This window comes from Onychostruthus taczanowskii, unplaced genomic scaffold (genome assembly GCF_017590055.1).
Source record: "Onychostruthus taczanowskii isolate IOZ18803 unplaced genomic scaffold, ASM1759005v1 scaffold60, whole genome shotgun sequence".
Taxonomy (NCBI): Eukaryota; Metazoa; Chordata; class Aves; order Passeriformes; family Passeridae; genus Onychostruthus; species Onychostruthus taczanowskii.
This window is the reverse complement of record NW_024503680.1, coordinates 1,191,482-1,329,588: the sequence shown is the minus strand read 5'-3', so window position 1 is coordinate 1,329,588 and position 138,107 is coordinate 1,191,482. Positions and strand designations below refer to the sequence as shown.

General features: G+C 50.9%; 5 protein-coding genes across 8 annotated transcripts; 2 read left to right on the top strand and 3 right to left on the bottom strand.

Annotated features, from left to right (window-relative positions):
- Positions 1 to 1,453: 1,453 nt before the first annotated feature.
- On the top strand, positions 1,454 to 32,587 carry ACSS2 (acyl-CoA synthetase short chain family member 2). 2 transcript variants are annotated; one of them, XM_041419260.1, is made up of 19 exons: positions 1,454 to 1,628; positions 1,837 to 2,032; positions 18,573 to 18,664; positions 19,150 to 19,253; positions 19,537 to 19,609; positions 20,383 to 20,458; positions 21,338 to 21,452; positions 22,973 to 23,011; positions 24,736 to 24,873; positions 25,109 to 25,279; positions 26,082 to 26,215; positions 26,451 to 26,583; positions 27,013 to 27,069; positions 27,323 to 27,403; positions 27,917 to 28,025; positions 28,166 to 28,234; positions 29,343 to 29,519; positions 30,237 to 30,311; positions 30,826 to 32,587. In XM_041419260.1, exons 1-19 carry the CDS (start codon positions 1,505 to 1,507, stop codon positions 30,951 to 30,953), a joined length of 2,091 nt encoding a protein of 696 aa, XP_041275194.1. In that variant the 5' UTR covers positions 1,454 to 1,504; the 3' UTR covers positions 30,954 to 32,587. The 2 variants fall into 2 exon arrangements, with proteins under 2 accessions (XP_041275194.1, XP_041275195.1); XM_041419261.1 differs by lacking the exon at positions 22,973 to 23,011.
- Positions 32,588 to 33,045: 458 nt separating this feature from the next.
- On the bottom strand, positions 33,046 to 43,725 carry GSS (glutathione synthetase). Of its 2 annotated transcripts, XM_041419288.1 has the most exons (13): positions 43,638 to 43,725; positions 43,051 to 43,186; positions 41,817 to 41,962; positions 40,515 to 40,590; positions 39,558 to 39,697; positions 39,327 to 39,443; positions 39,026 to 39,106; positions 38,675 to 38,752; positions 37,028 to 37,094; positions 36,242 to 36,436; positions 35,794 to 35,875; positions 35,290 to 35,479; positions 33,046 to 34,663 (listed from the first exon to the last, which is right to left on the bottom strand). In XM_041419288.1, the coding sequence occupies exons 2-13, from the start codon at positions 43,177 to 43,179 to the stop codon at positions 34,540 to 34,542; spliced, it is 1,425 nt and encodes a 474-aa protein (XP_041275222.1). In that variant the 5' UTR covers positions 43,180 to 43,186; positions 43,638 to 43,725; the 3' UTR covers positions 33,046 to 34,539. The 2 variants fall into 2 exon arrangements, with proteins under 2 accessions (XP_041275222.1, XP_041275223.1); XM_041419289.1 differs by lacking the exons at positions 39,558 to 39,697; positions 40,515 to 40,590.
- Positions 43,726 to 57,862: 14,137 nt separating this feature from the next.
- Positions 57,863 to 85,227, top strand: MYH7B (myosin heavy chain 7B). 2 transcript variants are annotated; one of them, XM_041419349.1, is made up of 42 exons: positions 57,863 to 58,034; positions 58,868 to 58,971; positions 60,659 to 60,802; positions 60,892 to 61,048; positions 61,132 to 61,159; positions 62,097 to 62,193; positions 63,078 to 63,101; positions 64,784 to 64,876; positions 66,082 to 66,145; positions 66,245 to 66,343; positions 67,271 to 67,374; positions 68,217 to 68,355; positions 69,405 to 69,523; positions 70,272 to 70,421; positions 70,753 to 70,923; positions 71,520 to 71,699; positions 71,783 to 71,915; positions 72,360 to 72,436; positions 74,021 to 74,108; positions 74,529 to 74,646; positions 75,183 to 75,306; positions 75,671 to 75,807; positions 76,197 to 76,452; positions 76,961 to 77,203; positions 77,580 to 77,756; positions 78,104 to 78,249; positions 78,786 to 78,876; positions 79,440 to 79,829; positions 80,214 to 80,340; positions 80,640 to 80,758; positions 80,960 to 81,156; positions 81,320 to 81,669; positions 82,157 to 82,281; positions 82,539 to 82,654; positions 82,780 to 82,972; positions 83,050 to 83,253; positions 83,359 to 83,484; positions 83,592 to 83,762; positions 84,026 to 84,130; positions 84,522 to 84,617; positions 84,769 to 84,906; positions 85,109 to 85,227. In XM_041419349.1, exons 1-42 carry the CDS (start codon positions 57,938 to 57,940, stop codon positions 85,112 to 85,114), a joined length of 5,823 nt encoding a protein of 1,940 aa, XP_041275283.1. In that variant the 5' UTR covers positions 57,863 to 57,937; the 3' UTR covers positions 85,115 to 85,227. The 2 variants fall into 2 exon arrangements, with proteins under 2 accessions (XP_041275283.1, XP_041275282.1); XM_041419348.1 differs by lacking the exons at positions 57,863 to 58,034; positions 58,868 to 58,971; positions 60,659 to 60,802; ... (1 more) ...; positions 62,097 to 62,193; positions 63,078 to 63,101 and having other exon boundaries at positions 61,142 to 61,159.
- Positions 85,228 to 85,543: 316 nt separating this feature from the next.
- Positions 85,544 to 121,702, bottom strand: LOC121343844 (transient receptor potential cation channel subfamily C member 4 associated protein). Its single transcript, XM_041419350.1, has 19 exons — positions 121,491 to 121,702; positions 110,720 to 110,848; positions 110,347 to 110,463; positions 107,632 to 107,689; positions 106,610 to 106,665; positions 104,958 to 105,086; positions 103,595 to 103,796; positions 101,906 to 102,094; positions 100,705 to 100,847; positions 96,214 to 96,345; positions 95,477 to 95,535; positions 93,399 to 93,500; positions 91,978 to 92,061; positions 91,590 to 91,680; positions 90,928 to 91,068; positions 89,670 to 89,778; positions 89,359 to 89,471; positions 88,923 to 89,129; positions 85,544 to 88,059 (listed from the first exon to the last, which is right to left on the bottom strand). The coding sequence occupies exons 1-19, from the start codon at positions 121,626 to 121,628 to the stop codon at positions 87,922 to 87,924; spliced, it is 2,337 nt and encodes a 778-aa protein (XP_041275284.1). The 5' UTR covers positions 121,629 to 121,702; the 3' UTR covers positions 85,544 to 87,921.
- Positions 121,703 to 122,704: 1,002 nt separating this feature from the next.
- On the bottom strand, positions 122,705 to 132,171 carry LOC121343819 (ER degradation-enhancing alpha-mannosidase-like protein 2). The gene is made up of 11 exons (XM_041419307.1): positions 131,963 to 132,171; positions 131,785 to 131,895; positions 131,667 to 131,706; positions 131,202 to 131,307; positions 130,035 to 130,160; positions 129,175 to 129,386; positions 127,873 to 128,014; positions 127,474 to 127,598; positions 126,567 to 126,711; positions 125,409 to 125,530; positions 122,705 to 124,498 (listed from the first exon to the last, which is right to left on the bottom strand). Exons 1-11 carry the CDS (start codon positions 132,058 to 132,060, stop codon positions 124,007 to 124,009), a joined length of 1,719 nt encoding a protein of 572 aa, XP_041275241.1. The 5' UTR covers positions 132,061 to 132,171; the 3' UTR covers positions 122,705 to 124,006.
- Between the last annotated feature and the right edge of the window lie 5,936 nt (positions 132,172 to 138,107).

The window sequence follows — 138,107 nt, the reverse complement described above, 5'->3', positions numbered from 1 at the left end:
TTTGAGTGCTCCTTGGCCCTGGCCCAAACCAGCACAAAATTCCCAGGGCAGGTGGCTGCCTAGGCACAGCAATGCTTTGCTCCAAGGGGTGAGTTCCCCAGTGGAGAAAAGGAATTTGAGGTTTTGGCAGCCTTCCTAAGAAATATCATCTTGGCAGGCAACGTCATAGGGGCAGGCAATGCTGTTTGGGCAGCTGGGCTCAGTGCAGGGAATGTTAAGGATTGGGATGACAAGGGGTCTTCTGCAGGAGGTACAACCACAGGCAACTCCTGCTCTGAGACCAGACTCTTGGAATCACATTGGTCCTGGGAGACCCCAGCTCCATCCTCCTGCTCCAATGGGCATGGCTACGCAGGGGCTTATCTTGTTGAATTTTATCTGTGTCTAAGGACTGTGATGCTGCTCCTACTTTGGGCTCCTGTTCCAGCATTTGACTGCCTTCTTAGTGAAAAACAGTGAAAAAAAAAGCTCAATTTCTCACTACCTCAGGAGATTGGTACAAAGTTATTGCAGGAGGAAGGTGCTCAGCGAACTGCCACAGCTCGCTGTGCAGACACAGCTCGGTGGAGGGGAAGTGGAGGGTCATGGAACCACACAAAAGTTGTTTTCTGCAGGGGGACAAGGCACAGAGTGTGGCCGTACCCGCTGGCCTGCGTTGGGACTGGTGAGAGAGGAGCTCACAGACAGTGCCCTGGGCTGCTCCCTGTGCCTGGCAAAGTGGCAGGGACTGGCACAGAGGGGACACAACTCCTGCTGGTGAGGGAGAGGGCAGGGCTGTTAAATGGTGACACTGCTGGCATGGGGGGACAGGGCTGATGGTGTGGGACAGGGGCCCGTGGGCTGACAGGGGACACCACTGACAGCGGGACATGGCTATCAGGAGGACAGCACTGACAGTGGGACATGGCTGTCAGGGGGACACCACTGACAGTGGGACATGGCTGTCAGAGGGACACCACTGACAAGGGACACCACTGACCGGGGACACTGCTGACAGGGGTCACCGCTGGTCCTGGGGACATGGCCGGCAGGGGGACACCAGTGACAGAAAGGCCATGACTGACAGTGGAACACCACTGGAGAGGGACACACTGGTGACAGGGGGGACACGGTGGGTAGGGTACATAGCTGCAGGGTGACTTGTCGGATAGGGGGTCACCACTGACACAGGGGACACCACAAACACAGGGGACACGGCTGACAGGGAGTCATCACTGACACGGGACAGCACTGAAACGAGAACACGGCTGACAGGGGGACACCGATGACAGAAAGGACAAGGCAAACAAGGGGACACCACCGACACAGGACGCTGCTGGGAAGGTGACACCACTGACAGCGGCACACCAGAGCCGCGGTGACAGCAGGAACAGGCTCTGGAACATGGCCGCCGCCCCGCTCCGCCGTGAGGGCGGGCCGTGCCCGCCGTGCCCGCCCCCGGCTCGGCGCGGCGGCGGAGCGGGGCTGGGCGGCCCCCGCCCGCGCAGAGCCCCGGTGCCTCGCCATGGTGCTGCCGGGGGAGCAGGCCCGGCTCTACCGGCCGCGGCCCGAGCTGCTGCCCGCGGCCCACGTCCCGTCGCTGTCCCACTACCAGCGCCTGTACCAGCGCTCCGTGGAGGAGCCGCACGGTGAGCGGGGCCGGCGCGGCGGGGCGGCGGCTCCCCGGGCCCTCGGGGGCTGCCGCGGGGCTGTGGGGAGCGCGGGGAGCCCTCCGCGGACCCCCGCGTGTGGGGTGCTCGGGGTGCCCCTCGTGTTCCCACAGATGTTACCTGCCTCATCCCCGTTCCCTCATCCCTGTTTCCCGCTCACGGGCTCCGGTGCCCGTTGCCTTTCCAGAATTTTGGGGAGACATCGCTAAAGAGTTCTACTGGAAGCGTCAGCTCACGGGACCTTTCCTGAAGTACAACTTCGATGTGACCAAGGGGAAGATCTTCATCGAGTGGATGAAAGGAGCGACCACCAACATCTGCTACAACCTCCTGGACAGAAATGTCAATGAGAAGAAGCTTGGGGACAAAGTTGCTTTTTACTGGTAAGTTTCTGTTTTTATTGTGGTGGAGAGGATGTGTAAATAGCACCTAAAGTGTACAAACAGTGTCAGTTTCTACTGAGGTGAATGAAAACATAAAACCTGAGAGGGGCTAATCCTTAGATGGGTTTAGCACGTGTTTGCTTGCAGTGTCCTTGGGAAGAGCTGTGCCGGGAAGCTTCTCTGCCCTTCCCGGGAAGCTTCTCTGCCCTTCCATGCACTGAAGTGCCCGGCATGGCAGTGGGGAGCGCCTGGCTGCCAGCTCTGCCTCTGCAGCTGCACCTGCTGAGAGCTCCGAGCGGTCAGACTGGAGCGAGGCAGGTGCCACGACTGCCTGGTGAAGGAGGTAGATGTGGCTAGAGGCACGGGATGAGAACAGCCAACACCCGACAGCTAAAGGCTAATAAACTCCATTATCTCCCGTGTTTGTATTTTGTGGGCTGGCGAGTTTCCACTCCTGTGGCAGAAAGGTTCTCCTAATACCTGAGTTTATATGTGGATTCCTTGCACTAGAATGTGAGGTGCTTTCAGACAGACTGGCTTCTCTGCCTTTGGGAAGAAAAGTTACTTTCAACCCTATCTGAAGTATGTTTGTGTTTTTTTACCAGAGTAGTTACTAGTGTTAAAATCCATGTACAATTTACTTTTCATATTGATGCAAAGGTTTCACTTGTGATGTCCAGGCTCCAGAAGTAATGTGCTCCTGCTGAACTAGCTCAGCTGGCAGCACAGCTGTGTCCTCAGACAGAGCTGTGCCTGGCTCTCCTGTGCGTTTGGCTGTTTCCCTTGAGCTTGTGTTCATGTAATCTGGCTGTGACTGTATGTGACAGAGCAGAGGCACAATTAGATGTACCCCATGGTAGGCATGCAGAAACTTGTTGGGATATGGTGAGTCCCTTGAGCAGAGCAGATGGAGAAATCTTACTGTCATTGCAATAAAAATATCAGATACTCTAGGTGATTTATTGTGCAGCTGAAGGTCTCCCTGAGTCACCTGGTGTAAAGTTGATTGGGGAGCCACCCCGCTGCTGAAAGGAACATGGTTATAGCAGTGTGGCTCTGGCTGTGGCTGTAAAATTGGCTTCATAGAGTTTCTGCAGTTTCTATCCATAGCCCTTTTGCTTCAGTGAAAGAATTGCACACGCTGTCTAGTAGATAGTCATATTGATAAGGCACAGGTGAAATGCTGGAAAGTGTTTACTTCCCTGCTAGTTAAATAGATTCTGTAGCTGACTCTGATATAAAATGACTGCAGCTTTTGAATGAAAACTCCTTTGTAAACTCCTGCAGGTAAAGGTGTAAAGCAAACAAAGCTATTTGGCAGCCAGTGCTGGCCCTGTGCTGGGGCTTGTTGAGGGACTGGGTTCTTTGTACACATAAATCCTTGTGTGACAGTGAGGCAGCTGCTCTCAGTTTTAATTCGGGCTTGGTGAACATTTTTCTTTTTGGTTATTCTGGCAGCATTTTTGGGGGTATTTGTGATGCTGAGAAAGCTTGGGGTGGATATGAAAATGGTGGGTGGCTGTCAGTTGTGGTTTTCACAGTGCTGAAAAATAACGTCTCTCTTCCTCCTAAGGAGAGAGTTTCCCCTGGCTGTTTTGGGACAAGCTCTCCTAGCATGGTTCTGTCACAGGTGACCAGGCAGTGTAGTGTGGAGCTGTCAGCTAGGAATGCTGGTTGGAGCAATGGAAGAGGCACACTGTGGCACTGAGGACTTGTGAAAGTGGGGCTGAGGTTTACAGCTCATAAAATTACTCCTCTCTGGGCATGTGGTTTTCTTGAAAACTAAGCAATAATTAATTTCTCTCATCTTGTCCTCTCACATTTTGTGTTGTAACACTCTGGAATGAGCTTGGCTCCCTAAAACACTTGAGACTTACACTGTATGAAAGGTCAGAAAAATATTAAAGCACCTGAGCCACTAGATTGCATCTGAGAAAGTCTGTAGCCTGCTAGATGGGAAAGGTGCTGAACTTACACCAAGGTCTGATTGACTGCCCAGCCCTGAGAGCTCTGAAAAGCTACAGAACCATGGTTTTTGCTTTCAGAGAGGAGGAGATTAGGGAAAAGTTGAACAGTGTTTGGAGGCATTGCTAAGTGTCTCTGAGAAGCAACGTGTCCTTACAAAACTCAGAACTGCTGGCTATGGCTGTCTCCAGTCCTGCTTGGATGGGAAGGAGTGAGCAGCTCATCTGGGTTTGTTAGGGCCAAGCTGCACTAAAGGTTCCTGCACCACCAGCAGTCCAGGACTGCCCAAATTGGCTCCACTCAGAGGGTCTAATCCCAAGCCACATGGAATTGCGTTTTCAGCACAAAGAGCAGAACATGGGATTGCCTAATGCTGCAGAACTTGTACATAGGTGGTGTTTGCTGTGGTGGTGTCGTCCTCACAGTGCTGTTAGGACTGTGTAGTTCCAAATGGCCATCCTCAGTTGGTAGGAAACAAGGATTTTTCCCTATGGCCTGCTTCACTAGGATATCTTGGGCTGCTTGTGAACATCACAAATATTTCTGATTTCCCTGCTTCTCATTCCTCTTTCTCTGCTTGGTGCTGATGTGGCCTAAAAAAAGGAATAGAAGTTCCAGGAAATGCTTCTGATAAAGTGCTGCTCTCAAAAGTGAAATCTCTTTCATAATGGTGTGTAAAGGCTGCGGCCAGGAACAGTGGTTGCTGTTGGTACCTGTGGTGACTCTCGGGGACCTTGTAGGGGAAATGGGCTGGACCATCTACTGGGACATTAAGAGGACTTGCAGCAGTGCTGAGGACTTTTTGAGGGATGGTTGATTAGGGCAGGAGCACAGTATTCCTTCACCCTGCTGTAGACATGCCAAAGTCACTTGGACAGTCCTTAGTTCTGTGCTGAAGTGTCTGTTAATAATCTCATATAAACTTCAGCCTGGGCAGCCTGCAGAGGTAAAAATACAACCATGAGGGAGTTAAAAAAAACCACCACCTATTGCAAAACTCTCTAATTAGACCCTGGGGTGTGAAGGTATTTGGATGAGGCCTGTTTTATGTGTAACTTGTGCCTGTGTTTCTCAAACCAGTTACCCCAGCTGCAGTGCTGGTAGGGACAGGGGCAGGAGGTAGAGCTGTGTTTTTAGAGTCCCTCTAGCCAAGGAGATGGAGCTTGGCCAGTGCTCCTGGCTTCTGCCATCTCTGAGAGAGTGTATTGATCTTCTGCTTTTTTATATTGGCATATGACATTACGCATCTAGAAAGGAGCAATAAAGATAGTAAAGGCTGCCAGAGATAATTGTAACTTTGTTTAACAAATAATAAGTGCCCATGGTTCCTCCTTTGGGCCTAGAACAAACAGGACATGCAAATAGAAAATTAGGAGGTGTGCCTTGTTTGGTTTGGGTTTCTTTATATGATTTGACTTTAAAATGTAATCATGCATTTAGGGCCTTGTAGCCTTGAGGTTTCTTCCAATAAAACTTTCTATAAGAAAAAAACAAACAACTATGAGAGCATGTTTAAATATATATATATAAAAGATGCAAACCAGCCTCACAAATGCTGTGGCAGAGGATGCTGGCTGTTAACATCCAGCCTTTCCAAGGGCTTCTACATGATGCAGTTGACTCTGCTGCTCCCACTGGCTTCAGGATTTTGGGTCATCCTGTGTCAAACTGACCATTCAATTGTTTGGTAAATTCCTGGGTGACTTGTTACCCTTCTAGTGATGCAGCCTCTTTCCATGTCACAGTTTGTTTAAAGAACAAAATTCACCCCTGGGAAGGTTCCTTTTACTGATCCACGTTTGCAGGTGTGTGCATGGTTTGGTTCATGTCCACAGCACTACCCATGCTCAGCACAGCTCCTTTCCTGAAGGGGATTCTCCATGGGAAAAGGGGTGGCCCCCCTCGATCCTTTCTGAGGTGCCTCCCCAGCAATCTGTCATCTCCCTGTTGTGTATGGAGAGGGATAGATTGTTGGTTTTGGCAGATATTAATTATTTTGAAAGCACTGCTGAACAGTACGATGCCCTGCTTCTGGAAATCAGGCACATTATGTGCACCTAAAATAGGTAATAAATTACATTGAATGTACTAGTATTTTATGCAGCTATAAATCTTGTACATTCTTCAAGGGCAATGATAGTTGTAGATTCCATCGCAGAAAGTGTAGCTTTTTTCTGGTGGGCTTTGAAATCTGCCAGTGTGGGAGAGGGTGACAAAACTGGGAGTTTCAGACAGCATTTCTCATCCCTCCAAAAGGGAATATTCCTGCATCATGGGGATGACTGAGCTGTGTGGGTAGTGCAGGAGTGGGGGTGGGGGGGAGCATCAATAGAAACATGGGATATTAAAATAGGGAGTACAGGGAGTAGTGTAGTAGCTCAGGCATGTCCAAGTCATGTGCTTTCCTGGCTTCTTTGAAATTTTTCCTCTCAGTTCTGGGCAGACACTGTATATATATGAAGTACAAGCTGGGACAGGAGGGACTCCAGCTTCTCCCCAGGTGTAGCTCCCTGACCTTTCTCCATAGGTGGATGGAGTCTCTAACTTTGGCTGTGGGCTGTTTGGAGCAAGGTCATGATGGGTTTAAAATTAACTGATTTCGTGTAACTGCTCCGAATTCCCTGCTGTAGGGTGCAGATGAGATACAAAGATGATGCTGCTCCAGGGCAGCATGGTGGTGCCTGCTTAAGGGTTTGAGGTTGTCAGTTTGGCCTGAGGGGCAGGAAAACACAGAGATCATGGTCTAAAACTTGTTACCAAGGGCTCTGTGTGTGTGTGTGTGTGCTGAGACCCATTTTTCCCCTGTCATATCTTGAGGTTCTTCTGTCCTGAGTGTTTCTGTTGTACTCATGTGCTTCATCCTTCATCCTCTTCATTACTAGTGAAATCTTCAAGGTAGTTCCCAGGTGAGTGGTTGTGCCAAAGGGATGAAATAAATATCTGAGAACAACAAACTACCTCCTTCAGGCATGTGTGGGGTGTGCTTTCCTGGATGCTGTGAGTCAGCAGGTTGAGCACTGTGGTGCTCAGGCACTTGACATGCTCAGAGTCAATGGAAGTTGTTTTTCCATTGCAAAGACTGACTTGAAAGCAGAACTTGACTCATCCCTGTCAGGTACACTTGCTGGTGTGCAGGGAAATGCAGGGAAGGGTGATTAGTTTGATGTTTTGGAGAACTCAAGCCCCATTCCTGCTTTGCAGAGCTTCTTCCATCCCAGGATGCCAGGCAGGGCAGGAGCAGGGAGCTGGCAAGTGCTCTCAGCCTCATGCTGTTCTGCAGTGTAAGGAAGGAAAGGGACAGATATTAAAGGTTGGTGACCACTTGTGATTGCCCAGTGCCTGTGGTCTCCTGTGGTTTTGCCCATTCAGAAGCACCCCTGGATGTGTGCCTCCATGGGAGGGCATTCCACATTATTGAAGATTTTCTCTGGAAATAGTTTTTACTGAGCTCAAATAACACATAATCCTGCTTCTGGAGACAGAGTGGGATTTTGCTTCTGTGTTAACTCAAATCTGTTAAGAGAAAAGGCACTCAGGTAGCACTTGGGTGGTTGCTCCATGGCAAAGCAGTGAGGACAGGGGTTGTTTAATCTCTCCTGCCTGGGGGAGCAGCTCAGCTGCCTTGAATCAGGGGAACAGCTTTCATTTGCATTTTGTTGGATCTGTTCGTTTCCAGCCTTTTTGCTCAGAAACCTTTGGTAGCTGCTTCTGGCAGGATACAGCATCCATCCATATAAATACAAGGGATTATCCAGGAAGTATTGGACCAGATAAACAAGTGGGATGTCCGTAAGTGCCCAGGATTAGATGGCATGTGCCCCAGATAGGGGCAGGAACTTGAATGTGGAATTGCAGAGCTGCTGGCCAGGGTATACTGGTGGTATTTACAAAAGGCTGCAGTGCCAAGGGCTGGGAGGTTGCCAGTCCCTCTTTGCCCAGAGAGGGCAATGGAGAGGGTCCTGGGAACCAGTAAATGTGACTTGCATCCCTAGGGGTGCAGTGGAACAGGGTCACTGGGAGAGGTGGTGGAGCTGCTGGCAGACTGCTGGAGCATGAGGCCGGTGGCACTGAGCGCCAGAGATGGCTCTTTTCAGACCACCTTCGGGAGGTTTCCCACAAAATGTTGTTCAAGAAAAGAATTCAAGTGTGCCTGGAAGAAGGGTGTTTTTGTGGAGCTGCTTTAGCCTTGCTTCCTCACTTTCAGTGGACACTCTTCAGTATCAGCGGCAGGACTGCCAAGGGCAGTGTTGAAACAGAATTGCTGGTGGTGGCCAGGCTGACGTGCTCCAGAAACAGCATCTCCTGCTGCTGTTGCACCTGGAGGCCGAACATCAGCCATGGTTCTGACCCAGCATGGTACTTTAAGTTTAGTCTGAGAGGCTCTTGGCTGAGCTGCTGACAGCACAAGTGCAATACTGCTGTGTAAATTACACCAGTGGCAGTTTTTATGTTCTTATTTAGTACTTTTTCCTCATCCTTCTCATTGCTTTGACAGCTCTCAAGACTCAGCATGAAGGATTTAATAACTCACGCTGAATCTAGAGCCCTACCTGAAAATGTTGGTGTATACCCTGTGCAATGCTGCCTTTCTGCGTGGTTCTGGTTGTTACAATAACTACCTGAGGCAGTATGAGGGGTGGGTGTGCGCAGACAATGGTGCCTGGATTTTCTCATGCCTGTGAAACTTTTGTTCTCCTGGCAGGTATTACAGACAGCTGGATATCTTTTGAGAATGCTTGGTTGTTTTAGGGAGGGGCACTGTGGTTGTGCAGTGATGGCACATTGCAAATATTGGCTGGAGATTTGAAACTTGCAGTGGATAAATGGAGTTCATGGACAGAGAGGATGGTGAACTTCTGTATGGATTCAGGACACGGAAGATCAGAGCCTTCAGTTTGCTCATTGGACTAGAAAACCTGATTATTTTAGCTGTGTGAATGGCTTGTGTGTTCTCCCTTGGCACCCTGGTGTGGATGGAGCAGCAGTGGACAAGGACTCCAGCTACACGTGGGTGAGACTTACTCCAAGTAGGGGACAAAAATGCTCAGACTTTGCCAAAAGAGGTGTGAGTGGGTGCTCGTTCAAAGCATGGCATTTTCTGGTGGGTTGCTGCACTTGCTGTGCCTGGGGGACTCTGTGCCCGGAGCTCCTGGGCTGAAGTGTCAATGGGCAGTGGTTTCACAAGAGCTCTCACCTCCCCCCTTTTGGAGCAGGGTTTCAGTTCTCTGTTTGCATTTCTGCACATCACTTGGAAATGTCGAAATGAGGTGCAGTAGGAAATTGTGAGCCCTGGCAATTTGCCATTAATACATTTTCATAGATGTCACCTCCCTTCTTCAGGGGAATCCCTCAAGGAAGTTGAGGGCCTTCCTGTTTGCTTTGTCACACCTGGCTGCCTGATAGTGCCCAGAAAAACTGTGGCAGTCCCATTCCTGGAACTGGTCAAGACCAGGTTGGACAGAGTTTGTATCAGCCTGGTCTAGTGGAAGGTGTCCATGCCCATGGAACCAGATTGTCGTTAAGGCTTCTTCCAACCCAGACCATTCATTTTATGATTCATTCAGTGATAGTGAAGCATGTTTTCCACTCCTGTTGCCACTGGCCATTTTCTAAGGAATGTTCACTAAACAACATTCCAGCAGGTGACACCTGGCTTCCACCTCTGGAGGTTTATGATGCATAAAATTGACATGTCCACCAAAAATTGGATTAAAAGCTTAATTTCATACCATCCCCTTCATGAATATGTTTGAACCTCCATTGAAATTGTCTTGCCTGGCTTTCTGTGTTTTTAGAAGCTCTTCAAAATCTGGCAGAATGTTCCCACCAGGGATGCCTCTATTTCTCAAAATGGGACATTTCCCAGTGGCAGGCAGCTTGTTGATTATTTTACTTACAGAAGCTTCATCCAGGGTCTGTTCAACAGCCCAACTGTAAATTGTTTAAACAAGCAATCAGCTGTTTTGTACTGAATACAAGCCCTACTCCCACTGGACTGGTAAAAATAGTCCATGCTCCTTTGAAAACCCAACTGATGGTAAACATCTAAAATGTTTCCTCTCATGTCAAACTCGCACATTCTTCTACAGCATTCATTGGTTTTGGCTGGTAGGGTTACAAGTGCTGGCTGAGGGCAGCCAAACTCTGGGATGTGCTGGGTGAGTCTTGCACATGACCTCTGTTGCAACGCTATATGCTTATTTTGTTTTTTAAAAAGTAATTAAAATTTGCTTGAAAAAACCTCTCCCCTAAATAAAATAGGCAAAAAAGCTGTTGCTTTTCTCCACTGGTTGTTCTCTCGTGTTTTAAAGTACTTCAAAAAGTAAGAGTTAAGAGTTAGTGCTTTTCCTCCTGACTTGGTGGTTACTCAGTATCAAGGGAGTGTGAAAATCATGAAGCCACAAAGAGCAAATTCTCCTTGCTGAGCCCATCAGCACAGAGTGGCTGCTGACACTGTCACCAGGGTATTTACATGTGGTCTGAATTACTTGTAAAATGACTTATCTTGTCAAATGAGTCAGGGTGAGAGTACATTTCCCTTGCAGAGGGATTTCCTGGCTGCTGTTGATCCTGTCTTCCCCAAAACTGTTCCCCTGGGGTGTTCTGGCTCTCAGCTGTGAGCGCAGAGTGTACAAATCCCATGGCACTGAGTTCACTTTCCCATGTTGGCTGATGAACCAGCAGCACTGGGAGGTGTTGATTCCTTTAGAGATGTCTGAGCATCCCACTGCCTAAAGAAAGGGGCTTGAAGTAGATTTTAGGGCATAGCCTGGTGTGAATGGGATAACTGGAGGGAATTTTGGCAGGTTGATAAAGAAAGAGTGGTTTTGGAGCAGTGTCCACCTCCAGCTGGGCTCTGTGGTGTAGGATCACTCAGGGTATGGCAGAGTGAACAGTGGTTGGGCTGCACAAGATAAATATTATTTCTTTAGATGCATCTGGTATTTGTTCAGCTTCTGAAAGGCTGCATATTCAAAGAGCAGCTGGGAATGTATTTAATGAGAAGGAGGGACAGAAAGATGGATGTGGTTTTCCTATGAGGCAGTAAAAACTATGCAGGGTGTTGGATGTTTGCTTTGTAGGCTGTGTGTCCATATAGCTGTTTTTAAAAGTGAGTAGAGGATTGATTCCTTGATCAAAGAGCAAATGGTGACCCAGTATCCCTGTAGAAATAAGGTCCATTTTGGCTGTTCTGTGAAATACATAGTGCCTGTTTTGGAGTCAGTTGGGCTGGAGGGGATGGGCCTGGGGCTGAACACAGAACATTGTTCCCTGCAGAGCACAGGGCTCCTGCTTTGACACAGGTGGTTTGGGTTCCCTAACAGCAATAGGAGCCCATTCATGCTAGATGCATGATCAACTTTAAGTTGGGATGGTTTGGCTCAGAGATGGATTTGAGAGCAGAGCTTTCTTAGGCCCTACCTAAGTGTATGGAGGACACTGGAGGGGAAAACTGATGGATTGTTCTAATGCAGTTGTCAGAGTCAACTGTATGGATTTAGGAAGTGATAGTATTGAACTGGTAAGGTTCTTCTTTTCCCTGGGCTTTCTGTTCCCAGGTTTTCTCAACGATGTTCTCTCAGTGCTGCCAAATATTTCTGAACACACTGGGAAAACCTTTTCACCAGCCCCTCCCAAGCTGAGCTCTGTCATTACGCAACTTCTTCTTTCTTGATCTGTGCTGTGATGCAAGAGGATTTAAGCGTGGTGATGGTAGGGTTGAGCTTTCTGGTAAACCTGCTGCTCAAGAAACCTCAGGCTTCCCAGAACTCCTTTGGGAATTCTGCATTACTGCAATGGGAGATGGTGACGTTAAGCATGGGCAGGGCTGGGCAGTCTGCCCCGTTATTATGAAATGTTCTCATGGAGGTTTTTTGCAGACCTGCTGCAGACCCATCTGTTTGTGCAGTTAAGAGCATTTCCATATTGAACAATCCATGCAAATACCAGAATTCTTTTCTGATGAAAGGGTATATTTTTCTGATTGTCTTGCACAGCTGCTCTCCCCAAACTTCATGTTTCAATGTAATTTATTTTCTCAAAAACAGCTGTCTTTACTTGAGTACCATTCCTCTCTCAAATGGCATAAGCAAAGCTGCGGCATAGGGAGGAATCCTATTTATTTTCAGTTTTGGCTGCTGTTGTTCCTGAGAAACCAAGATATGTCGAGGCAGACCCTTTTCAGGCAGCAGTTTTTGGGGCTGTCCTAAGAACAGCCGAGGCTAGGTCGTGGCAGGAGGTCTGTGAGCAGCTGACACCACGGTGGCCGAGCACGCCGGAGGCTCTGGCTGCCCATGCGGCTCACACGTGAGCACATTCCCCACATGGCAGGGGCCTGGCTGGCCCAGCTCTGCCTGGCATTTTGGCTGCTCTAATTCTGGATGTGGAACGGATCAGGGAGCCCAAGAGCCCTCCTGGCCGCCCCTGGTGACCTTGCACGTGAAGGGCTGTCACCACAGCAGGAAAATTCCTTCCTGTACCCTGCTCTGGGGACAGGCTGCTGGTGAAGCAGGAGCTGGAGATGTCTCATGCTGCATTGGTTCCGTGTTTAGAAGGGATTTTGGGCTCTGAGCATGTTTTAGTTTAGATGGCAACAGAGATGTTCTGAGGCGGACATTCCCACAGTCCCCATCTCTGCTCTGCTGGAGTCACAGAATCACGCAATTGGAAAAGACCTTTGAGATCATTGAGTCTCTCTGTGGTTCCCCACTGTGGAAATTGCTCCTGTGACATGGCATCATCTGATAAAGGCTTCTTTCCCTCTTATAACACCTTTTCCAAACTGGGAATCAATGTTTTCTTAAGGGTGCTTTCCAGTTGGTAAAATGCACAACTTTTTTTTTGTCCTGCATTAAGAAAAATTGCTCTGTGGGCTGCCATCACATCTCTGCCAGTCAGAAAATGAGACCTGGTAGCTTTGAGATGGTTTGCTGTGCTCTGAAAAGTCACCTTTCAGGTGCCCCCCACCTGTGCTTGGTAACTTTGCGTTACTGCTTTTAGTCAGTCACAGAATGGTTTGGGTTGAAAGGGACTTTAAAGCTCATCTTGTTCCACCCCTGCCATGGGCAGGGACACCTTCCACTGTCCCAAGGTGCTCCAAGCCCCACCCAGCCTGGCCTTGGACACTTTCAGGGATCCAGGGGCAGCCCCAGCTTCTCTGGGCACCCTGTGCCAGGGCCTCAGCACTCTCACACGGAAGAATTTCTTCCTGATATCCAATATAAACCTATTCTCTTTCAGTTTAAAGCCGTTGCTGTTTGCAAAAAGGGAGTGAGTGATGTGTTCATGGGAGCTTAGAGGAGAAACTTAAATGATCTGCAGACCCTTTGGTCCTCACTGGGAGCATTTCCGGGGTGAGGAAGGCTTTGACTTTGTCCTTAGGTTGGTTTGGTTGGTGGTCTTCTGTTTCTGACTGTGTGGATCTGCAGATGGTCTGGCAGATCTTGAACACTTCTAACATTTCACTTGCTTGGCTTCATTTCCTCCTTTTCTCCTGTACCTCACCTTCTCTGTGGTGTTGTAGCCCTTGTAAACTACAATTATCATCCTCAGTTCCTTTGAAAACTGTAATTGCCACTGATGCAGCCTGTGCTTCCTGCTGCTCTATGCCAATGCCAGGGCAGCTTTGCCTAGGGAGTCGTAGTCATCTGTTACTCAAACAAGTGATGCAAATAACTTTTCTTTAGAAATGTGGTGAAAGAGAAGAACCAAAGTGTTGGTGATTCATTTCCAGGTCATCTTTGCTTGGTCTGTTTGCTCTGGTAAGTGTGTGTTCTCATGGCCATTGAATTCCTGTGCCTCCCTTGTGTTTGTCACCCTACAGCTGAGATGGGCTCAGCTCACTTGGTTAGGTGATGGGTGGTGGGTGAAGCAGACTGTGCTTTGGAAAGTCCTGTAGTCAGCCTTGGTGCTTGGTAGAGCACAGTAACTTCTTAACTTACTTTGGTGCAAATATCCAGGAGAGCATCTGGGCACGCCGTCCCTCTCCCACGCTGCTGCTCTGCATCCCTGACTGCTGCACAGGGTCAGTGCTTGAGCTAATGGGGCTCTGCAGAAATGCTTGCCTGCTCCTACAAACCACCTTGCTTGCTCCTACAAACCACCTTCCCTACTACACTGTGTGTGTGCAGCAGTAAATCACTTGCTCACCTGCATGGTGGTTCTAACAGGGAAGCTTAACCTTGATTTACTACCTGGGCATCAGGTGAAACAGCTCTGGCTCTGCACCTCCAAGGTCGAACTCCCAGCTGAGCAGGCAGTCTGTGAGCCCCCTGTAAGTGTGGCAGTGCCACAGAGGTGACAAGTGTTCAGCTTTCCCACCTGGTGTTTTCTTCCTGCCCTGTCCCTGTGACTTCTCCATGCAGTCGTTCCTTGCTGGGATGCTGGCAGAGTCTGTGCCATGGGACTTTGTGTGTGTCACAGCATCTGCTCTGAAGTGGGGAGCTCCTTGTTTGACCTGCTGGCAGAAGGGAGCAGGAGGGTAAGAGCTCTGCAGAGCCTGGGCTGCCTTTCATATGTTGACAGGGATCTGTTTTGAGCAGGGTTGGGCGCTGCCATCCTGCACACTGCAGTGGTGGTGGTCCCCGATGCCCTTAGGATGTTTGGCAAGGATTGGCTGCAGGCAGATACAAAACTCTCCTTTTTGCAGGAAACCTGACTTCTTTAACAAATCACACTTTCTAAGAGAAGACCTGCCTCAGAGGGCCTCCAGTTGTGCATCTCTGTGTTTAGTTGAAGAACTTGCATTTACTGAATCAGAGGGTGGTTCAGTGGAGATCTTAGAATCAGAATGGGTTGGGCTGGAAGGGACCTTAGAGGTCATCTAGTTCTACTCCCTGCCATGGGCAGGAACACCTTCCACTATCCCAGGTTGCCTCCAAGCTGTGTCCATCCTGGCCTGGGACACTTCCAGGGATCCAGGGACAGCCACAGCTGCTCTGGACACCCTGTGCCAGGGCCTCAGCACCCTCACAGGGAAGAATTTCTTCCTTATGTATTCCATATGGCCAAACTTGCCTTTCTCCAGCTGAGCATTCACACAACATGCAATATGTAAAACACAAGCTTCTTGAGTGCTAAAAATCTCAAATGCATTCCTGCCATGAGCCAGATGATACTGTAAAATTTTGGATTACAGTTGCTAAATGTAGGACTTGGTTTGAAGATGAAAAAAATGTCAGACTCACTATGCTTCACCATGTATTTCATCTAATGATGTATCTGGGATGTTTGGGGAGCTTTGGATTGGATTTTCCTTTCAGAAGAAGCCTTGCTGTTAGAGCACAGATTGCACATGAACAACCACAGCAGCGCTGCTGCCACCTATTTTCACCAGTAGATCTTAAAAATATATGTATTTGAGGAGTGTTGGGTTTGGTGGGGTTAGAACTGCGGAGGTGAGTTCTGTGGCGCTGTTTTCAGAAGAGTGAGGTTTATTTTTGCAGTTCTATTTCTTTTTCAGTTGAATTTGGACAGGGGAGCCCATGTGAGACACTCGGGGCTGACAGCCCTTGCTTATGTCAGAAGGGCATTGTTGGGGAGCTGCTGCTGGCAGAAGTTGGATGCCGTGAGTTTACAGGCTCGGTTTTGACGCAGAGTCCTCAATAGAATGCAAGTGGACATTCCTTTAAATGCCCTGTCTAAAACCCATCATTCACTGGGCTTTTGTGCCAGAGTAGAGGCCCGAGCAGCCTGAGTGCTGCTGTAGCCCTCTGAGTACAGCTGTGGGCACTCCAGACTATTTTCAGAGGCATGGATATGTAGAGCAATTGCGTGCTCTTGGGAGACTGCTCGAGGCCTTGGCTGGAGATGCATTGAAAGGAGGCATCTTGTCCTGTAGAAACAAGGACATGATTTGTTTCCCGTTGAACAAAAGGTCTTCTTAAAATCTGAAGCCTGAGGTTTACCCTGCTGGTGGTAGGAGAGCTGTTTTGCAGTCATGCAAATGGATGGAAAGGACTTTGAAAAACCCCTGAAAATCCTTGTAAAAGTTTTAACTTCTCTTTGACTCTGCTCCATGCTTTTTCTGCCGTGCCTTATGCAAGAAGCCTTAGTTCCAGCCTTCAGGACGAGCCTGGGTACATTCCTTGGCCTGAATGTCCCTCCAAAGTCCTGCCAAGGAGGAGGGCCTGGTGTGTTTGAGATGTGCCTCTCTTGTGCAGGAGAACAGGAATGTCGAGCGGTGCCTCGTGCCAGGTGGCTCGGGGCAGCCCTGTGTCCCTCATGGGCACCGTGTGCAGGGCTGCTCTCCTGAGAACCCACAGCTTGACCTGGCTGCCTCTCCCCTTGGCTGCTCAGTCCCCAAATAGCACACAGGGCCCTGGGCAGCCTTTGATAGTCTTTCCTCCTAATGTGTTCCTCTCTTAGTAAAGGCTGTAGTTAGATCCTTTGCTGGGCCAGAGCAGGGACAAAGGGACATCCTTCCTCCCTGGCCTGTTTGTTGAGCTGGGGGCTGGCTTGCATAGGGCTGCCTGTGGTGCCCAGCAGACCCCAATGACCTTCAGGTGAGGGATTAGTGGGCTGGGATGCTCCAGCTTGCATTTGGAAGCATTATAATTGCCTTTTAAGAGCTATTCCGTAGCAAGGTTCATGGCTGAGGGGAGAGCTGCATGCGCAATGATCCTGTACATCTGGACACAAGCAGGTTTGCACAGCACCAGCCTTGATGTAGGTGCACAAAGGAAAACCTGGATGGTGAGGGAAGGCACTCAGTGTTCAGCCAGACACAGCAGAGGCAGATGCTGTTCCTGTGAGCCAAATCAGTTACAGCTTTCAGCCCAGCACTGGAATCAGCTCTTGCATCTTTGACCTCAAGTAACAGAATGAAAAAGGAAACTGATTTCCTGGTTTCCCTTTTCTAGCTGAGAGTCCTGCTGTAAGGGACCTTGACTAATAGTTTCACATGTCATTCAGCTCAAAGTGGTGCTCTGGCTGTGATGGGAAAAGGAGAGGAAAATGCTGGGATGTCAAGGCTGAGCCACCTGCCTTGGACCCTGGTTCACATTCCCATGCTTTGCTTTAGCTTTGTATTCTTGTGTCTCTCCCCTGTGCTCTTAGAAGGGGCCAAACCTGCATAAAATATCAAGCAGGGAATCACCCTTCCAGCAAGCCAGTGGTGGGAAGATTCCCTGTGGTGTGTCAATGCAGGTATCCATGGTCCCAATTGCTGCAGAGCACCGTGGAAGCCAGGAGTGTAACTGGGTATCAAGAGGGATAAGGCAGCTGTGTAAGCAGCAGATCCACAAATGACAATCCAGGTGTAGCCACCAATTTTGGAACCCCTGTTCTACATGGGGCAGGAGCAGAGCTTGTATCAGTGAGGCTCTCCCAGCTCTTGTGGTTTCTCCACCAGGGCCATGTCTGCTATTGGAGCATGTGGTCACTGTTGTGCTGGCACTGAATGGCATGATTTACAGCATTACTTGGGAAATTAGGGTGTTGCTTTATGCATTTCTGCATCCCAGAAGCCTTCCTGCTGTTTGTGTTGCTGGGAGAAGTGGTTGGTTTTTGCTGGAATTCCATACTTAGTTTTGGAGTGCTCTGTTTGATGTGTTGAAGAGGTGAAGTTTCCGTTTCAGAGCTAAGCAGAGCCTGGCTGCAATCCTGAGGGAGCACGTGGCATGGAGGTGCTTCCTGGCCTCTCCCCAGCACCAGTGATGCTCTTCATTTGGCTGCACACACTAAGGGGACACTTTTCCAGAAGCACTGGCAGCTGAGAGTGATGTGATCCCCCATTCATTTATGGATCACTGAAGTTTCTGTGCTGGCTGCCTTGGAGAGACCTGGAAAAGTGTCTGTGTCCTTCCAGAGTGTAGGAGACTGCTGTTTCTCCTCTGTGAAGGCACGTCAAATTCTTTATTAATCTCCTGATACTTTGGGAGTGCCACCTGATTTGCATGGCTGAAGTGCTGAGTCACATTAAAATTAGCTGGTTTTTACTTCAGTAGCAAGTCATTTCCCTGGGGATGTGACATTCCTGTCCCTTGGCTCTTCTTCCCATCTGAGTCTGGGCTGCAGGAGCTTGGAGTTGGTTCACAGAGGAGCACAGGGAGAATAAGGAAGAGCAGGCATGACACTGGACAAACATACATGGGTGTATTTATATATGACCTTGGAAAACAAGACAGGCCTTGGCATCCCATCAGAGCCCATCAGATGTCAGGTATTTGGGGGCTGGCTGTTGCTGCACGCTGGGCCATTTTTCATGCTGAGCTATCTGCAGGCATGAGCACCCAGGAGAGAGGGAGCCATGCCATAAATCCCAGAGTGCTCCTCAGCCTGTGCACTCTTAGCTTTGGTTCGTTGTTGAGCTTTGGACTCTTCTTGCCTCTCTGAAAGTACCAGTATTTCTATTTCACACATTCGGTTGCTTTCAGCAGTGATCTACACAGGGCTGGCCACTTTGGACTTAATTTTCCTACTAATAGAGAACTTTAGTCCAGAATTGGATTTCTGGAGTTTGGTTACTCTGTGCTTGGAAGGGCAGGTGAGGACATGTTTGTTGGCCAGAGCAGTTTTCAGTGTCACTCTTACCTTGTACTGCTGCACAGTAACAAAGATTATCTTGCTTTTCCAGGGAAGGGAATGAACCTGGGGATTCCACGAAGATCACCTACCGTGAGCTGCTGCACAAAGTTTGCCAGTTTGCCAATGTCCTCCACAGCCAAGGTACACAGCTGGGGCAGCAGGAGCACTGGATGCTGGGGAGGCATTTGGCCAAGGGTTTGGAGATTGGGGTCACTGCTTGTGTGGTTGCCAGTCTGTTGAGTAATTCTCACCAATTTGTTCTGCAATGTACAGGTTCATTCCTGGCTCTGTCTGTGAAAACTGATCAGTGCTGGTCATATCAGCTGTACAAGGAAGAAACCAGTGCTTAATGATGCTCTGGGGTTTTCCAACAAGCAGTGGGCTCTGGCTACTTTCCTGCTTCCTTCAGGGAGGCAGATGAGAACATGGATTGTTAGTCATCATCTCTCAAGAGCCATAGTGCTTGAAAGGCAAAACCCATGGCTGCTTCGGCCCTAGTTGCAGCTGAACCTTTATTGTGTGCATATAAATGTGGAACTAAAAGAATTGATTTATTTCTATATCCTGTTCTTTTGGCATGTAACCTGTTCATTTTGATAAATGCTATGTTCACTTTCCCTCCACAGGGGTGAAGAAAGGAGACCGGGTTTCCATCTACCTGCCAATGATCCTGGAGCTGGTCGTAGCCATGCTTGCCTGTGCCAGGATTGGAGCTCTGCACTCTGTTGTGGTAGGAACAAGCTCTTTATGCTGCTCTTGGTGCTGAGCTCTGAGGGGAGCAGCTCTTGGTTTTGGGAGAGGAGCTGGAAAGCTGAGTGCTGGCCATGAGATGGATGGAAGCTCAATTAAGATGCTGCTGTTTGCCTGCATTAACTGTGCGATGAGCTCCTGTAGCTCTCTCCATCAGTGCCTGGTGATGAATCATTTGCCTTGGGTGAACAGCACAGCAGCTGGGGGGTGTGGGGCTGGGTTTCTGTGTGTCCTTGCTGACTCTGCTGTGTGCTCTCTGGCAGTTCGCAGGCTTCTCTGCAGACTCCCTGTGCGAGCGGATCCTTGACTGCGGTTGCTCTCTCCTCATCACGGCAGGTAAGACACACATCTGAGCAACTCTCTTCCTGTTGTCTGGCTGAAAGGTCTTTATTTTAAAAGCCTGGAAGTGGAAGAGAGAGGGTCAGTGCCTCAGCCGAGCCTCCCAAAGTGGGTGCAGTGCTGTAGCTGTGCCCAAATGCTGCTTCCCACTCCATACATGTGGTGAAGCCTCTGAGCAGCCCCTCAGTTTGTTCTGTAAAGCTGCTAATAGAATGTTTCCAAACACTTCTCATCCATGTTTCTCCTGAAAATCAGCCAGATGTTTGCAAGATGTGTCATGAAGGAGGCCTAATGTAAGAATTCCCACCCTTCCCAGTTTTAAGGACATTTCTGCTGCAGCTCCTGGCCTTGTAAAGCAAAGGATCAAGAGTGTGGCAGTAGTTGCATGTAAGCCCACTGCATCTCCCCAGCCGTTTTTTCCAGAAGTGCAAGAAATAATGTTTTTATTAATTCCCATGGCATGAAAAGGACACACTAAACTGCAGTCTGTGTTCTGGATGCATTGGATTATTTTCCACAGAGTATTCCCAAGAGATTTGCCAGGTCAAACTGGGACCTCTCCCAGAGAAGGAATTTCACCGTGTCTTTTGGCATCTGTTTCTCTGGGCTAAAAGGGTGCATTAGGAGAGCTTTCCCATCAGCTGTTTGTCTGCTTCCCCTCACTCCAGTGCATGAGTCTGTTCTGCCCTCCTGAAACTGCGTGTTGCTCCAGCTGTCCCAGGCTGCCTTGGCTGGGAAGCTCCTCTGATGTTTCCCTCACTGTTTTGCAGATGGCTTTTATCGAGGGGACAAACTGGTCAACTTGAAGCAGATTGCAGATGAAGCCACCCGGAAATGTATAGAGAAGTAAGTTTGGATTCCCTTCTAGAAAAGGGCATTGCTGCCAGAATCTGCTCCTGCACAAGTGGGAGTTGTCATAGGTGGGCAGACTCTGCAGCAGGTCTGACACAAACAGCCATCAGATGTTACAGAAAGGGAAATAATCCTGCTGAAATGGCTTTGCCAAGCTTACAGACACAGCATCTGTGTAGCTTGTGTGAGACTGAACGTGGGTTTGTGTGTTAGATCAAACATGGAAATTCAGGGCAGATAGTCTGCACATTAGAAATTCAAACTCTTTAAGAAAACATAAGTCTTTATGTCTGTAAAAATAGGTACCTGGGAGGACAGAAGTGATCCTGAAGCTGGGAATTAACTGGTGGAGACTGTGTTGATACTCTGAAGGGAAATAAGATAATTCTGTCAGTGTTCTGTAGGCTGTCTTTTCCCTCATAAGGGGGCAAACACCTACACCTTTCCTTGATGTGTAATCAGGCTTTGGAAGCTTTTCCTCCCTCTGAGACAGTCAGTCCTGCCTAGGGGCTGGAGCAGCCACTAACATCTCCTGGTAGGAGGGCTTGTTCCTGGTCATAGGCAGGCAAATTTGGGATTTGTAAGGAATCTCCACAGCAGTGTCCTGGGAGAGAGACTTGTGGAACCCCCAGTTTGTCCCAGAAATCACACCTGGTAAATCCCCAGTAAGCTGTGCACAGACTGTTCCTGCTCTCTGAGCTGCTCCTGTGGCTGGTGTCCTTGGAAGTACCTGGAGTTTGCATGGCAGCAAATGCTCCAGCTCAACAAAAGGAGCTCCAGGCCCCTTCCCTGCCTCCAGTGCTGCCTGTGAATCCCAGGAAGGGCTGGCTCAGCCCCTGAGCAGCCCAGTGTGACAGCTCCTGCCTTTTACAGGGGATCCTCTTTGAAAAAGTGCATCGTGGTGAAGCACCTGGGCAGGGAAGAGATGGCAGTGGATGGGACCTGCAGCAAGTCTCCTCCTCTGAAAAGGCTGTGCCAGGAAGTGCAGGTGTGTTCCTGGTGGGATGAGAAGGGGGTTTTATTACCACAGGCCAGAGACCAGCAAATTGATCAGTGCAACACCACTGCAGTGATTCCTGAACACTCCTGTTGCTGTTTTCACCCCTCCTTGCTGACGTTGCCGTGTGAGTGTCTGACAAATGGTTCCTTTTCCTTACCAAGATCCTCTCCCTGCTGCTTCCTTTAACACCCTCACAAGCTGACAGCCCACAGGACCCCTGCGTACATCTTCCAAAGCCACTGGGGACAAGATGGCCATTTTCCTCTGCTTAGTACAAGGTTTTTCCTTCCTAACCCTTTGTCTCTCTCCCTTGTGTACAGAGACTGATGCTGTGCTCCACTGTAGCTGTGACAGTGGCAGCAGGAGAGGACACCCAGGAGATTTGTGCTCATGGTGTGAGCTCAGGGCAGCAATCCTCTGCTGAGAGCAGTGCAGGGTCTGGCAGCTGCCACAGGGACTCTGTCAGCTCTCAGGCTGGGGTTTTCCTTTGCAACTAGAGATCAAAGGATGTGGGCCAGAGGCATGTGGTGAGACAGGGGTGGAAGGAGGAGAGGGTGTCATTGAGATGTGGCTTCCTGCTGAGGCTGCTGAGCAGCCCTGCTGTGCCCAGCCCTTACCTGCTCTAGAGGTTACTTTCAGCTACCCCACAGCTCCAAGTCTTGCCACGTTGTCTTCTGTCCCTCTGTGTTGGGTGGTAATTTGCCCTGAGTTGTCCCCAGTCTGCTGCTGGCTCAGAAATGGGTTGTGTTTGGGGAGTATGTGAGCTTTAGACTCTGCTTTCAGGAGGAGTGGTCTGTGCACATCCCTGGAACAAGAAGTCCAGCAGATTCTCTACCTTTGAGTTATTTTCCCTCTTTCAGCCGTGTTAGTTTTATTGGGGTGTTGCTCTTTGTTTGACAGCCTGGCCATGTTCCTTGGCCTGCTCTGCCCTTTCTCTTGTGAGGGCAGGGTAGATGCAATGAATGGGAAAACTGGAGCAGACCAGCCTTTCTGTGTGAGGTTTCCCTGGCAGGGTGATTGCAGGGTAGCCTGTCCCTGTGCTGGTTGCAGTAGGTGAGGTGAAATTTTTGTGCAGAATGTCCTGGTGGGAGGCTGGAGGGTGTCTCTTAGCCTTTGGCTCTCTTTACTCTACTTGTTTCCATACTTTATTAAGGATTCTTTCCCTTGTGGATGCATTTTTACTGTGCCATTGGCTTGTGTGAGGTTATTGGATGGTCTGTGGGCTGTGTGCTGGCTCTGTGTCTCTGTTCCCAGCCAGCCATGTGCAGGGGGTGGCCTTGGGGACCTACCCTGGGGGCAGCTGGTACCCTGGGAAGGTGATGGAAATGGGCAGGCTTCTGCTCAGGGGTCATTGCCTGGCCTGGCCTGGCCCTGGATCTGAGCATTTTCCAGCCTGCCAGGGTGATGTCCAGCATCCAGGCCTGTGGGCTTCCAGCTCCCTGCCTGCAAAGCCCAGTGTGGGTACTCCCCTTCCCAGATTTCACACCCTCTTTGTGGATTTTTAACAGGAAAAAAAGACTGAAAGCTCACAGAGACTCCATCCCAAGGTATTTACACACAGCACTGCTGCCTTCTTTTTGGCACCTCCCTTCTGCTTCCCGTGCAGCTCTCCACCTCCCTTAACTGCTCTGGCTGCCCAGCCACACGTGCCCTCCTAACCGTGGTGCCAGCAGCTGCATGTCAGTGACAGACCCCACCCAGCTTGGCAGAGCTGCCCACGGCCTGGGGGTGAATGCAGTGCCACCAGTGCTTCCAGAAACAGGCCCACATGGGTGAGCCCTGGGCACAGGGAGCTGCCCGGGGACTGCAGAGCCACTGGGATGCAGTGTCAGCATCCAGGCCAGGGTTTGGCTCTCTGCCTGTCAGAAGCAGCTCTCACAATGCATTTCCCTTTGTGGGGAGGCTGGCAGGGGGCTCCTGCAGCTTCCTGGCCACAGGCAGCAAACCTGGATCTCCAGACCCAGCATGTGGACTCTGCCTCATCCCAGGAGCTGTGGCCTCTAGACCCCCAGAGCAGGCAGGCAGAGACACACAGTGCCATGGGTCTGACCTCCTCCCTGGGGCACTGGAGGCTGGGTGCTAAATCAGGGATCCTTCAAGGAGGGATGCCAGAGAAAACTTCTGGATAGCCTTGGGCTTGTTTACCTGGTGCCTTGCTGGGAGCTTGCTGGTAGAACAGAATTGTGGAAACTGCTTTGCCAGGTAAAACCAGGAGCCTGAGGGTCCATGAAAGCTTTCCAGGTGGGCTGAGTTGTGCCAAGCTGTCAAGCAGCTGGTGTCCCCTGCACCACATGTGCAGGAGCTGTGTGCTGGGCTGTGGGGTCCCAGTGCCTCCAGATGTTTCATGAACATCTTTAGGGCTGCAGAGAGTCATGGGGCTTCTTTCTGTGCACCCCAGCTGAGTGAGCTGTGGTGAGCTTGGCTTTGTGAGGAGGAAACGTGCAGGTCTCTGGGTTGGGTCCTGCACTCACAGAGATGTGAGAAGTGGAGGTCTGAGCTGAGGCTGGGCATGTTCCCTGCCCAGCTTCCTCCAGGCTTCTCTGAGGAAAGGTGAAAAGGTCAGGGGAAGTTGTCTTGTCCTGACCTGTGCCACCACCCTGGAGAGGTGGGCAGGCAGAACAACCCTCAGGGTGACCTCTGCCCATCAGCCACAGGCTTGGTAGCTCTGTCACAGTTCTGGCATCTTCAGTCAGCCAGTGCTGGAGGGCTCTGCATTGGTGCAGTCACTTCTTACCTGGGTAGTTATTACCTAAAAACCCAGAGAACAGATATTTTTGAGGGCCGGCAGGGCCAAGCAGTGTGAGCCCACAGTGCTGCTGTTCAACTTGGGTCGTGCTGCCATCAGGGTCCCCACAAGTTCTGTGGGACAGGTGGCTGTGGGACAGGTGGCTGTGCTTGCTGCTTGGCTGTGGGACTGCAGCTCGGGAGGGCAGGAGGAGCCTGGCTGTGGGAACAGCCCAGAGCAGCTGCTGCCAGCCTCTCCTGGCTGCTGCTGCCACCCACGGGGACTCATCACCATCACCTGTGGTCTGGACACTGCTTTAGACACAGTCTTGCAGCCAGACCATGTTTGAAGGTTTTCCTTGTGGCTGTGGGCTGTGAAAAGGAGCTTTGGGAGTGGGAGCTGCAGCTCTGGTGCATGGTTTGCAGCAGGCTGTGCTGTGAACATCCCCCTCAATGGCCCATGAGGGGGGCAAGGTTTGGGCTGTGCTCCTCATCCCCCCTCTCTTGTTTTTGGGCAAGCCTGTTCCCAATCTTGTGCTTTCCTCAGACCCCCTGGAACCCAGCCATGGACACGTGGTGGCATGAGCTGATGCGTGGTGCCAGCACAGAGTGTGAGCCCGAGTGGTGCGACGCCGAGGACGAGCTCTTCATCCTCTACACGAGCGGCTCCACTGGAAAACCCAAGGTGTGCTCCCAGCTCCCTGCACGGCACAGGCTGAGCCCTGGGGACCCCTCAGCTGGGGGAACTGGTGAGGGGAGAGTTGAGAGGCCCCAGCAGGAAGAGGAGCCACAGAGGTCTTAGAAAGGGGCTGTGCTTTCAGCTCAGCTGCTGTTGGAGCTCAGCAATGCTCAGCTGGGCCTGGCAGGGTGAGGCTGATGGTGGGAGCTCACCCTGACATTCCTGTGCCTTCTCCTGGCAGGGTGTGCTGCACACCGTGGGTGGGTACATGATTTTTGCTGCCACCTCCTTTAAATACGTGTTTGATTACCAAGCTGAGGATGTGTACTGGTGCACGGCCGACATCGGATGGATCACGGGCCATTCCTACCTGACCTACGGCCCCCTGGCCAACGGGGCCACCAGTGTGTTGGTGAGTGCTCTGTGCCAGGGGGTGCTTGCACTCCAGGAAAGGGGAGATGGTGGTGCTGAGCTGCATCCCTGCATTGCTCTGTGATGGTGTGCAGGGCTCTGTGAGGAAGGGTGGTGCTCTCCAGGGAGGGTACAGTGACTTCTTGGGGGAGTAGTTTGTGTGTGGCTTTTTCAAACTCCAAAAATTTTTGTAGTTTTTCAAACTACAATTTTTTTTCAAATGCTCCCCTGTTTGTTTCCAATAAAAGTACAAGCCTTGTGTACCAGTGGAGCCAGGGCTGCTCTGACTTAATGCGAAAACTCAGTCAGGGAGTGATGCTTTCCCTGCTGATGCTGATTTGACAACTTGATGTTTAACTCCTGTGCCTGTATCTCTCTTGGCAGTGTAACAGATCAGGGAGACAGAGACCTGTGCCCAGGAATCCCCAGGGAAATGCAAGCAGGAAAATCACTGTTATGTTGTGGGAGGCCTTTTGGGAGTTGGTTGGTTGTGATTCTGTCACAGTGTTTGGACCTCTTGTCTTTTGCCATGTGGGCAGGGTCAGTTGGGCTGGTGGGACTGTGTCACTGTGGTGGCCACCCAAGTGCCTGTGCTGCAAGGGAGTGTCAGGGGACATCTGCTAGGATGAGGGGGGATGACATCTGCCCAGTGAGGGGGTCCTTGACCCGGGCTGGTTTCACTGTGTGGTACCCCTATAAGGATGTGCTGGGGTCTAGCTGCTGTTTGCTCCTCCTGCTTGGGCAGGTGCTGCAGGTGGGGAGCAGTGAGGAGCAGCTGTGTCACTGCTCTGTCTCCTGCTCAGTTTGAAGGCGTCCCCACCTACCCAGATGTTGGCAGAATGTGGAGCCTCATTGACAAGTACAAGGTGACCAAGTTCTACACAGCACCCACGGCCATCCGGCTGCTGATGAAGTACGGCGAGGAGCCTGTCAAAAAGTGAGTGCCAGTCCCAGTGGAAGGAGGACGTTGGCTTTGCACAGCAGGGTTGAGTGGAAGATGCCAAAATAACCCAGGTCTCCTCTCTTCCCCTGTGGAAGACTGCTGAGAAAGCTCTGACCTGTACCTGGAAGGTCCATTTTGGGTAGTCCAGGGGTTCCTACCGGCTCTGCTGTGCAGCAGGCTCACAATTCCATAGCCTGCTGAGCTCCTGCCAGCCCTGTCCTCTCTGCAGGCACAGCAGGAAGTCCCTGAAGGTGCTGGGGACTGTGGGTGAGCCCATCAACCCCGAGGCCTGGCTGTGGTACTACCGTGTAGTGGGAGAGGAGAGGTGTCCCATTGTGGACACCTTCTGGCAGACAGAGACGGTGAGTCCTTGCTGGGTGTCCCTGGCACCTCTCTGTCCCTTGTGCTCCCTGCAGGGCCTCTTTGCAGATTTCCCATAGTGGGGTTTGGGGTCTGGGGGGGTCTTCTTGTTTGGCCTGCCCAGGAAACTCTGGTGTGCTCCTTCTCTTCCTATCCTGGAACTCAGACTCCAAAAGAAGAAACCTTCCTCTCCAAAGGGTCTCTTCCTAACTCTGCTCTGGACAATGAGCAGAGTGTCTCCTTCCTCTCTTCCTCTCCCCCAGCTCCAAATCTGTGCCCAGATTCCCCATCCACTGCCATATCCTTCCCAGGGCCCATCTCCACACCTGCCCTGAGTAGCCCTGACTGGGATGTGCTGTTCCCAGAGCTGATGGCACAGCTGTGGGATGGGCTGGCACGGCCCAAACTCACTGGTTTTTGCCTCTCTGCAGGGAGGCCACATGCTGACACCCCTTCCTGCTGCCACCCCCATGAAGCCAGGCTCTGCTGTGAGTACTTGTGTTCTCCTCCCCAGGAGCCTCAGTAGGGCCCTGTCTGTGCCATGGCTGGGTGGTTGCAACCTGCCAGGAGGTGGGGGGACAGTGGTGCACATGGGGAGGTGACCACCACCCAAAATCCCAGGCCCCATGTACAACAGCTCTCCAAAGCTGCCCTTGCCCTGCCTCCCACTCCCTCTGGTTAATGGGGGTCTAATGCAGGGATTCACCTCCATCTCTCCTTTCTTCCTGGTTCTCATGGCAGACATTCCCCTTTTTTGGTGTGGTCCCTGCCATCCTGAGCGAGTCGGGGGAAGAGCTGGAAGGAGAAGCAGAAGGTTACCTGGTAAGGAAGGGCTGATCTTCCCCACCCTCCCTTTGTCCATGCCCTGTGAGCACTGGGACATTCCTGGTAGAATACCCACATCTTTTGGCCCAGGGAAAGGGTAGAGTCACTATCCCTGGAAGTGTTCAAAAATGTGTGGAGGTGGCACTTGAGGACATGGTTTAATGGTGAAAGTGGGTGATGGTTGGACATTTCCAACCTTAAAAAATTTGTGATTCTACCTCCACTAAGTCCACACCCTTGGGTGGTGGGAACTCCCTCCAAGGCCATAACTTTATGGGAGCTTTTACAGCTGATCACTAAATGCACTTGCACAGGTGGGCAAGGCAGGAGGATGGGAACAACTGCTCAGCCAAGCTCCTTCCCCCTGGCCAAAGCTGGTGGGACTTCCCAGTGGATCAGCGCTGGCAGCAGGTGTCTGAGTGCTGCTCATGGCTGTCTCTGACATCTCTGTCCCTGTGGTGCAGACCTGGGTTGTTGCTTTGGCTCTCACTGGGTGTGTCTCACCCGCAGGTGTTTAAGCAGCCCTGGCCAGGGATCATGCGCACGCTCTACGGAAAGCACCAGCAGTTCGAAACCATTTACTTCAAGAAGTTCCCTGGGTACTACGTGACAGGCGATGGTAAGGGGGTCCAGGCTGCTGTGGTCACAGGGGCCTGGGGACAGCAGTGGAAATCTTGCCCTGTCCTGCCCTCAGGATCCCTTATCAGTTGCTCCGAGGGCTGGCACTGCTGCCTCACACTCATTTCTGGCTATTTTTAGGTTGCAGAAGAGATAAAGATGGTTATTACTGGATCACAGGGAGAATTGATGACATGTTGAATGTTTCTGGTAAGAAGTTTTGTCTTCTGTGGGGACCAATGTGCTTTGTGACACCTTGCTTTTTGACATTTCTACATCCATTTCAAAAGCCACCTGCTTTATGGGGATGGTTTTACACTTGTGATTCTGCTCAGCAACTTGTCCTCAAGGTGGATCCTGTTTCTGGGTCAGGGTTATTTCAGGGACACACAAGCCCATGACTTGGTGACTTCCTGCACCATTTTCCTTGGAGACAAAACCTTGGAGGCAGGGAACTTTCTGTAACTAGCCAGGGCATCTCTGGGCCACAGGGAATCACAGAGTTTGGGCAGGACCATGGGGTTGCTAATCCAACCTGCTGCTCCATGGAGGGCTCACCTCAAAGCTGGATCAGGCTGCTCAGAGCTCTGAAGATTCTTTCACCTCTCTCGACCAAGTATTTGAGATTCAGCTGCTTCTCAGCCCATCATTTTCCATGTACTCTATTTAATAGTTCCCTCCCTCCTTTCCTGGAGCCTGTATCCTCCAAGTGTGTCCTGCTGGTTCTGAGGTGCTGCTTTACTTGTCCCTGGGTCAGATTAGATCCTTTCACCTGACCAGCAGTGCCTGGTTCTCCACCAACTGATCATTCTGGGAGTTGACCACTTTCCTGTGGCTTTCTGTGACAGTGCTGGAGTGGAATGTCAGAGCACAGGTACAGGAGCAGAGGTGTGCAGGACTGAGTTGTGCCCCTGCCCCAAGACATGGAGTGCCACTGCCCCTGCCCTCAGCACTGGGCTGGAGCCTGGACTCTGCAGATCCAGCCTCTTCCTCTGCACCTTCTGGCTGACCATGTGGGCAGGTCTCCTCTTGCCAAATCCAGCTCCTCCTCAGCCTGTGCCTTGGAAAGGCATCACTGTGAACTGTTCATGATCTGTTCCTGAAAGGAGGGAGAGGGAACAGCCAAGGGAGGTGGCTTCTGCAGGTGAGTGACACCTGGCAGCTTCCAAGAGCACTGCGGAAATGAGTTTCACTCTCCAGCTGTTGTCCTTTCCTAAGCACATCAAACTGATGCTCTCAAATCTGTATTTTAGGGCCTTTTACAGCCTGAGGCCTCTTCCTGCAAGTCTGTAATGCTTTGTCTCCCCCTTGTTTGCAGGCCACTTGCTGAGCACGGCGGAGGTGGAGTCAGCCCTGGTGGAGCACCCGGCGGTGGCCGAGGCTGCCGTGGTCAGCCACCCCCACTCCCTGAAGGGCGAGTGCCTCTACTGCTTTGTGACCCTGAGAGAGGGCCACGAGTTCACCAAGAACCTCACAGATGAGCTCAAAAAACAAGGTAGCAACAGCCAAATATTGGGGAGCAGGCAGGGGGAGGACAGGTGCTGGAGGGGTTAAAGGCTTGGGTGCTTGCCTGGTCTGGGGAATGCAGCGTGGACAACTGCCACAAGGTGCCTCTTGATTACAGAGCACGGCTAACAAAGACTAAAATTAGTTCTCCCAGCCTTTGGCTGCTCATGTGATGCCATCTCTGCCTCTGGGAGCTGGCAGCCCTGTGAGGGACTGGGGTGCTCAGCAGGCTTTTGTTTGCAGCAGGGCTCTCCCTGGCAGACTGGGACATCCTGAGAGGATCATGGGGTTCCTTTAGGGTGCTCTGCTCTCAAGGAGTTTTGTTTCACTGCAAACTGCAGTATTGAATACATGAAACAAACCTGTGGCAGCTTCTTCTCTGGAGGAACCCAAGAGTGAATTTGAATCAATCCTTGCTCTGTCAAAATGGTCATGGTGCTGGTTGTAGCTGTTAGGGAGGTGTCTGGAAGATGGAGGGAGTGAAAAAACGAGTACTCTCACTGTTGGGGAGCTGTGCTTCTGGCCCTGCTGGCATTGCAGGTCTTGCTGTCCCCTTCCACCGTGTGGAGGCTCAGGTGTAGCAGCCCCAGGCACTGCCCTGCCAGGTGTCCCAGGAGCTGGGCTGTGTCTTAACCTTCTGTTCTTCTGTCATGGAAAGGATGTGTGGCTTCTCCTCATCCCTGCAATGAAAATCTCTTTTTTGCAGTCAGAGAAAAAATTGGGCCCATAGCAACACCTGATTACATCCAGTACGCCCCCAGCCTGCCCAAAACCCGCTCAGGTGAGTTCCAGGGGTGGTGCTGGGGAGGACTGGATGGTTCCTGCCAGTGGAAGTCGATCAGCCCTGCTCTGCTTGTCCAGGGCTGCTCAGATTAGGGGAGGTACAAGCTCAGGGCGAGCAGGATGTGCAGGTCTGGTACTTCCCACTTCTGCTAAGGATGCTGAAGAGATCCTGACTCCTGTGGAGAGGGACTTTTTATATGGACAGATAATGAAGGACAAGGGATGATGGTTTTAAACTGGTGGAAGGCAGGTGTAGATTAAATAGACTTAAGGAAGGAATTGTACCCTGTGAGGGTGGGAGGCCCTGGCACAGGGTGCCCAGAGAAGCTGGGGCTGCCCCTGAAGTGTCCAAGGCCAGGTTGGATGGGGCTTGTGGAGATTGGAACCTGGGATAGTGGAAGCTGTTCTTGCCCATAGCAGGGGGTTGGAAGGAGATGATCTTTAAGGTCCCTTCCAACCCAGACCATTCTGGCATTCTGACTCCTGCTTCCCTTTCTTGGCTGTCACTACAGGAAAGATCACCAGACGGATTTTGAGGAAGATTGCCAAAAATGACCACGATCTGGGGGACATCTCCACCTTGGCAGACCCGGGCATCATCACACACCTTTTCAACAGCAGATGTGACACTAAGCAGTAGCAGCAGGACCTGTCCCTGCTGAGCAGAACAGTGGCAGTGGCACCTGATGAGCAGGTCCCTCCAACAGCTGCTGCCTGCCCTGAAGGAAACCTTCACCTGTTGAATTGAATGTACCAATCGTAGGAACGAGGAGAGTCTGGCTCTGGAGAGGCCGTGCCCGTGCCCTGGATGAGGTGTCTGTCGTGTTCCAGATGGATGTCACACATCTGAGGGTCAGCCTGGTGCACAGAGGGACTTGTCCTCCTCCCTTTTCAGCACCTCGTTCTTGATTTTAATTTAATTGGGGGGGTGGGGGAGAGGGTGTTAATTTACTTTATGTCTGGAGGGGCCCTGGCACCTTGTGCACAGTGGGAAGGAGCTTTGGGGGCTGGAGGGGAAGTGATGCTGGAGTTACTCAATGCAGGCAGGCCTGGGAGGGGCATCACCACTGCCCACGGAGCAGCTGAGCTTCCTTTTGTGCTTGGAGTGCTGCAAGCTGCAGGAGCACTGCAGCAGCCACATCATCACTGCACAGCTGTGCTCACCCTGCATCCACTGGCCTGCTGCTAGCACAGCTTCCTGGAGCCTCTAGGGGAGTGGGGCAGGGCTGCCGGGAGCTCTGGGCTTTAAACAGGTTTTTTGGGGCAATCTGATACCAAGATCTGCTGCTTCCTCACTGTGTTGTGCCAGCTGGTGCATTGTCCCCAGTCCAGGGTCCTTCACTGGCCATGGACACCACAGGGAGCCAGGAAGGGAGAAGCCTTGGTGTGACATGTTCCATGGAGCCCTGGTTCCTCCAGCCCTGCTGCACCAGCCCACAGCTGGAGCAGCTGGATGCTCCTTCTGTGTCCTGGGGGAGGACTGGGAGTTGTTACAACGGATGGAGAGGAAATGGAGCCAGGCAGAGGCACCTTTCTCATGGCACCATGAGCACTGCTACAGCAGAGAAACCAAGGCAGGCAGGGCTGGGAGAGTCCTACTCAATTCCTCATTAGGAAAAACTGGTGGGAGATATTTAAAGTCAGTGTTTGCTTAAATCTGACATGGCTTAAGGATGATGAGAGCTAAAGGCCCACAAACCTTTTCCCCAAGAGCCTTGACCACCACCAGGGTCCTGCCAAAGCCATCCTTCCTCCAGTGAAGGACCTTTAGCTCCAGCCAGGGCTGAGCTGGGGCTCATACCTCCTTTGCAATGTCTCTATGAAACCTGCATGTGAACTGTTTGATTTTGCACTTAAACCAAAGGAGAACTGGGCTTTAAAACTTGCCGCGACAGCTGTTTTGGGGAGTGCCAGTGGCCAGGGATTACCTGCAACCTGAGCTGACTTGGGGCTGGAAAGAAGGGGCAGCTGCCTCTGGGTCAGCGTGCTCAGGGCAGGGGTTGGGGTGCTCCGCTGGGCTGTTGGCCAAGTCCCAAATCTCACTTGTTACCTGCTGCTCTCACTGGCACAGCACCTGTGTCACCTGTAACCTTGGTGCCTGCCTGTGTCCCATGTGCCCCCACAGCTCTGTACCACTGGATTGTGCCACCTTGGTGACAAGGATTCCTACATCATCGTTCCTCCTGTTACTCTTTGTCAGCTATGTAATTTTGGCTGGAAAACAGCGAGAATTTAATGCAAAATGGAATAAAATTCAAGAAAACAAAATGGAAACAGGCTTGGAGTGTGTGGGGGTCATGGGTGTTTGTGTGCTGTTGAGTCCAGGGTGCTCAGTGCAGTTGGAGTGGCCTTGCCAGAAACCAGGACTGGCTTTTGGGATGAAGAGGGGCAGGTTCCTGCCAGCATGATGTTTTTCCATGGACTGGGATTTACTGTGGCTGGCTGTGCTGGCTCCAGGGCTGCAGCCCGTGCCTCAGTTTCTCCCTGGTCTCCAGCCAGTGCTGCTCCAAGGCTCATGGAAAGCACAAGGCAGTGTGACACCCCCGTGTCACCAACCCCGTCATGCAGCACTGGTTCCAGGGAGCTGGGTGAGGAGGCTCAGGGCTGCCAGCACAGCTCAGGGCTGCCTCACCTCCACCCCAGGCCCAGTCCCCCTCCAGGCACAGCCATGGATCTTTGCACAGCTGGCCAGCTGTACCCCTGGGCTCGGACAAACCTGGCACAAACAGCAGTCAGATTGCACATTCCTTTTAATCTCTGGCTTGGGGTAATCAATCCCCCAACAAAACACCCAGGAAGCCCAGTTTCAGTCACACTTGGAGAAAGGAGCAGTTTCCCAGGTGACCGATTGGTGATTGATGCCACAGCAGCAAAGAGCCAGCAGGGCTGTCAGCACACCCAGTCTGCAGGAATTCTGCCTTTGTGCTGCTTCTGTCACTCAGCACATCCGCTCTGCAGGAATTCTGCCTTTGTGCTGGTTCTGCCACTCAGCACATCCATTCTGCAGGAATTCTGCCTCTGTGCTGGTTCTGTGTAACTGACAGGGCTGGGCTGAGGCTGCCCGGGCTCTTCGCTGCCAGAAAGGTGCAGCTTTCAGGGCTGAGGAGGGAAGGGGCTGGAGGAAGAGGCAGAAGACCTTGAGCAGGAGAGCCCACACCCCTCCACTGCTGCGCTGTTCCCACTGATCCATAAAACCTGGAGGGAGTCTCCCCCTCTGCTGGTGCTGGTCCCAGAGTAAGGTGCTGGGAGCTGGGGCTGCGCTGCCCAGCCTCCCCTGCAATTCCTTCACTTCCTCACCACAGAGCTCTCAGTCTCAGCAGGAGCATTCCCAAGGCTGGGGCTCCCTGGCAGGAAGATGCTCAGTATTTGATTTGCAGTGGGATGCACTGGCACAAATCCAGAGTGCTTTGGGATTTATCAACACACACAAAGCTCCAATTCACTGCTGTCTTGAGAGCTGCCTCCATCTCTGAGGGATTCTTACACCAGCCTGTGGAGATCTGTTGGACAGGGCTGCAGGAGGCAGCAGGAGCCTGCCCTGGTCCCTGCATTGCTGCCTGCCCTGTGTGGCACAGAGACACCCAGTAAAATAAAACAGGAGTTGGGCAAAGCAAAAGCAAGAGGCCCTTGGGCAAATTACCCAGGGCAGCTGTGCCTGGTGCGGGAACCCTGAGGATCCTCAGGCACAGGGGAAAACAGAAGTCAGGATAGCAGCAGCATGGGAAGGAGGGGCCATGGTGCGTGGAGCTGGGCTCTCCTCTTTAAGCTGGAGAGCACTGAGGCACTGGATGAAGATAAAGGCTGATACTTGCCCATCCACCTTTCTCCTCTCATTCCTTAGGCTGTGTATGTCTCCAGAAACCATGCAGCATAAGGAGCTCAGAGGTGGGAGCAGCACAAAGGCTTCTAGTGGCACCTTTGCTCCATATCCCCCTGCCCCCAGGCCAGGCCCCAAGGGAACATCCAGAACCCTGCAGTCCTGGGAGTCACAGCTAGGCTGTGCCCAGGGCAGGGCCCCCTGAGCAGGCAGAGCAAGGGAATCCTTCTTCCTGGAGGGGGAATCACCAGAAGAAGCTGGGGCTGGCACCCAGGACCTCTGAGCAGCTGCATCACACAGTCCCTCCTCACAGCCTCCAGCGGCCGGACCTCAGCAAGCACCCTAAGGAGAAATCCCTGGGGCAGATCAGCTCTTGAGGCAGCAGAGAGGAGGGTGGGGCTGTGGCTCCTCACACCAGGAACGGCGTGTCCAGCACGGCCACCCCGGCTGCCACGCCGCCGTCCGCGTGCTCCGTGGCCTTGGTGCGCAGCAGGTGCCCGGCGGCCTGGTTCAGCACCAGCTCCCTGCCCTGCCTGCAAAGGAGAGGGACACTGAGCCCCTGCAGAGCACAGAGCTCCTGCCAGCTCTCTGGGGCAGCAGGATGCACCTTCCCTGTCAGCACACAGGGATAACGTGGCAGTTAAATGGGCAGTGCCAGGAGCTGAATGCTGCCAGAGCACCTTTGTTCCCAAAACTGTGTGAAAAGGACTTTAATTTATACCCTATGGAAACGTGGCCTATGAGGGTTTTCAACAAAAGCAGATCCTCTTAGGGTTGGACAGGCATTAGGCCTTTCAGAGATCACCAGGGCTTCAGAAAAACCACACATGGGGCTGCACCCAGAACCCCAGAAGTGCTCCCCGAAATCAGGGATGAGACACATCGAGCCCAAGATCCCATTACACCAGTAACTGCCAGCACCAGCCCTGTGGTTTTCCAACAGCTCGTGTGGCAGCAGGTTCAGAGCTGCAGATCAGCACGTGCACATGTGCTCAGAGCTGCTCCCAGGGGCACAGACTGAATGGCCACATCTGTCCCCTGCACCTGCACATCCCCAGACATCTGTCCTATGGCTGTGCTTGGGCTGCACAGAGGGCAAAATGCTCCTGCTCCACGTCAGGAGCAGGGAACTGCCCTGGAACACAAGCACACTCCTCACCTGACATAGACACCAAAGATGCCGAGCTCGGAGATGCACTCGGACACTCGGAGGGGACTGTGAGCCCTCAGCAGGTAATTCAGTGCTGGCTGGGGTTTGATCTTATCCATCAAGATGTAGGAGGTTCTCTCAGGGCTGTCTTTGATCTTCTGCAGAACCTCCCTGAGCTCTTCACCATAGAGGTTGTTCCCTGGCAAACAAAACCAGCACATCAAGCCCTTCCAGGCCAGCAGAAGCCCCTGGCCCCAGCCCTGTGGCCCTGGCAGCCCAAATAACCCAGCCTTTGTCTCCCCAGGTGCTGCCTGGGCTCTCCACACCCAGCACCAGGGACTTGGGAGCTCCTCCAGGAGCAGGACTAGTCTCCATGGCTATGAGTAGCCACAAGCCACCCTTTATCCCTCAGCACAAGACCAGGAGCTGGCACAGAGCTCGTGCCTGTCCCAAATACAGCACAAACCACAATGGAAGCCCCCAGGGCTCACACCTCCACAGCCCAGCTCATACCTCCACCTTCACGCTGAGGCTTCAGCACGAAGCGGTCGGGGTGAGCGATGGCTGTGGCAGCCATTCTGTCACCCTCTTCACCCTGGTAGGAAAGGATGGAAACAGGGAATAATTTCCTCATGGACAGGGTGGTTTCACATGGGAATGAGCTGGATGGAGTCACCACCCCTGGAGGTGTTCAAGGAATGATGGAATGTGGCACTCAGTGCCATGGTCTAGTTGATAATGTGGTGTTTGGTCAAAGGCTGGACTCTGATCTTGGAGGGCTTTTCCAACCTAAATGATTTTGTGAACAAAACACCAAGGAGCAGCAGGTGCTCCTCAGCAGATCCCTCTGAGCAGAGGCACCAACAAATTCCCCAAGGACCACTGCTTGAGAAGAAGAGAGGGCTTTGCTAAGAGCACAGGTGTGCATGTCCCTTCCTGCTCCAGCCCCGCTCCCACTCACCTCATCCAGGGAGTAGAGTCCTGCAAAGGTGGCTCTGATCCGAGCGACGGCCTCGGGGTGGCCGGGCAGCAGCTTCTCCAGCGTCCCTGGCCTGCTGAGCTCCTGCTGCACCTTCTTGGTGCCCGCCAGCTGCGTGGCAATGTCAGGGCACTTCACTGCCCGGGACCTCTCCAGCAGCAGCCGCGCCTCCCAGTTCTGAGGCAGCGAAGGAGCAACCACGCCGTGAGGGAGAACAACACACAAAAGGTTTGCTTTGCTCTTTTCTGTGCAGTTAGCGACATATGGTTTGTCTCCTCCCTGCCTGCTGGCAGGGACAGGGGGTGGGAGTAGCATTCCAGAGAAAAGCAGACATGAATTTCCCGCCACCTCTGGGTGGCACAGTCAAATCTGTGTGCACCTTCCCCAGCTTGCCCAGTACTGCCACCTCGAGACACCAGCAAGATCTGCTCTGTGCTATTACCTGCAGCCTGATCGTGCTAGGAGAGCACAGAGTGAGCTGTACACTAAGTCTGAAACCTTTAAGCAGGTGCTCATACCTATGTTAACCCCTATTTGTACAGAAACAATTCAGTGCTGCACTAAGGGATGACCCCCTGGAGAAAAGCCACCCATTTTTCTTACTGCAGGGTCACCCACCTGCTCCCTGGAACCACAGCCTCCCCATGCTCTCAGCCATACCAGGCAGAACTGACCCCATCCCAGACAGGACAGCTGCCCCTGGGATTACTTGGAGCTCCCTGGGCAGTGCCCAGCTGGTGGTTTCTGGGGCAGGAGGTGGGTACTGACCTGCTCGTTGTAGACCTGGGGCACGTAGCCCTCTCTGTAATACACCACTGCGACCTCCTGGCCGTCCCTGGAATGGAAACCAGAAGTGCTCACAGAGCCAGGCCAGGCCCTGCCCCATCCCAGCACCAGGGGATCACAGCCCCCTGCCCCTTCTCCTTGGCCTCTGGCCTCTCTGCTCCTGCCTGGCTGTGCCAGAGCAAGCTGAACACTGCAAGCTCCCCTCCACTGAAGCACAGCTCAGCCTGTCCCAAGACACAGGGAGCTGACACCCGACCTCTGCTCTAACCAAAGGCTCAATAATTCTGACACCCAGCTCTGCAGAGAGGTAAGCACCTCATTTTTAACAGCTTTTAATCCCATGCTGGCCTGGGGGACTCAGCCTGGAGAAAAGGAGGCTCAGGGGGGACCTTGTGGCTCTGCACAGCTCCTGACAGGAGGGGACAGCCGGGGGGTGTCGAGCTCTGCTCCCAGGGAACAGGGACAGGAGGAGAGGAAATGCCCTCAAGTTGCACCATGGAAGGTTTAGACTGTAGAAAATCTCTTCACTGAAAAGGTGGTCAAGCAATAAGACATGTGGCTCAGGGCAGTGGAGGGACCAGAAGATGTGAGGCTGTGGCACTTGGGGACATGTTCAGTGGTGCTGGGTTACAGGTTGGACTCTTTCTCAGAGGTCTTTTCCAACCTGAACAGCTCTGTGATTCTCTGATTCTTGAAGCTGGAGGGAACAAGGTCCTGTGGCAATTCAAGGCAAGACATCAGCTCAACAAGCTGAGAGGCACCAAACCAGCCTGCCAGGGCTGAGCTGGCAGCACAGCTGCAGCACCACACACCCAAGCTTTGGCCTCAAAACTGTGCACTTGGTCTGGGAGCTGCTGGCAGGCAGACAGGAGGTATCCAGCAGGGACAGGGGAGGATGCTCAGGAGGAAGAACAAGGGATACACTTTCCCCTCAACTATCCAGCCATGACAATATATTCATTAATTAAACACAGCACAGACCCCAAAGGTCAAAAATCAGCCTCACTACAGAAAAAACACTGTCATGAAACCACATCTTTTCTTAGGTTCATACTCCACCTCACAGGAATCCCTCCCCTTAGATTCTTACAGCTACCAGCATATTACCTGGAAATAGGACAAACGTCACACTTGGGACCAGCTGGGAGCCTGTGATTCTCCCGTCCTGGTCTCCACAGGGAGTGGGCAAGACACAGAGAGTTCAAACCCAAGAGATCCCCAAAGGACATGGAATGCTTCCTCCTCCTGCACTAACAACCCAGCCCAGCTCCCACTGGCAGAGCAGCACATGAACAGTAAACAGGAAATGGCTCTGTGGAAACCTCTCAAACAGCCAGGGCTGCTCAGAGCAGACCTTCATGGAGGAGGTAAAGATCCCCCAGAGCAATGAAGGCTGAAGGCTGAAGGAGGGAGATTATGACTGCAGCTGTAAGGCACTGATGTGTGTCTGCAAAATCTCACCACCATGAACACAAAGCCATCTCAGCTCCAAGAGGAAGCAGCAGCCCGGAGCATGGAAGAGAACTGCTTCCTCAGTCACTTCTTGCAGGCAGCCTTGGCTGCGGGCTCCCGCTGCCAGCCCCGTGTGGCCGAGAGGCGGCAGGAGCGCGCACCTTGGCTCATACTCACATATACAGCCTCCTGCTGGCATCCAGGGAGCCCTGCTCAAACACATCCCGGAACCGCTTCCTCACCACACGGATGTTCCTGCCAAGAGGAGCCAAGAGTCACCAGGCTGGGCACAGGGCTGCAGATCATGGGTGGAATTCTGGCTGCAGCAAGGAGGATTTGTAGGTTCCTTCACATACAGCCTCAGGCTTTGTGCTATGGAGGCAGAGAAATCCCGCAGCCCAAAGAGCTCCCTGTTTAGGAACCCATCCTATGTTTCCTATGATCTGCCAGCTGTTTGCTCAGCTTTCCATATCAGAAACTGAACCATAACCTTCTTTCTTTCCCATCTCAGGAAAATTCAAACTTTACCTGTTCCAAAGCTCATTTTCTACACAACGCTGATCAAAAATATTCCTCTGGACTTCCTCCACCAGAAACATCACCACAGCTCTGGAAGAGATACCAAGGACATCATTAAACCCATAAACACTCCACATGCTCCTAGCTGGATCATCAGCTTTCCTGGATTTTTACATGAAACAAGGGACACTGGCAGTGTGTTTAGCATCTCGTCCCAGGCTCCCTCTTCCTCACAACTCTTTGAGATCACTCCACCTGAACTGGACAGCTCTCCATCTCTGTGATTCAGGCTCCCTGCACTGCTCCTTACCTTTGGGACCCATAGAGCTCCCAGGCTTTGGCAATTCCCAAGGCCAGCCCCTTCGCTGGGTTGTTGGCCAGCAGCTGTGATGCCTCCTCACTCTTCCCCAGCACTTTCAACACCAACCTGTGGAAGAAAAATGCTGTAAATGCCATGTCCATGCCCAGCTGGATCAAGGGAGCAGCCTGGAGAGCACAGGGGCCACGCAGTGCAGCTGCTGCAGTGGGAGGTGCTCCTTACCTGTGGACGTCGGCGGTGCGGGAGGTGAGCCCCCCGAAGCTGGCAGCAATGGTGTTTATTTCTATCTGCCTCAGAGCTGCTGTGCCATCCAGCCCACAGTCAAACATGTAATCCGAGCGGTTGATGCCCAAAACTACAGTCTGGAACACAGGGAGGGGAGCTGGGGTCTCCTGCTGCCTTTAACTGCAAATCCTCTGCTGACCTTGCTTCAAAATACTCCCAGGGCAGATCCGGTCAGAGAATCCCAGAGTGGTTTGGGTTGGAAGGGATTTTAAAGACCACCTCATCCCAGCCCCTGCCGTGGGCAGGGACCCTTCCACTAGACCAAGTTGTTACAAGCCCTGTCCAACCAGGGCTTGAATATTTTCAGGGATGGGACAGCCACAGCTTCTCTGGGCAACCTGTGCCATCACCTTACCACCTGCACAGTAAATTTCCTAATATTTCACCTAAACCTATTCAGTGTCAGTTTGAAGCCATTCCCTCTTGTCCTGTCACCCTCAGTTTAATACAAACCACTGCAGGTCACACATCTGGGTGATCTGCCCCCTGCCCAGGGCCCACAGCCCTCTCAGAGCTCCAGAGGAGTTCCCAACACTTCTGAGAGTAAAGGACCTTCTGCAGGTCCCAACAGGGATCTGCAGGGATGGCCTGGCCAGTGCAGGTCCCAACAAGACACACGTTCCTGCACACTCGGAGGCTCCCAGAGGACAAAGACAAAGCACACAAAACCCTCCCTCTCCAGGCCAGGCTGTTTCCAGCAGCACCAACCAAAGAGCTCAGCTGTTCTACAGGGCAAGGTCCTGAGCTCACCAGCTGCAACAAGACATTGCAGGGCAGGGCGTGACCAGCCTGGCACAGCTCAGAGTCCACAGTGCCAAAGCTTGCAGCCAGAGCCCAGGCACACCCACCACAATGCCAAGGGGCACAGACCACTGGGATCCCCTGCCCAGGTACCTGAGCCAAGCCTTCCTCCAAAACCTGCATGTAGATTCTGAAGAGTTGAGCTGTGAAGTCATCTACCTTGATGGTGCTAGAGAGAAACACAGACCACGTCAGCCCCCTGCTGCTGTCACAGACAAACAAGAAAACTATTCTGCAGAAAAAGCCCTTAGTAGGGGCATTCTCCAGCAAAGAGCAGGGCTGGGGCTCAACCAAGTGCTGTAGCACTGTGAAACATCTCCCCATGAATGCTCAGTCCAAAACCACAACACAAACCCAGCTTGCCAAGCACAGCCTCTCCACAAAAAGGCCCTCCTGAGCAGAGGTGACTCACTGGCAGGGTAGAGATGGACAAGTAAAGGCAAAGAAATGCAGCAGAATTCTGCAGGTTCAGGCAAGAAACCACAGGTCTCTCTGGGCCTGCACACACAGCTCAGAGAAGCTTCACAAGCTTAATCTAATCCCCCTGTCCTGTCAGGCTTCACATCCAACACACTGTGGCCCTACTAGAGCAGATCTGGCTTTTCCTCAGGGCCCCAAATCCTGAACAGCACCTCCAGTGAGCTGCCCTGGCACAGGGCAGGCACCTGAGCACACACAAGCCCCAGGTGCTGCATTCTTTAACCACAGGTACAAACATGTCCCCACAAGCTCTGGCTGCAGCCAGCTCTGGAACAGCTCCAAAGGGTGAGGATTTAACAGAACAAAAGGATGCTGGAAAACAGCCTCCTCTGTTCTGTCCCAGTGCCAGAGGCAGCAGCACGAGCACAGGCAGCACAGAAGAGGCAGTGGGAAGGGAAGAGGGATTTGTGGAAGCATCAGCCCCGCAATCACGAGCAACAAATGATCACTCCAGCCCAGGCAATAGCCACAGATAAACTCAGCAGAACCCAGGAGCCAGAGCTGGACAGTCCTCCTGCAGCCAGAGCTCGTGGCTGGGAAAGAGGGCATGGAGGTAACTGATGGAGGGTGTGGAAACAGAACAGACACCTCCTTTTCATCACTGCTGCAGCAGAGCTGGTGGTTACTGGACAGACACCGGCAGATGCAGAATAAGACAAAAAGAGACTCCTAAATCCAGGACTCAAAGACTCCAGTGGTTTGCATTTAAGGCTCAGGGGCTAAAAAGCTCACAAGTATGAATTCACAAGCCTGAAAAAGTGACAAAGTTGAAGATGATAGCAGGGAATCAGGTCTTTGCCAGATGCCCTGTTTTCTGGGGCCCAACTAGGCCTCAGAAAGGCAGGGATGTCACAAGGGTGATAAAGGCTTTACATTTGAAAAATTTCATTAAAATGCAATATGCAAAAACATTACCTGGCCAGAGTTTGCTCCAGGAATTCTTTGTTTTGACTGACAGCATCCACCAGCAGGTTAAAATCCTGCTGGACAGCGTAGGCTTGCTCAAACAAGGCCCGTGGCACTGCGGACGGGAGCAGCGTGAAGGGGGCATAATTCACCTCCTGCAGGCAGGGATGCAGCAGAGCAGTCAGGGCTGGGCAGCTCAAGAGGGGCCAAGGAGGTGCTTCCTCTGCCTGGCTGAAGGCTGAAGGCACCCCCAGCCCTGCAGGGCAGACACATGGCCTCAACCCTGCTGACTCCTCACTCCTGAGGTTCTGCTTTATGAACCACCAGCAGGGCACTGCTGCTCCAGCGCCTGGGCTGGGCTGACTGCCTCCCCCTGAACTGCACAGCACTGTCTCCAGAACTTCTCAGGGGCAGAGAAAAAGTCAATTTGCCAGACCTGGCTTCTGGCTGTCTGGTTCTTACTTTGATCCCTGTCTCTGCTCCAGAGCCCTGGCCCATCCCACATCTCAGGCACGGGGTCACACCCAAAGTCCACAGAGAAGTTTCCAATTCTCCTGGATTTTTACATGAAACAAGGGACACTGGCAGTGTGTTTTGCCTCTCCTCCCTCTTCCTCTCACCCCTTGGAGACCACTCAGAGCCCTGACCTGACATCAGGGAGCAGTGCTGTGGTGACACCTCCTTCCTTGCACCCCTGCCAGCTGCCTGCTTGCGCCCAGGCCCCTCAGGGACCCTTCCCCAATGGCGTCCCACCCCTCCCGCACAGGGGCACTTCTTGCTCTGAGACCCCTCATGGCATTCTGCTCCAACAGGCTGAGCCCTCCCACCCCAGCCATCCACCAGGGATTGCTCAGAGGCAAATCCCACACATCAGTCACCTCCACCCCTGTCACCTCACCCTAGTTATGGGACAAAGGCTGACTGTAGCTGGGAACATGCCAAAAGCAGAGGCCCCTCCATGACACTCTCCTCTGGTTCAAAGGTTCATATGGGTGGTGAGAGGCTGGGAAAAGGATTAACTCCCAGCACTACAACAGGCAGCTTCCTAAACCTTCCCAGATCTATCCCTCTCCTTGGAAAGGAAATCTGTATGGCAGAGCTGTCCCTTGGGGAGCTGTGCTCATCATCGGGATGTGCTGTGAGCTGTACCCCAGTGAAGGCTGTCCCTTGGGGGGCCGCTCCTTGCCAAGGGCTCAGGGACCGCGGGCACGGGCGGCGGCTGCTCCCCGCGCTGCGCACTCACATCCGAGGCGTTGGGCTGCTCGCCGGTCCGCATCAGCACCCCCGCCAGCAGCGCCGCGTCCACCGCCACCGCCGCCGCGTCCCGCACGGCCGCCGCGTCCCGCACCACGTCCTGCCAGGCCGCGGCCATGGCAGCGCTGCGGGCACGGCACGGCACGGCGTCAGCGCCCGGCCCGCAGCCCGAGCCCGGCCCCGGCTGTCCCCGGCCCCTGTGCCCTGAGCCCCGGCCCCTGTGCCCGGCCCCCGGCTGTCCCCGGCCCCTGTGCCCTGAGCCCCGGCTGTCCCTAGCCCCTGTGCCCTGAGCCCCGGCCCCTGTGCCCTGAGCCCCGGCTGTCCCCAGCCCCTGTGCCCTGAGCCCCGGCTGTCCCCAGCCCCTGTGCCCTGAGCCCCGGCTGTCCCCAGCCCCTGTGCTCTCACCCTCGCTCCCTGTCCCCTCGCCCGGTCCCCAGACCGTCAGTGCGCCCTGACCCCGGACCCTGGCCCACGACCCCCGGTCCCTTCCTGGTTCCCGTTCCCTGAGCCCCAGCCCTCGGCACACCGCTGTCCCCTGTCCCCCGAGCCCTCTGTCCCTCCCAGCCCCTCACTGACCCCCGGGCCGTCCCGACGCCCCCGGTTCCGCTGCCCGGACCCGCTCCGGCCGCTCGGTGCGGGCGCTGCGGACCGCCCCGTGATTGGACGGGCCGCGCCCCTCGCTCCGCCCCTCACGCAGATTGGTAGCTCAATGAACCAATCAGCGTGGGGAAAGCGCCCCTCGTGTGCGATGCCGCGCAGCGGGGGCGGGAGGAGGAGGAGCCGCGTCGGGAGCGCGTAGCGCGCACGCGCCGGGTTGTGTCACGGCGGCGTGACGTCATGTCGCGACATCATGAGGGCGACAAGGGCGGTGGGGCTGCAGCTCGTGAAATCCGACTGCTGCGTGCGGGGGCTGCTCGGGGCCAGAGCTGCTGGGGGCCCAGGGCCGTGGAATGGTTGGTGCAGTGTTCGTAGAGGCCCTTTCCAACGTCAGCGACCCTGTAATTCCGAGCGAACACCTTCACCGCCATTGCTGCCCTGCGGACAGGAACTGCAGAGCTGCCTGAGGAAGTGAAAGGAATTTGGGATATCGCTGTTTTCCGTTCCTTGCCCTGTTCCTGCCCCACGTGCCTCTGCTGCGCTGCCTGCAGGGCCTGGCGAGGGCTGCCCGGGGTTCGCGGTGCGGCCCCACGGCTGATGGCCCCGGAGTTCCCGCGGCGCTGTCCCGTGCTCCCGGTGTCCCCAGGGGATGTCCCGGCCACGTGCCGGGCAGGGAGGTGCTCCCAGGTTCGCAGCAGTGTTCTGGGTGCCCTCGGGGCAAGCTGAGGTTTTTCTGGCCCTGTGACTGCGGGTTTGTGCTCCCTCTGCCGTGGTTCCTCAGCGGACAGCGTTGCTCTCTGGCCTCGTGGCACACAGAGCCGAGGCCGGGGATCTTCTGGGCCTCTTTGCCTGGGAAAGAGCAGGTCTCAGAATCCTTTCATGTACTTACAGGACACTCATTTCCCAGCAACAGGGCTTGAAATGACAGTGTGGGAAATGGAGAGGGTTAATTTTCTATTAGGAACAAGCAAAAGTTAGGTGTAAATAAGTCAAACCCAAGCAGGTCCTTTTGAATTCTTTATTTCAATGTGCAGAGGAACTGTCAGTCCTGACTTTGCCCTCTGAGTAAGTGTAATGAAATGGAACAACCCTATGTTGGTACCTTCAACACAACAGTGTAAAAAGAAACACAATTTGTTGTCATCACAAGGAAAAAAATTGTGTATCCACTGAAATAACAGAATGACTTGAGCATTTCCACAGCTCATTTAGGACAGAACTGTGGGGCTCCAACCAAAGCAGCAGGGCTGGAGTTGGTTGTGACCTGTGCTGGGAACATGTGAAGCCATGGATGGCTGGATGGGGTGTGATGCTCATGTGCAGCCAAGAGAGCAAGAGCTGGACACCAGTCTCACATCTGCACCCCAACAGGAGCCAGTCCTGTGCCCTGGCAGCCAGAGCCCCCGGTGCCAGGCTCACCCGCACGTAACCAAAGCAGCAGGGCTGGAGTTGGTTGTGACCTGTGCTGGGAACATGTGAAGCCATGGATGGCTGGATGGGGTGTGATGCTCATGTGCAGCCAAGAGAGCAAGAGCTGGACACCAGTCTCACATCTGCACCCCAACAGGAGCCAGTCCTGTGCCCTGGCAGCCAGAGCCCCCGTGTGCCAGGCTCACCCACACGTGGGCAGCGAGGGGACCCTGGCCCTCTGCTCCCCTCAGCACAGCCCACCTGTGGGGCTGCCTGCAGCTCTGGGGGCTCCCACGGGAGAAGGACATGGAACTGCTGGAGCTCCAGGAGGCCACAGAGTTTGAGGGGAACTTCCCTATGGGAAAAGGCTGAGAGGCTGGGGCTGTTGAGGCTGGAGAAGAGAAGGTTGTGAGGAGACCTCCCAGCACCTTCCCCGAGTGTGAAGGGGCTACAGGGAAATGGGAGAGGACTCTTCCTCAGCAACTGTGGTGACAGGACAAGGGGAATGGGATCAAACTGAAAGAGAGTAGGTTTAGATTTGATGATGGGAGGAAATTGTTTACTGTGAGGGTGTTGGGCCCTGGCACAGGCTGTGCAGAGAGGCTGCGACTGTCCCATCCCTGGGAACATTCAAGGCCAGGTTCAATGGGCCCTGAGCAACTTGGTCTGGTGGGAGGTTGCTCAGGTTGGAATTAAATGATTTTTTTAGGGTTCCAATTCAAGGGTTTGATTATTCTATGATCCCTATCCAACAGTGTGGAGCAGCCCTGGAATTCTGTTGATATCACAGTTCCCAGAGTGTTCCAGATGGCACTGCCAGCCAGGAGCTGGAAACGAGCACAGCACAGCCTTCACCTGCTACCAGAGGTCACTTGTCACCTTGTCACCTGCCCATCAGTATGTCCATCAGTTCTGAGCTGTTCCTGCTGTCTGGATTTTCCCTGCTGTCTGGACTGAAGCACCAGTCCCAGCAGGATGTGCACTCCTGTCCCAGTGGGGATCCAGTGCCATTTCAGGGAGGGGGCACCCCCTGACTGCCCGGGCAGGCTGGAGCAAAGTGGTGATGGTGTGGAACAGAGACCCCACTGTGAGGTTTGGCTTCCTGCTGCAGCCTGACAGATGAAGGAGATGGAAGTAGATAAGGTGACGGATAATGAAGAAATTATGGAGGTGGATGTTGAAGAGTTTGTTGACGAGCTGGAGGCTGATATGGAGGAAGAAATGGAGGACATGGAGGTCGATGAGGAAGATGAGGAGGAGCCCATGATCCTGGGATGAAGATGGAGCCCCAGCAGCAGCACAGGCAGGTGCTGGCCGTGCCCTGCCCACAGGCAGGCTGGGTCCCCTGCTGCCAGGCTGGGGCTGGGCTGGGTGGCCCCGCTCAGGGACACGGTGCCCAGGGGGCTCTGGGCTGTGGTGCCACAAACACCACCCTGGCCCTGGGCTTGCTCTGGGCCACGCCAGCCCCGTCCCAGTGCCTGGGGCCCAGCTCCCAGCCCAGCTGGGCTCAGGGCTGGTGGCAGAGCCCCACTGTGCCAGCGTGTGCCAGCCTGGGGGCACAGGGAACAGCCCCCAGGGCTGGGCTGGAATGGCCTCGAGCTGCTTCCCTCTCTTCCAGGACTGACAGAGATGCTGGCTGTGAAAATCTTCATTTTGTACATATGTTTTATAGGCTGTTTGATAATTTCCTGTAAATATGTTATGCATATTATTATTTCATAGAGCCTCCTGCAAATATGTTTCGAAGGTTGTTATTTCATTGGGCCTTATGTAAATACATTTTGAAGATTGTTATTTCTTAGACCCTTCTGTAAATATGTTCTATAGATTGTTGTTATAATGATTCTTATCATATAAATAAGTTTATTGTTTTTACTGCTCTTCTGTAAATACATTGTCCTTGTTTGTCACAGCCAATTCTCTTTGCATTTGCTTTGGACATAAGCAGCATTTGCAGAGTTGTGGTTTCCACTTTCTCTGGATTTCTGGGGCTGGAGGTCGTCCCTGGGGGTGCTGGTGCAGGCACCCTGGGGCTGGGGGTCCCTGTCCACAGGGGTTCCCACTGATGCTGTTCCCGGAACTGGGCACTGCTCGTGTTCCTGGGCTGCTGTAGAGAGGTGTCCCCAAGAGCAAAGCTGTCACCAGCAGAGAGGGGGCTCTGACAGCAGCGACCCCTGGAGCGATGCCACCAAAGCAGGCAGGAAACCTTCGGCCACCCTTCCTGCTGGAGCCACAGGGACTCCTGGGCCGAGCCGGTGTCAGGCCACAGGGATACGAAATCCACATTCATGCTCTGAAGGTCATGACAGCCTCGAGAGTTGCTGGAGCCAGGATCTGGGGGGCAGCTTTTGCAGCTGCAGGGGCCTGTTAAAGGCTTGGAGCCCTCAAAGGCTCTGGCCTTTGCTTCTCCCCCCTGCTTTGCACTGCCCCCGGATTGTTCAAGAGAAAAAAGCCAAGCGAGGGGATCCTTGCCCTGCCCGCAGTGGTCACTGGGCCCTGTGCCCCACTCGGGTGAGGCCTGGAGGGCTCAGCGCTGACAGCGCTGGGCCGGGGCCGGGGGCTTTGGGCCCCGCGGGTGCCGGTGCCCGCAGTGGCTGCAGGGTCGCTGTGGGAGCGCTGGGTGCTGGCACCGAGCCCCGGCGGGGTGCGATGTGGCAGGCCAGGGCTGCGGGCTCCCACGGCAGCCGAGGCCGCTCCGCAGCGAGCCCGTGGCCCAGCAGGTGCCCGAACTCGGCCCCTTCCCAGGCAGCTTCCCCCGGGCCCCGCGCTCCCCCCGGGGCAGGCAGGAGCTCCGCGGCAGCCCCTGCCCGGAGCAGCGGGGCCGGCAGCAGCGGGGCAGCCCCGGGGGCTCGGCCCGGCAGCGCTGGAGGCTCCGGGGGCAGCACCGGGGCCTCGGCCCGGCCGCTCTGGAGGCTCCGGGGGCTCGGCCCGGCCGGCGCTGGACGCTCCGGGGGCTCGGCCCGGCCGGCGATGGAGGCTCCGGGCTGCCCTGGCTACGCTGCCGCTGCCCTCCCCGCAGCCCCGCTCGGCCTTCGCTGCTGGGAGCAGAGCCCGGGCCGCGCACCCGGCGCCCTCCTGCCTTGGCTGCTCCGCTCCACGGCCCCTGCCCGGCCCGTCCTGCCCGCTCCGCTGCGCACCCACAGCCGGGCCAGCCCCGCACCTCCGGCTGCTGCAGCACCAAAACCCCGCTGCTGCCGCTGCTCCGCTCCCACCTCGCCGGGGCACTCGGCCCGCAGCTTCCACAGGGTTTGCAGTTTCCTTAGTAAGACTTTACAAACACCCTGTGCCCCACCGTGAGAGAGACAGGTAAAGAGACAGTAAAGCAGGACCCTCATTGACTCTGCTCAGCCCGTGACAGCCTTTGGAATTGTGTTACAAAAGTTTGAAATCATTGATGGCTGGAGAGGAGATGTGTGTGTGATGTTTTGAGTGTCGCCAACAGACCCAGCCTGGCATGTGCATCTTTGGACTTCAGTTTTTACCAGTGCAGCTTTGGGAGTGGGATGAGTAAATTCATGTATGATGCTCAGATCCTGCAGTGACAAAACTGAGAGATTTTAGATTATTTAAATGCTGCCATTGGATACTTTTTTTTTTTCCTTCTGTCTGCTCTACCAGCAGGGATTAGTTCAGACATTTCCTGCTGTCAGGGAGGTGTCTGGTCTCTAATCCAACTTCCTGCTCCAGTGGGAGCATCCCTAGAACAAGAATTGAGCAGCCATGGCTTTATTTAGCCACACCTTGAGAATCTCCCAGGATCGAGACCTCCTCATCCCCTGGGTGACCCTGTCCCAGAGCTATAGAATGTGTCACTTGCCTGCCTATGAGTCCTTTCCTCACTTGACCACTGGCTTTCTGGTGACCTTGGGCCAGTGGCTTTAACCTTTGCATCAGCTGTCCTAAGAGTTGCTGTTAGGCAGCTGGAAAAGCAGCACCAAGCCTGTCACTGCACTAGTGCTAAACCCCACCAAAAGCCCTTTGCCCCAAACCTGTCTGTACAGGAGGGTTCCTGACCCACCTAACCTGCAGAGAGGCTGTGGTGGATTAAGGACAACACCCTGGGGCAGGAAGGGAAAATCCCAGGAGGGCACTTTGAAGTGGGATGCACTAACAGGAGGATGAGAAGGCAGCCCTGAGCCTGGGATGTGCCTCCAGCAAGTTGGACAGTGCCTGTTGTTCCATTTGCCTTTGGTCACCCTCCATGGAGAGTTCATCACTGTTGGACAGGCTGGGACATGAGTGGCTCTTTATCCTGTTACCTGGGCCAGGAGTTGTCCAGGTCATTTTGAGCATTTTAGCTCTGTTCTTTGGGATCTGTCACCAAAATGAAGCTCTGTAGTTACAGCTCTCTTGGGAGGTTGGAGCAGAGCCATGAAGATGCTCCAGGGGCTGGAGCCCCTTTGCTCTGGAGTCAGGCTGGGAGAGCTGGGGGTGTTCAGACTGGAGAGGAGAAGGCTCTGGAGAGACCTCAGCGCCCCTTCCAGTGCCTAAAGGGGCTCCAAGAGCACTGGAGAGGGACTTTGGACAAGGGATGGAGTGACAAAACCAGAGGAATGGGCTTCCCACTGCCAGGGAGCAGGGTTAGATGGGAAATTGGGAAGAAATTCTACTCTGTGAGGGTGGTGAGGCCCTGGCACATGGTGCCCCATCCCTGGAAGTGTTCCAGGCCAGATTAGACAGGGCTTGGAGCAACCTGGTCTAGTGGAAGGGACATGGACATGGATATGGTAGTGACAGGGACATGGAATGAGGTGAACTTTAAGGTCCCTCCCAATCCAAACTGTTCTGTGATTCTACAAACACCCACCCTGTTTGTTTTCTGGGCACAGAATCCTATTCTTTCTTTTTCCTCTCTGCTGCCCCATCCATCAGTAACTGTGGATTCACACATTAATTAATACAGATCCAGGCTGTGAATTTGGCAGCTGGAAATAGTCTTATCTCACTGGAAAACAATCCTGGGCCAGGATCCAGCTCAGACCCCACCAGAAGTGAGGAACAAATTTTAGTAAGGGTGCAGAAGGACAAAGTTTTCTCAAACAGAAGCATTTCCTTTCTCAATCCTCAGTTCAGGGTCCTGTGTCTCCTCTACCTGATGTTTGCTCTGAGAAAGGGCATAAAAAGCTTCAGTTTCGAAGCAAAACATTGCAAAAATAGTCCCAAGTTCATTGCAAAAAACTGGGGGAAAAAGCTCTGCCCTTTCCTTGGGAGTTCCTGGAATGAATGTACCCTACTCAGGAAAGAAGTATTTTACAGAGAGCTGTGACTTGCCTTTTCTGTCTGTTTTCCCAATTGATTCTGGAGAATGAGATTTTTTTTCAGAGTAATCCAGTAGCCCGGGGAGGATTTGTAAATGCAGATTGCTCATAATCTCTGCTACAGGGTCAGAGAGCTGCAATGCAGCTCAGAGGAGGTTGAATCATTAAAAAATATGGCAGACACGGTAAGTATTTGGCATGTTCCATGCAACAAAAGATGAACAACAGCAACTGGGCCATTATCTTTATTTGCTAAAAATAGAGTCCCGCAAAGTTTAAAGAAAAGAATTTTATATTTGTAAACCTCTCCTCTCCCTGTTAAAGAGCCTTCAAAGATGGGCTTTGTGGCTTTGGGCTGTCGCATCCCCTTTCAAAGGCCGCCCTGCGCTCAGACAATTGAAACTCGAGACAGCCTCAGCCACAGCGGGGTGGGGGGAATGAATAGCTGTGCCTTGACCCCGCTGTCCTCCCTGAGCCCAGCCTGACACGAGAACGGCAGCTCTGCAGCAGGTACATGCCCCGGGCAGCCGCATCCCGCCCCGCGATGCCCCGGCACATCGCAGCTCCCCCGGCCGTGCCCGAGGGCACCGCCAGAGCCACCAGAGAGGCAGCAGCTCGCTTGCCCACTGCAGTGCCGAGCTCTGCACGGCATTTGATACCCTGCAGCTGCCGGTGGGTGCAGAGCTGGGCGCTGGTTGCCCCTCCACGCCTCCAAGGAGCTGCTCATCCCTCGCACACCCGCTTCCCTGGTACCCTGTAATGAGGAAAAATAACCAAAGCCCCTTTGGGCTCTCCTTTGCATTTCCAGCTGCAGGGAAACCAATTTAGCCCAGTCTGAGGTTTTGGGCAGCTCTGTTTTACCTGAGGATATTTGGGCATCAATTCAGAAACCACTGCTTGCAATAGAGCAGCCCCGAAGGCACGGCAGGAGGAGATGATGTGATGCCCAGCACCAGACCCTAAAGACAGAACAACAGGGCTCTTTTCACGCAAGACAGTTCAAAGATCTCCTCGGGGAGCCAAACCTCTTGCTGGCCCATCATCTACAAGGAAAACAAGACACTCTGGAACCCTGGCTTCCCTGCGGTATAAGCACCAGCTTCAGCCAGGGTGTGACAGCAATCTGGTGTCTCTGAGGCTGTATTTCGATGCAAAACGCTGTGGTAAAGCCAGCAATCCTCCTCTCCCCCACGTGGGACTATTGTTTGAAGTGCAGAACAATTGAAGGGTGCTCTCATGGGCTAAAGATAGAACGGCAGCTGGTGCTGTCCCTTTCCCTGTAACTGAGAATAAAACAATGCCCGAGTATTGTCTGCATTGCTGGAGCGGTGACATTGGACTCTCTGCCAAGGGAGCATCTAAAAGATCAATGAAACCCGCGTTTATTTATAAGTGGCTAGTGTCATTTCTTCCCCAAAGTAATTTCACTTCCTTGGCTTTTCCACCAGACCCTTCTGTGCCATGAAGTGGCCGTGGGGTGAGGTATAAATAGGCTGAGCCTGGCTGCCAGAGGGGCAGCAGGACCAGGGGCTGCAAACAGACCTGCCGTGCCAGGCTGCACCTTTGCTCCCCTGAGCTGTGCCCAAGCCTCCACAGCACCAGGGGGGGACCAGCCACGGGTGAGGAGCCCCTTCTGCCGGCAGGGAGCAGGGCCCTGCAGGGACAGCCCAGTGCAGGGACCCAGCAGCTGGTGCTGGGCTCAGATCCCCACCAACACCAACCCTTACTGCCTCGGGGAGCTTTTGGAATATCCCGAGCTGGAAGGGACACACTCGGTTCATCAAAGCCCAGCCCCAGCCCTGCCCAGACCCCCCAACAAGCCCACCCTGGGCACCCCTGGCAGCGCTGTCCCAGCGCTCCTGGAGCTCTGGCAGCCTCGGGGCCGTGCCCATTCCCTGGGGAGCCTGGGCAGTGCCAGCACCTCTGGGGAAGAACCTTTCCCTGATCTCCAGCCTGACCCTCGCCTGACACAGCTCCAGCCATTCCCTGGGTCCTGTCACTGTCTCAGAGAGCAGAGATCAGAGCCTGTACCTCCACTGTCCCTCAGGAGGGACTTACAGACTTCTAGGGGGGGTTATTTCACTTACCAGCTGCTGGATTATGATTCTTTCTGATTATGTTTTTTTTTTTTTTTTTTTTTCCTGGATGTTGGATTATGGGTTTTCTTTCCCATAATCCAACAACCAGCCACCAAGTGTGTGGGAGCACGGACTCTGTGTGTGTGTGTGTGCGCGCTCAGCTGCTGTGCTGGGGTGCTCAGGAAAACGCTGAGCCTAAAAGCCATGGGACAGAGCCTTGTTTAGGGGCAGGGGATGGTTTATAGGGGAAAGCTGCTGTCTGCAGTCCAGACTAGAGACTGGATAGCTGGAACCAGAAATTCACTGCAGTTTTGACACAGAAAAGCCCGTCTTGGCTGATGTGCGACAGTGAGGTGAGAAGTTCTCCTGTCATGATGTGAGGACATGCAGGAATATTCCTTCCTCCTGGGTCTTGAGAAAGGTCCAAGCTGACCAGATCCCATAAAGAGCTCCCATGCCTGTTGCCACTCCATTTTGAACAGTTGTCCCCTGTCATGGGATGGACTGAGCTCAATCTTGTGTGAGGGTTGATGACCCAGAGCAGTGGGGAGGCCTCCCATGAGAGAGGGAGAAGGTGCAAGAGATAGCAGGGGGCTGGGATGGGATCATCACAGGAACTGGTTGTGTGGGTTTGGTGTGTATGTGCAGGACAACACCCACCAACCTCCAAAAATCTTCCAAATCTGCTCCAGATCTCACAGCAGGTGAAAACTGGTGCAAAGCAGAGCAGCTGGGGCACTGCAGAGCCAGACCGTGCCCAGAGAGTGTCAGAACTGCAGCCCAGCTCTGGTTCTGATCAGCCTCTGCCCCTCCCCTGCAGCCTCCAAGGCAGCTGCTGGTCATGATTTCCAAAGGCTGCCGTGTTCCAGGGTCTGTCCTGGCAGGCCAGCTGCAATTGAGGTGCAATTAAGATGAACAGGGCAAGATTCTCTTTTACTCTCATTGTTTTGAAGTGCATTGCCAAAACCTCACCAATGGCTCACACATTCCTGTAATTTTGCAGTGTTCAGTACAACCTTCATTCCAACACAGATGCTTTATCGTGGCAATCCCCAAACGAAAACCCTCAGAACCTCAAAGCTGGAAAATTCAAGGCCAACAAACAAAACCTCTCCAAATTTCCCAGTCTCCAGTGACCTCACTCTCTCCATGCCTGGGTGTGACCTTGCTTGCTAACTCTATACAATAATTCCTCATGCCATGTCTCTTCCAGGTACTTTCTCATTCCTGATACTCATTTTGAAGGCTCCCCATGTGGAGGGTCGGCCACCAACCTGCCTGTGCTGCCCAGGGCAAGGTGGGAACCACTGCGGGAGGGTGCTCATGGCAGCAGCAGCTTTGTGTGTGTGTTCATGGAGGGCTAAAAAGGCAGCTCTGCCAGCCAAGGGACAGCCGGCTCAGGATGGGTCCAGCAGTGTCCCCAGGGAGGGACATCCAGGCAATACCATGGTGGGAAGAGCTGTGAGATGGGGGGATCCAGTGCTAACCCATCCTAAACCCCACAGGAGCACCTTACCTTTGGGATGCCAGCAGCAGCTTTGCTGCTGCCCCATCTCCTGCTCACTTCGAGGGGGCTGTGCTGGGCTGGTGGCTGCTGTCTCTGTCACCCTGGGGACAGGGCTGGGGGGCTCAGGGATTTGCTTTGGAGGGGGCCTTGCACGGGCAGGCTGAGCTGGAGGGATGTGACTGCTCTGGCAGCACTGGCCTGTCACCTCCTGCAAGCAGACATTCCCACTCCATGGAAATATGCCTGAAATAGCCCCTCTGCAGATTGTCTTTATCTAATCAGCTGCCTTTGCACCCCCCTCCAGTGCATTTCAGGGAGCTGATAGTGGGGATATGTTAAGTGTGGAAACCTCTAGCGAGCTGCCCGACACAGAGAGTAATTCTCCTTCCTGCCACTTATCAGAGCCTGCTAATGGGAAACATTCCTCCTGGGGGTCAGGGAGCAGCCAGGGGATTTCTCTGGAGAGGGTGGCTGAGCCCCTGGCACCCTCCTGGCTCTCCAGGGCTGGGTAGGAGCTGGTCTGACCACAAAACATTCACTGGAGGGGCAGCTTGCTGTCTGGTGCTGGTGGTGTCCTGTCCCATGGGAGAGGCTTGTCCAGCCCTTGGGGGCTTGGCTGAGGAGCCCCCTCCTTTTCCATCATATCATGGGGCACCAACACCAAGCACAGAGCCCAGGGGAAGAGCAGAGGTGTCTCAGTGGTCAGGGAAGAAGATCTCACTGCTGAGGGTGGGCGAGCATGGCTGAGGAATCATTTGGGCACACTGTTCACTCTGGGCAAGAGCCACCTAGAGAAAACTCCCCTCTGCTCAGGCTGAAGCCATGAGCTCCTCGGTGTGCCCATGGGATTTTCTGGGAGCTCCATAGGATCCTACTGCCCTGTCCAACCTGCCTGAGCATGGCACAGCTCAGGCCTTGCCAGCCATGCAAGGATGAGCTTCCCACCATTCCAGAAAACCACATCACAAACACCAGTGCCAAAACCACCCAAACCTGGTGGAAGAACCCTTTTCAGCAGCTGCTGGAGTGACCAATTCACATTTCCCCTTCTGCAGATCTGCTTGGCCTTTGATGGACCCTGCTGGAACCTCTTCAAAGAGGGAGAGGAACCAGGGCGAACAGAAGGAACTGCAGGAGGAATCTCCGAAAATAAAATCGCTTTAAAGATAAGGCAGGGGAGGGGGTGAGCAGAGTGTGGGGCGAGTACATGCCCTGAGAAGAATGTGTGAGGCTGGGCCAGCTGGTGGGTCTGGGCCAAGGGCTCATCCCACTGCCGGGGCGCTTGTGGCAAAGGTACTTGGCACAGGACCCACCGAAGCCTCGGGTCCCTCCAGGGCGTGGGTGGAAACCTGACTCTGAGCCCAGGACAGAGGCAGAAGACCACCAGGGTAACCTCAGAGGGCTCTGTGGTCCCCCAGAGCCCGTGGCTCTTCAGGACACTGGAACTCTGCCATCTTGGTAAGACTGAGCATGCCATGGTCAAGAGGGACCTCAGGACTGGTGTCCCCATGGTCTCCCCTGGGGGGCTGCAGCAGATGCGTTGGTGGAGTCCACCCTGCACCAGCTGCCCACAAATCCAGATGAGGACCTGCACTCCTGACCATTAAGCTGCTGAGGAGTGCCCACATGGGACATGGGGATGGGGCCCTGCACCCTTTTATGCTGCTGTACCCAAAGTCCTTGTTTGTGCTACAGATTCCCCTCCATGGGAGCATTTCAGTTCTTGGGGCAGTCTGGCACCCTGCAAAGCACTGACATTGCTGCCAGCGAAGGCAACATCAACCATCCCTGAGCCCTGGGGCTCAGCCCACGGGGGATGCCTCTGCAGTCCTCCTCTGTGTTTGGAGGTTTCCTCAAACTGTTGTTTCATGTCCTTACTTGCTACACTATTGTAACTTTTTCTACCCTCAGACTTTACAGGTGTAGCTGATTCTCTGTTCTTTCTGTTTCTAAAGTCTGCTTTTCCAGCTTTCTGAAAATCTTACCTTTACTATTTCCCACACTCCTCTACCCCATGAATCTCCCAGACTTCTCTCCAAAGCAGGGTGGGAGGGCAGGGACATTCCTGTTGGGAGTGCAGAGAGGATGGCACTGGGAACCCAGACTGGGGGGTGTAGCAGCAAACTTTTGTGCTGGATGGAAAGACTGACTATGGCTGGGGCTCGGATTCAGGGCACGTGCCGGGGCTGCAAAAATCTCTCTGCAGCCTCGGCTCTGTGCCCAGGCTGAAGCCACACACCCAAAGCAGCCTCTGGTGCTGCTATTCTGGCTGTGACAGAGCCTGTGCCACATCCAGCCTGGGCACAGCACTGCACAGCTGATCCTTAACCACTCCCTGCCTCAGTTTCCCCCACTGTCAGAGGCTACAGCAGCCCTAAGTTACTCTGGGGTGTGAGAGGTGCTGAATGGGGAATATCAAAGCCTGCAGCCACAGGCCCTGGTTCCCCAGGGTAGAAACCTCATTGCACTTTCTGGATGCCAGCAGCTAAGTGGCTTTTCCTTGAGCTGGCATGGTCTCAGGGTGTCCTGTTCCCATCTTGAGCAGCCCATGGTGGTGCTGCCAGGATGGAGCTGTGCTCACCGTGTTGTATGCAGCACCTTTGGGTGCTGTCTGGGTAAAATGGTGTGCAGGAAACCCAGCAACCTCTCTGTTGAGAGATTATGAACTTGGCCTAGCCACAAAACAAGCTCCCATGCCAAGGTGAGGAGTTCAGGGAGCAGAACCTGGAGGATCAAGCCCCAGGGTCCTTCCCCTTCCAGACAGTCTGTCTGGGAGAAGCTAAACCAGAGCTGAGTAAGAAGTTGGGATGTTCCAGCTGGAAGATCCAGCGGCCACACACATCCCACCAAGCAGCAGCTCTCCTGGCATGGTGGAGGCAGGAGCAACGGGCTCGAGTGCTCAGGTGCAGGAGGAAGTGGCAGAGCTCTCATTGCTCAGCTCTCCACTGGAGCAGGCAGAGCAGGCTGGGAGAGCTGTGCTGCCTGCCCAAGCTGCAGTCTCTCACTCTGCCTTTGTACTCGCCTGACAATACAGGAATAAAAATAACCAGGCTGCATTTGCAGAGAGATAAAAGTGAAGTTTGCCTTTTGTGTCTGTCCGGGCAGTGGGACAGCAGCACCAATGGAGCTGTGTGGACATGACACATGGGAATTTCTGACATATCTTTTCCCACTCTGACCTTGACAGACACAATAAAAAGGGGCTTTGCAGCATGCACAGAGCCACTCAGTCCTAGCACCAAGGTCAGTAATACAGAGCATGTCTGTGTGCACGCGTGTCCCCTGTACTAACCCGCTTCCCCCCTGCAGGGTGGCTGATCCCAGAGGACAGGGGCTGGCTCTGGTGGCACAGGGGAGGGTGGGACAGACCTGGATCATGAGCATTTTTGCTGAGGACTGTGTGTTTTGCCAAGTTGTAGCTCCATCCGTGATGGCTGCGGCGTTCCGGAGCTCTGCAGGGTGGCACTGCATTAGATGGATATTAAGAAGCTCAGTCATAAAAGTGCTTTTCCAAGCAGCTGCCACACCAGCCTTCTAGAAGGGTCTTCCCAGGGATAACACATCCAGCCTTGCTTTTATCTTGCTGCAGTATGGCTCAGCAGGGCAGCCCTGGATCGTTGTGCAGGGCACCAGGGCTCCAGCGGGTCTGTAGAGCTGGGATGAGTTTTAGCTGAGCTTATCAAGGAAAGGGGTGTTATTGACAATCTCACCTAAAGTGGGAATGTGGATTTTGACACCAAAGTGATTCTGGCTCACCCAGCTGGGACTTACAGTGGGGGGATGACAGCATCAGAAGGGAAAGTATCAGTAATTGTCTCATTAATATAATTTTTATCAGCTAGCATTGTCGCTGTCTTCTCTCACTCCCTAAAATCAAAACGTGTTTGGTGACCGTGTCACTCATGGTTCTCAATCCAGTGGCAGGCGCTTTCCCCATGCACTGACCCCTTGTCCTTCCCTCCTTTCAGCACTCAGGTGTCTTCCACTCTTCCTTTGCTGCTGCCAAGTCTCTCTCAGATAGACGAGATGTCTCTGCTGGACATGAGCGAGTTTGGGGAGGCTGCCCCGTACCTGCGGAAAAGCTACACGGAGCAGCTGAAGCTTCAGACCATCCCTTTCGATGGTAAGAGCCCCGGGCTGCCGGGCACACCCGGGTGTGTCCCCGAGCCCAGCACAGCCCGAGTGTGTCCCCCAGCCCAGCACAGCCCGGGTGTGTCCCCCAGCCTGCCCCTCTGGACCTCTCAGGACTCCTCCCTGCTCCTCTCCCTGTTCATCCTCAGGGCATCATCCCCTCTGCCCTTCTGGATCTCCCAGGACTCCTCCCTGCTCCTCTCCCTGTGCCTCTCCCTGTACATCCTCAAGGCATCACAGGCACTGCAGAACTCCCCCAGCACCCTGGAGGGCAGGAAGATCTCACAAGTGAGAAAAGCAGGTTTTTGACTTTCCGTGGAGGTGATCCTTCATCTCCCCTGACCGTGAGGGACAGGAGGGCTGGGGGACTGGTGTAAAAGCCTTCTGCAACTCTTTCATTTTGGAGGTGTCCCCTCTGTCCCAGCCACCCTGCTCTTCCATGGCTTGCCACGCTCAGGATGCAGGGCCCAACTTGCTCCTTGCAGTTTGGCAGAAGAGTTTTGCTTCCTCACACTGTCCTCCTCTCATGATGTTCTGAGTGCAGGCACACATGAAGCAGCAGATTTCTGTCAGCCTAGAAGCTGACCCCACCAAAGTAAAAGGCTGCCAAACATGAAGAAGGCAAAGAAATCCCAGCTGCTGTGACCAAGAACATGGGAAGGAATAATCACTGTCCTTCCACATAATCAAACTGCATTTATATGGCTTTCAATTGACAATTTCACGTGGTCTCCTACATTACAACCTGCATTATGTTTCCTTTCCTTTCCTTTCCTTTCCTTTCCTTTCCTTTCCTTTCCTTTCCTTTCCTCATGTCTCCTGCAGGAAAGAAGCGAGCTTGGATCCCTGATGAGAAAGAAGCCTATATTGAAGTGGAAATAAAAGAAAGCTCTGGTGGCAAAGTCACTGTGGAAACCAAAGATAAGGAAGTAAGCAAATACCTTTCCTTTTCCAAGGGAGAGCAAGTGTGTGTGGAGGGGGGATCCGTGTGACAGGATCACGTCCGAAGCCGTGAGCTCTTGCTGATAACCCTGTCCCGCTGATCAGTCGTGCCCCGGGGGGACACACGCGGCAGTGTCAGCACACGTAGGCCAGTTCCTTGCCAAGAGTGGCACCAGTTCAGCATCTCCCACCGAGGGGCTGCTGTCACAGCCCTGTGGGTGTCCTGCGGGACACACCGAGGGCACGGTGCGGCTGGCCCAGCACAGCTCCTGGGTGGGGGAGCACCCCCAGCACAGCCCTTTGTGATGCTGAACCAGTGGCCGGCTCATCCCGGAGCCTGAAACAACAGGTAAGGGGCCAGTTGGCCAATTCCTGCTCCTTTTAGCCCAGATTTGCAGTGGGGTGAGCTCTTGGGAGAACAGGCTATGCCGGGCGGAGAGGCGCCAGCTTTCCGCGGCAAAGCAAGCAAGGACCAGCTGGTATTTGTCAAGATAATATCCAGTGCAATTAGCTGCAAATGAGCTTAATTAATATTCCTTTCTTCACTATGGAAGTTTCATGACCCTGCAACTTCTCTGCAGAGCACACTGGTATGAAACCGGGGAAAAGAACAAGGACCTCACCCAGCAGTAGATTACAGACTTTTTTATTTCTATTTCTTCTCTAGTCAGAATAGCACTAAGAATGGTTTGTGCTGCTAAATGTGAAAAAAGAGATATGTAATTGTCTTTGAAAAGTGTCAAGGCTTTAAGAATATTTTTGTCTGAATTTTGGAAAGCAAGTAAAGAGATTTGCCCTCTCCATAGTAAAATTTGTCACAGAGGAGTTACAAATTTTAGAAGTTTCTTCTGATATTTAGAACAGCTTCCAATTCTGAGAACAGAGCAATTTCCAAACCCTATTTGCTGTTTCCTCTTGAAACTGTCTTTTTAATGATTTGTCATGGATTTACAAAATCAGAAAACTATATCAGCTTTCCCTGGATAAGCATTTCCAGCAGAAAGTTTCGAGACATAAAGCCCTCCCTTATCCTTCTGTGTACCCTCCTGCTTTTAACACCTGGCGCCTTTTAACACCACGCGCTTCATCTTCACCCATAAAAAGGATAAACTTCTGAAAGATGTCATTTAGTCTTTATTAACAAGACCATTTGCTAAATCCAGCTTCTCCATCCAGGCCAGATACGTAATGTGATATTTTCCCCGTGCTTGGTCTCGTGGGATTAAATAAATCCAGTTTTAAGTGATGGGGTACAGGCTTCAGCTGTTTGCCCAAATAACCAGGGATGTCTTTGGAGCAAAAGACAGGACTGGCATGAGCTTTTAGGCTGGGAAGGAGAACACAGGATGGGGTTGCCAAGCACATTTTGGGGGAATAATGTGGACTTCTCTGTCAGGCTCAGCAACAACCTGAGCTCAGGCTCAACCCGCTCCCTGAGGAAGGAACAAGCTGGGTGTGCTTGTCCCAGCTGGGCTTTGTGGCTGGGTGCTGCTGGGGCTGCCCTGGGCCTGTCACCCCAGAACGCTGGGCAGCCCTGCCAGGATGACAGCAGGCACATGGCCAAGGCTGTCCCCAGCACGGGACTGTCAGGATGTCCTCCCACCTGGCAGGTTTTGGGGCAGAGGGTGCTCAGTGAGGACTGGGGTCCCTCTGACGTGTCCCCTCCTCTGACAGACACGGGTGGTGAAGGAGGACGAGGTGCAGCCCATGAACCCCCCCAAGTTTGACATGATTGAGGACATGGCCATGCTGACACACCTCAACGAGGCCTCCGTGCTCTACAACCTGAAGCGCCGCTACTCCCACTGGATGATCTACGTAAGCCCACGGCACCCGTGGGGTGGGGTGGGGAGCTGAGGGGGCATTGGGACATCCCCATCCCACATCTACCCGTTTTCCCCCTGCAGACCTACTCGGGGCTCTTCTGTGTCACCATCAACCCCTACAAGTGGCTGCCGGTGTACACGGCGCCCGTGGTGGCAGCCTACAAGGGCAAGCGGCGCTCGGAGGCACCCCCGCACATCTACTCCATCGCCGACAACGCCTACAACGACATGCTCCGCAGTAAGCCCTGCCCGGGGGACCCATCCCGAGGGGCCCGGGTGCGGTGGGCAGCGCTGCCCTAACGCCGGCTCCTTCTCTTGCAGACCGTGAAAACCAGTCCATGCTCATCACGTAAGTGCCCCTCCATCCCCTCGCCCTGCCCAGCCCCGCCGTGAGCAGGGACCCCCCGTGCTGTGCTCCCTGCATGGGCACCCTGTGCCCGGAGCAGCCCCCCCGGCAGTGTCCCCTCCCCATCCCGGCAGCTGTCACCCTTTCCGCCCGGCCTGCCGCCGCCACCGTGCCAGGTGACAAAGCCCCGCGCGGGCCGGGCTCCCCCGCACCCCGACAGCTGCGGGAGCTGCCGCGGGGCGCCCCGAGCACCGGCACCCTCCGGGGAGCGCGGAAAGCAGAGATGGAGGCCAAGGCCAGAGGGACATGGTGGCCGGAGGGGCGGCGGCGGGGGAGAAGGGTGATGTGGGAGGGTGGAGGCCAGGTTGATTTCAAGTGACATATAGATAAGGGCTATATAAAGGACTCTAAAGGACCCTTCGCCGCTGCCAGGAGCCACGGACATTTTTAGCCTCGGCCATGGCCTAATTAGGAAAGGCAGGGGCTGCGGAGAGATGCTTGGCGCGTGTCCGGTGGCGGCCCCGCTGCTCCCCCCGGCTCTTTGTGCTCTGGGATTACAATGGCACAGCGGCACTAACTATAGGCATGAGCTCAGCGGGGCCGCAGCCCCCCGCGGCGGGCACCCTCCGCCCGGCAGCGTGCCCTGCCAGCCCGAGGTGCCCCAGCAGGGCCGGGCGTGCCGAAAGCTCCGGGCCGGGCCCGGACAGCTGCAGCCCCCGGGCACGGCACGGCACGGCACGGCCCGGCCGGCAGCGGGGCACACGGCCAGCCCGGAGCTGGGGTCGCTCCGAGGGCAAGCCCCGAGCTCCAGCACGATCCCCCGCGGGCTGGGGGCGAGTGAGAGCTGCAGCCTCCCCATCCTGCGAGGCTTTGCTTTTCTGGGATGGTTGTGCCTGTTCTTTGCCTCATGCCCTTATCTGTGTATTTCTGTTACTCTAAGCGGAGAATCTGGTGCTGGTAAGACTGTAAACACCAAGCGGGTCATTCAGTACTTTGCCATTGTCGCAGCCTTGGGCGACACACCGGGCAAGAAATTAGTAAGAGCTTCTTTTCAAACAAGTTCTTGTTTTCTTCCTTTCATTTTTTTTTTCTTTTTTCTTTTTTTTTTTTTTTTCCCCGCCTTCCCCTTTCTTCTTACTTTTTCTTCCCCAACTTTTTTGCGTTTGGAAACGTGTTTTGGTCTGACCCACCCAGGGCTTGGCTTTTCCCTGACTTTTGAACAAGCAAGGCTTGAAACTATTCTGCTCAAGGGGAAATGGATTTTTTTTTAAATTTTTTTTTTTAATGTGGCTGCTCAATCAATGTGGCCTGGAAGAAGTTCTTTAGTTGTTCGCTTTCTCTTCTCTTCCTCTTTCAATACCCCAGTGATCCTCTTAAGGAACATTAAAGAGATGAAGTAAACCTTCCATTTCCCACCTTGCTTCTTTTAAGCCTTGCTTTTCAGCATTTTCTCCTTTTTGTCCCCTCCTTTTGTTGATTTTGACCCTTTTCAACCTTGTGCTTTTCTTGCTCTTGTTTTGAATCTTGCTTTTCTTTGGTGCTGGTTATTTTTGAGCTGCCCTTGCAATTGCTTATTTCTTCTGGATACTTTGAGGCTCCAGCCTGCTTTCCCCTCGAGGAAGCAAACTGGCTGCTTTAGGTATCAGACAAGCAATACTTCGGCGTTATTTTCTTTCCTCTTCTTCAAGTTTGAATTTAACTGTTCTTGCTTTTTGACGCATTTCTTTATTTTCTTGAGCTAATCTATATAACAACTTTTTTGCCTCTCCTATAAAGTTTAATCCTCCAAGTTTTGTTTTTTTTTTCTCTTGGACTTTTTTTTGGCACTAAATGGTCATGCCCTGCTTTTCTGACCATGCTTCTTGTGGTTCTTGCCTGGCTTTCCTGGATTTCTAAAGATAATTTTCTCTCCTTTCTCTAGGCAGCTCTTGCCACTAAAACTGGGGTAAGTGTTGTGGGCTCTTTGATGCTGAGGACAGAGTTCTGCTGCACCACAGATCTATGATGGGGTGACATGTGGGGCCTCCTCCTTAAGTCTGGGAGCAGCACCTGGGCAGTGTTTAGTTCTCCTCTTGGCTCTGTGTCCCACAGCTGGAAGCTTTGCTGTTTCCTCTCTTTCTGCCTTTCTGACTCCAGCCTCTCCTTCAAGGGATAATTACTCTGGGTAGAAACATTAATTTCTATCCAGTGTTTGCCTAGGAGTGGTGTGGGCTCCTCCAAAGGTGAGGTGAAGCCTTCACACCTGAAGATCCTCCTCAGGCTCAAAGCCCAGCTGGGGGTGGTGGTGCTGAGGGGCAGGAGCAGACCCACTGCCACAGGCAGCCCTGTGCTCTGGCTGCAGAGCAGTGCCCTGCTGGTGCCCAGCCTTGCCACCCTCTGCCAAGCCCTGGACTGGCACTGCCCAGCGCTGTAGGCAGCTGATGTCCTTGCCTGGGGGACATTTCTGAGGTGTTTGCTCCAAGGAAACCCAGCAAAGGTTCAGCCCCTGGGGCTCCCAACGCCCCAAGGGCTCAGTCACACATCCTCGGTTTCTCCGAGCCTTTAGGTTGTGCACAGCCTCGGCTGGGGATGTTTATCATCACACAGTGGCCACTTGGACAAACAGGGTGAGACAGCTCAGGGCTGAACCTGTGGGTCTTGGGGCTGCCCAGGCCGGGTGTTTTTAGGGCAGGCTGAATGTAGAGATAAGAGCTCAAGTAAGCTCACTACTCAGGTGATAGTGTGTTGGTAACTGTGTGATCCACAGCTGCTCCCCATCTCTTTTGCCCCTCACACAGCTGGAAGGTGGGGAGCAGTTGTGGTTCCAGCATTGGAAAGAGAGGGTGGCTCTGGGTGGGCAGAGCCCAGAGCTGGTGTTCCCCACCTGAGGAAAACCCTGTGGATTGAAATGTGTCAGAGCATGGGCAAAGCTCTCATGGAAAGTCCTGCAGGTGTCTGTGCCACCAAACTCTGTAGCGGGTGTCAAACCCCACCATCCTTCATGTGCTGTAGCACCAGTCTCTTGCTCCTCTCCTCAAATCCTTGTCCTGCCTTACCTGCATTAGGCAGAGGCTGTCTCTTTATCTTTGAACAGAGAAACACCCATGGGAAAACAAGGTTAGGAGAGGATTCATCTTAGGGCTTGCTCAGGAGAGCCCCAGTATTCCCAGCAGTATTCCCAGCAGATCATGACAGCTGGGACTTGTGGTGTATTCCCATCACACTGGGACCCTGCAATGCATGTTGTTGGTGTAGGGACCTCTTGTTTCACAGTGTGCTGTTGATGTGAACTGTCCTAGACTTTGGTTTGTGGAAGGGGAAATGCCTGATGTCAGAGAGCCTGAAATGCTTCAGCCTGTTGTGACAACACAAGCTTGCTCTTGGTTTGCATAGTGTAAGCTCCTGAGAAAGGGGGCAAGGACTGCTGTATGCAGAGGGGACAGCAGCCTGGGGCTCCACTTTAGGTGAGGAGAAGGCCACAGAGGGCACTGCTGCAACCCCATCTGTGCTGATAAACGATCTGCATGGCCTGGGCACACGGAGATGCCTCGGGAGCAGCAGGTCCTCAGAGCAGCCCTGGCAATGCTCCTGCTCTTGGTGACAGATCCCCTCTGGCTGTGTGACACACCCTTTGGTTTTGTTCTTCAGGGCACCCTCGAGGATCAAATCATCGAGGCTAACCCAGCCATGGAGGCTTTTGGCAATGCCAAAACCATAAGAAACGACAACTCCTCTCGTTTTGTGAGTGCCTCGGCGGGACAGGGAGCTGTGGCTGCTTCTGTGGGCTGCATGCACAGTGGGTGGCACTGTGGGCTTGGGCACTGGGAGCAGGGAGATGGATCTGCTTCCCAGTGGCACTGGACTGCCAGAGCCACGCTTTTCTGGTTACATCAGTGCAGCAAATGTGGCCAGCATGAATGGCCCTGGTGTCACAGCCTGTGGCTGGAGAGACATCCCTGGCAGGGCCAAAGCTGAGAGGGACAGTGAGCACAGCCTGGAGTGCTCTGGGACAGACAAGTGTGTCCCTTCCAGGGAGCAGCACGTGGTAGTTTCTGGGGTCCCCAGGATAAAGGCAGCCTGGAGTGCTCTGGGACAGACAAGTGTGTCCCTTCCAGGGACCAGCACTTGGTAGTTTCTGGGGTCCGCAGGATAAAGGAGGAATGATGTATCTAACTCCATGTTCTTAGAAGGATAATTTATTATATTATGATGTTATATTATATTAAAGAATGCTATACTAAAACTATACTAGAGAACAGAGAACAGAAGGCTTAACAAGAATGGCAATGAAACTCCATGACTCCTTCCAGAGTCCTGACACAGCTGGATGGTGATTGGTCATGAAGTAAAAACAATTCACATGAAACCGATCATACAATGACCAGTTGGTAAACAATCTCCAGACCATATTCCAAAGCAGCAAAAACATGAGAAGCAATCAGATAATTATTGTTTTCATTCTTCTCTGAGGCTTCTCAGCTTCCCAGGAGAAGAAATCCTGGCGAAGGGATTTTTCAGAAGACATGACAGTGACACTGCACCGGTTTTGCTAAGCCCGGGCTGGCTCTGCTGTGGCTGCAGGGGAGGGAGGCACTGCTGGGGGAGACCCCAGCCCAGCACGGAGCAGGGGCTGCAGGCAGGCTCCGTGTCACAGGCCCTGCAGAAATGGCCCTGCAGAAATGGGCAGTGGTAAGAATAGACCTGAGGACAGGGGTTTATCTGCTGTCAGTGAAATTTCTGCCTGCCTGGTATTCAAGCCCTTGGGCAATGCTCTTTGAGCTTCTTCACATTACAAACCAGAGAGCTTCACCCCTTTACAGAGTTCAGGAAGTTGCCTGGCATCAGCAGAAACTCAAGAAGTGGGAAATTAATTCAGTTTCTAGGGGCTGTTCTGAGCTGGAGCTCTGTAGGCAAGCCCAGCACTTACCTCCTGTGGGTGTTTTCAGGGCAAGTTCATCCGGATCCACTTTGGCCCCTCAGGGAAACTGGCCTCTGCAGACATTGACATCTGTGAGTAGCTGCCCTGGGGAGGGAATTCATCCCACATTTGTGCTCAGCTCTGGGAAGGGACAAGCCCTGCTCTGACCCCTCTGCCGTACTTCATTCTAGATCTTCTGGAAAAATCCAGAGTGATTTTCCAGCAACCCAAAGAGCGAAGCTACCACATCTTCTACCAGATCCTGTCTGGGAAGAAACCAGAGCTGCAAGGTAAGGCAGCCAAAGATGCAGCACAGCCCTTAGAGCAAGATGGCCTGAAAACAGCCACAGAGATCTCTGTTGGGAGCTTTGGGGTCCTCAGGAATGAGCAGAGCCAGCTCACCATTCAGGTCCTGCCTTTGAATGCTTTGCTAGCTGTGCAGGATCATGGGATTGGTGGAATTCAGGGTGGAAGGGATTTCAAGAGGTCATTAGCCCAGCCTGCATTATCCTCACAGGCTGAGAAGCCAGACTGAAGCCCTTTGTGCCACTGTGTGGGAGCAGAGCTCACGCAGGGTCTGTCTGCAAGGTGGGAATGTGCTTTGCAAAGCTGCCTTGCACAGAGTCCTCGTGGGGTGGTGGGTACAGCCCTGACCTCAGCGTGTGCAGGCTGCAGATTTACTCATTTTGGGATAGAGGGAAGTGTTTTGCAGCCTCCTCAGCAAGTGAGATGACCTGTCTCAGGTGAGCTTGGGCACTGCTGTAGATGTGAGCCCCAGGACAGTCCCACCTGGTCTGAGTTAGTTCTGGGGCAGCTCTGAGCAGCCTCCTGGTGCCACATCACACTCAGGAAGCCTTTCCCCATGCAGAAGGATGGCTGGCACAGCCCCTGGGGTGGTCAGCTCTTGGCTGAGGGCTCCTGAGCTTGGTGCTGAGCAGCACCTTATTAGGCAGGTCTGAGGGAGCAGTAATCTTATCTGGAGTCACAAGGGCATGGTGGCCACTTCTAAATCAGTCTGCAGCCAGGCCATATCCCAAGATAGCAAGCAGGAGGCAAGCACAGAAGAGGTGGACCTGCCTGTGCTGGAAGAGGCTGTTCCTCCCCCAGCTGGTGAGGCTGGGGAAGCCTTCCTGCTCCATCTGTGTGCAGGGCTGTCCCTCTGCCCAGGGATGTCCCTGCCAGGCTGGCCTCACCCCCTGCATGTCATCCTCCTGCAGATATGCTGCTGCTGTCCCTCAACCCCTACGACTACCACTTCTGCTCCCAGGGGGTGACAACGGTGGACAACCTGGATGACGGCGAGGAGCTGATGGCCACAGATGTACGTGCACAGCCCTGGGCCTGGAGAGGGCACAGCCTTCCTCTGGGCAGCTCTGGGGATGTGCCCTGGCTTCCTTGTGTCCCTCTTTGAATCAGTTGGGAATTCCTTCTGGTTCTTGGTGGCTGTTGTGAGCCTACAAGAAGGGGCAGAGTGACTGATCTGCACCAACAGCCTCATCCAGCCAGGGAAGGGAGAGTCATTCCCTGCTTCAGGAAGGGCCTGAGGCACATGAGCACTTCCCATAGTGCCCATGAGAAAGAAGATTACAGAATCATTAAATTTGGGAAAGACCCCCAAGATGGTCCAACCTGTGATTTATCCTCATCCTGACACCCAGCCCAGAGCACTGAGTGCCATGTGCAGCCCTTCCTTGGACACCTCCAGGGATGGGGACTCCAAACCTCCCTGGACAGCCCCTGCCAATGCCTGACAACTCTTTCTGTGAAGAAATTCCTCCTGATGTCCAGCCTGAACCTCCCCTGGCACAGCTTGAGGTTGTTCCCTCTCCTCCTGTCCCTGTTCCCAGGAGCAGAGCCTGACCCCCCTGGCTGTCCCCTCCTGTCAGGGAGCTGCAGAGATCAGTCAGGTCTCTTCCTGAGCCCTCAGCTTGGAGAACCTCCTCCTTGTGGATGCTAGGCCAGTCCTTTTGCTTTCAAATGGGTCTTGTGGGAGCTGGAGTCACATTCAAACCCCATGGACAGGATTCCTTGGTTAGGTGCCCACCAGAGAGGGCAGCCTGCCCAGCCCCAGGGAGAGCACCTTAGGAGACAGTGAGAGAAGGAACCAACCCTTACCTCAGCGTGGTGAATTTGTTCTATCTCTACTGCTTTGTGTCTCCTCAGCACGCCATGGACATCCTGGGCTTCAGCAGCGATGAGAAATACGGCTCCTATAAAATAGTGGGGGCCATCATGCACTTTGGGAACATGAAATTCAAGCAGAAGCAGCGGGAAGAGCAGGCAGAGGCTGATGGCACTGAAAGTGAGTGGAGCTCTGTGCTCCAGACCTGCCCAGGCTGGGATAACTCCCCCTGCCTGGCCTGTGGGGGTCCCCTGATCCCTCACTGACCTAGGCCCTGCTGGGGTGTACCAAGGGCAATATTTGGGATGGTCCCTCTGCAAGGTGGTCTCATCTGCATCAGATTTGTCTCAGCAGCATCACAGGGTGTCACACCCCTGCTGGGCTTCATCTTGTGCAGTCTCCTCCTGCTTTTCACCTCCTGCACTTCCCTGGACAGCATTCCAGGCAGGGCATCCACAGAGGATGAGCCAGGCTGGGAGCAGGACCTGCTCAGCTCACAGCCTCCTGAAGAGCTGTTAGAGTAGGACACAATCACTGTCTAATACTTCTCCTAGTTTGTTGCTCAGCAAAATCCAATGCAATTCATAAATCTAACAATAGTCAGGCTGCAGAGCAAACCTGAAGGGAGAGGGTGACTTTCCAGCACGTGGGAGTGTGAGAAGGGGGAGCTCTGGCACATACTTGGAAGGTTTCAGCAGGGATCCAGCAGAAATGACTTCCTGGATCAGTCTTTGTCACATTAACATTCATGAAAGAAAAGTTCTCTGTGCCTCAGGAGTGACAATACAGGCTTTAGCTGCTACCTGGTAATTCATGAAGGTTTTGATATGGCAGTGATTGTCCTACAGAGGTGATTTGCTAGCTACACTCTGCAATCAGGAGTTTTTGAAAGACAATCACCTCTTTTCCATTCACTTCAAATTCCCTGCATGAAAGTTCAAACCTCCACTGGAAAATGCATAGAGAATCCCAGATCAATAAGGCTAAACCTGATAAGCACCTGATAAGATGCAGCAGGCCTCCAAACAGTAACGTCTCAGTCAGGAGGTTCAAACTTTAAAGCATCATAGACTATCCAAGATGGAAAATCACATTAGACACTGGAAGAGGTGGAAAAAACAGTGTGGTTAGCACTGATCATCATAGGAGCAGGTCACTTTTTATTTTGGTTCTTTTTCCCTTCCCAGACCCTCCTTGCAGGCTCCTCATGCCTTTGTGCTGCCTTCCAGGTGCTGACAAAGCTGCCTATCTCATGGGAATCAGCTCAGCTGACCTCATCAAGGGGCTGCTCCATCCTCGTGTGAAAGTGGGCAATGAGTATGTGACCAAAGGTCAGAACGTGGAGCAGGTGAGTGACAGGACAGCAGGACACGTGTCCCCTGCTCACACTGCGCTGCTGCTCGTGCTTCAGTTCACTGTCTTGGGTGTAGGAGGAGACTCCAGAGCAGCAGGAGAAGGTGTATCCACAGTTGTTGGCTTTTAGGAGCAGGGGAAATGGGTGGCAGAGCTGGCTGATAGCTTTGCACATTAAGCAAGGCTGGAGATTCAAAGAGTGTCTTTGAAATGTGGTTTGGACCCCAGCCAGAGCAGGTCCAGGTTCTGTGGATCTGCTTCAGAGCCAGTCACACTCCTGTGAAGAGTTCAGCCCTGAACATTAGAAAACTCTGGATATCTAAACACTCATCTGAGTTGATCTTGTAGAAGACTCAAATGCACCAAACATGTCTTGTCAGATTCCAGCCACACCCAGCTGGGAACCCAGACCTGGCCTGAATAGTGCAAGCCAGTCCTTGAGCACAATTCAGGAGCTGGTGTCCTATCCAAAGTGGGCTGTAGGCTCTGGCCAGGCACAAGGCTTCTGAAAATGTCACTTTAAACTGAATTTATATCCTAAGACCTTGGAGGCAAGGTAGGCCAGGTAGGCAGGAGCACACTTGTGAGGAATGCAAAACTAATTTTGGAGCTTGTGCTGTAACCACGAACCCCTTGGATGTGTCTGTCCATCCTTTGTGTGCCAGGAGGAGCTCTCTCTCAGCCTGTGGCTCCTGCAGGAGCCGGGAGAAGCTCAGTGTGTGCTCTGGGCTTTGCCTTGGCAGGTGCTCTACGCCGTGGGGGCCCTGGCTAAAGCCACCTACGACCGCATGTTCAAGTGGCTGGTGACCCGCATCAACAAGACCCTGGACACCAAGCTGGCCAGGCAGTTCTTCATCGGGGTGCTGGACATTGCAGGCTTTGAGATCTTTGATGTGAGTTCTGCAGGCCCCTGCAGTGGGTTCAGAGAGTGTTGTAGGGGCAGCTCAGTCCCCTGGGGTTTGAGAGCTCTAGCTCCTCTAAGAAGCTGCTGGCCTTGATGAGGAGCTCTTGTCTGAACTGGTGTATCTGGAGCAAGCAGGCAGCTCTCAAGGCATGATTTACCATTGCTGCGGGCACATCTCTAATGACTGCTGGCTACCTGCTGTGCTAGCCACACAGCTGAGCCTGGCAGGGATCACCCTTCACAGCCAGGCAAAGCACAAGAGTGAATCCCTTCCCTTCTGGAGCTCCTCCTTCTGACTTGGATCTGTTTTGTTCTTGCAGTTCAACAGCTTCGAGCAGCTGTGCATCAACTTCACCAACGAGAAACTGCAACAGTTCTTCAACCACCACATGTTTGTCCTGGAGCAGGAGGAATACAAGAAGGAAGGCATTGAATGGGTCTTCATTGACTTTGGCCTGGACCTGCAGGCCTGCATTGATCTGATTGAGAAGGTAGAGTGTGAGGCAGGACATGGAAATGGTACTGCTGGGGGATGATTTGTGTGCAAGGGCTGCAAGACAGAGGTGCTCTGCTACCAAAATTAAAATATTCCCTCCCTCATCAGTGGCAAGTACCCAACTTTTTTTCCCCCACACTTACAGCTCAGAGCCTCCAGGCCTTTGAGACCTTTTCCACACAAATTTTGACTTTATGAAAACATGGAAATTCTGTTTCTACCTTCTGGGAGCCACAAAACTTGGTGCAACCTTTTCCTCCAGACAGCAATCATCTCTTCTCCTTTTTTCCTACCCACTTGCAGCCCATCAGTGCCTCTTGAGCATTCAGAGCAGCTTGTAGAAAATATTTCCACCATTCTGTTGGACCTGGGCAAACTCCCACATCTTGCAGGCCTGGCCAGTCCCACAAGGAGGTCAGGTGCAGCCTGGAATATGCCAGTGACAGCTTGGCCCTGTGGCCAGTGTCTTGCACCTGGATTAGGATGGGATCCCCCAGGTCAAGCCCATGCTCAGTGGCACACAGCATCCCTGTTTTGGGATGGGACGTGGCAACACTGAGCTCAGTCCTCTCCACCCCGCTCTCTCTGCAGCCCATGGGAATCCTGTCCATCCTGGAAGAGGAGTGCATGTTCCCCAAAGCCTCTGACATGACCTTCAAGTCCAAGCTCTACGACAACCACATCGGGAAGTCGCCCAACTTCCAGAAGCCGCGTCCGGACAAGAAGCGCAAGTACGAGGCGCACTTCGAGGTGGTGCACTACGCTGGTGTGGTACGTCCCTGGCAGCTCTTCCCAGCCCCCACACCTTCCCCGGGCAGGGACAGGGCTGGCCTGACCTTCCTGTCCTGGGACAGGTGCCGTACAACATCGTGGGGTGGCTGGACAAGAACAAGGACCCCCTGAACGAGACAGTGGTGTCCGTCTTCCAGAAATCCCAGAATAAGCTCCTGGCCTCCCTCTATGAGAACTATGTGGGCTCTGCTTCAGGTGAGGAACCCCCTCACCCCCTTTTTTACCTCAGTCTCTCCCCTCCTCTCCTCCGTGCCCAGCTGTTGGTGCAGCATCCTTGTCCCTGGCAGCCTGGTCAGAGGGAAAATCCACATTGATCCCTAAAATCCTAGTAGATGGGTGCTGGTTTAAGGGCTTGTGTGGGGTTGTAGGGTTGTTGTGGTGGCCCTGTAAATTTAGGAGTGTGAATGGGTGTCTTCCTACCAGGAGCTGAGGAACAACACCCAGAGCTGAGTGCTGTGGGAGATGGCTGCTGGGTGTTTTTGGTGGTCAGTGCCTTCGTTTTGCAGCAGGGCACGACCACTTCTGCTTTAGAGATAGCAAGGGTTGTGGGAATTTTAGGGGTGTTTGGGAGTGCCCCTGAGTCCTTCAAGGCAGGCAGATGTTTTGCTGATGTAAGTAAACAATATTTCAACCCAACAGAGGAACCTCACAAGCCAGGGACCAAGGAGAAACGTAAGAAGGCAGCTTCTTTCCAAACAGTGTCGCAGCTGCACAAGGTGAGAGCCAGCCTTTCATCCAGGGCCGTGAGGGAAACGTGCTGAGGGTCCCACTGGCAGTCCCACTTACCTGCCAAGACTCTTGGCTTCTTGCACCTCCTGGGGCCTCAGGGACCATGAGAGCTCCTGAGGGACCATGAGAGCTCCTGAGGGGCCACCACTAGAGCAAAGCCCCCAGCTCCCTCCATCCCTGGCCAAGGGGGCTGTGCCTGGCAGAGTGCCAGCCCTGTCCCCGTGCTCCTTGGGCAGGACACGAGGCTCCAGGCTGGCAGAGCTCCCTTCCCTCGGAGCTGGGCTGGTGCTGCTCCTGCCTCGTGACGCTTGCGGCACCTCCTCCACCTCTGAGAGAGCGGCAGTTAAGACTTGTAGTGATGTTTAGATAATTAATGACATGAACATCACTTTAAGTCTGTGCTACTTCTCTCCTCGTTCCTGTCAGCGGGAAGGACAGCCTTTGGGCAGAAGACAATGGAGGAGGATCTTGCAGGTCTCTGAGCAGGGAGCTCCCTGTCCTGGGGGGTGACCTGGCCTTTTTACAGCTCAGGGTGTCACACAGCTCCATGCCATGCTCACCACTGGAGTTACTTGTCCAGCCCAGAGCTCAACCAACTGGAAGCAGCACAGAGGGGTGTGTCCTGCCATGACAGCCTTGTGGTGACAGGGCAAAGCTCACAGCCCCAAGCCTACCAGAGCTCCAGGAGCTTTTGGACAGCACTCCCAGGCACAGGGTGGGGTTGTTGGGGTGTCTGTGTAGGGCCAGGAGCTGGGCTGGGTGATCCTTGTGGGTTCCTTCCAACTCTGGATATTCTGTGATTCTTTGCCAAGGTGCTTGCAGAAGGCAGCTCTGTGGCAGAGCCCCTGTTGAGGGAAAAGTAGGACTTTCTTCCTTCTGGACAAGTCACAGGCATTGGGGAGAGGTGTCTGTGGTGAGGAGGTGCCCCATGGTGATGGGGAGCTGTGGGAAGGTGTTCTCTTCCCTGAGCTGATCCTGGACAGGCTGAGCCTGTACAAGCAGGGGAAGGCAGCTGGAAAGATCAAGGGTAGAGCTGCCTTGGAGAGAAAAGGAGGAGCAGTCTGGCACATCAGGGCCCTCTGTCACAAAGGGAGTGAAGCACTGTGGAGGAGCAGGGAAATCCTGCATATCCTAACGTTCTGTGTCTGCAGCCAGTGTGGACACCAGCACTGGAGCTGCAGGGTGCTGAGCAGAGGGCTCTGTACCAGGAATTTGCTCAGTCCCGTGTCCCTGGCTCTCCCCTGCAGCAAAACTTTACCTAAAAAAACTTGGGAAGCATCTGGCACAGCAAAGTTCTGTAGCACAGCAAAACCTGCCAGTGCCATTTGGCCTGTCTGCCAGCCCAGCCCCCTGTGCCATGGGGACAGTCTCCCACCCTGGCAGGAGGCACTGACCCTGCCCCAGGCAGGAATGTCCACTGCCAGGATAGCAGGAGGAAATTCCTCCTTTCTCCTGCCATAAGTGGCTCTCAGGGTCTGCTCCCTCCCTGCCTGTGGGGGAAAGGGGCTGGAGAGAAAGAGAAGCATTGCAGGGCAGCAGAGCTGTCCCCTCACCCCGTGTCTGCCCTGCAGGAGAATCTCAACAAGCTGATGACCAACCTGCGCTCCACCCAGCCCCACTTCGTCCGCTGCATCATCCCCAATGAGACAAAGACCCCAGGTATGGGACAGCAGAGGCAGTGCCCTGGGGACAGCCACATGTGGGAACTGGCAGGGATTCTTGCACCCACCCTCTCCCCTGCCCTTTTCATGCTGCCATTGAGCCGTGACCCCATCTCAGTGTTGAAATTCCTGTGATCCAGGTCAGTCTCCTCTGCTGGGGAGAATGAGCTTTGCCAGGCTCCCATTTTGGCTGTGCAGCCTGGCACTTGGATAACAGCAGGCATGGATGAGTCTTCCAGGCTGAGCTCCACCATGCAAGGCACAGGCTGCAGCCCCGGTGCTCAGCACACACCTGCAGGACAGCCTGACCACCCGTGTTCAAACCACGGGATGTTCCCAGGGCTCAGGCCCAGGCTGCAGCTGCATTTCCTCTGTCTTCTTGGGCTGAGCATTGCTCCATGTGTGTCCTGCCCCACAGGAGCCATGGATTCCTTCCTGGTGCTGCACCAGCTGCGCTGTAACGGGGTCCTGGAAGGGATCCGCATCTGCCGCAAGGGCTTCCCCAACAGGATCCTCTATGCAGACTTCAAGCAGCGGTAACCCCCTCTTCTTCCTCACCCAGCACGTGTTTTGAGGGCAGACAGACTTGTCCTGGCTCCAACCTGCTCCCCAGCTTGTGCAGAGCTGCTCTGGAGCCCCACATGCTCCCAGTGCCTGCCCAGTTTGGGATGGCTCTGCTGCTGGCTCTGGGGTGCCAGACATGGAGGGTTTGGGATGGGATCTGGGTGTTTGAGGTGCTGGTGCAGGGGAAGGTGGCAAGGCTCAGGCATCTCTGATCCTGGCTCAGATTTCTCTCTGCCCTTGGGATGGATCCTTAGGGTTCTCACCTCAGGGTCCCATCCATGCTGCTTAGTCCAGGCCTAGTGAGGCCAGTGGCCTCCTGGCACAGTCTCCTTGATGTTCAGGGACTAAAGTCTGCCTGGTGCCTGCAATCCCATGCCCTGGAGCAGCTGGTTCACACACAGCTGTGGTGCAGCCCCGTGGCTCCAGCGGGCACTGCCATGCCTGGGGGTCTGGGGTGATGCTGGTGCCGCAGTCCTCTTGCATGGCCTCCCTCTGCTCTGCCCCACAGCTACCGTATCCTCAATCCAGCAGCCATTCCAGAAGACAAGTTTGTGGATAGCAGGAAGGCCACAGAGAAGCTGCTGAGCTCCCTGGAACTGGACCGTGCACAGTACAAGTTTGGTCACACCAAGGTGAGAGGGGGCAGCTGATCCTTGGGAGGGAGAAATGTCCCCTGCTGTTACTCTCCGTGCCTGTCTCTGCCTGGCCCCAGCCCTGCTGTAGCCCTGCACTCTGCAGGGTCTGTGTGGCCCCTGAAGGGACTCAGGAGGGCAGAGGAAGGTGCAGGCTGGGAAGAGAAAGAGCAGCTCTGAGCAGGTCACTGCTGCCTGACCTCATCCCACCCAAATATCTTCTTGTCCCTGCTGGGGAGCATGATGTGCTCAGGGCAGGTCTGGTCCCTGTACCATGTGTGGGGGCACCTCCATGTTTCCCTGGCAGGTTGTGTTACCCCTGAGCCCTCTGTCCTTCTGCTTGTGACTCCACTCTTGCCCACAGGTGTTTTTCAAGGCTGGTTTGCTGGGCTTACTGGAGGAGATGCGAGATGAACGTCTGGCCAAGGTGCTGACAATGCTCCAGGCCAGGATACGTGGGTACCTCATGCGTCTGGAGTATCAGAAGATCATCAGCAGGAGGTAGAGCTGTGGGGGGAAAAGGCAGAACTTTGTGTCTCCTTGTCTCTTCTGCACGTGGGTTTGACCTGTGTCTGGCAGTGACTGGTCCTGAGGGATGGAGGCAAACCTGGAAGAGGTCTGGCATGGCCCTGGTAGGGAAGAGCAGGGTGTGGGGAGCTTCTGGTTTCCACTGGAAGATTCAAAGGGAGGCAGAGTGAGGAGAGCTGAGATCCAGGCCACCCCACCCATCCCAGCTGGGCCAGTACAGTGTGCAGACACTGTCCCAATTCATTCACCATTCTGCCATTTGTCCAGCTGGTGGAGAATGGAGCCATATCCAGGCCTGCAGAAGCCTGTATGGGACATAGGGAATGTCCACCCCTGATGATGCTGTGCTTGTATTCCCCCAGGGAAGCCCTCTACACCATCCAGTGGAACATCCGTGCCTTCAATGCTGTCAAGAACTGGTCCTGGATGAAGCTGTTCTTCAAGATCAAGCCTTTACTCAAGTCTGCTCAGACTGAGAAGGAAATGTCTAACCTGAAGGAGGAATTCCAGAAGCTGAAGGAGGCTCTGGAGAAGTCTGAGGCTAAGAGGAAGGAGCTGGAAGAGAAGCAAGTCTCCATGATCCAGGAGAAGAACGACCTGGCTCTCCAGCTGCAGGCAGTGAGTGCCTCACCCTCTCTCTGGGGGTGTTAAGACAGTGCAGGGTCCATGGGTAGAAGAAGGAGCAGAATATCCTAGAACCCTCCTTCAGCCTCTTGCAGTTCTGAAGCTCCATCATTGTCACAATCTGTCTGAAACACAACCTAAGACTGCAGACCTGAAGTACCATCACATCCTGGGGCTGTCAAAGGGATTTGTGATCCCCTGGCTCTAGGAAGGGTGCTCTCCTCACAGGGGAGTGGGAGGGGATGGCAACATTTGCTTTCCCTATTTTGTGCTGTTTTCATGCCAGCGTGTCCTCCCTCTGGAAAGATTGAGCTGCTTTTTGGCCCTGCTTGGTGTGAGTGATTGAACCTTGGTGATGGGCAGTGACTGGAGCTGTATTTTTTGTACACCTGAGCACCTTGGGCTTGCTCTGCCCCTTCCACAAGGAGAAGGCCAGGACAGCAGGGCTGAGAGCAGAGTCCTGGGGCAGAGGGTGAGCACTACTCTCCTGTGCCTCTCCCAGGAGCAAGACAACCTGGCAGATGCAGAGGAACGCTGTGACCTGCTCATCAAGTCCAAGATCCAGCTGGAGGCCAAGGTGAAGGAGCTGATGGAGCGTGTGGAGGATGAGGAGGAGATGAGCTCGGAGCTCACCGCCAAGAAACGCAAGCTGGAGGATGAGTGTGCAGAGCTGAAGAAGGACATTGATGACCTGGAGATCACGCTGGCCAAGGTGGAGAAGGAGAAACACGCCACAGAGAACAAGGTAACCAACCTCCCTGCAGTGCCAGCCTCAGTGCCTGTGGAGACACCAGAGAAACATCTGGGATAAGGCTACTGGTGTGGGGAAACTGGGGCAGGGCAGGGGAAAAGGGGAGTATGAGAGGGAAAAACCCTCTGTGTCCTGCCTCATTGCCCAGAGGGCTGTGGGCAAATGGTTCTGTGCTGTGGCAAGTGATCTGAGGCATGGAAACCCACCTGGTGGGGCCAGCCTGGCCAAGGGGACAGGGGCTGGCTGCTGGTGGGGAGCAGAGCTGCTGTTGCCCATGGATGGACTCCTGCCTTACAGGGGTCAGGCTGCTGGAATAGCTTTGTACCCCCTCCCTCTGAGATGCTCTCTACTTTTGTCCTCACTGATGCAGGTTAAAAACCTGATTGAGGAGATGGCTGGTCTGGATGAGATCATTGCTAAGCTGACCAAGGAGAAGAAAGCCCTGCAAGAGGCCCATCAGCAGGCCCTGGATGACCTGCAGGCTGAGGAAGACAAGGTCAACACACTGACCAAAGCCAAGGTCAAACTGGAGCAGCAAGTGGATGATGTGAGTCATAGGCCAGTGAGACTAAAGCAAGAGAGGTTTGAGTCACATCTCCAGGAGAGCCCAAAGGCTGTCCCTGAGTGGGATCTGGAGTGTGGGATGTTACCAGACCCCCCTTTAATATGGCCAGTTGATCAATAATCCCATTGACAAACTATCCCTGAAACAAGAGGTGGTGTGGAGCACCTCATGGAGAGCAGTCCTGGGCTGAGGGAGTGGGACTGGAGACCGGCTGGGAAACACCTCTGGCCCCCAGGGGATTGGTGAAGTTCCCAAAGCAGTGGACATGGGTAAGGGTGGGGCTACAGAAGGTCCTTTCCCTCCCTACCCCACCTCCCTTTGTTCTCCAGCTGGAAAGCTCTCTTGAGCAAGAAAAGAAGGTCCGCATGGACCTGGAGAGAGCAAAGAGAAAGCTTGAAGGAGACCTGAAGCTGTCACAAGAATCTGTAATGGATCTGGAGAATGACAAGCAGCAGCTGGATGAGAAGCTCAAGAAGTGAGTGTGTGACACATGCCTGGGCTCTGGGCACCTCTAAATCCAGATATGTGGTCTCTGCAGGGGCAGCTGGGCTGTGGCTCTGGGCACTGCTGTGTGACCATCCCAGGCAGTGGGGGCTTGGTTTTCCTGGGCACTTTGCAGAGAGGCTGAGGAGCTTGTGACAGGCTCATAGGCCAGGGCTCATAGACCTTCCTTTGTCCTTGGGGCTGGAGAGGAGGGACCTGTCTGGCAGATCCAACACACTGCTGGGGCCTCAGCTGCAAGTACAGACTTCAGTTATGTCCCATTCTCACTGGGGAACTGGAGAACACCTTGGGACCTCAGAGGGAAACCCTCAGAGCCAGCTATCCGCCACTTTGGCTACTTGAGCCCTTCCTGTGAGCCTTCCATGAGCTGCTGCTTATCCCTGCAGTCCCTTTCCATTGTGGGCTTGTTCATCCTCTGGCTTGGGTGTAAGTGCAGGGAAATTCAGGAGCCAGAAGGACCTGTCAGGACAGTGTTCTGATCAGAGGCTCTGTCTTCTGTCTGTACAGGAAAGACTTTGAGATGAGTCAGCTGAACTCAAGGATTGAAGATGGGCAAGTGATGGAGGCCCAGCTGCAGAAGAAAATCAAGGAGGTCCAGGTATGGTGAGAAGAACTGTTCTTACATCCTGGGAGTCCAAAATTTCCATTAGATGTGATGTGCAGGGGAATCTGCATGAGCCAGTCCCGCTCTGAGCACAGGGACATCTCCCTGGAAAAAGCTGGCATGAGTAGCAGGAGCCAAAGCCTCTCCCAGAACATGGGTTGAAAATTAAAGAATGAGCTATTGAGGTGAACACTGTCACCAGCCTGAGGAACAGATTCCAGGATGTAGTTCTCTGTCTGAAATAAAACCTTTAGTCCAGTAACCAAACTCTGAAAATCCAAATCTAGAACACTGGGCTGCTTCCTATCAGAGGCAGGTCCCCAGAATCATGAAAATTTCCATGAAAAGGAGCTAATGCCAGCTGGATCCTGATGACAGGGATGGAGGGGAGCAGGAGCTCCAAACATGCTACCAAGGAGCACCTGCCTCCCAAAACAGCCCAAGACTGGTGGCTTTTTGCTTCCCATCATCATCAGAGATGCTGCTCCTCTGTAGGGAGCAGAGATGCTGGAGCTTCACCCAGAGCTTGGAGCATCTGCCCTTTTGTGTGTGTCCAGGCACGCGTTGAGGAGCTGGAGGAGGAGCTGGAGGCCGAGCGAGCCGCCAGGGCCAAGGTGGAGAAGCAGCGGGCGGAGGTGTCGCGGGAGCTGGAGGAGCTGAGCGAGCGGCTGGAGGAGGCGGGCGGCAGCACGGCCACGCAGCTGGAGCTGAACAAGAAGAGGGAGGCGGAGTTCCTGAAGCTGCGGCGGGACCTGGAGGAGGCCACGCTGCAGCACGAGGCCACGGCGGCCGCCCTGCGCAAGAAGCACGCGGACAGCGTGGCTGAGCTGGGCGAGCGCCTCGACAGCCTGCAGCGCGTCAAACAGAAGCTGGAGAAGGAGAAGAGCGAGATGAAGATGGAGATTGATGACCTCTCCTCCAATGTTGAGTACATCACCAAGAACAAGGTGGGTCCTGGTTCTCCACGGGGCTGGTTGGTCTCTCCTGTGGGCATCAGTGGGTGCAGCGTGAGCAGCACAGCCACGTCCATGGGGTGGTGTCTCAATTAGCTCTTTGCCATGGCCAAGTCCCTCTTTGACCTGCAGCTTGTCCCTATGTTACTACAAGATGTTTTACTTGTCCCAGTCAAGTCTGGAGGCTCTGGGAAGACATTTCTTGGGAAGCTTGACTGCAGAGAGCCACTATTAGCTTAGCAGCGAGCTCTGGCAGGCTCCTGCTCTCTGCCTTGTGTGCCCATAGGATCCACCGAGCAGGGCAGGATATCCCAGCGTGGGAGACGAGTGCTCTGTGGCCAGAGCTGAGCTCAGCCAGGCTGTGCTTGGTGCCTGCAGGCCAACGCTGAGAAGCTGTGCCGCACCTACGAGGACCAGCTGAACGAGGCCAGGGCCAAAGTGGACGAGCTGCAGCGACAGCTGACGGACGTGAACGCCCAGCGGGGCCGGCTGCAGACCGAGAATGGTGCGTGGGGCACAAGCCAGGGGCACCTGCTGCTCAGGAGTGCTGGTTCTGGGTGTCTGGCTGGGGAGTGGGTTCAGCCAGGCAGGCTGTTCTCCTTCTGTGGAGGGAAAAACTAGTTGTGCCTCAGGAGGGATTCCTCGCTGGCATCCTTTGCCTTTAACTGGTTGCATCTCTGCTCATGGCCCAGCTTGCCCTGGTGGGGGGACAGCTGGAGGCCACAGGCTCTGGGGGAGTGTGGGCTAGTGCAGTTTGCAGCCCTACAGCCCTGAAGTAGCAGTTTTGGCTGTGTTTGAACCCAGGGGAGCTTAGCCGGCTGCTGGAGGAGAAGGAGTCCTTCATCAACCAGCTGAGCCGTGGCAAGGTCTCGTTCTCACAGAACATTGAGGAACTCAAGAGGCAGCTGGAGGAAGAGACCAAGGTGAGGTTTCAAGGCATGGCTGGTCTCTGAGTGACACAGTGGCACTGCCCCACACTCTTTGACTGGGGAGGTGGGACATACCCTGCCCACAGGGCAGCTCTTCACCTGGGAGGAACAGAAGTTCCCTGCTGCTGCTCCCAGTCATGGTGCCATGGCCTGTGTCCTGGAGCCTGGAGTCAGCTGCTGCTCTCTCTTCCTCAGGGCAAGAATGCCCTGGCCCACGCCCTGCAAGCCTCCCGGCACGACTGTGACCTGCTGCGGGAGCAGTACGAGGAGGAGGTGGAGGCCAAGAGTGAGCTCCAGAGGAACTTGTCCAAAGCCAATGCTGAGGTAGCCCAGTGGAGAACCAAGTACGAGACTGATGCCATCCAGAGGACTGAGGAGCTGGAGGAAGCCAAGTAAGTCCCATGGCACAAGTCAGTTCCTTGTAGGTGGTAACTTTCTGTTCAGCAGGGGGGCTCTCCCGGACCTGGGGTGACACAGCACGCTCCTGCCTGGATCAGAGGCTGTGGGGCGGGATGGCACTGGGGCAGGGAGCGCTCACCCCGGTGCCGTGGGCAGGAAGAAGTTGGCCACCCGGCTGCAGGAGGCAGAGGAGGCCATGGAGGCTGTGCACGCCAAGTGCTCCTCGCTGGAGAAGACCAAGCACCGTCTGCAGACCGAGATCGAGGACCTCTCGGTGGACCTGGAGCGCGCCAACGCGGCCTGCGCTGCCCTGGACAAGAAACAGCGCAACTTCGACAGGATCCTGGCTGAGTGGAAGCAGAAGTACGAGGAGACCCAGGTGGAGCTGGAGGCGTCGCAGAAGGAGTCGCGCAGCCTGAGCACGGAGCTCTTCAAGCTCAAGAACGCCTACGAGGAGTCCCTGGACAACCTGGAGACCCTTAAGAGGGAGAACAAGAACCTGCAGGGTAGGACTGGGCTCAGGCACTCCCCTGGGGCTCTGCCCAGCTCCTGCTCCTGCCTTGTTCTCAGGCATGTGGGATTGGTCCCTTGTTGGCCAGGAGTGGCCTTGCTGCTCAGCCCATCCACTGGAGGGATGCAGCAGCCCTGCTGGGATGCCAGCGTGTGTCCTGCCCTCATGCTGGGCACACGCTGGGAGGACTGGTAGACCCACTTGGCTCCTGTCCCCAGAGGGCTCCTGTTCCCAAATGGTGCTGCCAAGTGCCATGATGCTGCCTTGGGGGTGTTGCTGTTGGACAAACATGTCTCCCCAGGTCCTTATTGCTTCTTCTATGCTCTCTCCCAGACTGCAGAAATGTTCCCAAGCACAGCCTTGGCTGCTCTTTGAGGGTCTGAGGGACATCAGCTGAGCCTGGGCAAGGGGATGGGGATGTCACTTGCACAGGGCTGGTCCCACAAACTCCTTCCTGACCAAACTCCTTCTGTCCCTGGCAGAGGAAATTGCTGATTTGACTGACCAGATCAGTCTGGGCGGCAAAACCATCCATGAGCTGGAAAAGGTGAAGAAAGTGCTAGAGAGCGAGAAGAGCGATATCCAGGCAGCTCTGGAGGAGGCTGAGGTGAGTTCTGCTGCCCCCAGGAGCCACTGCCCACCCTGCAGCTCTGGTTGTACACTGCTGGGGGTGACAGTCCTGAGCAGGCTGTGACCCCTGGGAATCCCATTCATCGGGGTCCCACAACCACTGCAGGCACTGGAGTGGCTCCACCTGCTCTGCCCCTCATAACAATGGGCTGGGGGACAAGGCCAGGGTGAGATGGGTGGCTGGGGGGAGCCCCCTTCCCAGGAACCACCTTCCCATGGCTGAGCTGTCTCTAGGGAGCCCTGGAGCACGAGGAGAGCAAGACCCTGCGCATCCAGCTGGAGCTGAACCAGATCAAGGCTGAGATGGACAGGAAGCTGGCAGAGAAGGACGAGGAGTTTGAGAACCTGAGGTGTGTGGGGTGAGGGGACAGGCTGGGATGTCGGTGCAGGGGCAGGGCTGGCACCGTGGCCCTGGCAGGGCTGCCCCAGGCTGGGTGTCCCCAGGGCACGTGGCTGATGCTGGCCTGTCCTGCAGGCGGAACCACCAGCGCGCCATGGACTCCATGCAGGCCTCGCTGGACGCAGAGGCCCGCGCCAAGAACGAGGCCGTGCGGCTGAGGAAGAAGATGGAGGGGGACCTGAACGAGATGGAGATCCAGCTGAACCACGCCAATCGCCAGGCTGCCGAGTTCCAGAAGCTGGGCCGCCAGCTCCAGGCCCAGATCAAGGTTGGGACAGACTCGGTGCTGTCCCTGCTGCCAGCCCGGCTCCCGGCTGTCCCCACTGACCCCACGCTGCCCCACAGGACCTGCAGATCGAGCTGGATGACACCCAGCGCCAAAACGACGACCTGAAGGAGCAGGCGGGCGCCCTGGAGCGCCGCAACAACCTGCTGCTGGCAGAGGTGGAGGAGCTGCGGGCAGCGCTGGAGCAGGCCGAGAGGAGCAGGAAGCTGGCAGAGCAGGAGCTGCTGGAGGCCACCGAGAGGGTCACCCTGCTCCACTCCCAGGTGAGGCACTGCTAAGTCCAGTGTGTGTTCTGGTGGGAGAGCCAGGAGTCTGTCAGCCGTAGTGAGTGACTAGCCCTGGTCACACTGAACCTGCTCTGTGTGCAGAACATGGGTCTGATCAACCAGAAGAAGAAGCTGGAGGCAGATGTCTCCCAGCTGAGCAGCGAGGTGGAGGATGCGGTGCAGGAGTGTCGCAATGCCGAGGAGAAGGCAAAGAAGGCCATCACGGATGTAAGAGAGCGGTGGGGACTGCTGCGTGGGCCTCGCATCTCCACTGAGCCCCTGGTGTGGCAGGGCAGCCTGGCCTTGAGCTGATGTCCCCCCCCTTGGCCTGGCAGGCTGCCATGATGGCAGAGGAGCTGAAGAAGGAGCAGGACACGAGTGCGCACCTGGAGCGCATGAAGAAGAACATGGAGCAGACCATCAAGGACCTGCAGATGCGCCTGGACGAGGCAGAGCAGATTGCTCTCAAGGGCGGCAAGAAGCAGATCCAGAAGCTGGAGGCCAGGGTGAGACAGTAGGGGCAGATCCCTGGCTGTGCCCTTCAGGAGCCACCTCCTGGGGCTGCCCCAGTCCCTGTGGCAGCAGACTCTGCCCCATCCCTCTGAGGACAGGTGGTGCCTCTGGGGGACCAGGGGACAGCCCTGCCAGGCTGGGCACTGCTCAGGATGGTTTAGCCTCTACTGTGGCTTCTCTGAGCTGGGAAAGTGGCTTGGCTTTAGCTGGGCTGGTGCTTGGGAGCCAAGTGCTGAGCCAGTGTGTGCCCCTGCAGGTGCGGGAGCTGGAGGGAGAGCTGGATGGGGAGCAGAAGAAGATGGCAGAGGCCCAGAAGGGCATTCGCAAGTACGAGCGCAGGATCAAGGAGCTCAGCTACCAGGTACAGCAGCACAGGACACAGGTGCAGCCCGGGTCCACCAGCACCTGGCACAATCCTCTTTGCTTGGCCTCATGTTACCCAAGAACCCATCCACAAAGCCCAGCCCAGCCTGGGCTGCTTCTGGGCTCCATGTGGGGAATGACAACAACCGCACATGCTTTTCCCTGTCACAACATCCTCTCCCTGCTCTGGGTCCTTCTGCCCATTTCCCAGCATCTCCTGAGCTGCATGATGGGACACAAGGGGGGACCATGGGACGGGTGCTGTGACACCGGGCTGGGTTGATGGGGCAGGTTGGTGCTGTGTTTGTGACCTGGTACCACTGGGACTCTGATAAAGGTGGAGGTGAGGGGATGCTGGGGTCTGGCTAAGGGAGCTGGGGCACTTTCAGGCTGAGGAAGACCGGAAGAACCTGGCTCGCATGCAGGACCTGATTGACAAGCTGCAGAGCAAGGTCAAGAGCTACAAGCGCCAGTTTGAGGAGGCAGTAAGTGCCCATCACTGCTCTGGGACAGGGGACAGGGCTGTGCCTCCCTGGGATGCCCTGCCACGGCTGTCAGGGGCCACGACAGCAATGTGGGAAGCTCAGAGGTGTCCCCTATGCCCCATGCACCCTCCCCTCCTCTCTCCCTCCCCAGGAGCAGCAGGCCAACTCCAACCTGGTGAAGTACCGCAAGGTGCAGCACGAGCTGGACGACGCCGAGGAACGCGCCGACATCGCCGAGACCCAGGTCAACAAACTGCGCGCCCGCACCAGGGACGTCGTCGTCTCCAAGGTGGGCACTCCCGGATGGGAGCGTGGCGAGGGGGGCACGGCTCCTGCCAGCCCTGGAGCCAGGGGAGTGACCCCAGGCTCAGTCACACCCGGCTGTGGCACTGCTGCCTCACCTCCCACTGATGCTGGGGCTGAAGGGTGGCAGAGTGCCCCGTGCCTCTGGCTCCCTCCTCTCATCAAAGCCCTTTGGGGATTTTTTCCAGCATTAGGAGCCCGGCTGCCCGGCCCTGCCCTGTCCCAGCTGCTGCTGTAGGTTGGAGGCAAATGGCTGCAACAGTCATTGTCAGCTTTGCACTGCATGAATAAATGTAGATCTGCAGGACTGGCTCTGTTGTGTGTCACAGCGTAACCAGGGCCTTAGCCTCTGCCCCTGGGGTCTGGGGGAGCATCTTCACAGGGAGACAGGCAGGAGAGAAGCTCAGTCCCCTCTTCCCCAGCTCTATGGCCCTGACTTGGGATGGGCTTTGGGAAAAGCGTCCTTTCCTCATACCTCCCCACCAGAACACAGCTCTAACTGCAGGGGCATGAGGCACAACAGACCTCAACCACTCCTGCTGCGGACATAAAGTCCCCTCATACAGCCCTGGAGGGGGTTATGGCTTTGGCAAAGGCACTGGAAAGAAAGACACCTCCACTCATTTCTTTAAAATAGATTTCTTTAATAGTTTCCATTTAATATGTTTATTTGCAGTTAGCAAATCGGCATTAATCAGGGCAGCACGAACCTCAGCCATCCATGGGGACAGTGCACACTTCCAGAGGTATTTGTTAGTGCTAGGGCTCCCACCTCCCTCCCATCCCTGCCCAGAGCCCGTTGGCACCTCCATGGGTCTGGTCCCTCTCACCATGAGATTGTTGTGGCATCTGGCATGGACAGACATCCCAAAGGAATGTGGCCCCAGTTGGGATTTGCCTTGGACCCTCTGTGCACTGGGGCAGCCTTCCCCCTGGAGCCCAGCATGCTCCACCCCTGGAGGAGCTGCCAGGGGTTTCTTCCCTGTGCCCTTCTCTGCCCCATCAGCCCAAAAGCAAAGCCCAGCCTGTGCTCCCAGGCCTGGGAAGACCCCCAGAGATGGTGTGGGCTCAGCTTCCCCCAGGCCCACGGGCAAGGCCAGAGGCAGCTGGGCCCCAAATTGTCTTTAAAACACAGAGGGGAGTGAGACTGCAGGGTTACAGCAGCAATCAGTGGATGCACCAATTAACTACACTGTGGAAAAGGCATCCCTTAACTGAAAAGCCTTTTAATTTGAAGCATTTATTTTAAGTGTACATCTATTACAGTTAAGAAGCAAAGATACACCAAAAACACAAATACCCAAGAACAAAAAAAGTACAGATGAGAAAGAAATGAGCTGAGGAGAGGGAGGAGCAGGGTGGGGGTGACCTGGTGAGGAACAGAGGTGAAATTGCCATGGCAAGAAGCTCCCCAGGGTACCCTCACCAGAGCGGGATGCAGCTCCCAGGGAGGGACACCAGGATCCTCAGGAGCTCCTGCAAGGCTCCAGCTTCATGCACAAGCTCAGCAGCTCTGACCACCCTGTGAGCCCACAGCAGGACACTGAGGTGTGGGAGAAGAGAAAGGAGAAGGGACATGCTCAGAGACAAGTCCTACTCCTGGCTGGAGCCTCCTTCACTCCTCTAGCCCCAGCACAGGGAGCCTCAGGGGGGGTTTCATGCTGCTGGCAACGAGACAAAAGGCTGCAGCTCTGGGACATCTCACCCCTCTGGAGCCTGGACAGAGCTGAAGTCATCTCGTCAAATAAATTAGAAAATGTTAAAAAAATTCAGATGTGTGTTTCAAAACAGGTTTCTTTTAGCTGTAGCTGCAAGACATGTTTTTGACTTAAATGTAGTGGCTTAAGTGTAGTGTATCTTGTTCCTGGGTATCGGAATGTGTTGGAGCAACATGGCGTTGGTGAGCAGGCAGGGCACATGCAGGTTTGGCAGTCAAGACTGCCAAAACCCCATTCCCCTTTCCAACATATCCTACAAAGTTACTTTCAACCAGGAGAGTTTATTCCCAGCATTTAACACTTTCTGATTAAAACAGATCCAGGAAAAAATGGACATCTCCAGTAATATTGCACTTTCAAGATTAATGTGTGTGTTGATATTAAGGGCTGAAAGCAGAGACTGACATTAAGACTTCCAGGCATAGCAGGTTAACATCAAGAGCAATGGTCCTGAAAAGGATTGTAAAACCAGATTAGTTACCCAAGAAGGGACAAGTTTAAAAAATTAGTACATTTTAATGCTAGTGCTCCGTGAAAAAGCCAACCCCTGTTGCAATTCCATCACTGCTGAAATGTCTCTGTTCTCCAGCACTGCGAAACGCCTCCGGATAGGAAGGATCTGCAGGAAGGACAGCAGGAGCAGAGGTTCTCTCCTAATGCACAGATAGATTTAGTACCAAATGATCCAAAAGGCGATGGTGAAGAGGTGACTGGAGCTGGGGCTCTCAGGAATTAAAAGCACGCACACGCACACACACTCATGCTCTAACCAACCCCAAAGCCCCGATTCCAAAGCCCAGCGGAAGAGTTAACACCTGCAGGGAGTCCTCGTGGTGGCTTTGCACGTGGCTGGTGGTGGGGTCCTGCTCAGATGGGCTCCTTGGACCTCACACTTGGAGGGCAATTGCTGTGCTTTTTGACTTGCTCATCCTGGCAGCCCTGAGAGAGCCACACCTCAACCGGCACACACGGAAAAGAGAACCCTCACGTCAGCAAAACCCCTTCTGCCAGCCCTGCTGGACCGGCAGAGAGGAAAAAAAATAATACAGGCTGGTTTGTGCAGGTGATTATTTTTATCCCAGAACAACTGGAAGATACATCCCTGAATGTGTTGCCCAGAGAGCTGTCCGAGTCTCAGAGTCAGAGCTGGGGGCCGGCAGGGGCGGGGGTGGGACGACGCTCCGCAGCTCCGAGCTGCACACACACACTACACAGCGTATCCCTGAAAATCCCCGGGCTGCGAGGGACCCTCCGAGCTGTCCATCAGAAGCTGGAGGCGGGAATTACTCCTCGGAGAAGTCTCTGTCAATGTCCATGTACGCCTCGTCGATGTAGCTGACTATGGCACAGGGGGACGTCCGGTCCGGACTGAGCAGTATCGAAACAGTCTCTTTCCAGTAGGTAAAACTAATACAGGAGCTCTGTGGGCACAGACAACAGCGGGGTCAGTGGAGGCCACAGCAGGGAACACCTCCCAAAGCTGAAAATCACTTCCCGTTCAGCCCGAGCTGCCCAGCCCCACAGTGTGACCAACACTTTGGGTTCCCCACTCTGCCCTCCCTCCCTGGCTGTTGAACAACTGGACCCTCTACAACCAGCTGCTCACTCACTCTCCAGATGCAGACAAGGACTCCCAGTGCCTCTGGCAGCTGCTAAGAGCAGCACAGGTCCAGCCTGCCTGGACCAGTACACCCATAATTCAAACTTGTCCTCTGCTGCCCTGTCCAAACACAAACTGGGACCCTGTGGTGCTGCAGATAAGCCAGTGCTGGAAGCAGCTCTCACTCCAGAGATGACACAAAAACCAACACGCTCCCTGCTCACACCCCTCCTGCATTATTCCCTCAAAGTCCAAGGGCCACCCCAGCAGCCCAACACCAGACCATGAGTCCCCCACATAACTGGATAGTTGGTTATTTCTACCCACCAGTGACCCAGGACAAACCAGCTCTGGCAAAGAAACCTGCAGGCTGCTCCCTTAGCTTCAAACTGCATTCTGTCCTGCCTCCCCCTCCCTGCCATCCTGCCAGCGCTGCCCCTCCACCACACTCAGCACTAGCAAGTCTCACTTCTGCGTGCCAGAGCCAGGACCTCAGGCTCTGTTTCCAGGGAAGCCCAGCACCTGCCTTGTGGCAGCCTGACTGAGGTGTGGAAAGCACCACAGAGCTACACTGGGGGCAGACCTTCCTCCCTTTTTTCCCATCCCAATCTCCCATTTTTGCCAGGGGACTGGCAGACAGGTGTTGCTGTGACTGACTCCTGCCATGCCAAGAGGGTCACATACATTTTCTAAGCAGGTGCTGTCTTTATCCTTGTTGAGGTAATGCTGCTGCCAGAATCGCAGGAGACTGTGGAAGTTGTTCAGGATGAAGCCAGGGTATTTTTCCGTGTATTCCATCTGTTGCAAGGTGCGCAGATAAAAAGGGAGCTTTTCTTTCCTTCGGGCCAGCATTAGGATAACTAAACTTGTGTTCAAACAACTGACATTTTCCTGGAAGTAAAAACGACACAGCAAAAAAATCTAAATACCGAGATACCTGTTGTATACATGTCCCTATAAAACAAGCCTGTGGAAAGCACACAGTGGAAGTGTTCCTGCACACAGTAAGGAAAAAGGGACATGGGTGTTCTCCAGTGAAAGCAGGCTCCTCTCTGCTCCCAGCCCTGCTCACCACTCCAGTCCCAGTAAGGTGAGTGCAAGGTCCCTGGCAGCTCTTTACCTGTGTAAGTGTCTGTACATGGATAATATTGATGAGACGGAAGAGGAAGGACATTCTCATGGACATCTGGGACATGTAGGACAACAGGCGGCACTCGGACAGGACCTCTGCAACTGCAGCAAGAGGAGAAACAATCACCCGGTGCAGGAGGCTCAGACACACTGATCCAAGCACTGGGGCAGTAAGAACTGTGCTCAAACTTTCAGGGTGGCACTTACTTGTCTAACCCCCAAAGTACAGAAGCCCAGATTTAAATGAACCATCATCAGCACTGAACACCCCCCAGTCCCAGCCCACTGCCTCCTGTTCACCTTTAGCATCAGACTGATTCTCAAACCGGTCCAGGGACAGCGTGATGCAGCGAACGAGCATGTTTGAGTCCACCAGAGAGCTGTTGATCTGATTTAAAAATATCTGGAACTGAACAGAAACACTTTTTACTGTTGAATTTAAAAGATTGAAATATATTTATATTGAGGGTCATTACCTTTTTTTTATCTCTAACAAGGTAAGAGGAGACATCACTCTCAGCCCTGCCTCACCCTGCCCAAACCAACACTGGCACTGAGGGTTGACCAAAGGATCACTTAAAAACACTATGGAATGGAAAATGTCATCCTGGCATCCCTAAAATCTCTTTAGAAGCTATGTTAGTCCATTGAAAGTGAGATTTCATACAGTATTTGTTTTGAAAGAGCAGGAATTCCTGCAGCTCCATGTTTTCCTACACTGATTTTGTACAACCAGACAGCGCTACGGAGAAATACAGAGAGGGAGTCACACAGAATGAGAACTAAACCCAGTCAGAGATCAATAAACAGGAAGCACAGACAAAATATAAAGACATTCTCTAGAATGTTTAAGTTCATTTACTAGCGAAAAACTCCAAAAATAAATACAGCTTTCTTTTAAATACATTTATACATCCCTTCGCCAAGGTCTACCAGACCTAAGAGCAATGAGAGAAAAATGACAGTAACAAAATCAAGAGCGTAAGGCCACTCAGAACCTACCCACCAGCTGATGTTAAATGTCCAAAGTGCAGAAGAGCATGAAACCACTTTGCATAGAGCTGTCCACTGATGTGCAGCTCAATTTTATAGTCAATTACATAAGCCATGGCTTCTTAAAACATCTCCAAGTTCAAATAACATCAAATATCTACTGTCTGTGTGCAGTACCAAGTATTTTAAGCCTTATTCATAAAGGAATTCCCACTGCAAGCTCCAGTAGAACATTTTTTGGAGCTGTCTCACTGTCCACAACTATTACTTAACCACAAATCTGGCGACTGCACAGGAAATGTTCTGCTACCCTTGAGCCTGACCCTAGGCCTCCCTGATCGTGGAACAGGGCAATGTTTGCTGACCAGCTCAGCACTCACTGTCTCAGGACAGCTGGAGCACTGCTGAAAACACCGAGGGACTTTGGCAACTCACCCCTGAATGTTTATTGTGCTCCAAGCTCTGAAACCACACCAAACCCAAATGAATCTGGAGTTTTAGCGCTGTGTTTGGTTATAAAAGGGTGTAATTTGAGCCACACGGGACAGCTTTTACAAATATTTACCTTCTCATCTGTGTTGATGTATTTGTTGAACCTCTTGAATGCATCAATATTGAATTTCATCAGCTCTCCCAGAAGGTCAAAGTAACTCTGAAGCACATCCCGTGACTTGCACTCACTATCAACAATGCAGTAGAGAATATGCTGGCAGGGGAGGAAAACATGTTATTGCCACAGCTTAGTGCAAGCCAGCAGCACAACACAGACTCTGATTTAATCAGTACTTAAAGCATTTATCTTCAAGTTCTTGGGTGACTGAATGCCACAACACCAAACTAAAGACAACAATTCAGATGAGTCTCCTGTTAAAATGAGTTCCCAGTGATGCAGGTTATGCAAATGGCCACATCTGGCTGCCACAAGCAGAATTCACGGGTATTTTTGTGTTCCCAGTATTTGCAATAGTTACACAGGAATAAGGGGCAGTTGCTAATTTATTATTATTGTTGCATCTATTGTGATTTTTCCAGTAAACTATGATCCTGACTTATCTCCCTGAGTGTTTATTCCCCACTACTGCAAGGGGGCAGCTTGAGTGGCCTTCATTTCCCTGCTGAGTTTTAAAGCCAGCACAGTATTTAACACTACATTTTTATCCACTTTTGGTTCACTGCAGATAAATCCTTCTTGATTGCTATGGAGGATGCCTGACATAATTTACCTACCTCCAGGAGTCCTCTCTTGAGGAGGAACATCTGGTCTGCATAGGAGGTGGTGCCGCGCAGAAAACTTTCAACCGCCCTTGCTTGCCAAAACCTGAGAAAAAGAAGGAAGGAGGTGTTGGTTTTGGGGCAAGGGAAATACTTGATCACAACTGCAATTTAAATCCAGTTTCCTGATCTGTTTCAATCCCCTCTGAAGCTGGAGTCAGACCTGTTGATCCTGCAGAAAATCACTGGCTGTGATTTCTTGCACCTGCACTGCCACCACAGCACAACAAAGCCAGACCTTCCACAGCTGATTCTCCAACATTCTCAGCAGCTCCAAGCTGGACAAAACCAAAGCTACATCCCAGGGGTCTCAAACAGCTCATCAGAGGCAAAGTGAACCCACCTGAAGGAGGATTCTGCTGGCTCCTTCTTCATGACCTGAAGCAGTCTGGTCAGCAAACCTCTCTTCCCATCACAGACAAGGCTCCTGCAGCAGGTGAGAAATGACAGCTGAGTGGAAGGGCTGGGCAAGCACTGAATCCAGTCACTGCTCCAGAGCTTTTGATGATCAAAATCTCAGTATTGAAGTACACACTACAAATATTGTGCTAGTTCTATCAGCAGAGGAGTTCTCCTCACTGCCCTTAGTAAATATCTGTAATACCTGCAACATGACTTCCAAGTAAGTTCAAAGTAAAAACTTTCTCTCCAAATTTTAATAATTTCAGAAATATCAATTCATGCCTTGTGTGAATCAAGAAAAAAAAAATACTACATTCAAACTTAGGAATGAAAGAAACCCCCTTTTTTTTCCCAAAAAATGTAAAGGAAAGTCTAAATTCCATTTAGGAGGCAGAGCAGAGTACGAAAGCTGGATGCAACATGAGGCTGTAGTAAAAGCATAGAGGCTGTACAACTGCAATTCCACTTGTATTAAAGTGCACCTTCAGTGGAGTATCCACCTGCATTGAACTCATATAGAAATAATGCCTTGATCTCACATATCAAGAAAAACAACATGAAAACTAAATGCTAAGGGTGAAAAAAACCCCAAGTTCTTCCCAATTAGACACAGTACTACGATAATAACTGTAATCTAGAAATCCTCTTAGAAATTCCCTTTTGGAGTGAGATAAAGCTGCTCTGTGCAGACCAAGTCCCTGCTGATGCCCTGGGAGCATTATGACAAAATAAATTCTGCAAACAATCTTCCATCTGCTGAGCTTTATACACCAGAATCATGTATTAAAGAGATTATTAGATCAAAACAGTCCATCTAACAGATACTCAAATGCAACAGAAGAGATTTTATAAGTGGTTTAACATGTTAATCTAATTTTGCTTATTCTGGTTATTAGCTGCTCTTAAAATACTCTGAGCAGACACTTGGATGCGTTCATGCAGCCTGGAAATGGACATTTATGTGTGCACACACTGCTCCTGAATGCCAGAACTAAGATTTAATAGCAATTAAATGATGTGAGGGATCTTTCCAGGTCTGTCTGCAATGCCCAGCCTAAGGACGGCCAGAGAGGCAGACCCAGCATATCATAGTGAAGTCTGACCATGAACTCAAACCCCTCTTTTTAGGGGTTTTACAGTTCCTTTTATTTTTAAAACACCTTACTCTGAGCATGAGCACACTTGAGATTTGCTAATGACCATCAACATCCCCCAAGCCTGGAGACCTCCCACTGAAAGGAGTCACTGAAATAAAGTGTGATGGACAGACAGAGGTCAAACAGAACAGCCAATGTCAAACTTCCAGGCTAAGTGCTCCCAAAACTCTTAAATTGCTGACCAACACCCTCAGTCCCCTCTCACCTGTCAGTGTTGACCACTGCATCCACTTCAGGGATGTTTGCTTTATGGGAGATTGCACTCAGCTCATTCAGCTCTTGGCTGTTCAAAAGGAGATACTTGTTCCTACAGTGGGGGAGGAGGGGAGAAAAGCAGGATGAATTCAACAGGCAAAAATGCAGTTTCATGAAAAGCAGAGACACAGGACTACAAGGGCTGCAGGACTGGGCAAGCTGATTTCTCCTGGCTGCTCTTCACAGCATTCCCACTCTGCTCCCTGTACCAGGCCAGCCAGCTGCAGCTTGGCAAAACCTCAAAAATTCACCTAATGCCACTTCCAACACTGACCAGCTTTGAGATGATGGTTCTTTGCTGACTTGTCTGGGATCGTACGGTTTGTAAATGTTTTCTTCTGGATAATGCTCATTTAAAAAAAAAAAATCTAAGCAATATTTTGCTGAATTTCAGACCAAAGTAAGTATGAAATAGCAAACTTTTCCACAGCTTCCTGAAGTTTTCTCCACCCTATAGTGATTGCTCTTTTTAAGTAATAAATCTCTTTCTAAGTAAGAAAGCAGAAACTGCAAGAAAGGACTCAGTCATCCTGGTATTTTACTATCTGAACAAACTTTACCCTGGAAAAACTTCATGAAAAGTAAAGATCCAAATAAAAATGGATATACATCCCAGGAATGTTCATAAATTCTTTATCAAATACTGAACTTTTCATAATAAAAATAAATTATTTTGTCTGAAAAGTGAACTAACTGCAGAATAAATCTGACAGTAGAAATGTAGTCCAGGGGGCTCCCTTTGCCCAATGGCAGTATGTTCCCTGACACTCCTTCTGCTTCCAAGTGTTCAAAATCAGACAGCAAGGATTCCTTCTCAGGAAAGCTCAGGGGGCAGAGGATGCAGTGATGAGTGTGAGGTTCCTCCTTGCTTCCAACACTCATCAGGTTAGTGCTCACTGAGGCTCTTGTGCAAAGCTCCCTTTGATGTGGACTGAACAGGCTTCTGCAATGAGAACAGAGCCCTTCTCTCCCTGCAATAAACAGCTCTGCAAGTCTGGTTTGGACACAATTTCACTGAATGAATATCAGCACACAAGTACTTTGCTCTCATCTTGTCCTCAGTTAACTCAGCTTATCTGTGATTTCATAGAAAGTTCATGTAATTATTTAAACGCCCTCCCCAAACAGATTCCACACATTCCTCTTGCTCAAGTGTTACAGCTGAGAGCTGTTTTCTGCTCAAACAAGCCTGAGATCTTTGCAGCAGCCACTTAAGTAGTAACATCACCTGTAGAGATTTTATTGGAAAACCTGGAGTGATTCCCAGGCAAACAATGTATTGCATGAAGGATTTAAAACAGGTCAGCACTCCTTCCCTGACTATGTCCAGCAGCTCTGCATTCTCAAAGCTAATATTCCACAATCAAAAAGGCTGATATTTGAAATCTATCCAACAGGACTAAAATCCTGCACAAAACCAGCAGCCTGGCTCTAGGAATGAGCAGCACCTCAAATGCAACATGGCTCTAACATAGGAGTTTCTAAGGAAGGGACACCATCTCCCAGGACTGAATGAGAGCAACACTTGATGGAATGCAGGATGCAATTCCACAAGTCTCAAACACCTCTGCACAAGCAGCACAGCATTAAATATTAAATAACCCCAAGCAAACTGCACCACCCCTCCAATTATTCCAGCACACCCAAGTTTTCCTAAGGATTTATTCTGAAGGCAGACAGGAGATTTCTTTGTATTTCCCTGGCTCACTGTCACCTCTCAGTAGAGGGCAAAAAGAAGAAAGCTGCCTCTTTATTCCTTCAGCCAGAAAGTGTTAACTCATCCTGTACATGTTTCAGCTCATCTCAACACAAGATAAAATGGGCTGGGTTTAACCACACCAGACATATTCAGACATGCCCACCACAGAGCAAATTCTTAGGCTGTTACAGCAAGAGCTGAAAGGAACATAAGTTTAGGGACAGCACATCATTCCCTTCATGTGGAGCCTGCCCCATGCCCAGGACACCTGGAACCACAGCCAGGCAAACAGCACCAAGCCACAACCCACCACAGCTTCTCATACTCACTCATGGTGGTCACTGAAGCTCTGAAGAAGCCTCAAGAATTGTATCTTTAGAGTAATGTCCTAAAAGGAGACAAGAAATGTAAAAAAAAAAAAATCACTGCTTTAGTACTTTTGGTTATCATTAGTTACCACGGCATGAAACAGCTGAAAGGAAAACCTTTCCAAATCAAACCCCTTTGGACAGCAGAGCAAGTGACTTGCACAAATGGGAGAGGTTGTACTTCCCAAAATAGAAATGAAGATTGCCTCAAGCCTATGCACATAACAGGTAATAGTTCCTTCTCACTGCAAAGGCACAAAAGCTTACAATTGTACTGGTCAATTCAGAATGTCCAGGTTTGGAAAGAAAAAAAATATAAAGAGTCCAACAGAAAACCCAACCCCCTAAACCTGACTGTGGCACAATTTGTACTCTGTGCCTCTCCTAGGTATCTTTACTTCGAATTTTACTTGTCTTCTACCTCTGGCCTCCAGGGTCCAGGAATTTACTCCTTTCTCAGTTCCCAAAATAGACATGTTCCTTAAAATGAACAAACAAACTAGGAGAGAAGGGAGAGGTTAAACTTGCCCTGCTAAATTGCTAGCATGAGCTAAGGATAGACTTCAATGAAATCAATAATCCCACAAAATCTGAATGCTACCACATCTCAAGTCACTGATGATACAAACACCCAGTTACTCAGCACAGCTCCTCAGAATTGTGTGCCAGGATGAAAATCCACTGCAGAGGTTCCTCACCGGGCTGCAGTCACAGTTCTGGTTGTGTCCATGCAGAACCAGGGCTGAGGCTGAGTGCTTCCTCCAGATGAGTTTGTCAAACAGGTTATTGAGGCCAGGGATGAGTCTGAACTCTGCTATCATTTTATGAACCTGGGGAACAAGAGGTACAAACACGTCTGCTCCAGCCTAAACCACAGATTTAATGTAGTCTGCAAACAGATAGGCACAGTGATGTCATTTTCTGACAGAAGGATGTGAATTCTTGTCTCAAAGAGCAAGTGTGCTAACCACAGTGCAGCAGTTTCCATTTGGAGGATGTGGATAGAAAACAGACTTTATTTTGGGATAAAGCTCTTCACCAGCGCTTCAATTAACCACTGTGTCTCTGGAAGCAGCTTTGGGCAGCAGGATATCACTTCCAGCACACTGAAAATGCATCTACACCAAACAGCTGAGCCAGAGATACTCTGCAGCCACTCAATCCCCTGAGAGTCCTTTCCCTTTGCAGACACACAGATGCAGCTCAGGCAGGCCTCTGATGACAACAAAACCCATCAATATTGGTTTTGTTCACCAAAACACCTTAGCAGGATTCCTGAGCAGAGTTCAGCAGTAACACAACCACACCACACTGCTCCTTCAGGTTAAAGAGAAGCTGAACTTAAAAAGAAAAAAATGTCAAATTGCTCAGGTTCATTTATCAGTCTGCCTGGTGCATCTTGTTTATTCATATAAAAAAGCTAATAATTTTGGTGTGAACAGCTCTTTAATACCTTCATTTTTGTTCACCAAAACACCTTAGCAGGATTCCTGAGCAGAGTTCAGCAGTAACACAACCACACCACACTGCCCCTTCAGGTTAAAGAGAAGCTGAACTTAAAAAGAAAAAAATGTCAAATTGCTCAGGTTCATTTATCGGTCTGCCTGGTACAACTTGTTTATTCATAATAAAAAAGCTAATAATTTTGGCGTGAACAGCTCTTTAATACCTTCAGTCCAAGCTGGGATACTCTTGATGTAAGGAATTTAGAAGATGAGGAGTAAGGGAAATAGAAAGTGGGATTCTTAATAGCTTGGGCCTAGTACAAGCATTATTCCTTGAGATGTGGTTACAAATGAAAACCACGTGACTGGAATGTACAATGTTCTGCAAAAATTAAATGCCCAAGTAATGGACATGTTCCTTAAAACCAACAAACAAAATTACTAAAAAATACCCCAGGTTGTCCCAAGATCCAGAACTGTAACCAGCAGCATTTCAAGCAGATCAATCTACTTTATTTGATTTACTCAAACACCTGAATGAATCAAAATATCTGAAGCTGATGCTGTTTTACAGGTTTTGGTTCTAGTTTGCAGCACAGCTGATGGCTTTTTGCACCCCTCTTGGCTGTAGCCAGCAGCTGTCCCACCTTGATGGAAATCATATTCCTGTTGCTGGACACCTCAAATACACATCTGAGGAGCATCCAGCTCCTTCCCACCCACCCACTCTGCCCTGACAGACTGCTGAGCTTGGAGTCCTCTGGTGCTCCATTATTTTGAAACACTCTTGGACATTTTGGTTTAGTCACAGAAGCAGCTCTGAGGAATCTGAACAAAGTGCTCCCTGTAGTGCCCCTGTCCCTCCATGGCACAGGCACAACAGGAGGAAGGCAAGAGCCTGGGCTGCCTGCAAGAGCCTCAACCCTCACTAAAGGAACAGCTCTCTACACCCCGTTTTAACTCCTCAACCTGCTCCTCTCCAAATGACTCAGAATTCAAATCTGTGCAGTTTAGTTTGCTCAGCTCTGAATTCTCACCTGACTGAGCTCCTCAGTTACATCACTGCCTCTGCAGCACTCTCTCCCAGAGCCCAAACTCATTACAATTACTCTGCCTGAGGATGCCAAGATAATCCCTGCTCTATATTCAACCCTCAAACTACTTTGGCTTTTCCTGCTGCCATCCAGTTTCACAGGAATTGCTCTGCTCTTTCTCAACACTAAAACTGTCTCTGCTAAGATGAGTTTCTGTGTGTGCAGTGTGGCTCCCTAGAGCAGGAGCAACGAAATCAACTGATGGCTCTTCAACACAACACAGACATGCAGGACAGCCTAGAAAAATATATAAGGTAATTTAGGGTGTGACTATAATGAGAAGGCAGCAAAGGCCCAGATCTGCAGAGAAACACCACTTACTCCCAAGGGTGAGATCATCCCCAACATGGCAACAGGAGCAGCTAAGTCACTGCTACCACAGTTATCAATTTATGCAAATTAGCCAGCAATCAAGTTTAAACCAAGCATTCAGAGATTCATCTGGGGACAGGTTGAGTTTGGGAGGTTGCATCTTGCTTCAAGCAAATGCCAAACCATTATGTCGATTATTACAGCAGACTGAAGCAGGTTTGTGATGCCCTTAATAAAATTTCTATGCAAAATTAATCCAATCTAAAACCAGCAGGTCTTTTGGCCGCTCAGACTGGTACCACAGATCTTGTGCTTTTATTCTTTCACAGAAAAGAAAGACCAAAAAACAGCTGAAATGCTTGTCTGAGGGTGCTGTTGCACACTGCTGTGCCTGCATTCCAGAGGTTCCCATGGAGAACAGCTCAGCTCCAGTCCTTCCTGTGCCTGCCTCTCAGAAAGGGCAGGGGATTCACATCTGCCACACAAGTTTTATTCAGATTAAGGAATGAAGGATGTAGCATGTGTTTTAAAGGCAGAGGATTTCACAAAGCAAAACAAAAAAAAAAAAAAAAAAAGACACCCCCCAACTCCCCCAAAAACAAATAAAAACAAAACCCTAAAACAAAGAAAGAAACCCCTGGCTCTGGACAAGAAGTATTTGGAAATCCAGTAACTCAAATCCTTCAGTAATTCAATTCCAGTCCTGAATCAGTCCTGGGAAGAAGTGAACTTCTGGCCACCTTTATCCTGAGTTTCCCCATCTACATGGGAGCAGGAATAGCAGATGAAGGATAAGAATTGTGTTCCCAGGAAATTAAAAGATAAATTCATCTTCAAAGCTAGCTGCTTCAGCAGCAGATTTTTTGCCTTGACACATTTGACAGGAACACACCAGAAGTGACCCAGGGAGGGAACGAATCCAGCACCTCCAGGAGCAGCAGGATCAGTGCAGGCTGCAAGCAGTTTCTGCAGAATTTATAAACCTGCATTCTTGTGGAGAACTCAGGCAGGGATGAATTATCTGCCTTGATACAATGGAAAAGAAAAAGTCCTTCTAATAGATCCATGTTCTCCTAGTTTCAGTTATGTTTTGGGCTTTGTTTACATTTTATTTCATGCCTAAGAGAAACAGCACTTCTAGAAGGAATGACAACATGATTAGGAGTTGTTTGTGGTAGTGACTGGTTTCTGCAAGAATTACTGGTTCTCTCTGCTTCCTCTTATGCACAATCTGCTTCTTTTAATGCCAAGTGTCTGCTTAGAGTCACAAAATCCCAGGATGGTTTGGGATGGAAGGGATGTTAAAGCCCTGCCATGGCAGGGACACCTTCCACCAGACCAGGCTGCTCCAAGCCCCAGCCTTGAACACTTCCAGGGATGGGAGGTCCACAAGCTCTGCTGTAGGTTCAGGGGGAACAGGTGAATTATGTTTGGGACTGAGCTACAACTGCACCTGTATTCAGATTAAGAGATTTAGGAGATTGCCCTGTGGGGTGTTTGTGACTGATACCTGGGAGGTTACTATCAGAGAACAAAATACTCCAGATAAATGTGCCCCAATCCCTGCCCACAACACAGCCTCTCCTGCCTAACACAACAGCCTTTCAATAACCCACACCAGCTTGGCTCTCCCATGTCCAGGACATCTGAATGCCCCTGCTATGCCAAGCTCTGCTGAGCTGAGCAGACTGCCAAAGCTGAAAACGTGCCAAAACCTCACCAAGGATTACTTTGTTTTTCCCTTCACAACCTGCTTTTGACCCATTTAAATCAAACCACAGCTGAGCTGCAGTGACTGGTTCTTCATAAGCCTGTGAGAGGCAGGGAACAATTTTTTTTTCTCATTTCAAAAGGAAGAAAGGTAAAGGAACAGATGAGTGGGATTTGCAGGCAGTGACCAGTGCAGACAGCACTGACGTGCACCCTCCCAGCTGGGAGTTTGACATCATGCTCACACTTTGCCAAGTCATGGCAATATGCTGCAAAAATCATCCAGAGCATTTCCAAAAGTGAAAGCAGCCAAAGAAGGGTAAGGCCTGAAGGGGCTCCATCCAAAGTGGGCACCAGAAGTGGGGAGAACACCTGACAGCAGCTTCTGCAGCATCCAGGCACCCACACACTTCCTGCATTCCTCCTGCCCCAGCGCAGTGTGTGAGCAGCCCTGCCCCAGCTGCTGCCAGTGAAGTGCTGCCTGCTTTCTGGGCAGGGCTGCCAGGATGGACTGCCCAGCTCTGTACCTTGAGCTTTGCCCTGGCATTTCTGTGTCCATGACCTCACTCATGAGCACTCAGGTTTGAAGAGACACCAACTGTGGGTGTGAGCATCTATTGGGGCTCACCTGATTCCTCTGCCTGCCCATGAGCAGCACACAGAGAACATACAGCACCTCCAGCTTGTACATGATCTCGTGCATGATCTTCATGGATTGGGGCAGCTGTGTCCTTGTGGAGGTGTTGGCCAGTCCACTCTCATCTGAAGATTCTGAAAAAAGATGGCAAAGATGTGAGAGGCAGCTTCAACACGAAAGGATTTGTTGCAGTTGTTACTTTTACAGTGAACACTGCAGATGCAGGAGCAGCACGCACCTGCTGGAATTTTCTTCTTAACTAAAAATAGTAATGTACAGCACATAACCATTTTGAATTACATGCTAGAGAAAAAATATAGCTGAAAATTTAGAAGAGAAAATCAGATTTTAAAATTCTTTTTCTATAATAAACTAAATGGCAGCATCTCCTTAAAATAAGTCGGCTCACCTAAATGAATTAAGAGACTACTGCACCAGGGCATGGCAGAAAGGTAATAAAAGTAGATGGGAGATTATCAGAGCACTTACTATTAAATCTACTTTCATTTCATACCTCAGTACCAGTATTCACAGGCCACAGTTAAATAAATTTCATAACCTTAGAGAGAATTACCCTGCTAAGAGCAGAAACAGGAATATGAAGTACTTTGAGTTCTACCAGACATACACTGCATTTTTGTCATACCAAAGGGTGAAGAAACAAAGCACACAGATGCTCCAAAGCATTTTCCTAAATGCTGTTAAGGTTGTATTAACACTTCCACTGGAACAATTATTTTTTTCCCAATTAACTTCTTTAATTTAGCTGGAACTACCTTTCCTTTTTAAAGAAGGGGCCACTTGCTTGGTATGAAGCATTCAAATCCAAAGTCATGAGCCAAAGTTTTAGAGTAAAATGCTGGTGAAGTCACTTATCTCAGGAGGGTTATTTTAATCACTCCAGAGGAGGTTAGGGCTGAGGATGCACAGCACTTCAATGTTAGCTAGGCATGCAAAAGGCACACATTGCTGGAGGGGCTCTCCTTTGGCTAATTTTAATTCAGTAAAAAAAAAAAAAATCAGTGCTACATGAGAACAAAACAGCAGTCAGACCTAAATGCTGATATGTGAATCCTCCATGTATGAAAAGGGGAATCAGGACCAGATGACAGGAAAGCAACATGTGGCAAACCCTGAGCAAGATTAAGACAAGCCTCAGCAGCTGGTGGGTGGAGGGATGCAAGCCAGGTACCTGTACTGCTCTGCTCTGCCTCTTCATTTGCCACTCTCATCAGTGCATCCAGCACCAGGGCATTGTCCAGCCAGGTGTACCACTCCTCCAGCTCCTGCAGGAAGCTGGAAGTCCCTGTTGTTTCAGACACCTTCCGTGTGGCCAGTTTGCACAACCGCTCGATGAAGCCTGGAATATTCAGAAGTGTAGCTGAAAAAAATAAAGAGAAAGAATTTTATTACAGTGTAAGATCAACACAAGGTACCAGCATATCTACTTCAGGAATACAGAAGTGCATGGTTAAAAAGAACTGGTTAGACAGGTCTGAAGAGGGAAGAACTCAGCACACTCTTCTGTTAAGGACTGCAAGAGAGCATCCATACCCCAGCAATAATTCAATGCTGCTCTACAGTTTTATCAAGGAATTGATCTGCCTGAAAACGAAGCTGGCAGAAATAAAGCTCCTTTTAGAAGGGGCAGCTCTACCTCCCCATTCCTCCTTCATTTTCCCTCCCCTGGTGTTGGTCTGTAGTGACTGAACTGGCTCCCTACAGCAGTGGGGAGGAAATCTGACAGTGTTTCAAGTAAAAGGTTCCAGAATTAGCTCCTGATGGAGCAAAACAGGTGGAGAACACACCACAGCAGCCCCAGGTGTGAGGGTTTTAACTGTGGAGCTGCACCCTCAGAAAGAGCAGTGCAAGGACAGAAGTCACTGCTCTGCAAAATGTTTGGGGAGGTGCAGCTTGCCTTCAAGAACAACTTTATTACAGGACCTGTTTATTAAAGATACATGGCTAAAGCTTCACTTCCCACTTGCAGGGGCAAGGAGAAAAGGACACAGAATTTGGCCATGAACGTAACATGAAAGAGTTGCATCTCTGAAAGAATAAGCTCCCTGATAAAATTTTTTAAAATAGAATATACTGTACAGCCTTAGAATCAGTCTCTGATTGTGCCCATTAAAAAAGATTAGCTAAACATTTGCTTGGCAGGGGCCTATGCAAATATCTGCTTCAGAAGCCCAAAAGCTTTTCAGCCCAGCAAGAGCTGAAAACAGCAGATTCTACAGCTGATGGTACTTTAACTTCTTCAATTCCTACTCATCCTTATATGCAAGACTTCTGCACCTGAGAAGTACTCAGCACAATAAGGAAAGCTGCACTGTGCCCAAAGTTAAGGCTGAGATCAGCCCCACAGACTTCCAAGGCTGGTTTGGGAACACTGGGCAACATAATTAATATTAAACACACTTCTCTTTTTGATAAAGACAAGACATCCTGTTCAGGACAACATCAGATAAAATCAGAGAAGGAACTGCTCCAACAGCAACCACACTGCAGGCAGCATTAGCTCAGGAATTCATATTTTATGGAGGACACAGAATTATTGAGAGCTTCTAATGGGAAGTCCATGGATGTGGCTAAGGCATAGAAAACAAATCAAATTATTTTAAGCTACTCAGAGAATGTTGAAATGACAGAAATTAACCCACCTGCTTAGCAACACCACATGAAACCAGATGCTACACAGTTTCACTAACAGGAAACACTATTTTCAGGAAACAATCTGAGGGGAGTGAATCAAGAAAAATGCTTTGGAAGACACAACACTGCCAGTATCTTTCAGAAACATAATACTGCGTGACACTGAGAAGAGGAAAGCTTTATACATTGCTGAGATTATTCTGATTTGTTACAACACAACAATTACCTTGATTAATTTCAGCTCGGGAAGGGCCCAAGTTTTTTTTCTGCTGGGCATTTTTGGCCAGAAGTGTGTGCTTGTCATCACTGCCCGTGTCAAGCTCCGAGATGGTGACAGCCAGGATCCTGCAGAAGTTGGCCAGCTGCTGCTGGTCAAAGCTGGACACCAGGCTGGCCAGGTTGGGAATATCATCCAGCTGGATCATTTCCTGGAAGAGACAACAGCAGCTCAGTCACAGGGGATGGGCAGTAAGTGAACACAGGCAGATCCTCCCTGGGGAGCTCTCTGGGTTATTCCAGTGCGGCAAAGGAGAAGCAGCTGGGATTTACAACAAATGTCAGGCTTAGCAATTCCAAAAATAGATATCCATATTTTAAATACTATTTTTATATTTACAAAAAAAATGTGGGGGCCTTTTTTTAACTAAAACCCCACAAAACCACAACCTGATGTAATACGTAAATTATGTTTAGGTATTAGATGTTTCAATTTTGTTTTCCAATCCTGTCTTTTCTTTGAAACTCACAGGTAAGAACTTCTAAATTATTTCTCAGTCTTTTTATCAGAAGTTCTTTTTAATAAAGATATGTTGAAAACAGCTTCCAGAAAAAAAAAATTGTTCAGATAAACTAAGCTTGTTTCCTATTTCAGGAAGTACACCAACCTCAATCTTACTCTACATAATAAAGTATTAGGTTACAGACTCCTGGCCTTCTCCTTAAAATGTACACAGACTCTTTCCAATTAAGATTTTCCCAAGGTTACACCTCGAGTATTTCACTTGCATCACATCAGGGCACTGAGCTGCAACTGATGCTGGTAAGTAAGTTCAATAACCAGGTTTGTGCAGAAGACTTATTTGCTCTGTGTCCCCAGCCTACAACTTCTCAGAGAGGTGACACACAGGAAACCTCCCAGATGCGAAGAACACGTCCCCAGCCTACAACTTCTCAGAGAGGTGACAAACACCCAGGAACACACAGGAAACCTCCCAGATGTGAGGAACATAAGTGAAGTATGTCAAATACAATCAGCAGGCAAGGATGAAAACTGAATTTATATGAGGTTCATTTTCTTTATTTGTAACATGGGCTATTCTTTAATGAGTCAGACCATGGGGACACAGCTGCCCCCATTCTCTGAACTGGGTAAAAGCACTACAAGTATGACACCACAGTAATAGTTTGGCTTCTTTATGAGAAGTGATTGAAGTTAATTACCACTGTGAACAGGCAGGTTTCAAATAATCTACAAGAACTGAGAATGGCAACTTTGAGGACTATCCTCAGCAACTCTTCAAAGAAACAGCTCTCTTTCCTCCACTGGGCTGAAAAGCCATACAAATGATATTAAGAAAGCAGTAACTAACCTTTTTAACTCCCAGGATATCTTCAATGAGCGTTGCAGTTTGTAGGAATGTCTTTTTGTTCGTCATCAGTGTAAACAGGAACAACACGAAGTCGTTTCTCTCTGCCAGCCGCCTTGTGACTCCTTCTGTCTGGAAATGAGCACACACAGGCCCAGTGAGAGCCCACCCTGAGCAGCCACACGGCACAGCACGTGCAGGACAGCCCTACAGAGGATGTGGTGCTGAGCCAGCTGCTCCTGAAAGCAGGGAATGTCGTGTTAGCAGCAACCACAACCATCTCCGGTCCTGGTTTGGAGTCAACGTGGTGCTGGCAACAACACGGGAATGAGAGGCTTCACCTCCAGGCATCTGTTTCCTTGTCTGAATCCACAGCCAAGCCTGCCTGCCTGGGCACACACCACAGGGGCTGGGCTCTGCTTTGTATACACACTGTGACCAGCTCCATGCCATGGCCTGCACACACAGCAGCTCCTAAACCCTCAGCACTGCTGTCTGAGCAACCTGGATAGAGCACTGGCCTAAAAGAACGGGGTGATGAACCCCAAAGTTAGACTGAGGCATGGAAACCCAAGTTTAAGGCTGCCTTTCATGCTCTGAGCTCTGCTGAGAGCACAGCCAGGCTTTCCTGGAACTCACAGTTACATCCTCACTGCTTACAAAGCTGTGTCTTATCCATGAGACACATTTTCAGTGCTCACAGAACCAGACTGGCACAGATAATTCCCCAATATTTACAGATAAGCATAAAAACAGCTAATATTGCCCACAGATCATTTCTGTGATCCTGGACACTTCTCCTCCAAACCCTGCAGTAATACCAAAGTGAATTAAAACAGAGCAGCTAGTCTAGAAATTATAAACTTGTTTTTTTAGCATATCATGCTATTCGCAGTTTGCAAAAGTTGCATTACCTGCAGTTAAAAAAATAAATCATCCAAGCCAAGGAAAAAAGTGTTCCCTCTCTTCCCTCTCCCGTGTGTACACAGATCCTTATCAGTGAGACATGATCTAGTAAGACTCAAACTCTGGAGATTAGACCAATGTTTTGGAAGAGCTCCAAGCCACTAACTGGCTCTTTTAAAAATTTTTGTTAAAACAATGTTCCCTAGGCTCTGGCATAATGAAGTGTGCGATGAAGTAAACAATCCTGAGGATGTTCCCTGCATGCATAATCTGAGGCCTTTGCTTTTAGCTTCAGGATTTGAATGACAAGGTATTTCCAGAGGCCTTTAACCCAGCACCTCCCTTTGCACTGATCTGCCACTACTGGACTGAACTAAAATCCAGCACATGGAATTGCAGGATCAAATTTAAAACCCTTTGCCAGCCCCAATTCTGAACAAGACTAGCTGTAGCTGGGCTTGACAGGCATCCATTCCCAGCTCCAGATTCTAAGCTGTAACATAATAAAGGCTGGCACAGCTTTCCTATGGAAACAGAGACAGAAAGATCCAAACAAGGGAACTTAAGTTTGACAATACAGGTCAGAAAACAAATTATTTGAGCAACACATCAAAATACAGAGTGATGCTGTATTTAACTGAAGGAATTTTAATGTAAAGCTTCAGAGTAAGTTTAAATTACACTTAAAAGTCATTTTATTGTCTTATCAAGTAGCACATGTAAGAAGTGACCAGAAGAGTTGTACTTACACATATACAGGTGTTGTACAGTATGCTTAAACAGTCCTTGATGAGGTCATCACTTACTGCAAAGACAGAGCAGACAGTCAGCAGCCATTCCCTGCCAAGGAGCACCCCTGGCCTGGGAGGGACACAGAGAGCTAGGGGATGGGTGACAACTTCAGGCTGCCAGCTCAGAGCACACATGCAAATGCCTTATGGGATAGAAGCCACAAGAAACACTCTACACCCAACCTGTTCACATGTTAAATTATTTTTGTATGGGGGAAAAAATGTCAGTTCATGCAGTTTTCTCCACTGGAAACTCATGCGTGTTCTCTCAGCACCTGGACTTCACAGAAAAACTTCCAATCTGCTTTGCCACAGCACTTTAGCATTTAAAATATGTTTTCAGTACAGACCTTCAATTGCCTAAAGCTCCAGTTCAAGTCACTTCACCTTTGAAGTTCCCTGGCTAGCTGGCACAGGGTGCACCACGACATTCCCTTCCCTTTGCAGGGCTCAGGGAACAGGCAGAATCCCAAACAGGGGAAATGAAAACACTGCAGCCAAGCTGCTCCAGCAGGGAAGTGGAGCTGAAGTCACTGCACCCCCTGTCCTTACAGCAATGTGGAAACGAGCAGTCATGTAACAAAAAGCATGCTGTTTTCCTGAGCTACTCATCTTACAATCTCTGTAGCTTCCATTACATAAACAATGTTTTGTGGCTTATTATTAATAATTTTTCACTGTAGCTGTAGCCACAGGAACAAGGAGAGTTTCCACTGATTGCAGATTTAATGCTTTGAGTCAAGTGTGTTGTGCTGAGTGCGTGAAGCTCCAGAACTGTGCCAGAAACAGGTGACTCTCCCAAATCCCAGCACGAATCAGTACCAGGGAGAACAAAGAAACCAGTGATTCACTCCTAAATGAATCAACAGGAAATTGCTGGGATCGAAAGAGAATAACAGAAAAATAGAACAATTTCTGTCTGAAGCAGAACACCAGGCAAAAGTGGGGAAAAGAAAGTGATAAACCTCCTATTTACTTACTTTTCTGCTTCTTTTTCTGTGTAATAAGGGTTGGTCTCATGAGAATTTCTACTAAAAGCTGTAAAAATAAGACAAGGAATTAAGGGAATGATCACTGAGATACAAATAACAAATAATTAATTTGTCAGTGACAAACCCAAATCTGTTTCTGATGAAGTCACAGAGGTGAACAATGAAGGCTCTACAATCAAACCCCCACTGGTGTCAAAATCATATTGACAAATTATAGTTGCATTTACCCTGAAGAAACAATAAGAGCTGTACAAAATAATCTCAGACTGGCAAGTTTCAAAGAATTTGAGCTTGCAAGGAATGTAATTTCACATGCCTCCAGATAACATCAAGGATGGTGATCACACATCTCTTAAAATAAGGAATCTTTAGCAATAATCTGCAAAGAGATGCAAATTTTGCAAAGGCTTTCCCTAAGTCTTGCTGGGCTTCAAAAACATGTCAGGTCCAGACAGAATTTAGCAGCTCCAGATTTTATCTCAGCACCAAAAAGCCACTGCTTGTGAACAGGACGTAGTATGTATATTTACATTTATATTTATATTTCTATTTAAGGAATGTAACAATCAGCTTTCCAAGACCAGGACTGTGGTTCTGACTGATGTAGAACTCATCTTTAGTTGCTCTAGTCTGTACCACTGGTTTAACTTAAAACATTTGGTACCAGTGGTAAAGTGCTGAAAAAACAGCACTTTACTTGAAAATGAAAGTTGGCAAACAGAAGGAGCCAATGACTTCTGCAAGAACTACTGCAAATGCTGCTGGTTTTAAAACTCAGTTTAAAATTGTTGACAGCAGTGCAGGCATCACCCAGTCTGTGCCAACTCACAAGATATTTAGGAGTTTACAACTCGATCTGTTTGTCCCATCTTCTTTTAATGAACTATTGATCCAGACACACAGGAAACCACCTTGACATCACTGGAGGCTACATTAAAAGCACCAATAAATAAATAAATAAATAGGCAGCTCTTAAGAGGAATATACATTTTTAGCAATATTTGTAGTAGTAGCTGTAGCATTAACAGGGTAGAGAAAAATGACTGCAGTAATACAGATCTCATATTAATGCTTTGTGTTTTAGAAGGAGAATGCACATCTCTTATGCTTTAATTCTTGGGTTTTCTGCCTCTCAGTAGAGGCAGAAGGAGCAGAAAGGGAATGATGAGACCGTATTTCTTGGGATGGGGTATAAAATCCATGAGGTTGGTGTATTTGCACTCTCAGGTCTTGTTTTACATGGATTCATATAAAGGGAGGAGCCACCAAGCTGGTTTTGTTCTTCCTCAATGTAAAGGTTGTCAGAATCCAAAAATATTGTAAGTCTCACACACTGTAGCCTAGAGAGTACACTGCAAACTGAGTGTCCTTCAAAGTCACTCATGTTCCACAGCTCAAAATATTGCAATAAATCAGCACGTGGCACACACAGCACCAGCAGATCAAACTTCTTCCCTTTCAAATCCTGGAGCAGGATTTTTGAAAACACACAGCACTGGCTTCCATCTGCCTTTAATCACATTAAACCCACCTCTATCAGCCAAATCTCTGACCATAGCACCAGGTAATTACAGTGCATCTGATATTTACCATCTCCAGCCCAAGGGGGGGGGGAAAAAAAACCAAGCCCAAACCAACAAAAAAATTTGGCCCCAATACACACAGATTCTGTGCACTATGTTAAAATCATTTACACAGAAGTACCATTAGGGGGGGGGGGGGGGGGGGAACCCAAGCCCAAACCAACCAAAAAATTTGGCCCAAATACACACAGATTCTGTGCACTATGTTAAAATCATTTACACAGAAGTACCATTATTTCCATTTAAAAACAAGAGAAATTTAAAACATTTTCATTGTGTTCTCATTTGCTTGGGTAGCTGAAGGCTTTTGCCCTCAACTGACAGCAGCAACTAAACCAACGCTCATTTCAAAACAACACAAAGAGCAGCTTTAAGTAAAAGCAAGCTTTTACTTGTGAAAAAAATAAAATAACAAAAATGTTATTTCTGTTACAAAGACAAAATAACAAAAAATAAATAGCAAAATCTGTTTAGTTAAACTAAATAAAGAGTCTGTCAATTAGTTCACTGGAAAATACAAATAATACATTTCTACTGAAAGCCAAGCCAGAGTTGGGCACCAAAAAACAGAGCAAATGGGTATTTGTGCAATGCAGAATTAGAGCAAATAAACAAAATGATAAATTGCCAGCATGTCCACAGAAACCTTCCAGTTCTGCTTAAAAACTTTGCCAGAGATGAAGCAATAAACACAGACAACTTGGTTAAGACAGAGCCCTGGTGTGCTTAAACTGCCACACATCCCGCAGTGTTAAGTGAAATTCTCACTGCTCCAATGACAATTTCTTATTTTATCTCACAACCAGGAATCATTTGAAACTGTCTTCATTCAAAACTAAAGGTCTAATCTTTTTTAAGGTAAAAAAAAGACTGACTAAAGAAACAGTCAGGTATTCTATATCATATAAGAACTAAACACCTCACTTTGGATGTAACGCCTTGAAAAAGACACCCTTTTCCTCCTTTGATTAACAGAAAGTGGCACAATTCTAATGCTTAACATTAAATTGGTCAAGTCATTCTGTAGTTTGCATTTAGAAGCTTCAAAGACCTCACTGAAGAGATTTTTCAGTGGGATGATTGTCACGCAGATCTTTTGATATTGAATAAACACACTTACATCAACTCCTCCAAACAAATCAAATGTGTATGTGTTTGGGAAACTGGACTCTTGAGCAGCTTTTCTGTCTTCTGTGACATAAACCATGGCTTCCATCGAGAGAAGTGGAGAAATTTCCTGCATGTAGGAGAAAAATAAAGAGATGGTTCAAAAAGAAAACTGTTCATCACTATAAATACAATTATCTTCTACTATCTGTGTGATCCCACTGACTAATCATCACCTGCACCCCCAGCTCTTACTTACCAGCCAGTTTTTGACAGATACCATCATGCAGACAGCTTAAAAAATTAATACAGTATGATCACAGTAGACTTTAAAGACAGCCCAAGAGAATTATCTCAAGCTTTAGGAAGAAGGGTGCAGCCAGTACCTTTAGGATGCTTTGGCACTGGGAGAAGTCGCTGTTCGGGTGGCTGTGCTCGTACAGCTTCTGCAACAGCAAGGGGATCCCATTCCATTTTGCCTGTTTATCTCTCTCCTTCAACAAGGCCTCTGTGATCTGCAACGAAGGAAGAATGCGATTCCCATGTGTCCAGTGCTTCATAACCAGGAGAATAACCATATCACCTTCCTGGAAAAAGAGCTCACAAAATCCAGTACCTCCTTCCATGCAGCAATTTATCCAGGACAGGCAGCTTTTTACAGATGCAAAGTATCTTAAGCAGCACAGAGCTTAAAGCAGATGCCATTTAGAGTACATAATCTCATTCTGTATTTTTGTATTGATTGTGTATTTTAAATTGGCAACACATTAGTCTTTAAACAATTCCATTAGCAGAACTCCAACTGACAGGTCAGTGAAGGAGGAAATGGGTGCCCTGACACTATCTCAAATTACACTGGTCTAAGGTGTAGAATGCTGAGGATGGGAAGGCTTCATTACTTGATGCATTCAGCTAGAAAGGAGTATTTCCTCAGCCAAGTCCCTGAAGTCACCGGTCACAGCAATGACCCAAATCACAAAGGTTTACAAGCAGGAACATATCAAAGAGAGAAAATTCCCTTTTTAGTCTTGGGCTGGTTGCAAATGGAGATCACCAACTAAATCAGCAGAACAACAATGCTGACATTATCCTGAGAAACAGTCTGCAACCACAAAAAAAGAACACTTGGCATTTGCTACTACTATAGCTGTCCAAACTTTCTTCAATGTTCCTCCTTTTTCCCTAAAGTAAAAAAAAAAAAAAAAAATATATATATATTAATATTCATTGCTGTATTTAACACCTAAAAAAAAGGTAATAGCACAAGACTAAAATATTCTGCTTAAAATCCACAAAAGATCCTTTGAAGTGTGAATACTTCCAGGTTAATGCCAGGAGATCTGTCAAGGAGGAGCTTAGGATGTTCAATGAAAATCCACCAATGCTGACAAACCTTTAACTCCTTTCCTCTCTGATACTTCAGAGGTGCTTACACCAACCCAAATACAGGGACTTATTTCTATACACAGGAGAGGGTAAAGCAGACAACAATTCCAGCAGGATTTTTGCCTGGGTTTACCAATGTTTTATGTGCCCTCCAAATAAAAACAACTAAATAAAGAAAGCCCCAATCCTCTTGTCAGCACCTCAAGGCAAACCTTAGAAAACAGAATGCCCTGGGCTGGGAGGGACCCCCAGGATCACCAGCCCAGCCCCAGCCCTGCCCAGACCCCACAACAACCCCAGCCTGGGCACCCCTGGCAGCGCTGTCCCAGCGCTCCTGGAGCTCTGGCAGCCTCGGGGCCGTGCCCATTCCCTGGGGAGCCTGGGCAGTGCCAGCACCTCTGGGGAAGAAACTTTCCCTGATCTCCAGCCTGACCCTCCCCTGACACATTTGTGGGTTTGCTCTTACTCCCAGGCCTAAACCCCTAAGCTGCTCTTATTCTGCACCTTTCTGTGGTTAAGTGACATTTCCCTCCCAGCTGCTTAAATCTCACTTATTCTTTCAGCCAAGACATCCTTCTCAGACACAGCTCAGTGCACAATTCCAAAGGGCCATTCAATTCCTGATTAGACAATTATATGCAAATATACTCCAAATCCTGGCAGAATTTAACCCTTTGGTCTCTTGTTATACAGGAAGACCAGTAAACTGATTCAAGCTGAGAACTCAGCCCGGCAATGTAGCAAATATGGGTCCCCACCCTCTTTGTAAGATTCCCAAGTACTCAGGACTCTTTTCCTGATGAAATGCCTCAATTTTCAGGTAAATAAGAACTTCAAGGGTCTTGAAGTACCAGGTTTTCTTGCTACAAGCAGTGATTGAAGCACCACAAGCACACCTGGGACATAAAATTCTCTCCAGTTTTTAACTTTTCCCTGCTTTCTGAATCAAAGGAATCAACCAGCACTGTTGGAGAATGACAGAGTTTCCTTCTGAGCAGGAGAAATAGCAGAGGACCAAACCAGAAAGTCAAAATCACTTCTCATCATCTGGGCTCTGGGTCAGCTCCTTGGAAGTCACAGATTCCATTTCCCCTTGAGAAACCAAGCACAGAGCCCCATCCCAGGTGTGGGAGGAGGACAAACCCACAGGCAGTGGGAGGAATGGGATTAATTGCTGGGCAAAGTGCACAGAACACACAGCAAAACGCCAGGGAAAGAGTCCAATTCTCCAGTTCCAGCTGATGTGGAAGATACCACAGGCAAGGATGATGTGCACAGGCCGCCATCACAGGTTCCAGCAACACAGAGCAGAATTCAGCACTTAAATGCTGTCAGGAAAGGCCAAAAGCCTTTAATTAACATTAAAACCTTGTGCTTGGTTTAACACCACACTGTTAATCACATGTATGCTTCTTGGTTTGGGGCAGGATCCATCTGAGCCATCTCCACTCCCATTTCTGTACCAGCAGGGCTTCCTCTCCCTGCCCCAGGCACTGAGAGGCAGCCACAGGAAACTTTCAGAACTGAAATTATGAAAGAGTGAAGCAAATGTTTCCTTGCCCTCATCATCTTTTATCTGCTTTCAAAAGAAAAAAAAAAAAAAAGTTTTTCTTGCTCTTGATTTAACACATCTTTGGTTTCACTGCAAGCTCTGGCTTGTGGTCCCTGCTCTGTAGTTGAGGCTACCCTGGCTCTGGATATTTCCATTGTGGCCGGGTGGTACTTGCCAATGCAAAGATTTTTGGATTCTGGGAAGGGATTAAAATCAGACTTTGTGGAGCTGTCTTTCTTCACAGCCATTTTGGTTAAAAACTGCATCTCCTGTTTTCCATAACAGCAGTTAGTCAATGCTTTTCATTTATATAAAAAAAAAAGGTTTTCTTTTTGGGGAAATTTTACTGAATAGTCATCAAAATCAGCACTGGATCTTTTGAGGCTCCTTTCCTCTGTGGAATTTTTTGGTCTCATTCAAGCACAAAAAATGCAATCCAACAGATTTTCTTCATTCACTGAAAAGCTCTGGATAAAATACCTGAAATCTTGCAACAAAACTTGAGAAGTTAGGTATAATCTAGCAAGAAGTAGAGGCTGCAGCAGCCCAGCTGGAAGAGGTATCCATGAAAAGCCAGGATCTCCCCAAGTGCTGGCAGCTGGGTTTGGAACTGTCACACCTTACTGGTGTTAGGACACAACAGAATAAGGATCACTTCTGGGAAAACAAGAGCAGCAGCACACAAACTTCTGTAAGAGCCAGGTGCAGCAAACCAAAGTGGTACAAACACCAGGACTGCACAGAGTCACTTCCCAGATTGCTGCAACACATCCCAGGTCTGGCTCACAGAGAAACCCGAGGACAGCACACTGGGGCTCTCCAGAGTGGTTCTGTTCCAGGCTGATCCCTGAAAACACAGTGGCACACACCAGCTCATCCAGAGCTCCCAGGCTATGTCCCAGACCAAAGCTGTCTGCACAATCCTGGTTTTACACCTGTGGTTCCCTGAATGCTGCTCCCCAGCCAGGTGATCACCACCTCACCAGGACATCCACATGCCCCTGCTCCAGCTGTGCCACGAAGCCATGGCATTTGCTGGAAGGGCAATCAGAGAGCTTGGAGAGGATTTAAATTCAGAGATAAAAATGTGTCACCAGCCCACCCATGCCTGCAAGGCAGAACAGACTGAGTGGTTTTCTCTTTAAAGATTCCTAAGGAACTGGAGCTCAGGATTTCCCAGGAGATTACTCCAAAGACTGATAACTACCACAGGAACACTTTGCGACTACACAGTTTAAATAACTTCTGTGCATAATTTTGCTTGACAGTACACAAAGGGCTGAAAAAAGACACTGCACACAACTGTAAGTATTTAAATTTCTTTCTAATCCTACTGTCTTTTAAATCCAATTTAATTTAAATTGAATTAAAATCCAATTTTAATTCAAAAATGACAGAATAAGAAGCACACAATGTCCCATCTTGGAAGGGACACACAAGGACTGTCAAACCAAGGTTCTGGCCCTGCCCAGACCCCCCAACAAGCCCATCCTGGGCACCCCTGGCAGCGCTGTCCCAGCGCTCCTGGAGCTCTGGCAGCCTCGGGGCCGTGCCCATTCCCTGGGGAGCCTGGGCACCCTCTGGAGGAAGAACCTTTTCCCAATATCCAGACTAAACCTCCCTGATGGCATTGATTTGCATGATAGTCAATAAATAATTATGAATAACACCTGCATCTTCATGAAGTTTAATATTTGCCTAAATCCATCCCTTGATCAGTCTAGTCTCCCTCTTACTTGTCCCCTGCACTTTGCTCATGCTCTAGGCACAGCAGTTCCCCCCTGCTCTATGTCCATGCCCTGGCAAGTGCTCAGCATTGCCAAAACATTTCTTACTGCCCTGAGATCTCTTGGAGCTAAAGTTCCTCCCAAATCCTTCCCCTTCCAGAGAGGATTTTCCTTCCCACCTCTGTTCCCACACTGTGACAATTTTCCTTGCCCTACAAAGCAAACCTCTGATTTTCCTAAGTTTGCCTCCACCCCTGTGCTGAGCTGTGGTCAGTGACAGCTCTCTGTGTCTTCCAAAAACTGCTGACCACCAGCAGGGGTGACTGCAGCAGAAACACCAGGAGCTAATCCTCCCTTTGCTCTCCAGGGCAGGGCAGTTAGTTTCCTGATAAAATAGTGTCTCTATTTCACATTTTCCCCTTGAAACTTTACACTGTCTTGCTGAGTGCTCGCTACAGGAGGGCGTTTGCTGTCATGTTTCAGAAAGCAAAACCAGTGACTCAGGTGCCCAGGCATCCTTCACAGCACTGAAGGGTTCCTGCTGTGACAGACTTCACAGCTATGACACATCACTTAGAAGGTTTTTTTTAAATTCAATTTCTCATTGCAACCATACATTAACACTGGAAGTGCTTTTTAAAAAAGCAGAATTTCCATTCTTGGGATTTTCCATGACCACTTCTGAAGTATATATTTAAATGTCTTGAAAGTTTAAAAGGAAACAGGCACAAGATTATGGATCTCGACAAAGAGATGCAAACACATGATCTCTATGTATTCTTAATAAATTTGAAGCCTTTGCATATCCTTTCCTTCGAGCCTTTAAAGCTGTACCTTTAAAAAAAAACTCACGAAACTAATATTTGTGCAATTAAATGTTTAATTTTCCTCTGAACAGTAATAATTTAGGAAGTAATCTCTGACAGACTGCCAGGAGAATGATTATTCAGGATTTTGGGGAGTGCACCACCATTCCAGCTCTGTATTGCATTTTCCTTTCCAGCTGCTAACAGCCATCCATCAGCCTGGTTAAGCTGTCTCCCTGCTCACACAACTGTTCCCACAAAAGCCTGTAACCAAGGCAAATGACCCTGCAAGTTTTGGTTTTAACACAACAGCTTTGCAGGAACACAGCTGCTGGCCCATGGAGCAATTCTGGAAAGCATTCCAAGGGACAAGCTGAGCACTGCAGCCCTGCAGCTCCAGGGCAGAACTCACTGTGGTCACTCACCAGCTGAGCTCTGATCAAACACAGGGCAGAGCCCCACAAATACTAATCCTGAAAGGAAACTCTGCTGGGAGAAGTCTGTTTAAGAGCACTTATGTCCAGCCTCTTTCCAGCTCCTTGATTCTTCAAGTGCAGATCAAGATCCCCCTAGCTAGATTCCCTGTTTCTCCATCCTCCCCAGCCCTGCATGGGGCCCCCCATTCCTTCTCCTGCCAACCCAAAAGCCAGGCATAAACCCAGGGACACATTGTCCTAGGATAAAGCATGCCAGAGCTTCCAGCCAGGCCTAACCATTCCCACAGCTCCCAGACTACTGCTCTGCTCACCAGAACTGGAAGAGCTGCTCTACCAAGACAAGGAGCAGGTCTCCTGAATCTCCAATCCCCACAGCACATCCCAGAGCAGGACAATTCCAACACAGACCTTTGACACCAGCAGCTCTCCAAACCCACTACAGGATCTACCAGATCAGAACAGAGCTACTAATATTTGCTTTGCTGACCTTACTCTCAGAGAAAAATAGATCAACTAATATCTATAATTATATTAAAACTATATTAACTTCTCAGTTACTACTTTTCCTTAGAACTTCCTAAGTTTGTTCTTTAAATCATTTTGAAAGAAAACAAAATCTGTGGGGATATATAAGAAAAAGCAGAGGGATAAGGAGTATCACATCTACATTTTCATTCTCACTCATCTTCAGCCACACAAAAAAAGTCAGACACCAACACAGCTTAAGTCCAACACAGCCCCTTTTTGAGCATTTCTAGTGCACGACAGAGCTCTGGTCCTGTTACATAACAAAAGCATGTCCAGGCTTTCCAACACTCCCTCACCGTCCTCCCCTGAAGAGGCCTAAGCCTGCTAACACCCACACAATTAGAGCTACTCAAGTGGATTATATTCACGTGAATGTTGTTTTGTTGGTGCTCTTGTAAGGAGGAAACAAAAAGCTGACTCAAAACCAAAATCTTTTCTCAGGGTTAGGAAGGTACTCCTGCTGATAACCTGTAATGGCAGGAGGTGAAATCTGGATGTCTGAGGAAGAAAATGTTTTCCTCCCACTGAGCTTTTTTAGAGTGGATAGGGACTATCCTGCTAAGGGAAGTGTCTGCTCCTAGGGATAGCACAGCATGAAATACAGCTGGAAAAATGAACTCCTTTTTTCCATTCTGACTGTTTCAGCTAAGTCCTGGCAATCCTATGAGGGTGAGAGCAGTGCTGACACTCAGCTCTTGGGACTGCAGCAGGAGCAAATCCCTGGTTAGTCCATTATTACACTGCTCTGTCCACAGGGATTCCAGAGCTGCACCTAAATATCTGGTGGTTTCATGCCATATCCATGTTGCTCACAGCTGCCTTGCAGCAGATGAAGCATGTACCTTCTTGCTAAGCAGATTTGAGCTTGATCAGCTGAGCCAGAGTGTTCTTGGCTTTCAAGGAACAGCAGCACAAACTTGTCCCAGAGCCTGTGATCCACGGCACAGCTGTGCCCTAAGGACAGCACACCAGGCCCCTCACAAGCAATATTCTTCCTTATTAGAAATGTGTCACTTCTGGAAAGCTCTTCTGCCACTGGTTCACCAGCATCTGCAAATCCCCTTGCACGGGCTGTGTGCTCAGGGCAGGGCAAATCCTGATCCAAGGTTATGCAATCGGATACCAACACTGAGGCTTGTGTGCAGGGCAGCAGCTGATGCCAGCAATATGGGTAAAATGGATATAGGAACAAATAATGGCAGTATCTACTGAAATCTGCTTTAGCTAATCAACTTCTTATCACAGAATCATTTAGATTGGAAAAGACCTCCAAGACCAAGAGTCCTGTGACTGATCCCCACCCTATCACCCAGCCCAGAGCACTGAGTGCCATGTCCATTGTTTCTTAGAATCTCCAGGGATGGGGACTCCACCATCTCCCTGGGCAGACCCTGACAATGCCTGAACCATCCTTTCCAGGAAGAAATTCCTCTTGTTGTCCAACCTGACCCTCCCCTGGCACAGCTTGGGGCTGTTTCCTCTCCTCCTGTCCCTGTTCCCAGGAGCAAAGCATGACCCCCCTGCCTGTCCCCTCCTTTCAGGGAGTTGTGGAGAGCCAGAATTTCCCTCTGAGCCTCCTTTTCTCCAGGCTGAGCCCCTTTCCCAGCTCCCTCAGCCACTCCTCATATGACTGACTCTCCAGCTCTGTTGCCCTTCTCTGAATAATTTATTATTAATAATAAAGCAAGACACCAACTGGCAAGGAAGCCAAGGGCTCTGGGTAGGTGAGCACAGCAGGAACATGCAGGGATGCAGATTTCAGAGCCTCAGCTGATCTCAAAACTGCCAGATATTCAGGGGGCTGTTGCTGTCAAAAACGCTTCTATGTCCTTGTAAGATCCAAGTGATGAACTTTTAGATGCAGGTCTATCAATAATGATCCTTCCCAGCTCACAGCTAAGCCCCTACTTTCCTCATACAAAAATGGACCTTGAGATCACCTAAGAATAGTACACAAAGCTTTGTTCAGGGCTAAATGGCACTGCTGCCCATGGCAGGCACCCCAGCACGGAACTGTGCTCCCCAGTCTCCCTGAATTAACATCTTGAGAAGGGCTTCCCCTCCCTACAGGACACCAGCAGTGCAGTCCAGGCAGCACATGACCCAAAACTTCCTTCCAAAACACAGCTAGGAAGTGCTTCAAGGACACTCATGACTTGCTCTACACCCCAAAACAGCAACCTGACCCGCTCTCAGGCTCTGCAGGAGCAAATCAGTTGAGAAATGTAAGCAAGGGCTCCCACGCTGCCACTGAGGAGTCAACTGCAGGAAAACTGGGCATGTTTTGATAAAAAACAGGACTTAAAAAAAAAAGAGAGCAGCCAAAAACTGCGTTGTGCTTCTCTAAAAGTTACATCAAAGTGTTTTATACTTAGATCTTCTACGAACAAAAAAGTGATTCAAGGTGAAAGTAAAGAGACACGAAATTCATAAAGTTCAAAATGATTCAGGGAGTTGTTGTCCCCCCTGCCTTAGCTGAAGTGTACCACAGAATGGTTTGGATTGGGGGGGACCCTAAAGCCCATCCCATCCCATCCCCTGCCATGTGCAGAGACACATATCCACCATTCCCCAAGCCCTGTCCAACCTGGCACGGGACATTTCCAGGGATCCAGGGGCAGCCACAGCTTCTCTGGGCACCCTGTGCCAGGGCCTCAGCACCCTCACAGGGAAGAATTTCTTCCCAATATCCCATCTAACCCTGCCCTCTGTCAATTTGAAACCATTACCCCTTGTCCTGTCACTCCATGCTCTTACACAAAATGATTTAAAATACCCTCCCATAGCATTTATGAAATTATGGGAGCTCTGTGTGTCCAAGCTTTAACTTTCGGGCAGCACATGGATGCCAAAATTTTTCAAGCAAAACCAAACCAAACCCCAGAAACAAAAACCCCACCTCAATTTTGGGCATTATAAGGAGCATGCAACCAGCAGAGGTTTCCCTGATTGCTATAAAACCTTAAAAGCCCAAAATGAAAACAGTAGCACTGCATTCTTCAAGCAAACCAAAGCCCAGAGGTGGAAGCACCATTCTACAGACAACAGAGGTGCATAAGGTTGGTACAGGTTTACCTGACTGAAACTGCAGTGGCTGAGGAGGTGCATGAAAGAAAGAGTGCAGAGGTGGACAGGTAAGGCAGTGAGACAAAGTTTGTCCACCTGCTGCAGAAAATGCACTCCTAAAACAATCCCAAGGAGAAGAGTCAATACAGGTTTATCTTGATGCAAACTACTGGCTCTGCTTAAGGATTAACCAAACTAGCACCTGAGGAAGCAGCAAAATAAAGACAAAAGAGCTGTAAAAAAACACCTGCTCTTTTACCTCTCTGCTACAGAACGAGGCACGGGCATTCATGATGAACATGATGCCTTAGGATTTTAGCTAGTATATTTTCCATGTATTTGTAACCCTGCAGTTCTTTAGTGCACAACTCTAAAACTCCATTCACAGTGTGAGCTGCTGCTTTCCCAGTTTGGGCAGACACAACAATTCATTTCCAGGCTGGCAATCAAGGACACCTCACTGCCTCAGGGCCCAGAGATGGAAACAAAAGTGAGTTGGGGGGAGCAAACTTGGGGTAAATGACTTCATTACCTGGAGCTGTAATTGGAAGATGAACCCCCAATATGCAAATGGGCCAAACTTATAAAAGTGTGAAAACCATGGACCTGTGGTCCATTTTTTGGGGGGACCTGGGGGGCTCTGTCTGCCCAAAATGTACCTGAAGGCCCTTCAATAAATAGAACTGCCTTTTATTCCCTAATTTTGTCTGGCCTCTGTTTTTAGGTAGCCCTGAAAAGGCATCAAATAAATCTTCTCTTAATAATTGCTCAGAATCCTTGTTTATCAAGAAAAATACTGTTTTCTGCACTGGTAAATAAGAGAAATGCCATTTTTTAATTCCATCTGACCTCTCTTATAATATTTCAGCTCAATAAACCAGCACCTGAATGCAAGTTCTGTACCTCATGTTTCATTTTCCAAGTCTTTGCAGCATTCTGCATTTAATCTGCAAGAAAAATGCCAATTATTCTCCACAAAAATAAATTAATAGTCTATTATCCTTGAGCAGATTATGCAAAAAAACCAGTATCAGCACACGACAGGCACAGGCCCGGGGTAAGGAACTGATTTCATTCCTTGGTATTTCCCAGCATCATCAACTGGAAAAGATGACAAACAAGAAACAGACTAGAGCAGTTTCTCATAAAACCACCTGCGTTACAGAGCTAAAATGTCTCCTAAGCCCTAATACCACGAGGCTGCCTTTGTCCAGGAAATACGTTTAAATTTCGATGCTGCATTGTTACAGTCCCAGGCACAGCTTCCTTTCTTTGCAGGGAAGGCCACACCGACCGAAGAGGCGGAGAACGGCTGGGCAAACGCCTGTGCTGCTCCTCGGTGCTCCCCGAGCCCGGCTGCGGCCGGCGAGGCGGCGCACGGAGCCCGAAGGCACCGGGGCACCCTTGTGCCGCCCCCCCGGGACCGGGGCAAAGCCCGAGCACCTCCGGGGAGCTCCGGAGCGCCGAGCCCGGGCTGGGAGCGGCCGTTCTCCCCGAGCAGGCCCCGCTAGGCCAGCCGGGCAGCGCAGCCCCGCCGGAGGCCCGGGCAGGAGGCGCCGCACCCCCGGCCCCAAACCCCCCGGTCCCACCGGCCCCGCGGCCTCCCCGCGTCGCCCGCCCGGCCCAGGTCCCACGGGCGGCCCGCAGCGCGTTACCTGCGCCCCGCGGGTCAGCCCGCGGCCGCTGAGCTGCCCGTGCCGCAGCTGTGCCAGGATGTTGGTGGTGGCGGCGCGGGCCCTGCCGGAGCCGGAGCCGGAGCCGGGCCCCGTGCCGGCCCCCGCCACGGCCGCCATGGCCTCCGCGCTGGGGACACAAACAGGCAGCCCTCCCCTCGGCCCGCTCCGCCGTGCGCAGCCGCGGGACGCGCCAACATGGCGGCCGGAAGGGGCGCCCGCCGGGTGGGAGGGAGCGACGGGGGCCGCGGCCTGTCCGCGCCGTGCCGCCCGCCCGTTTCCAGCCGCGTGCCTCCGTGTCCACCGGGGTACCTGTGCTTCCCTCAGCGAGGCCCAGCCACGCCGTTTTCCGTTTAAGGAAAAGCTCACCAAGAACTCAGATCACAGCTCGTTTTTGTTAAAAGCTTTGTGAGATGGAACAGCGCTGGAACAAGGAACAGTTGAGGCTGTTTGTGGTGTTCTGAGTCACCCAGCCCAGAGCCCTAATCCGAGATTAGCTCAGTTGGTCATAATACCAAAGTTTCAGTTCTTGTCTGGGTCGTTGACTTGGAGCTGGACTTGATCATCTGTGTGGGTGCCTTCCTACTCAGACAAATGTGGGAATCTAATCAAGATCCAGCTAATTACGGTAGCCATGCACAGATGAGTTCTCTCAGCTCCAGCCCTGCTGAGGAGCAACTTCATCTCCCCAGCCTACAGCTCCTTGGTTCTGCTGCTGGAAGTTCCTGGATGAGGGTACCAAATGCCCTGGTCAGGAGGGATCGTAAGAGTTGGAGACCTGCCCTGTCCCTTTATTTTCCTCTGCCTCACAGCTGGGACAATGCTGAGATTCAGGACCTGGCCCAGCACTGAGCAAAGCTGTTGGAGAAGGCCTGGGGTTTGTTTTCTGCAGATTAAACCATAAAGACTGCATGAAATGTGAACAGCTGGAAAATAAAAAGACAACCTACGGTGACAACAAGGAGCCACTAACAAGAGCTTCATTGTTGTCCAACAATGCCTGGTTTTGGGTGCTCCGGTCTCAGAAGGGCTGCAAGGGCTGTGTCAATGCAGAATTCCTGCACTGTCCCAGCTGCCATGGGAAAGGACACAACCAAAAGCTCTGTGGCTTACCAGTCCTTTCAATATGCCTGTCCAACACTGAAAGTGTGTCTTACCATAGCTCATTCACAATGGCAACAGGATTTCTACCCCGAAGGATAAAATGCAAATTTTATTTAACTTTACAGCACTAGTACAGGTCAAAACAACAAAAATTACTTTCTCAAGACAACCACACAGCAGCACAGAGTGGGCACTGGTCCAGCTGTATTTAAGTATTTCCCTGCTCACAGGGATTTATTTATCCTGTACCTCTCAAATAACTCAAGTAACTGTAGCTTGTGTGTAGCTTGCTCCAGACTCTTCACTTTCCAGCAGGCTTGAAGAAACTCCATCACTTTTCTGGCCTGCTTTTGGTTTTTCCTTTAGAAAGAAAACCTTGGCCACACTGATTCCTCCTTTCCTGGTCACTGCACAGAGCTGTTGCAAAGACACTAACAATACATTTAAAGGTTTGGATGTACCAAGTGAGCTGAACACTGAGGGGTTCCTGAACATCAGTTCAGCTGCAATTTGAGGCTGGGCTCAGCCCCCTTCCACCCAAGCCTTGTGCATGGCTGGTGTTCAGCTCAGCTGGGGCACCCTGGGGGTGGCTGCGCCGACTGAGGTACAGTGAAATACGTGGGGACCAAAGGGAAGTTAGAAACAGGAAGGAAATGGGGAAATAAGAGAGAAGCATTCTTTAAAAGGAAAGCAAGCTACACTGTGGAATCAAACATTTCCTACTCCACCCTCCAGTTCAGTTTTTTGTCCAGACATTACCTGGACATTTACAAAAGTGGTTTTCAGGCAGGAGGTACTGACCCACACTGATCTGAAACAAGGACATGTTCCAAGTGCTCCTCTCCTACCACACCATCCTTCATGCCCAGCAGAACAGTCACAGCTACAAATCTGAGCCTTCAACTCAAAATAAATAGGTTTTCTCCACTGGGCAGCAATTTTTCAATATGAACTAGACATTATAAAGTGGACAGAAGTAAAAGATGGAGCACACGGAGTTGTAGTAAAGCTACAGCAATTCCTGCTTTTCCCCTTATGACAAGAAACTCAGGCTCATTGTTGCAGAACAAAGTAAGCTAGCATCTTTCTGTACGCCTGTAAGACTCACAAAATGCAATAAAAAGCTACATTTAACATGCAGACCTTTCTTTTTCTGGACACCTGTTTGATATTCAGGCAACCAACTGCTTTGAGATCAGCAGCTCAGCAGCATTAACAGCTGGTATCTGAGTCATGGTTTAGAAAGGAGCAGTAGCAGAATTTAATGGGAAGTTGTTTCACTTCATGATAGAATTCACATTGTGAGGTACCACACTTTCCATTATGAAACTATAAAAATATATTCCCAGAATCTGAAATGAGTTCAATAATTTAAACTGATGATGCAAAGAGGATCAGGTGTTATCCAGGAAGACCTGTCCCAGTACTGCAAGCTTGGAGTTAAAAGATTGACTGGGGCAGCTCAGGAGGGAGTGTGAGCTTTTCTTAGAGTTTCTCTTCTCTCCAGCTGTCTCTGAAGAGGCATCTTCAGGGTCTTTTGCGTTTTCCCCTTCACCACGGTCAGGAGCTCTTTTTAAAGTGAATTTCTTGGTTTTCTTCCGTGAGTAGAATTCCCTCATCAAGTCTTCCACCTCCCACTGCTCTTCTTTGCGCTTCCTACAGCAGTGCAGGGCTGCGGGGTCGATGGGATGAGCCTCGGTGTTGAAGATGTACCCTCCAGCATTCAGGACACATTCCCCAAACGGTGTGACCACCACATCGAAGTCTGAGCCATCATTGTGGATGAAGTTGTCTGGGTCAAACAGCAGGTACAGGTATTTGATTGTTTCAGCCAAGAAGAAGGATTCCATGCGGTTATCCAGCCTGTGGTCCCTCAAGTCTTTGATCTACAAGAGAGCACACAGAGTGGGTTACAGTTACATTGAATTCAGGAAGTTATGAATTTAGGGAGAAAAATAAAACCAACTTGGAATTCATTTCAGTTAAGCAGCACAGTATGACACCAACTCACCCTGTATCTTATCATGGAATGGCTTGGGTTGGAAAAGACCTTAAAGCTCATCCCATTCCACCCCTGCCATGGCAGGGACACCTTCCACTGTCCCAGGGTGCTCCAAGCCCTGTCCAGCCTGGCCTTGGGCACTGCCAGGGATCCAGGGGCAGCCCCAGCTGCTCTGGGCACCCTGTGCCAGGGCCTCAGCACCCACACAGGGAAAAATTTCTTCCTAACATTTAAATTCACCCTCAGTTCAGTTTGGGCAAGGGGAAGAGATTCCCATAATTTCTCCACTGAAGAAAAAAAAAATCATAAGGCTTTTACCTACTTACTCCCACTATTTTTAAGGAGTTTCTTGTAAAATAGAGCTTGATAGCATGTTTGAAATCCTCTATTAAATTACTTTATATAAATCACTCACTGCACTTCTTGTGTGCTTGACCACATTTTCAAGGCATAGTGGGAAGGCAGAATCACACACCTGGCAGGAGCAGCCTGCACAAGAGCCTTCCTGCTCAGCTGCAACACCTACTAGAAATGCAGGAGAAGCTTCTGGTGCTTTCCCATGTTTTGGGCCCATGAAAGAATTTGGCCCACTGTGAGGAAGCTACAACCAGAAACAAGACCAGCAATTACCAGAGCAGCTTCACAGAGAAATACAAGGGGTTTGTTGGAAAAAAGTAATGTTTTGCCCAAAATGATTGCTTGAATCAATGACAAAACATCACTCATGAGAACACCTTCTGAAAGCTGATTTTTAGCAGCCTTTCAGCTGCCATGGCAGATGATTTAGCACTCACAGTTGCAAAGCCACAGTCCACCTTGCTGATTTTCTCTATGGACTCCACGGCGTCTCTCCCCAGCTCCAGCAGCGTGGGGTCTCTCGTGGCACGGTACAGGTACATGGCGCTCTCAATCAGCTCTGCAAAACACCCAAACATTGCCAGCACAAAGACTATCAAACCATCCACACAGAGAAGATGAGCTACTCCTTGAACCAATTTAAAAATCCTTCAGCATAATCAGGTGAACAGCCTGGCTTGCCTGGCTCCAAGCACAGATTCTCCTTTTCCTAAGGATGTGCTACAAAGAAATTCCCTCTAAGCAGCCTGCAGCAGCTCAGGTGAGAGTGACTAATGCTCCCTCCCACATTCAGCGAGTGGGAGAGAAGCAAGAGACAAAAAGATTAATACTCAGTTGTCAAAGTTAAAAAAAAAAACTTCTGGAAAGGATTACAAACTAGAAATTCAATCCTCACAACAGAGTTTTTAAACTCTGAGTGGAAATACTCTATAAAGACAACATAAGCACCATCTGTGTTTACTTACTAAAGGAACAGGTCTTTCTGCTTAAACACCTTTGATAGTTAGGGCTGATGGGTATTTTTGGTAGATTTGTCCAGTGTGGATGTCACCTGAACACTCAGACCAAAAGGAAGTTAATTATTCTCATTTACCTTTATGGGCCCACTAATCAGGTTAAATTTTTTTTTGGTCACAGTTGTAAAAAATGAGAAAAAAAAAGAGAGATAATTTCCTTACAGTATCACAGACAACACAGAATCCCTCCTAGATGCAGAACTGGAACAGCCTATTCATGGTCACTTTCACTTCCTAAATGTAAAGGACACAAGCAGTCCTTTAACATTTCACATGACTGAAGCACCCCGTGCCAGACAATCTAACACTTAAACATGTCAAATCCCACACTGTGAACACAATTCATTAGCAGGCCACATGTCTATATTAACACTATGGTTTGCTTCCTGTTTCCTTCCTGTCTTTGTGAGTGTGGGAAAACAAAATGTGCAGCTTTAACTCTGGAAATCCCAGCTTAAATCCCTGCAGGAACCGAGTCAGAGCAGAACTGGGCAGGAAACTGTGGTGTTGCTAATATTTGATCTTCCAACCAGAGCTAAAGCTGGAGTTCATGTCCCTTTGAATTTCAATTCTGTTTACCAGGCCTGAGTGGATATCCTTCCCTCTTGTCCACTGTGTATCCCTGGGGAATGTTGTAGAACTCAGGCAGGCCCCCAAACTGCTTCCAGACCGTGTAATAGTTGAGGAAGGTGCGCATGGCATTATCCACATCCCCAATGAGGCTCTGAGAGACAGGAACAGCAAAGAAACATGGGAGTGAAGAGAAACCAGCACAGGAATTGATGCAATAGCACTGCTCTAGGCAAAGAAATACCCAGTGACAGAAATGGGTATTTCAGCAGGTCTGAGTGGTGTAGCTGATATTGGGCACAATGCCTTAAGAACAGGTAAGACTGAAAATGCTGCTTTTCTGGTGGATCCCATTCCCACACCTGAAATAATATGAAGACTCTGATTTTTTTTAAAGGCTGTGTTTCTTCAGTCAAATGTTTAGTCAATCACAGCATCCAATCTCAGACTCTGATTTTTTTTAAAGGCTGTGTTTCTTCAGTCAAATGTTTAGTCAGTCACAACATCCAATCTCTTAGTTAGGGAAACAAAGTCTCAGTCCAAACAAGAAGACTGATGAGAAAGCAAAGCTCTTGATGGGAAAATATTCACAGAAATGAAACATTTGTGAGGTGACAGAAAAAGAGGTGTGAATTTCTCGTTCCTCACATTCTCATTTGGATTATGGGACCACTGTCAGTGGAGTTTGCTACCACAGAAGTGCCCTCCCATCATGCTGAATGGGAGACTGTAGATAAAATCAACATTTTCTTCAACATCACCTTCTATAGGCTCAGACTACTGCAGATTTCACCAGAGATCAAACCAAACTTTTAAACCTGCACAGATAAGGGTTATATTTGTAACTTTTTTCTTGAAGAACAGCCCCTGACAGATGAACAGAATCACCAGATGCTGCTGGTATGACAGCTCTTACCTGCAGGCCTGGCCAATAGGCCTCCAGGGACTGGAACACAGGCATGGACACTGTTCCTTTGTACATCTGAACCCACAGGTACCAGTCATCAAACTTGGTGTAATTCTTGATAGCTTTGTTATATTCTGTAAAGAAACAGATGGGTAGGTAAGCCATCTGTAACAGAAAGAAAAAAAAGCAAAAAAAAAAGCTTATTTTTAAGAATGAGAGAAGCCACTTTTTCACAGGAGCCACAGTCAATGACTTCTCAGGGTGCTCACTTTGGTAACTCTGTTATCACAGGCAGTTCAAAAGAATTACAGCAAAGCCTTCAGAACAGTCTTGAATATTCCCCATTAGATCCTTCATCTCCTCCTGCCACAGGTGCTGGGCCCCTTTCCACAGGAAACAAACACTCACCTAAAAACATGGACATCAGCTCCTTGTCCTGCAGGAGGATGGCTCCTTTAACCAGGTACTCAAAGTAGGAGTCCACCCCTGCCCCAATCCCAGCATCCTGGGCCACCCACTTGGCAGTGATCACATCAATGTGGTTCCCCACCTGGAAGGAGTGAAGGACAAGGAGAGAGGGGCTTAAGGTGACACAAGAAATCCTGGTCCTTTTTTCAGACCATCAGTTTCACAGATACACAATGTCCCTTCTAACCAGCATTTTCTCCATTACAGGACACATAAATCAGCATCAGAGAAATACAAACTGTAGAAAATACAACTGTTATGCTTATATGCAAACTGCAGAAAATACAATTTTCATGCTGATAACGTATTTTATATATCTAATAAACATTTTATGCTTCCAATATCAACGCTTCACTGGCCAAAACAACACATTATAATGCTACTGTAAAAATGCACAATTTCAACATGAAGTGTCTGGTCCTAATTCTGATCTTAGAAATAAGTAGAGAAGGATGGAGAGGTGCAGATACAGAGCCAGAGGCCAAGAATGTCAAAGGCACAAGAGCTGCCATGTTAATATTTAAATAGATTGTGGCACTCCTCAGCCTGTGAACAAACCCAGCTGATGGAGAATGAAATAAACAATCATGTCTTTCTTAGCAAACATGAAATAAGCCATCAATGATCGAGGATTTGGGGTATAAATCAAAAATAAACAAATCCTAAATCAAACAAAGGGAAACATTTCTTCATACAGCCTGTGGATAATTTGTGGCAGTAAACACAGAGTATAAATAAATCTGTTTCAGTTCACTTATGCAACACCAACACTTCACAGAGGTTGAAAAAGCAGCAATAGAAAAGAGCAGGAGACAGTGAACACAGAGATAATCCTCCCAGCTCTGGGTATTCCTGGACCCCAGAGCTGTACAGGCTGGTAATATCTCAGTGCAGTTTACTCCTGTTCTGTTCCCTAGGCCTTTGTCCCACCAGGCATCAGACAGACCTTTCATTTAATCTGCTACAGCTGCTGCCACAAGAGCTGCAGCACCCAGCAGGAGGCATTTGTCTCCCAGCCACATCTGGTGTGGGCCAGAACAATGGGATAATGTTGGGCTGCTGCACTAAGGCAGGGATGTGGATGCTGCAGGTGCTCAGCAACAATGTCAAACACGAGCCTTCTGTCCAGTTAGGAGCACTGTGGTTATTTATCCAACTCTGTCTCCTCTCTGTTGATGCTTTTTCATGCCTAGAACTGCATCCACAAAGCTACAGCACATCCCAAGTCCATTCCTCACTCACCAGCCCAATATCCGAGCGATTTTTCCACAGTGCCTTCAAAGCCTTCCTGGCAACGTCCTCGAACACGGGGTCACCAGTGAGGTGGCTTAAGGTGGCAAACTCCACTATAAAGGTGCCAATTCCAGCAGTACAGGTGACTGGGGTCTCCCCAGGGTTGACTCCATGCAGCAGGTTCACTGTGCCATAGGGCATCCCAGTTGGGGTCTGGAAAGCTGAAACACAGGATTTTGGGGTGACAGAAGTGCTCAGTGCTGTGTTTAACAGACTCTCAGGCAAACATGTGCCTCACATCCCGCTGCACATGGGCAGGAAGGGGTGCTGGAGTAACTGCAGAGAACAAAATGAGATCGTGAGTGGGATCCTGGGAGGGTCAGAGAGGGTATGCCAAGGTACACACAGTCCTGGGAAGGGCCTGGGGATCTCTTCCACCTTGCCAGAGCAGCAGATTGCATCCCCACATTTTTTTACAGCACAAGCAAGGTGGTCACTAAACACCTGGCCAGCAAAGTGCAAACAGTGAGGCTGTGATCACCCCATGGGTGCACACAGCCCAGCTGCAGCCCACAAAGAGCACATGAGGGAGCATCTTCTTGTCTTTACAAACTGCTGTCTCTCAGCCTTTATTTATTATTTATATTAAATATATTTCCCCTCAGCAAGTAGACCGATGTGTTAAGCACACACAGCACTTGGCATGCACACATACAAAAACATCTTCCCTACAAATTAAACCTGGAGCACTGAGCTTGGAGCCCAGGGACCACAGGACTGGCTTTTGAGCTGGCTCATCCAGCAGTGCATCTCCCATCACAAGCACCTCCTGATCCCCAGCACAGTGCCACACAGCAGACAGGGCTCACCTGGCAGCAGTTTGCGAGCTGCTTCCTCAGCCATCCTCAGGAGAGGTCCCGAGCACGGCCAGCCTGCTTCCACTTCAACCCCAGCCTTCCTGGAGAGCAGGTGAGCAGAGAGGAGCCCTCCCACCACTGCAAGGACACATCAGAATCCATTACACCATGTGGGGAGGAATGAGTTCAGAGAAGAATGATTTGTTTCTTGCTGCTTGTTTGCAGGGCAGCAGAAACGTGTGGAGTGACAGGACAAGGGGTGATGGCTTTAAACTGCCAGAGGGCAGGGTTACATGGGATATTGGGAAGGAATTCTCCCTGGGAGGGCGCCCAGAGCAGCTGTGGCTGTCCCTGGATCCCTGGCAGTGCCCAAGGCCAGGCTGGACAGGGCTTGGAGCACCCTGGGACAGTGGAAGGTGTCCCTGCCATGGCAGGGGGGGAATGGATGATCTTTAAGGTCCTTTCCCACCCAAACCACTCTCAGATTCTATGATATATTTCTTTTTTTCTAGGAAGAACCAAGAATTTCCATGTGACAGCAGCTGTGAGCTATTACTTACATAGCTAATACAGCTATATTAGCTATTATTAGTTATTGCAGAGGCTTGTCTGTGGTCACATAACAACCACAGAGAAATTACACTGCTGCAAAAATTGGCACAGCAATATCTGGCAGGACAAACAACGAAAGCATAACTAACAGTTTTGCATAACTAACAGTTTTAAAAACCACTATATTTGAAAAAATACTGTGTTTTTTAGCTAGATGGCACTGAAGCAGTCAGGCATTCAAGGTGCAAGACTCCAAAGGCCTTTGTGATTCTGAAGGAAAAAAAAAAAAGAATAATTCAAGAAATTGATAACCTCTACTCCAAAACAGCACACAAATGACAAGATAAAATCTGTATGCTTGCAGTGAAAAATATATTTATTCCAAAGCTAAAAACCTCACACAAAAATACTGAAAGTGCCACATCTACTTCTGCTTGTGTTGAGACAGGAAGCAAAAAGGGATGTGCAAAGACTGAAAGGAAGTGACGTTTGTTTGTGGCTTTTCTCTCTGTTTATGGGTCCTCTTACTGTGCATCCCAAATTCCTCCAACCACCTGCTCACCACGACCTCTGAGACTTGTACAGGAAGGAAACCCAACACAGACCCCCCAGAAAACCCCAGCTCACCTCGAATGTTTGTTTCAAAGACAGATGCATTGACATCAATATCGAAGTCCACCCCCTCCTGCAGCACGCTGACAACTCGCTGGAACTCAGAAACATTTCCCAAGATCTGCAGGGAAACAGGGAATCAGGCTTAGACTTCATGGAAAAACAAAGAGCAGCTCAATATTTGGGGCTGATTTTAGTTGGTTTTGCTATTTTGTGAAATTATTACCTACAGATATTACTAAAAAATTGACGGTTCCATTTTGTTTCAAAAAGCTTTTTTCACACAATAGATCTTTACTCCAGAGGATGTCAGGAAAGGGGCGCTCTGCCGCCCCTCCCAGGGGTGATGCAAAGGGAAATGGAAAATTCTCAGGTCAATGAACAACCGACTTTTGGCACAACCACATAAAATCCAGGTGTACAGGTGGCACACAGGGGCCTTGAGCAGGCTGCGGGCACTCAGGGCTGGCTCCTACTCACCAGCAGCGTGTCCAGGGCGTCGATCAGGGTCAGGGAGAAGCTGCGGAGCAGAGAAGCGAGGTGAGACCCGGCGGAGGGGGGCGGCCCATCCCCACCCCGCCCCGGGAGCAGCCCTTACCTGCCCCAGGTGTCCTGCCCGTCGCACGTCAGCGGCCGCAGCTCGTCGTAAGGGAAGGCGCTCTCCAGGTAGTGCTCGTAGGCGTGGTAGAACATGGCACGCACCCGCTCCCTGCGGCACAAGCAGGCGCGCTCAGCCCCGGCCCGGGTGGGCCCCGCACCGCCCGCTCCGTACTCACCGGTAGGAAGCCACGTCCAGCCCGCGGGCGGCCGCGCCGCCGCCCGCCGGGAGCCGGAGCGCCAAGAGGCACAGCAGCGGGCCGAGGAAGCGCCGCATGGCCGCGCCGGGGCCCCGCACGGCCGCGTCCTTCACCGGGACCCGGGACCTGCCGAGCCCCTCACCGGGACGCGGCTCCCGCTCCCCCTGCCCCGAGCGCCCTCACGGCCGCCTCAGCCCTGGCCACGCCCCTCCTCCCTCTCCAGCCAATGGCAGAGGCCTTCAGCCCTCCCGGCCCCGCCCCACCCCTCCTTCCAGCCAATGGACGATTCTTCCCTTCTTCCGGCCTCGCCCCACCGCCCCCTCCAGCCAATGGGAGTGGCGAGCGCTCGGCGCACGCGCCGGCGGAAGCGCTCCGGGCGGTGATGCCGCGTCCGGGGCGTGCGGGACGCGCGGTGATGCTCGGGTGGGTTTTGGGGTGTTGCTGCCGCCTCGGCCGGGCTGTGGGGCCCTCACTGAGGGAATTATCTCCGGGACTGCTCGCAGAGAAGCGGAAGGTTCCTGCGGTACCTCTCCGGAGGCTGCAACTCGCCGTCGTGGTGGCAGGAAGGAGCTGAGCGGGCAGGGCACGGCGGCGCTTTAGGTGCTGCTGTCAAGACCCAAAATAAAGATGACGAGTGCCGTGGCGCTCCCATCGAAATGAGGTCCCGGGAAGGGGCCGTGGTGCCGTGCGGTTCCTGTCGGGAGCTGGGCTGGAAATGCCCAGGATGTGTGTGAGGCACCTGGAGCACTGCCGGCCTGTCAGCATCTCCTGACAAACCTTCCTCACCTGTTTCTGCCCGTGTTCAAACCCAGCTCCTCGTCAGGTTTGTGTGAGGGAGTAGGACCTGCTTTGGAAACCTGGGACCTTGGGTTTTAAGTTTTTCTGTTCAGTTTTGGTGTGCAGCTTTTAGCTTCATATTAATGTTACTAGGATCTTTTCACAAAACACTCCTGTTCTAGCTGGAGACTCAAGGACAAGCTCTTCAAACTTCAGGCCCAAAGCATCAACAACGTGAGAAGAGGAGGGCGGGCAAGCAAGCAAGGGGGATGAAATGTCATCATTTGAAGCTATTAACTGGACAGTTGACTCCTGTATGCAAATGGACTGTGTGGGAATTAGTAAAGGTAAAAAGACTTTTAGAAAGCTGGGAAAGCAGGCCTTAGAAACAGAAAGAGCAAACAAACACAGAGCTAGCTGCAGCTGCAGAGTTAGAATGTAGAAAAAGTTACAACAGTACAGCAAGCAAGAACATTAAAGAATAGCTTGAGTTTTAGGCTTGGCTAAGATAGATCTTAGGACTGCAGGAAAATATGCTTAGCAAGATAGTAGAAGGTTTTAAGCTTAATGAAGTATTGTGTATTGTTAATAGAAGGCAAACAAGCCAGCATTGTGTGCAGCAGGTGTAGGTGTGCTTTTAGTGACTGCCTAGAACAATTGTCTGTGAGCTTTAGCCATGTGCTGTTGGCTAGAAAGTTTTTAAAATGCTCTGTAACAAAGAAATCTTTGGCTGCTGCTGGCTGTACGTGAGCTTTGCCATTTTCCTATTGTCTCAACCATGTCATGAGGTTGCTAATAAAGTTTAAGTAACATATCTTAGTGGTCTTGTCTTGTTGAGAAATGTTAGTAATTTTTGTAGGGATACCTGCATAATAAAATTTTTTTAAAAGGCATATTAATTTTGAGGTTGTTAATTTAAGCTTTTCTCTTGGGGGTAGTGAAATGGAACTAATTGAGGGATGGGTGGTTGAGGTACAAATAACATTTGATTTGGTAACTGGGGTGCTACTACTTGTGTCACTACGTGGTGTCACCAGCACAGACTAAAACTTACAAAAAGGTGAGATCTTATGGCCAAGCTCTCTTTTGCTTCCATCTTGGAGCCATCTGGGCTGAGCCACGACTGTTGCTCGGTACTGCCAGGGCATGGCCTTTGAAGGCACTTCAATAAATCTCCACTTTATTCCTCTGAGCTCCATCCAGCCTCTGTTCCAGCTCCTCAAGGCATCAAACCAGTGCCTGAATCCGTGCATGGAGTCCTGCAGTGCTGCCACCCTCCTGCACTGGAACTGGGCTTCCAGCATGCTGCTCCCCTGTCTCGGGCAGAGCTGGACCCAAGACACGGGGGCTGAAGCAGCCTGGTTCCCTGGGAGGGCTGAGTCCCCTGGGCTGTCCATAACCTCCCAGAGCAGCCATGGATACTGGATGCCTCTTCCCTGGAAGTGTCCAAGGCCAGGCTGGACAGGGCTTGGAGCAGCCTGGGACAGTGGAAGGTGTCCCTGCTGTGGCAGGGGGTGGGATGGGATGAACTTTAATGTCCCTTCCAGCCCATGCTGTTCTGGGATTCCATGGTGAGCTGTGGCTCACACCAGGAAAGGTTTCTCAGCCTGCACTCCCAGCACGCTCCTGCTGATTTTGGCACCCTGCAGTGTAACCAGCACAGTGATTTTCAACATCACAGTGATTGTCTGAGCTCTCCCTGCACCTGCATCTCTAGACTTGCATTGATCTACACCAAATCCCTGCTGTTCTTCCCACCTACGCCCATAAACGAGGAGGAGGTGACCCAGGCAGGGAGAGCAGAAACAAGAGAAGTGATGAATTAACCCTTTAGATGGCAGAGGTGCAACATTTAGAAATCAAAACTAAATCACTTTGCTTGCAGAAGAAGGGACACAAATACTGTCATCTCACAGCAGCTACAGACTCAGAATGATTTGCATCGGGAAAGATCCCAGAGATCACTCAGTTCCAACCACCCCAGCATGGACACAGCGGTTCAGCATCAAGAGTGATGCCTCAAGGAGCTGGAACAGAGGCTGGATGGAGTTCAGAATTTTGCCAAACACCCCCAAGCTTTGTGTTCTTTAGGAACAAATGCTTCAAAGCCATGTAGTCTCCAAGCCACAGAGAGCTTCCCAGCAGGAGCAGCTCCTCGTGGAGGTGATGCCTCAAGGAGCTGGAGCAGAGGCTGGATGGAGTTCGGAGGAACAAAGTGGAGATTTATTGAAGTGCCTTCAAAGGCCACATCCTGGCAGTACCTGGATGGCTCCAAGATCCAGCAAAAGAGGGTTTGGCCACAAGATCTCACATTTTTATAAGTTTTAGTCCATTTGCATACAGGAGTCAACTGTCCAGTTAATAGCTTCAAATGATGACGTTTCATCCCCCTTGCTTGCTTGCCCACCCTCCTCTTCTCACATTGTTGATGCTTTGGGCCTGAAGTTTGAAGAGCTTGTCCTTGAGTCTCCAGCTAGAATAGGAGTGTTTTGTGAAAATATCCTAGTAACAGTAATATAAAGCTAAAAGCTGCACACCAAAACAGAACAGAAAAACTGAAAACCAAAGGTATCAGTTTATCCCCATCCTATTCCTATAGGATTGTTTTGTCTCCACCACCCTGTAAGAAGATCCCAGTAACACTTAATATAAAGCTAAAAGCTGTCACCAAAATAGAAGAGAAAAACTTAAAACCCAAGGTATCAAGAGGGGCTGGCTGTTGATATTCTTTAAGAAAACAACGCAGTTTGCCCCTCTGCTCCCAGCCTGGGGCCATCCCACTAGGTGTCAGTGCACACCCAAATACCAGCACGACAGTCCAGACAAAAAGCCACTGAGTCATTTTCAACATACTGTTCATTTAATGCAGCTGTAATTTGGGCTTCTGGGGCATTTATCATCAAAGTGTCTGCTTGCTGATGCCATGGCTCAAGGCTGTGGGACTATCTTGCTGTATTCCTGGGAGAATCAAACTATTGGAGCTGATTTCACTAAAAGCTGTCACAATACATTACTGGAATGCTTTTTATTGAAGTTCATTTTCCAGACTCAGATTTAACAGTGTTCTAGAGCACTGCTATTTGCTGTATACTGGATCAGTAATTTCCCTATCAAAGTCAGTTACTCAATTCTCAAAGATGACTGCAATCTTTTTGAAACAGATGTGAGAAAAGCAGGACTGGAGAGAGACAGAGCTGTGCAGTGTGCCCCTCCTGGCATCAGAGGGAGGAGCAGTGTCCTCATCCTGGCATCGGGGAGAGCCAGGAAGGTGGGAATGCTCTCCATGGGCTTGGGGAGGCAACATCACAGGTGCTAATTGCATTTATCAAACACCAAAAGAGGGGGTGAACAGAGGGTGGTGTAAGTGGAACTGAATCCAGGATGGGCAAGAAACCAACGGCTGGCAGAGCCAGCTGGATCAAAACTGGTTGGGAAAAACATTAAAAAGCTGGGTTTGGTGCAGTGGTCATCACCCTCCTTGCCATTTCTGTAGGCAGCCAAGTGGATCTGGGGGGCAGACGGGGCTGTCTCCTCCCAGGCACCTCCTGAGCAAGGTGACTCTTGTGGCCACCACAAACCCCACAACAGAGGGGCTGAGGAAAGTCTGTGGGAAGCCAGGGAGGCTGGAGGGGACAGCACTGTGCTCAGCGTGTCACACAGCCCAGGCTGCTGCTCAGCCCCTGGGTGTTGGCGAAACAGCAGCTTCCATGGCATGGAAATCACCTGTGTGCTCATTAATAAATAGAACTGGTGGGCTGGAGATTATTTGGAGGCAGGGATGGCTTTCACTGTGGCATACTCTGGGAGATATTAATGTGGTTTGCACATAATATCTTACAAGTTACATAGGCTGGGCTGCAATAAATCAAAGAAGATGCAGGGAGTGCTGCTTCCAAATGGGCAGAGCACGTTGCTAAAATATTTAGGCTGCATCAGAGTAAAGTGCTGCTTCAGGTGCCCCGTTCCAGGCTTTCTGTCTTTATGGAAAGGCTACTGGCAAAATCATCTGAACTTTGGTTTGGATATGGGTGAGGCTGCAATTACAGGGGCGTTTAACACTGGTTTATGACCTCTTTAGGCTGAGGACATGTTTACTACTTGCTGTTACCATAAGTGGTGCTGTTGCCCTGCTTGCAATTTTGATGCCCATTAAGATGGAAACTGTATGTAAACCAGGAACCCTCGTTATTATTTATATTTCATGGTGGGATGTAGGAGTTTGTCTGCCATGAGAAGAGCTGTAAACAGGAGGTTTATGAACACTGAACACTGTTGCTAAGGTGGTTCTCTTGAAATAATTTTCCTTTGCAGACGAACATCAATTCTTAATTTTAGTAGCACACGTAGCAGGATGGAAATGATGATTGATTTTTCTCCAAGTGCTGTGGGCTGCTTAATTTGAGATTTCACTATAAAAGACTAGACATTTCCAATTGCTTTTTATAAGTTCAGAATTGATTTTATTTGTTCAGCACCTGACTAACATAATAAAGGAGAAAAATATAGTTGGACAGAAAACACAGCAGTGATGGGCTGCCTGGTTTCTGGCCTTCCTTTAAGTGATGTGATTTTAAGCCATGCTCCTGCTCTGGGTCTCTTCCAAACTGGGTCATACAGAAGTTTTTGCACTGTGTTCACAAAGAACGGTGGCTATCTGTAGACTTTGAATGTTTTGTGCAAGTCTGGCTCACTGATGGGGTCTTGACAAGTGAGAAAACAAAAATAAAACTGAGTTAGCATCAGTGTGTCTTGGTTTTTAATATGGGGACTTGAGGCACCCACATTACCTGACATCAGTAAAGTCTAAAACTGCCCCATTTGCATGAATGAGCCTTCATTTTCTTTATCCAAGATAAGATTTTCATATGGGGAATGTCACTTTTATAATTTTTAACCCAGCAGATTTGGAGGTGTTCAGGTGAGTGGTGCCTGTAGGCAGAGAGGGGACAGGCAGAATTTCTGTGACATAAATACATGAGCATGGTGAGTGTGGTAAGAAGGGCTGAGTTTGGTTGGAAAGGCTTAGTTTGGATAGAAAGGCTGAGTTTGATAAGAAGGGCTGAGTTTGGATAGAAGGGCTGAGTTTGGATAGAAGGGCTGAATTTACAGCTGGAGAGAAGCAATAGAAGAAATTCCCATGGCTCTCTGGAAACATGGGTGGCAGAGACATTTTATTCCCTGGTTTATGGTCATGTAAAAAAACCTCACTGCAACTGCAACTTGTCAGTGAGCAAGTATCTCCTGCAGCTAGGTAAAGGGCAGGGCAGGGCTGGGTTTGTTTCTCTGCTGCAGACAAGGGCTGTGTGCAGGAGTGTCTGACTCCACACTGGGCTGCAGGACTGGGGGA

Coding starts and splice junctions, on each gene's coding strand:
- ACSS2 (XM_041419260.1), top strand. CDS start 1,505: ATGGTGCTGCCGGGGGAGCAGGCCCGGCTCTACCGGCCGCGGCCCGAG. Junction 27,070..27,322: donor CCATGAAGCCAGGCTCTGCT/GTGAGTACTTGT, acceptor TTCTCATGGCAG/ACATTCCCCTTTTTTGGTGT. Junction 27,404..27,916: donor GAGAAGCAGAAGGTTACCTG/GTAAGGAAGGGC, acceptor TCTCACCCGCAG/GTGTTTAAGCAGCCCTGGCC.
- GSS (XM_041419288.1), bottom strand. CDS start 43,179: ATGGCCGCGGCCTGGCAGGACGTGGTGCGGGACGCGGCGGCCGTGCGG. Junction 39,444..39,557: donor CGCACCGCCGACGTCCACAG/GTAAGGAGCACC, acceptor TTTCTTCCACAG/GTTGGTGTTGAAAGTGCTGG. Junction 38,753..39,025: donor GAAAATGAGCTTTGGAACAG/GTAAAGTTTGAA, acceptor TCCTCTTGGCAG/GAACATCCGTGTGGTGAGGA.
- MYH7B (XM_041419349.1), top strand. CDS start 57,938: ATGTCTCTGCTGGACATGAGCGAGTTTGGGGAGGCTGCCCCGTACCTG. Junction 61,049..61,131: donor CTACAACGACATGCTCCGCA/GTAAGCCCTGCC, acceptor CTTCTCTTGCAG/ACCGTGAAAACCAGTCCATG. Junction 79,830..80,213: donor AGTACATCACCAAGAACAAG/GTGGGTCCTGGT, acceptor TGGTGCCTGCAG/GCCAACGCTGAGAAGCTGTG.
- LOC121343844 (XM_041419350.1), bottom strand. CDS start 121,628: ATGGCGGCCGTGGCGGGGGCCGGCACGGGGCCCGGCTCCGGCTCCGGC. Junction 110,849..121,490: donor GGCTGACCCGCGGGGCGCAG/GTAACGCGCTGC, acceptor CCTTCGTTGCAG/ATCACAGAGGCCTTGTTGAA. Junction 89,130..89,358: donor ATGTACAGACACTTACACAG/GTAAAGAGCTGC, acceptor TTTTACTTCCAG/GAAAATGTCAGTTGTTTGAA.
- LOC121343819 (XM_041419307.1), bottom strand. CDS start 132,060: ATGCGGCGCTTCCTCGGCCCGCTGCTGTGCCTCTTGGCGCTCCGGCTC. Junction 128,015..129,174: donor ATCGCTCGGATATTGGGCTG/GTGAGTGAGGAA, acceptor CACTCCTTCCAG/GTGGGGAACCACATTGATGT. Junction 126,712..127,473: donor CCTATTGGCCAGGCCTGCAG/GTAAGAGCTGTC, acceptor CCTGTCTCTCAG/AGCCTCATTGGGGATGTGGA.